This window comes from Cryptomeria japonica, chromosome 10, assembly GCF_030272615.1.
Source record: "Cryptomeria japonica chromosome 10, Sugi_1.0, whole genome shotgun sequence".
Taxonomy (NCBI): Eukaryota; Viridiplantae; Streptophyta; class Pinopsida; order Cupressales; family Cupressaceae; genus Cryptomeria; species Cryptomeria japonica.
In genome coordinates, this window is record NC_081414.1 from 356,917,216 (window position 1) to 357,061,394 (window position 144,179).

General features: G+C 36.3%; 1 protein-coding gene across 1 annotated transcript; it reads left to right on the forward strand.

The window, feature by feature from the left end:
• Positions 1–34,057: 34,057 nt before the first annotated feature.
• On the forward strand, positions 34,058–103,642 carry LOC131042801 (Golgi SNAP receptor complex member 1-2). The gene is made up of 7 exons (XM_057976122.2): positions 34,058–34,219; positions 34,299–34,495; positions 61,583–61,785; positions 90,288–90,377; positions 90,519–90,590; positions 103,058–103,187; positions 103,290–103,642. Exons 2-7 carry the CDS (start codon positions 34,366–34,368, stop codon positions 103,385–103,387), a joined length of 723 nt encoding a protein of 240 aa, XP_057832105.2. The 5' UTR covers positions 34,058–34,219; positions 34,299–34,365; the 3' UTR covers positions 103,388–103,642.
• The last annotated feature ends 40,537 nt before the right edge of the window (positions 103,643–144,179 follow it).

The window sequence follows — 144,179 nt, forward strand, 5'->3', positions numbered from 1 at the left end:
GGGTTTTCCACATTAATATTCTCTTGTTGTTCTACCATGTCAGGGATGATGACACTTTGGGCCTCTTCAATCACTTTCTCTTTTTCAGAGCTCTCAGGATGTTTAATAGGGTTTTTTCTTTCCATTGCATTGCCTTTTCTTTCTTTTCTTTCTCTTTGATAACCTGAAAGGGGTATTTCCTAGTTGCATGTCCCGATTTTTTGCAATGAAAACAAACGAAATGGACACTTTCATATTTCATTGGTTGTATCCATTTTCCCAACCTGGAGTTAATCTCAATGGATAGGGGCATGTCTGTGCCTTGCATAACTCCCACACAGATCCTAACAAAGGTAAGTCTTCTTCTAGAAACTGTGATATGATCCATAGAAAGGAGTTTACTGAAGGAACTAGCAATTCCTTTAAATACATCTTCTACCCAGAACTCTAAGGGAAGGCCCAGTAGTCTAACCCAAACTGGGGCTTTTAAAAAAAAGGATTCATTTAGGTCCATCTTGGGCATCCATTTTTGCAAAGAGAGCATTGATTTACCGACCAGCCAAGGGCTATCACAGAGCACCCTTGACATGTCTTCCTTAGATGACAAGGCCATAGAAAGCACCCCTTTGGACATAACAGTGATCTCCACTTAACCTTTAAGTGCCCATTTGTGTTTAGCAAATGCCCTAACAATATCAATATTTGGCCTCAAGCCCAAATTTTTTCCAACCAGTGTCATTCCCATAAGGTTAATATTATGCTCAATAACAGGGTCTAGAATTTCAATAGCAAATCTACCTTTTTGGGGGTCTAAGATGTTACAAACAGGAGGGAGCAAGGACTTTCCACTTGGTTTAACACCAAATAGAGAAGTCCAAGACCAACTATTGTCCCTTTGAACAGGTCCCTGCCTTGGAAAGTCTCCATCACGTGATTATCCATTTTCTCCATAAGGATCGATAGGCTTGTCGCCTGCTTGTGGGTCCCCATCCACTGGGTCCTTTCCATTCAGCTCAAAGGAATCTGGGAAGTCCCGAGAATCATCCTTTCCTTTCTTCCCCTGGTTTGCCTCTCCATTGCAAGGTTTGTCGCCCTGCCCTAAATTCAAATCTCCCTTCTCCCGCTCCCACATTTTTCATGTATCATATGTACAAGTGCATCAGTTACATAAGAAGAGTGTATATTGTTTAGCCTATATCAAATACAATTTTTGAAAGTACTAAATTTTGCATATAAGTTGTTGATTTGGTATGAATAATATGTAGCCCATATCAAATGGTGTTATAAAGAGTAGTATAAGTTATAATGAACATTATTAATTTTCCAATTCATCTAGATGGTTTGGTGTTCGTAAGTTCTAGGCTACATCAAATATCATTTCGAGACAATTTAAGTTATGATGGGCAATGTGCTTTTTGGTAGCTCATATATATGAATCCATACCTATACTTGGAAACCTATATTCAAGGTTAATAAAAACAAACACTTTTTGGAACTAGAAAATGAGACTTGAACTTATATGGAACCATTTTGCACATAAAGCTTCATGTACAACTTTAAATAATGTTAGACAATTTAATTAGTGAGTATTATATTATTATTTAAAAAAAAAAAAATTGATCATTTACTATATTGTAGGTTCTATAATTGCTTTAGATTTATAAATGTTCTAATAATTGAATATTTAATTAAATACATGAAAACAACGTAGAATTAGGTATGGTAAGGACAAAGATAAAAAATAGGATCAAGATTTTATTAGAATTAGGTCACATTTAGAGTTATGGTCATAATTACTAAAAGATTTAGGGTTACAAAATTTTACACCAGAACAAATTGTACACAGATACCAATCATTGTAAATGACAAATGTTGCACAGTTCTTAACTAAACTCACACATGGTATTTTTATAACTGAAATGATGTTCTGAGGTAGGAAAATAGGAAAACACATCAAAGCCTAGAGTTCTAAAACCACAAAACATAACAAGCTAAGAAATTGATCCTAATACACGCAATAGAAGAATGAAAAACAAACATCAAAAGAGAAAATCATAACCAATGCTAATGTCTTCTCCATTGACCTCCATTGTTTCTCTTTTTTCCTCCAAATGTGTTGTGGATTTCACCTAAAAAGTGCAAGTGTGATAGAAGCAAGATGATAGCAAAATTGCCAACATGAGGATACTTGAGGCGTGGTTGAAAAATATTGATGAAAGAGACCAATTTATAGAGAAAATGATGAAAAGAAGAAATTAGCATGATTGATTTGAAAATGGCAAATTGAATGACTCGCAAATCATGACAAATTAATTGCCAAATTTCTATGTCAAAACATGACTAGTTACTATACAAAATGAATGACAAATTGAGAGAGATTTAGGCCTCTAAGTTATGACAATTTGGCCACAAAATTTGCTCATTAATTTATGACATTGGCCTAAAAAATAGCTTCAAATTGGCCACTAATTTAACTTCATTCATTATGACATGATTGAGCACAAAACGTGGGGAAATTAGTGGGAAAATTTAGGAGGGAATAATTAGAGGAATTTAAAATTCAAAAATTAGCAAATTAGGTGGAAAAGAGGAATTAGTGCATTAGGAAATTAGAAATGAGGAAATTAGGAAATTAGGTGACATTAATTAATAAATTCTCTTTTATTAATTAATTCACAAACGGGACATAATTATCCAATTCAATGAAATATTTATTTGTTAAAAGAGAGACCTAGGATAAATAAATTGATTTAAACTTGAAGGGAAATGTCAAATAGGATTAAATGATTAAATCAAAAACCCTAGGAGATAGATTAGAACTGAAAGGATATCAATTAGGTAATGACAAAACTAAAGCAATTGATATAGGGTTGATCATGATTAATGATGAAGACTTGATGATTGATAAAGAGACGATAATGATTGACAAAGATCAATGACAAATTGATCAAAAACTGATAAAAGAAACCAAATTGATAAATGACAAATAATAAAGGATCAATGACTAATCGATCCAAAATTGACAAGAAATGATGATTGGTTGAGATCAATGACAAATCGATCAAAGATTAATAAAAAGGTCGAATTGATGAAGGTTGACATGATACCAAGGTTGACAATGACTGATGATGAATCGATCGCAAATTGATAAGTGATTGACAAAATGATGATTGACAAGGGATCCAAAATGATTGATAGTTGATAAAAAATGATTGAAAATCAACAAAGATCGAGGACAAAACCCTAATTCGACACAAATCAAGATTGACGATGTCCAATTGAAATGACAAAATGATTACAACCAATTATTGGGATTTGAAAATGATATTGACAAGACCTAATTCAAAATATGAAAAAATGCAATCGAAGGGGAAAGAAGCGCAAAAGAATGACAAGATGTCGACAAATGATAAAGATCAAGTGCACGAAATAGAAAGAAATGTTAATAAGATACGAAAACCCTAAAAGAAGGTCACACAGACATGTTAAAGTATGACACTGCAAGCGCTAACAATTTTTAGATGCCTACAAATGTAACATAAAGTTTGTGTTGGCCTGGGCTTAAATCGATTCTATACATGTGAAGTCCAAAAGACACAATTCTAGTATGGGACCAAAAACAACTTCAGTACCAATCAATCATAATTAAATTTGTTCTTTCATCTCAATGTGAAATCATACACTTCCCCTCTTATTTTTGGTATGCATCCTTTTCATTTCAAATATGTTCTTCTCACTTCTTTGCAAAGGTAATTCAAATCGAAATTAACTGATATTGCATAAAAACATTAATAGTATAACTTAACTCAATGCCATCTTAATCATCATTACATAAAATCACACTTACAATATATGTGTGTGTGTGTGTGTGTGTGTGTGTGTGTGTGTGTGTGTGTGTGTGCGCTCCATCTAAAACTTGTTTTAGTTTAGAATAAAGAGCTCTTGTTTTGCATTTGTTTCCTACCTTTATATTCTATAGTAGACTTACAAAATCAAATTTTAAGATGTAATTTTATTTTTCCTTTTGAATCTCCAATCCAGCCTTGTTTTAAAAACATGAAGATCTTAAAGTAAAAAAAACATTAATTCAAAATTTAGATAAGTGTCTTTAGTTTTCATTTGGGTTTAGTTATATACTTAGTTATAATAGACATATATATAAAAAATTTATTACTATAAAATTTAAAATAATTAGAATGTTTTCTTTGGTTCAGTTATTTTAACTTTTAAGCCTTTCAATTATCAAAGTATCAATATTTTTTAAAGAGTTTTAAATCTATTTTAAGTTTTAATTATTTTAATTATCTTAACATATATTTTATTATTCAAAGTCACATGTTTTTTTTATTTGGATGAATTACTATAATGTATAATATTTTATGGATTTTTTTAATTCAGGAATGGCAAATTCTTCTAATATTATTGACATAACAAGTAGCAACAACACCCCTAATTTGACAACTCAGTCAAACCCATCAAACAATTAGCATGGATTTCCTACAGATAGTATCTCAGGTTTTACAAGTAATATTTCATTGAGTTGCTTTGACATACTACAACAAGAAAAGGCAACATGTTCAACTATTCATGGTATGCAAAACTACAATGTCGTAATGATGCAAGCAACGTTAAATGAATTTCATGCAACCTGTGAAAAGTTGTCTATCTTTTGTACCCTCTTGAAAGGAATGTACAATGATGCATAGTATGGAAACAGCGAAGCTCCTCATCTTCATCTTGCTCTAAAACTATTTGAATAATATGTAATTGATCTACATTATACCTATATATATAGTATATAACAATACAATGCTACAATGACAATGACTAACTATGCATCCTTTTTTGCACCTTCCTAGAGTGTTGCTCACTCATGAAAAAAATGATCAAAGAAAATATCCTGATACTAAAGTTCATGTTTTGAAGTGCTTCGATAATTTGTAATAAACTTATACTTCAAAATTTTGCATATAATATATACTACTATAGTGATTTCGTAACTTTTATGATGTATGCATTGTTGTAGTTGTAATATTTAATTTGACGTGAATAACATTATATAGTTAGATCTTCAATGATGTCTTTTAGAGCCTCTATGATGAATTCATATACAGTTGTAGTTTCACTATTTGTTTTACATGGATAACATTATATAATTTAAATTTCACAACAACATATCTCTATGATTGCTTTCACAATATTCAATACTAATGTTAAATTTTACTCTTTAGTATCTACCAATTATTGTAGTAATGTCTAAATTTATTTTTTGCATAGACTACATGTTTGTCTATTATATTGAGTTGTACAAGTTTTATGTGAGAAATTCACGTTTAAAATAAAATTCGCTTCTCCCAAATTTGGATCTCCTTTAATAATCATTAAGAGTTAAAACTTGCTAGACCTATTCATTAAGTAAACCTACACCTAAAAACATCTCTTATACTTATGCTTTTTAAAATGGTTTTATTTACTAAGTTTGGTGCTAAATGCATATTACGTACAAAAATGTTTGCTTAAATTCAATTGATTTCTTGCTATGCTTTCTTCTTGGTCTTAATATTCCACAAAGTTAGTTGTCTTCTACATGTACAACCATTATAATTTATTAACATGCTACTAATTGACATCTTGTAATTTGTAATTTTAATTCTCTCTTATACTTATGCTTTTACAAATGGTTTTATTTACTATGTTTTGTGATAAATGCATCTTACATATAAAATTAATTGCTTTGGTTTTATATAATCGTCACTACATATTTCTTCATGATTTGTATTGTCCACGGTGCAGTTTAAATAAGACAAAACCTATTTCCAAAAGCTCAAAAGAAGCAAACTACTAGGTAGTCTTCATAAAAAGTTTTTGTAGTATATCCAATACTATTACATTTCCAAAATAAAATCTCATATTCACCGTTCTCACATATTTGCATTTTTCCTTTAATATTTGTTATACATATACATATGTATAATGTTTATGTATCTATATAATAAGTTGGAAAGTGTCTTTTCACCTTCATTTCCAATATCTAATTGTGGTTTCAAATACATTTCCAATTTATATTTTTGATTATATCCATTATTATAGCTTACGTTCACAACATAATATAAGTGAATTTGATGTATCTTTTATAGGGATAATTAACACAAGTAGTGAAAATGCAATCAAAATAATCAATGATGAGCACCCTCAAATACAACCACATCTACAAGTCGTAGACATTGCAGAGATTGGGGGTAGCCTCAAATCAATAACCCGATATAAAATGGATCTTTCTAATGGAGTTCATAAACAAAAGACAACAATTCCAAAAAAATATAATCAATATGTGACATCAAAAGAGATCCTAGAGAATCAGTATTTTGAAATAAGTGAATAATTAAAAAATTGTTACAGAGATGGCGTGCGGGTGCGGGTTTCGTAGGGGTCGAGCTAGGGCATCTGTGCCCTAGCTTGTGCTTGAGCCTTTTAGCGTGTGTGCGGGGGGGGGGGGGGTCTATTTGGTGTTGTAGGGTGGGGCATGGTTTTGGTCCTATCATGTGCCAAAGGAGGTGGCTCGGGGTGGTGGGGGTTACTACTCCCTAGTTCTGCTTTCTTTCTACTCTATTTTTCTGCACGGTTGGTGGTGTCATCATGGTTGGGAGGGCTTGTGTTTGATGGGTGTTTTCAAGGAGAGTGCTTTCTTTCCCTTATCCTCTTAGGGTGTGGGTTTTCTATCAAGCATGATGGTTGGTTCACGAGAAGTGGCTTCAGAGGTTTCTCCTAGCTTGGATGTTTTAGCAGCTTTGGGTTCACATTCTCTAAATCATGGTGTTAAGACCTTTGATAATAATCTCTTTGCTCTCGATTTGGGGGTTGTTGGTGCTGGTGTGTCCAATGGATCCTAGATTTCTAAGTTTAATGGATGTCTTGAGAGATGCAAAGAGAGGCCAAAACTAGTAATTCTGCTTGAGATGATTGTTGAGGATGTTGAATATTTGTCAAAGCATTCTCTTTACTGCAATTTTTTGGGGATGAGGGTTTCTCTATAGTTTCTAGAGAATTGGGCACAGAGGATTTGGGAGTTAGAAGGGAAAATGAAGATTATGTTGTTGGCAAACAACTACTTCATGGTTATATTCAATTGCATGGAGGATCACAATAAGGAGGCCTGTATTTTTATAACTAGGTGGGGTTGTTCATCAAACCTTGGCATGCAAGATTTAACCCTTCGCAAGAGCTCTTGAAAAGGGTCCCAATGTGGGTTCGATTACCTTGTTTTCTGGTGGAATATTATCGGGAGGGTGTGTTGCGGATGCTCGCTTCATTGCTTGGGAAGCCGGTTGGATCTTCAACGCAAACCTTGGGGAGAAAGGTAATGACTTTCGCTCGGATCTGTGTTGAAATTGATCTTAGTAAGCCTTTTCCAAATGCTATAGATATGTGTGTGCGGGCTCTTATTCTTGGGTCTAGCAGCTAGATTATGAGACTTTACCATTTTGGTGTCGGCTATGTCATGAGTATGGTCATTTGCAATGCAAGTGCCCTAGGTCTAAACCAGTTGTGCATCAACATCAACAACCTTTTCATAACCTAGATGGGGTTGATAAAGGAAAAGCTTCCATGTCTGATGAGGTTGTGGGTGCTGATGGTTTTGTGCCATTTAAGATGAAGAACAAGAACCGAGGTCAAAAGAGGTCTTTGCAGGAGAGACAAGAGGAGGATACCTTTAACAGATTTGAAGCCTTGGATGATCTTAGCTAGCAGGAGGTGAATCTGGGGTTGATTCCTTTGGTTAAAAGTGCAACAGGGTTGGTTCCTGATAGTGTGGACTAGGATTCTACCTAGGTTCACCAGGTGGTTGGGAGTCAACAAATGGAGATGGATCAACAAGTAGTGGCTCAGTTGGGACCCATCTCTAGTGCTGAAGTGAAGTTGGCTGGTGGGGATGTTTCTCCTACAACACATAAATTGGAATTTGATGGGGTCAAAAAAAAAAAGATCTCCTTACATATGGGTCTTCTTCAGAAAGACATTAAAAAAGGAGCAACGAAGAAGATTTTGAAGGTTGGTAGAAAGAAGGACTTGGATAAGATCAAATTGATGGGGGAGAACTTGGTCGAGTTAGGGTCAATTAAGACTCTAGATTATCATTTTTCTAATCCCTCGAAATGATTGTGCTATAATGGAATGTGAGGGGCTTAAATAGTGGCCCTGGACAAAAAGTTTTTTGGGAGTTGATAAGGAGTCATTCTCCTAGTGTCCTTTTCTTGCAAGAAACTAAATTATCTGTGGAAAGTATGTTGTGTCTGGTGCCAAAGCTATGGGGAACGGGCGAATGTTAGTGTATTGGGGTATTTAGCTCCTCTGGAGGTGTGACATGTCTTTTGAACTCCTTGAGGATTCGTCCTATATGGTGGGTTGCTTCCAGATCTTCTTTATCCTAGGTTGCCTCTAGTCTTGAGACTGGGGAATATATCTTGTTTACTAACATTTATGCCACCACTAATCTTCAAGGTAAGAAAAATTTGTGGTCTCATATTTATTTTATGTATGGGTTGTTTCCTTTTCACCCGTGGATTATGGCGGGTGATTTCAATGCCATCTTAGAGTTGAGTAAGAAGAAGGGTGGTGTTATGCGGTTGGAACCTTCTTCCTTATTTGGGATAGTATATCAACCTTGAATCTTGTTGACATCAAGTTTGGTAATGGTTTGTTCACTTGGAACAATAGGAGGGTAGGGGAGTATTGGATTGTGGAGAGGTTGGATCGCTTTTTGGTTTCTAGTTTTTGGGTTGGTGGGAGGTGGTCCACATGCTATGAGATTTTAGATTGGAGAAGTTCAGACCACTGGCCCATCAAATTGGTGTCTTCTTCTACTCAGATCTCTTGTATTCCTTCTTTCAAATTCCAGCTTATGTGGTTATGGGATCCTTCTTTGCAAGATCATGTTGCAGAGTGGTGGAGGAAAGGGAGGCCAGCCTTTGGCACTACTATGTACACTTTTGCCAAGCAGCTGGAATTTGTTAAGTTTTAGCTTAAATGGTGGAATCGTCAGTGTTCCGGTAATATTTTTCATGCTAAGGTAGCCGCTCAATTAGAGTTGAATGGAATTACCAGATAAATAAGAGAGCATGGATTGCTAGAAGCCTTGCTTAAGGAGGAAGACAGGGCAATCAAGGATTTAGAGGAGTGGGAGCTTAGGGAGGAAATCTATTGGAAACAAAGAGCTCATATTGATCGGCTTCAAGTGGGGGATAAGAATACTGCGTTCTTCTTCAATTAAGTGAAAGAAAGAAGATGTGGCAATTCCATCCCTCTTCTAGTTAATGATATAGGTGAGCAGTGTTTATCCTTGCAGGAGATTTCTAGGGAGTCTATGCAATATTTCCGATCCCTTTTTAGTGAGGATTCTCAGGGGGATTCTGAAGAGGAGAATTAGGTTCTTGCTTGTATTCCTTCTCTAGTTACTAGGGAGATGAATGAGAAACTTATGGTTCCTATTTTGTTGGAAGAACTTGAGAGGATTGTTTTCCACATGAAGAAGGGGAAAGCTCCTGGTCTGGATGGGTTTCCGATTGAGTTCTATCAAGATTTCTAAGATATTATCAAATTGGATTTATTGGAGGTGGTCCAAGAGTCCCAGAGGAATAAGTAGATGCTTCAGGCTTTGAATGTGAATTTCATTGCACTCATCCCCAAGTGTGATGGGGTTGATCGGTTAGGCTAGTTCCGTCCTATTTCTCTCTATAATGCGATTTATAAGATCATTTCTAAGTTGATAGCAGAAAGGTTGAAGAATTGGCTTGGGAGTGTCATTTCTGAGGAGCAGAATGAGTTTGTGGAGGGTCATTAAATATTGGATGATGTGGTAAGTGCTACTGAGACTATTCATTCTATGGCAGCCTCCAAGTACAAAGCTATGTTTATCAAGCTGCATATGGAAAAGGCTTATGATAGAGTTTGTTAGTCCTTTCTCCAAAAGATTCTTAGGGCTTTTGGTTTTGTTGATGAATGGATCCAATGGATAATGAGTTATGTTTCATCTACCTCATCCTCTATGCTAATTAATGGAGATCATACTGAGTTATTTGGTGTGTCTAGGGGTCTTTGTTAGGGGGACCCTCTTTCCCCATACTTATTCATTCTTTTGGTTGATGGTCTGGGGAGGTTGATTAAGTTTAATGTGTGTTTGAGTATTATTCATGGTTGGAGTTAGGGTAATGTCATACCTCCTCAGTCCCATTTGCAGTTTATGGATGATACGACCCTAATGGGACTAGCTCAGATCAAAGAAGCTATAAATCTGCGTAAAGTCTTGGATGTTTATCTTGCTGCTTCTAGCTAGTTGATCAATGAGGATAAATCTTTCATTCTCTTCTTCAACACACCTGGAACTATTTAGATGAGGATTGCTCATATCTTGAGATTCTAGGTCGGTTCTCTTCCCTTGACTTACCTGGGTATTCCTCTCTATTGGTAATCCTCATAAGGACTCTTGGCAAGGTATTCTGGACAAATTTCGCATAAAGGTTGAACATTGGACACACAAATGGTTATCCATTGCTGGGAGGGTTCAACTGATCCAGTCGGTGGTTCAAGTGCTTCCGATTTATAGTGTATGCTCTAAGTGGGCCCAAAGTGGTTTGTGAAGAGATTGGATTCTTTGGCAAGGCAATTCTTATGGGTGGACAACTTGTCCTCCTATAAATGGAGTCTTGTCAAATGGGACTTGGTGTGCAGCCCAAAACAATCGGGTGGGCTTGGCTTAAGGCAGTCTACTTTATTTGGGGAGGCTTTGGTGGAAAACTTGTATTGGAGGTGGTGTGTTGAAGAGGATCGTGGCTGGGCTAGGATTTTGTGTTACAAGTATATGCAGAGGATCCCAAAGGAGGAAATCCCAAGATATCCGCTTGTGGGAAAAATGCTCTACGATTTGGAGTACTCTCAAAAAAGGGGCTACACTAATAAAATAAGGACTTTTTTGGATATGTAAGAGGGGGGAAGAGGTTCTTTTCTGGTTCGATTCTTGGTATGGCTACCCTCTCATTATTGATCAGTTTCCTAGCTTAGAAAATCTTTGACAGAGGTTCTTGGAGGCAGGGTGGTCTAGACTAAGTGAATTTAAGTCTATTTATAGGTGTGGGCAATTGGAGATGGTGCAGTGGAAGGTTCCTAATGATTGGGTGGTTGTTGGTGTGGATGAAGACTGCGCTAAGCTGCATGGCATTTTGGCAAGTAGACACTATAGTTCCCTTAAGGATAGGGATAGACTTGCTTGGTCCCAGAATCCTAAGGGTGTTTTTACTGTTTCCAATGGGTACGAGGAGTTGTTGTCTTGTAGATTTAAGGGGAGGGAGATGCACTGGTCAAAATATGTTTGGAACAATTTCTCTTGGGCGAAGTGTAACTGATTTTCTTGGACTTTGGCTTTGAATAGATGTCTAACCTGGGACAATATTTGTAAGCGTGGGTTCCATGGGCCTTCCATATGTGTTTTGTGTGGTAATGGGGAGGAGGATTCTTCACACTCGTTCTTCAAATGCCCTTTCTTGTTATTGATCTGACATTACTAGTGGGGGTGTGGAAGCACCCTTGTGTTCACGTAGATTCTTTGGTGGAGTTTGGGCAGGCCTCCTATTTTGTCCTCTTTTCTCCAGACTGTTTGGCACATTGGGCCCATTTTCATACTTTGGTAGATCTAATAGAGAGGAATATGAGGATATTTAGGGAAGTCAGACTGTTAGTTCAACGAGTGTGGAATAGAATCATTGGAATGATCTGAGAGACAGTGGAAGCTAAATGTGAGGTGAATTTTCCTCTGGATAGAGGAGAGGTTGATATTGTGAGTAGGTTGGGTTTGCAAGAGATGTCTCATGTCTCAACTTGTGTCAAGAGTGGTAGATGTGCTATGAAGAGGGTTCGTGGGGTGGGAAGGTGGTTTCCCCCTCAGGATGAGTCCATCAAGATTAACACCAATGGCTCCTCTAGGGGTATCTGGGTCCTACTGGGAGTGGTGGTGTTGTTAGGGATCGTATGCGGGATGTGGTTTTCTTCTTTTCAAAGCATAAAGGGTAGCAGTCTAATAATTTTATGGAGGGATTAGCAATTTTCTATGCCTTGGAACGTGCTTTTGAGTTGGGTGGCATAAGGTTATCTGTGAATTGGATTCGCAGATTATTGTTGACCTGTTGATTAAGCAGAAGATGAGTGGGATTAATTGGCAGCTAGCAAGGATTGTTCACCAGATTTTGCAAATTAGTGCTATGATGGAGAAGGTGTCTTTCATTCACATTCCTTGTGAATGGAATAGAGCAGCTGATTGTTTGGCTAAGTGGGCCTTGGAACATGGTGATGACTGGAAAGTTGAGGATTGGGAGCATCTTTCCCTAAATTACTGTTAGGACTTGCATAAGATCTGTGTTGAGGATATGGATAGTTATGAAGCTGGATGATTTTTGGTTGGGCTTGTTGTTCTCTTCTGGAGCTTTGAGGTTCTGGTTTCCTTATGTAATTCTTGTTTCTAATTATTAATTAAGTTTTTACCCCTTTATTAAAAAAAAAATCCTAGAAGGATCTATAGAGTTGCTAATAGGCTATAGTTGCCCAACTATTTTCAAGTCAAGGTGAGCAATGTCTTTAGTTAAATTTTTTTTTTTTTAAACTTATTTGCTTAAAAAAAATGACATTCATAAACCCATCATTTAGAATATGTTCCAGTTTGTGACACTTCTTTTTATATAATGATATAGGTGGTTTATCATCTTAGAACTATAATTCACTTGCTTGCACCATGATATTATTGGTCAACCCACCTACCTTTTCAAAGACAATGACCTACAACTACATGCAACAAGCTCAAATACTCCATCTATAGTGTCTGTCGAGGATGATAGAGTACCAAATCTACCTCCTTGAAGGGCTTTGTTTGGAATATCACCATCCTTACAGAATAAATCCCTCACCTCCATTATTACTCCTATTAGAAGTTTGAATCCATTTCAAACAAGGTGGCTTATAAAGAGTCGTGTGACAATAAAAAAGAAATGCATCAATTCAACAAACCATAGGGACAAGTATGTGTCTTTTATTTTTGATATTATAGACTGGGAGAACACTAAGATACGTTTCACTTGCTTCAATGAAGTTGCAGACCTTCATTACATGAATATTCAACTTGGAGCTATATATACAATATTAGGTGGAACTGTTAAGACAACAAATAGGTTGTACAACAAACTTAATAGTGGTGCAGGAGCACCTCATAAACAAAATATTCATGACACTAAGGATGAATAATATGATCATTATGGTGTCTTAGTGTGTCTTGTGTTTCATGTATGCAATAAACCCCACCATGTAAGCCCATGTCACCAATTAGGCAATTTGAGAAGCCAATTGGGACAATGTGGTAAAAAGGGGTAATATATGCTCTACATTTGTGTTTGATAGGTTTTAGACATTTTTTTTATGTGTGTTTGGTTTGTCCATGTATGTGGATCCCAACCTTAGAGAGTATGACAACTTTTTGTGCAAAATTGCAAAAATGCAACTTTTTGTAAATCGGTTGGGGGAAGTCTTTCAATGGCTCCAACCTACTCCAAATTCAGTGGAAAACCATTGGAGAGTTGTATAAGACTTTTGGTAATGATTCCTAAGGTTCCTGATGTTGGAGTTGGAGTTTGAGAATCAATAATACACAAAATACTACAATTTTCCCAGAAATTTTGTGTTTGCAGGAGTTGTACGTGTCTGTACAGATTGATTGGAACCCCACCATCCAAGGAGTATATAGGGAGATGAAATATATTTCTTTTGGTGGTGGTTTGAGGTCTTAAATATTCTGGAGTAGACATAACCCTCCATTCTTCCGACTGTAACTCAAAAATTGAGGGTTTGGAGAGGGTTTTGAATAAAAATGACCTTATCTTGCACTCCAGTCCATTAGAAGACCCTTCCTTTGGAGGGATGAAAGATAATCCTATATAATTTAGTTTTTTCATGGTGTGTATCAGGGGAAAGTTTGTTATGTGGAGAAAAGAGAAAGATTAGGTAGGCATCTCTATGTGACTACCTAGGACAAGTTTTAGGACAGTCAACATAAGTTGTCATAGTGGTGGATTCCAAGTGTGTAACCCTAGAATTAGAGGTTTGTAACTACCCCCCACATTCCCATAGAGTTGAGTTTCCATTTGGTATACCAGTAAAGGTAGTTGCTTTGTAAAATAGGGCTAATTGCTCCTATTAGGTCTCTTAGCCTCTAAAGGGAGCAGACCTTGTAATTATAGATCTGACCAACCCATTTTGGGGATTAGTATAACTTCCAAAAGGGTGTTTGAAATGATGATTTTTTTGTATGGGTGTGTGGAACATTTTGAAGTTAAGGTCCATACTACCACCAAATAAGGCTACAAGCCGAGGGGGTAGGTTTACAAAGGAGGTATAAGGAATTGGTGCCCTAAACCAAAACCAATGTGTGAAAGAGTCCTTAGATGACATGTTTTGGCCAAATTAAAAATCCTAAGGATTAGAGGTCACCGGTAAAGCATGTTTGAGGAGTTGAAGCCTTTTACTCATCTTGAGTAGGCCTAAGCTTAGTGAATGTGTGTGTAGTTTCATCCGAGGTGTAGAGTCCTTCCTTGCAAGACCCTTGTGTTTAGTTAGTGGGGTCACTAGCCTAACCTTGTTTGGGCTTGTCATTAGGAGTTTGGGTAGGCCTCTGCATCAAATAGCCAACTTGAAATTTGTCTACAAGATGATTCAAAGGTTTCTCTCTCAGACGATGACCTTACCATTCCAAAACATCAGTTTTCTTGCAAACCTCTTGATGAAATTATGCAGATGACCAATAATTATCTTGTTGATGTTATTGGAATATTCATTTGTGTAGATCTAAGCTCCATTATAAGAAGGATGTATGGCACAAAATTTCTTATAAGAAGCATCAGGCTAATGGATATGTCTTCATGTACTATTAATGTTACTTTATGGGGTCCAACCACTCAAAGGGAAGGTGCACAACTACAATAAATGTACCACTTACATCATGTTATTGTGATTGAAATTAAAAGTGAACGAGTCACTAAGTATAATGGAAAGGTGATAAGCACTTTGGCTAGTACCCACCTTTTTATAGACCCAAGCATAAAGAGACAAAACAACTAAAATCATGGTTTGAACAAAATTGGGGTGATTTTATATCATCATCAATAGAAACTATAGATGTTCCCCTACAAATTACAAGGAAGACAATTGTTGATATTGAAGAACAGACTATGCATTCAAACCAACTTGTTCAATACATTGTAAAAGCAACAATACAATTTATAAAATCAAATTCAATTTGTTTTCCATCTTTCCCACTTGAGATAGATGGTAAACAATGTAAAAAAAGAGTTGTACAAAATGATGATAAGACATGGAATTGTTCTAAGTGCGAGGATACATTTGTAAATTGCATTTATAGATACATACTTCAACTAAAGCTAGCAGATCATACATGAATACTATGGGCTATTGCTTTTGAAGAACCAACCACCTACCTCCTTGGAATTTCTACAAAGGATTTATATATGCTGCAATTCAACCAAGAAGCAGAGATCGATGTCGAGGCTATAATTAAATAAGCCTTATTTGTTGGCATATGTGCAGAGTATGATGACATGATGATATTGTATGTTGTCATTGATGTCAATATGCTGAAGTATGAACTGGTATATTGAAGTAAGCAAATTGGCAAGAGAACCGGTATGATGATGTGAACCGATATATGTGAAAAAGTGAAGCCATATGTTTGTTCAAAGTGAACCAGTATGTTGGAATGTGAACCGGTATATAGAAAGTTTTGAATCGGGGTTTCATTTGGTATGACTATCGGTTCGTAGTCTCAGCTTCAGGGTTTCCAGTTGATGCATTTCAAGTCTATGTGATTCGACAGATGACATTCTGTGATGGGTTAGCATTGAAATGGAGATCAGATGGTGTTGCCATGTCAGCCTTGTGCGCGTGAAGGATTTCCTTAAGGATCTTGCATGAAGAAGATTGATCCTATCTACCTCGGGAATGTGTGAAGTCTTAGTAAAAGGTGGAGAACGCGTGATGGGTTATCAGCTTCCAGAAGCGGCAAAGAACGAACGATGGATAACGTCTTGAGATCTATTCAAGACTGTTTTATTCAATGCAATGTGATTGCATGGTCAGGATTGGACCAACTCTATTGATAACCTAAATGTTTAGGGTTTAGGGTTTATGTTATTGACCTATTTGTTTCCTATAAGGTTGATGATGATTTGCATTGTGAAGTTGTTGGCAAATGTTATGTGTGTATCCAAGTGAAGAGATACTTGATTCTTGCTAGACCAGAGAAGTGTGTTGATACCTATAGAGTGTGACTGCAGATGCAAAGGAACTAAAGTGGATTTGCATTGGCATTGAGTGTTGTTATCAGATTAGTGTATTACCTATTGACTTCTAACCATTTCAACAGTTGGAAAATCCCTTAATTGGGTAGCTTTAATAGGCTTTGTGTAAATCCTTTAACAGGGTAACTCAAATCAATGAGTTCTTCAAATCCTCTTGTGAGGTAACCTTTAACAGGGTTCTAACCTTTAACCGGGTATTTAGCCATCCCTTAACCGGGTGATCCCTAGCAGGATTGGTTCCTAGCAGAACCTATTATAAAGTCCTTAACCGGACTAGGATCCTAACAGAGCGAACTTCAGAAGAGTTCAAAGTACAACTTGTGGGTATTCATCCCCACCGTGGTTTTTCCTAGTTGGGTTTCCATGTGAAAAATCAGTGTGTCATGTGTGATGCCTTTTCATGTGATGATTAGTATTTTTTGTTAAGCAGTAATGCATGTTGATCCAGTGGTCTTTATATTTCTGATGTATTACTTGTTTATGCATATGGGTGAAGTGGAGAAGAGATATTAGGTGTGGTGATGATCTAAGTGTTATCGATTTATGTCTTTCACAGTCATACTATGTTTTACCGGTAGTACCTTGTTTTAGATCGGTGATATTGTTTACCAGTTAGTTCAGTCTTTGCAGTCAAAGTGGTTTAAGGAAGTTTTTGTCTATACTGATTCACACCCCCCCCCCTCTCATTATCTATTGAGTACTTACTATTCATCATTATTCAAGCAATTTATCTTCACTATCTCATTTGCATATAATTCAACTGGTGTTCAAGGTTGATTGAAATCAACAAACACCAAAGTTGAGAAGATAGATTTTGTTGTAGAGAACACCTCCTTGTTGGCCAAAATCAATGATATGTACAATAATAGTACCTAGATCTAGCTCCATTGCTTATGTTATGTACAAGAATATTTCAAAGACTGTATATATATATATATATATATATATATATAAAAATTAAATTTCTATACTTTTTGTTATAATATATGTCAAGACAATGTCACATTTATTTATATTACAAATTAAGTTGTTTTCATGAAAATAATGTGTCTACTACCTTTCATCAAATTATTTCTTTTTACTACATGATGCATATAATTAACACTTTTTTTTTCATTTAGATCAGTCATTTGTAATTGTACATATTAGTTTTTTTCTTAGCATTTATAATGACACTTACAATTTCATTTACAGATGATGAACTCCACCCCTCAAAATTCTCAAACTAGATCCTCTGAAATTGAATCAAAATTTGCAAAATCGTAAAAGAAGTCAAGAGTACTATGCTTGCCATAAAGAAGAAATAAGTATCCGTTGTCATATGAAACACAAAGAAAAAAATACAACAAACCATCCCAAGCCACAATCAACTTATAACTTTATAATGGCCTCTAAAAGATTTTGCAATAGAATAGATGCATTATCAGACTTGCAAACATGCACAATATGTTGTGAATGATACCCTGGAATACATACAAATGCAACAAACAATGGTCCAATTTGTACTAAATTTTTCCGTGAGAAAGGTAGACATCGATTCTCAACATCTAATAATTTAGACCCAGGCAAACAACCAGACGAGTTAAAAAATATAACCCAAGTCGAAGAGATGCTCATAGCATGGATAAGTCCAATAGTTCAAGTAATTCATGCTCATGGAGGACAATACAAATATAGTGGTCACACAATTAGTTTCCCACAAGATATCAGAACAATATCAAAATATCTCTCGCATATAATTACAAACTTAGATAGGTTATAGTTCGCAGACTACGTGCACAAGGGGACCATTATGATTTCTATGTAAGTAGAGCTTGTGTACGAGCTAAATTACAATATAAGATCAAATGTGACCCATACTACAAAGATGTTCAAATAGATGTTGACTCTCTAGCACATCTCCCAGATATAAATATAGACATTTCAAACATGCTTCATACCATTAATTTTGAACATGAACAAATGGAAGAAACAAACACTGAATATATGGCTACTAAGGATCAACATGAAAATAAAATAAAATACTCAACATCCTTTATGGCTAAATTACCAAATAGCTGCCATGAACTAGAAATCATCAAAGAAACCTTGCAAATTACAGATCAACATGATAGCCTTATTCATTGGCCACAACTTGACCCTTTCACCAATAAATGAATACAGTACTCGAGGGCCTTCTAGACATGGATTTTCCAACACTCTTCCCAAACAATATTGCATTGTAATTGCAACCATGATATAGAGAAGTTCAGATGCATTAAAATGTGTTGCACTTGATGCGGTTTCATGATAATAGATTTGGACGCCATCCAAGATTTCAATATTTTGTATTGAATCTAATTATGAGACATCACAAACAAGGATTTTTCTTTGTTTATGTCAAACAAAATGTAGAGGATTCCATACCAAACACTATCGATAGTCTTCACCTCCACTTACAACAAATGCCCAATACTCCGCTAGCCAAAGAATTGATGCATTTTGGTTCTTCATTAAGAGGGACCCGCTCATATTGGAACAAGTATTGTGGTGAGCTGTCAAATATGATTAGCCAAATAGAATCCCCTACTCTCTTCTTTGCATTAAGTTTTGCAGATACAAAATGGCCAGATTTACAATGAGTATTTGTGAATGGCACGTCGTCCAAACTGCAAACTAACAAAGATCACACAAACAACATTATCAATAACCCTCATACCACATCCCTATATTTGCATCAACAGTTCACAATCTTTCATGAAGAATTAATAGAGAAACTCCTATTTGATGAGCCAAAAGAATGGCTCTATTTTAGCTATGTGTATGTCTCATTATTGGGACATTAGGAGTCTAGTTATGTCTTTTGAGTTCAAAACCTTTGCTAAGTGATAACATTTTATATGTTTTGATGATATGGTCATGTGACATGAACTCATTTGATATATGTTCTTTTTTGATGTAATATAATAGGAAATTATGCTATGAGGAATATACATGGTAATGATGCATGTAGATTTTGAATGTTACTCTAATAGGGATAATCAGGCCTATATTTGTGCATGTTAACATTTTTATGTAGGGTTAAAGAAGAATGTTGAACCAGTCTAAGGTGTTCAACAATAAAGATTATGGATTTGCTGGCCGGGAGAAGGGACATCAAGGATTGTCATTGAAAGAGTCAGTTGGTAGTTGAAAGTGGTTCATTATGACTTATCTGAAGACTTAACGATTTCCTTTGTTGAAGGAGTAGATTTAGGGAAAAGGTTATGCTAGATTCTCTCTATTGTTCCAACAAACTTTGACTGATTCTCAACATTTGTAATTTCACCTTCTTTTTCTCCTTGTTCAATAGAAGAATCCTCCTTGAACTTTGGGAGTGGTATGCTAGTTAGTTAGGAATTTCATGCTTTAAATAAACTCCCACCTTCTCTTGTACGATGGTTGAGAATAAGATAGTTTCATCTATTGTAATATAGTTATGAGTTAAAAGAAACAGACTTCCAATAATTTGTTGTTATGTTGTCAGGTACTTTTAAATCAATAGAGATGATACTTTAAGCTTCAGGCGTGTGATTCAATTGTTTGGATGCTTGCTAAGGGGGCCCACTTAGTGAGTATTCCTTTGATCTCTTGTAACATTCATTTCTCATTTTGTACTTAGCATTATCTTGATCACAGACTATTCCTACAACCACTGGAATACTTCATGTGACTGTTCCTGCAGCCACTACGAACTGAGTAGAATCCTGTTTGTTGATCATAGATAAGTCCTGTCTTTCCTAGTTGTTTCTTGAAAGTTAGTTAGTTTTCCTTACAAGCATTTTGGTTATTTTTTTCCAACATTTTCTTAAAGTAACATTTCAATTCCAATTATAGGAGAAGTGGTTGTTTCAGTCTTTCTAGTGCATATACCTTGCAGACCCATTTCAAGTATATGCCTCGGGTTGACAAATAAATGAACCTTCATGATAAAAGATACTTAGTCAGATTTCCAATCCCTAAGGTATAATTTAAAGGTCTATTTATTGAACCATTAGGAAGGTCAATCACTATGTGCAACAAATTATTGGTATAGATATGAATGTCAACATCGAGGATCTGCACATATACATGGATTCATTTGGCTTGACAATGCACCAGACATGGAAAAAATTGACTGGGAGAACCCTGTTGCTGTAGAAACAACTATTTAATTATTTGACAAATACGTTAGTGCATCCAATCCTCGTGCATCATTTGATAGAAACAACACAAGGCATTGATCTTTGCAAGAAGATCCTTGTTTGCTAAATACAAGTGAGATCTTCTCTAGAAATACACTTGTTGACTATGAAGACTTGATCAACTGTGTTCAAAAGCACACAAAATGTACTGAGGCAACATCTCTATGCAAGCAAGGCCAACTTATAGAGTATCATTACAAAGCTTCTTGGACCGATGTGATAGCTCTTCCTTGTCATGTGATGAATCAGGAAAAAAACATATACCCCTGCATGAAATGATGATAGGTTGAATATACATTGCCCAAAAGTGATTTCAATATGGAGAGCTAATATGGATTTCCAACCAATTGTATCAAAATCACTCATTCTTAAATATATTGTAAAATAGGCATCTAAGGCAGAAAGAAAATCAGAGTCTTGTATTGATATGTTAACATGCATTTGTAAAAAGCAAGCAATTGAAGACCAAACAATTGTAGCATATCCCAATCAATTGAGAAATTAGATACGGAGCTTCTTAAGTCTCCTTTACTTTTGGATGCTTCGTTACTTATGGATTTTAAGAAAAACCACCAAGTTGTTGGCTCTGTCCCTAAATCCCTTAATAAAGATAGTTTGTCGGCGGGACCTTCGGTTGAAGGATGTGGAAATGTCTCTTTGCATAAATTGGTAGAAACAGGTCACATTAATCTTGAAAATAATCCATTGTGTCGTAGTTCTGGGAAACCAAATGATCACACTTCGGGTTCGGTCTCACTTTCGTCTTTACTGAAGACATTTTCTAATAACAGGGGTATAGTGGATGGTAATCCCTTAATGAATGGAGTAGATCATCCATTGATGATAGATTATCCTAAGATGCCAAATAATCACACAAAGGGTAAGGACGACAATTTGTCTTCATGCACTCAAAAGGAGGTTTTGGATTCTTCAAAGAATGTGAATGTAGATAAAAATGCAGTGGTTGATATGGAAACTATTAAACAGGTACCTGCCATAGGTTTTCCTAATGATGCTTCTTTAGTTTAGGAAATTAAGAATTTGGTGTCTAATAATTCCCCTCTGAATGTTGAAATTAATATGGCTAATGAATCTTCCTTAGGGAATAGTAATCCGTTAGAGGTTGTCCCTGTTATTATGCCAGATGAGAATCTGGTTCAGCAAGTAAATGATATTTTTAACAATCATGCACATCAAATGGATGAGGGTATTACTGATAGAGTTGTTTGTTCAATTGAGAAGGATTTGGGGGATATAAACTCGACCCTTCCAATTTCTACATCTGCTAATCCTTTTGCGGTTTTGGCTACAACAGAGTTCGGTTTTGAAGATAATCCATTTATCCTAGCTTCTCCAAAGTCATGCAAGAGTTTACCAATTGTCCAAACAACTCCGGTTTTTTCACCATTGGTGGTTTCTCCTAGGAGAGGTAGGCCTCCAAATAATCTTAAGACTCAAATGGAAATTGATGCTGGAATTCAAAATACTTTGTCCCTTTCTCCTGCTGGTGGGCAAGGGAGGCATTCAGTCTCTCTTGGTAGGCCTAAGAAAACATGCCTAACTACTATAAGTGTAAAAAGAAAGAGGAGTAAAAGATTTGTGACTAGTCCTCTTGTGACAAGATCAGGGGTTGTGAAACGTAATTTGCAAGGTTGCTTTGGGGAAAGCAAAAAAAATTCAATTAATGGGGAGAGGGGAGCTTCGGCCTCCCCTCGAGGACAATGAGAATTATTTCTTGGAATGTTAGGGGCTTAAATGCCCCCTAACAAGAGATGCTTAATTAAGTCCCAGATGGACTTAATTAAGTGTGATATTTTTATGTTCCAAGAAACAAAGTTGTCAAAGGAGTCTGCTGAGTTGGTTTTTTCATCTTGGAGAAGGTGGAATTTTCTTTCTTATCCGGCTTGTGGTGCTTCAGGAGGTTTGGCACTACTTTGGAATAATTATAATATTGAGGTACAGTTAGGGGCATCTGCTACAAATTGGATGTTGGCTTTAGTTATAAGTAAGATTTCGAAGGTTAAATTCTAGCTTTTTAACATTTATGCTCCGTCAAAAATTCAAGGGAAGAGTAAGTTATGGGGTGAATTAAAGAGGATTTCTTCTCCCTTAAAACATGGTTCCTTTATTATCTTCGAGGGTGATTTTAATGCTATCACTGATTTAGATGAGAAAAGAGGAGGTGTTTTCCCTAATAAAAGGATTATGGTGACTTTGGGGATTTCATTTATGATATGAACCTTTTTTATTGTAAGTCTCAGAATGGGGTTTTCACATGGACAAACATGAGAAGGGATTTTTCTCAGATTGCTGAGAAATTAGATCAGTTTTTGTTATCTGAGAATTGGATTGATTCAGATTTTGAATTCTTTTCCTCTATTCTACCAGTCTCGGGTTCTGATCATTTTCCAATTTCTCTTTCTGTTATTGAGGATAGGACTTCTTTTAAGTCTCCATTTAAATTTGAGCCCATGCGGTTTAGGGATTCTTCCTTTTTGCCTCTGCTTATGAAATGGTGGAGTTCTGCTCCTTTTTGTTCTGGGTCCCGTATGTTTCAGATTGCTAAGAAGTTAAGTTATTTGAAATTGAATATTAGGGAATGGAATATCTCACATTTTAAGAACATTTTTCAGGAGAAACAAAGGATTCAAGATATGATTGAGTGTCTTAATACTCATGTGCTTCAACATGGTATGGTGCCACAAGTTTTTGATGAATTGAAGTCACAAAAATTACAGCTTGAGGAGGTGTTAGCAAGAGAGGAAATCTATTGGAGACAAAAATATAGAGAGTTATGGCTTTCAGATGGTGACAGGAACACAAAAATTTTTCATTCTTCAACTAAGATTAAAAGATGTAAGAATATAATATCTTGTATTCAGTGTCAGAATGGAAATTTATTGACAGAGCCAGAGGACATTGCTTCAGAGGCAGTTAGGTTTTTTAAGTCATTATTATCTTTGGAAGATGGAAATCTCAACAATGATATTATATCTAATATTCCTCCTTTAGTATCTTTGGAAGACAATAAGATGTTGATGTCTCCCTTTTTTTTAGAAGAAGTTAAGAGTGTTGTCTTTGCCATGAATCCAGATAAAGCTCCAAGACCAGATGGTTTTACTCCTTTATTTTTTCAGAAATGTTGGGATTTTGTGGGAAATGATGTTTTATTGGCTCTCGAGGAAGCTAGGAGAAATAGGTCTATTTTAAAAGAACTTAATACTACAATGATTGCAATTATTCCTAAAAAAGAGGATACTAAGAATTTTGCTGACTTCCACCCCATTGCTTTATGTAACACTTTGTATAAGATATTTACAAGGCAATTTCCCTTAGGTTGGCAAAAATTCTACCCAGGATCATTTCATTGGAGCAAGGTGGTTTTGTTCCCAGAAGGGAGACGACAAAGGGTGCAATTGTAGCACATGAGGTGCTGCATTCTATTTCACCCAAAGAACCCCGACCATGATACTTAAACTAGACATGATGAAGGCTTATGATAGAGTAGAGTGGGGGGCTTTATGTGTTGTTCTTGAGAAGTTAGGTTTTTCCAAGGCCTGGGTCAAATGGATTCATGCATGTATTTCTTCTGCAAGATTCTTGATTTTAATTAATGGTTCTCCTTGTGGTTTTTTCACTTCCTCTAGGGGTTTGAGACAGGGAGATCCCCTTTCTCCCTTTTTGTTTATTCTCCTAGCTGAAACCTTTAGTTGGGCTATTAGGGCTGCTAAAGTGGGGGGGCTTTGGAAAGGTATAAGGATTCAAAATATTCCCCAAAGTATTTCTCATTGTCTCTTTGCAGATGATACTTTGTTATTTGGACATACTTCATTAGTAGAGGCAAAAGCGATTAAAGGAATAATACAAAATTATGCATCGTTTTCTGGTCAGAAAGTGAATGGTGATAAATAAAAGATTTTTTTTCCTTAATACATCACAACTGGTTCAACATAGGTTGCAATCCTTTTGGGGATTTGAGACTGGAAATCTTCCATGTACTTACCTTGGGATTCCTTTCTTTGTTAAACAGGATAAGATTGGTTTTTGGGATAAGATTATTTCGATCATTTCTAAAAAAATTCTCTCGTGGAATCATAGATGGTTAACTTTGGTGGGTAAAATTGTTCTTATCAAGTTTGTTTTGAATGTTGTTCCCATATATCTCATGTCTGTTTTGAAGTCTCCAAAAGAAGCTATTGTTAGTTTACAAGATACTCTTAGAGATTTTCTTTGGAACAATAATAAATATGGCAAGAAGAAACTCTCTTTAGTTGCATGGGATAATGTATGTTTGCCTAAGGAACTTGGGGGAAAAGGGATTTGGAGTCTAGAAAATCAGAATTTAGCCTTAGGTGCTAAGTTGGTTTGGAAATTATATGACAAGCCTAGCTCCTTATGGGCACATATTATGTTTGCCAAATATTTAAATAATGGACTGAGAGAGTACATTTTTAAAGTCTCAAATTTGCCTTCGGGTTCTGCTATTTGGAATTTCCTTTGGAAATGTAGATCAGTTATTTTGCCTCATCTCTCATGGATTGTTCATAATGGTAGAAAGGTCAGATTCTGGGATGAAGTATGGAATGGACACACACCTTTGGTGAATATTAGGGATTGGTCTCCTTTGATCACTGTTCTTTCCTCCCTTTGGGGAGTTTTTGTAGCAGATTATTTTGAAATTGTGACTAGTGGACCCCTTAAACTAGCTAGATGGAAGTTGATTGATTTCTTAGATGTTGATCAAAGCATGAAATTAGATTTTGAGAAGATTTTGGGGGATAGAATTGTATTTCTTTCTGATTCTGAGGATGAACTTATTTGGACAAAGAATATTTCTGGTAAGTACACTGTTAAAGATGGTTACAACTCTCTTATGGTTGCTAAAGATTTATCATCTTGGCCTTATAAGTTGTTTTGGCATTCAGCTTGTCTTCCTAAAGCTGGAGCCTTTACTTGGTTGGCAGTTCAGGATAGAGTCCTTATAGGTATGAGACTAGATGGGCTTGGTATTACTGTTGTTTTCCCTTATGTCCTTTGTAACAAAAAATTGGAATCTTCTTCACACCTGTTCCTACATTGAGATTATGCTTATGAATGTTGGCAGTGGTTGTTTGAGAAGTTAAATATATCCTTTTTTATTGGTAAGGATCTCATTTCCCATTTTAGATCTTGGCCCTTTATGTTTGCCTCATCTTTTTATGCATGCCTTTGGATCATATCTCCATCTATTGTGATTTGGAATGTTTGGCTAGAGAGAAACAATAGGATATTTTAAAAAATGAGGTCTCCTTTGTCTGAGGTTCTATTAAAAATTGAGTCTTCAATCTCTGAGGTTGCTTTGTTGTTTATTTATAAGAATTTGGAAAATCTTACTTCTTTTTCGCACTGGGATAGTAGAGTTACTAGAGTTTGGAAGATGTTGTTAGTTTTACCCTCTCATGGTTCAATTTTAAAAAAGAATGATGCAATAGGTAAGAGATGCTTTGCTAGATGGAAACCTCCTCCGCAGGGGCACTTTAAACTAAATTTTGATGGGGCATCTTGTGGTAACCTTGGTCCGGCTGGGGTAGGCATGGTAATTTATGATCACAATGTAGATTTTATTTGAGCTAAGTGTCATGCTATTGGTTTTAAATCTAACAATTATGCGGAATTTCATGCTTTGTCTTTTGGATTGGATATGACAATCTCTTTGGGAATTAAGGACTTAATAATTGAAGATGATTCTATGGTGATTATTCAATGTGTTATGAAAAAGAAATCGAATTGTTGGAATTTGTAGTATATACTTGATCCCATTTTACAAAAATTACAATTGTTTGAATCTTTCTTGGCATCCCATTGTTACAGAGAAGTTAATAAGATTGCAGATTATTTGGCAAATTTAGCCATTGATAGCAATGCTAATCAACAAGAGGTGGGTTTTGAGGAAATTCCTTCTAGGGTATGGGAAGGTTTGCAGCAATAGTTATATGATTTTCTTGAGTAATGTTGATGTAAAATTTTATGATGATTATTCTCGCTTTCCCCTTTCATTTCAAGTATTCATGTTCATTGTCTGGAGGAGGGTTCGAGCTCATGGTATTTGATACAATAGTCTTTTTCCAAAAGTTTTTTGATACTTTCTTTTTTGGTAGGAACGTTTTTGGCTCATGGGATTTGGCACAGGGCTTTGGAAAATTTTGTCTTCTTCCATTGATAGCAGCTGTGGAGTCTACAGTTGAAAATTACCCGATGGGTTTTTTTGGCAAATTGTCATATGGGCTCTATGTAAAACTAATATTATATGTGTTGTGACTGCATTTTGTATGTGGTTTTGGGCGGGGTGCATAAACTGATCCGTTAGATACTATAGGTTTATTTTATGAGTTGTGACCGGAGGTTTTCTTCCCAGGATTCTTTTCTTCGGTATGCTCTTTGAATCTTGTGTAAAAAATAAAAAAATATTAATAAAAAAGTTTAGTGGAATAATCCACTTTTATTGAAAAAAATAATAATAGTAGCATATCCCAAATTTATGGCTGAAATCATTGCAGACCATGATATAAGCACACAAGAGACATGCCATATGCTTCAAAAACTATCGCTTGTTATTTGCAATTTCTCATTTATGACACTAAATGTTGGAAGAAAAATATTCCATCAAATCAAAAGTGTGAGATATGGACCAACTCTGATACCATGTGAGATTTTGCCAAGATCTAGAGGCAATGGAAAACACAAATAAGAGAGACAAAATATATGATAGAAATAAATTGTATTCTATCAAGATGCAAAATATGATCAACTGGATCATTACAAGATATAGATTGATTGTTCGGACAAACAAAGTAGATGAGCATGCTTATATAGGCAAGGCTTATGGATATGTGAACACACAAACATGACATGTGGCTCAATAAGAAACAAGGGTAGGTAGGAAATATGTGTGGGTAGGTAGGAGAAATAATATAATATTCCACATGAGGTGAAATGTAACAACAAGATAATATCAACACCATAAAAGGTGGAAATTCTCCTACACACACTATCCCAATGTGGCACAAACACCCAAGTCTCTCATACCCAAACTACTATCAAATGCATGTACCTAAGTAAACTTAAGTATAGTGTAATAATATCCAAGATGAATAATTATTTACACCAACAAAAAGAAACCCAAATGAAAATGCATTACAATTGAGCTATCTACACACCTACATACAATGCCCTCTTGAGATGGAAACAATAACATTGATTGATTCTGCTAGATCATTCTCATTTTCTGCCACTCGCAAAGGGTGCAAATAAAAATAAAGGAAAGAAAACGCAATTGTCAATGTCTTTCCTAGATTCTATGTTATTCCAAATGAGGATTCTGAACAGTTTGAAACATTTTGCGGGAGCGACCTTCTTCTATACAAGCATTTTCATAACATTTCAGTGGATATAGGTCTCACCAAATATGACATTGTTACAAATTGGAAGCAAATGAATTTAAACAAATATTATGTGTGGCATGTCGATTGCATAGTTGATGTAGAGGATAACCATGAACAGGATGAGGACACTGACAATGAGATAAATCTAGAAAACACTATACATATGAATGAATGAGAGTTTCTATCACAAATGGGGCTTGCTAGTGTTGGAAATCAAAATGTCCTTGAAATGCTTGGTAGACGTGACTTTGATAATATGAACAAATGGAATGAATGTTCTATTACTCCTCATTTACATGACATTGCTGAACATTTCATAATCATAAATAGGATGTATGAACAAGATGAAGAATCCACGTTACAATTCAATGATCCACCATATCCACTATCATCCAAACAAGAACTTGCACTTACCATTTGTAGTACCCCTCCTCATTTGAACTTATTAGACTCATATTTTTCTATTGCTTACTTTCAATGGATACATTACTATGATGTGTTATTCAGACTTATATGACATTATTTCATGCTTTATTTGGACATGAGATGCATAATTTAATTGTAGTATGTCAATACTTGTGATTTTATGGCATTTTATGGATTATTGATATGTACTGACACTTTACTTTATCTATGTAATGTGAAATTATATGTTGCGTGTCTTAGAGTGTATTGGATGCAAGGGGACGATTTTCCTTCACTCACTCCGGTGAGACAGGGAATGTCACGATTCTCCTTCATCGGTGTGCATGCCGTGTTTTTTATATTGTATATATGCATGTGTGGTTCGATGATGCAGGATATTGCAGGTACAAGTACTGGGTAGGTACAGGGTATCGTCTCCACCTGGCTCCACAGGTCTGAGTGTGCCTTATAATTGTCCGATGGAAGTGGAGGAGGTGGTAGTTGACCCTATTTTACACTGTTACACTCTTGTGAGTGTCGTCAGTTAGTCGTCCTGTCAGTTTGTTCAGCCTCAGTATTATGTCGGTTGACTTTTTCTGAGTCCTTGCTTGGGGTTTGCTCAGTTTGTGTGTTAGTGGATTTAATTAATTAATTAAATTTATGGAGTTATCTCATAGTTGGTATTTTTGAATTATGTATTTTTACGCATAGAGATTTTAAATTTAACTAACTAAAAGAAATTATTAAATTAGGTTGCAAGTTGCATTGTATTATAAATATATCTTATTTAAATTTTAGTGAAAAATAAATTAGATTAATTTCGTTTATTGTTTCCTAAAATTTTAAATAATAAATGAATAAAAGAATAAATTAGAATTAAAGTATTGCTTTATTTTCTTTTTTAGAAAATTAATTATTTAGCATGAGAAAAGAGAAAAAAAAAGGGGAAAGTAAGGAGGTGGCTGTGCATGAAAGGAATTTTTGAAAATTTTCTGGAGTGCTTGTTCTTAAGAAGGGAATATTTTGGATTCATTGGGAAGGAGGTTCGGACTTCAGGATTGGAAGCTTGTTGAAGGATATAATCTCTCCAACAAAGTTCTTCCAGGAAGCTATACAAGTTGGGTAGCCTCTTCTGGTTGTTTTTAAAGAAAATATTTTATTTCTTCCCTCATTCTTGAATGATGTGTGTTTAAAAAAAAAAAAAATTATAGATGTTTGGAATGCATGCATTAGTTTTGGAATGAATATTATGAAAGTTATTGAAAAATTTCAGTCTCTGTGTGTTAAAAATAAATTTTCAAATCTAAAATCCCTCTCTGGTTATTTCCCGTTCTCGGCTAGAATCTTTTCTTGAAATTTATTTTTAGTTTTTGGGAAGAAGTTATTTCCTTAGGTGTTGTAGATTTAAAATTTTTGAGGAATTTGGAAAAGTTATTTTGGCAAAATTTTGCCAGATTTACCCTCCTTTGTCCCATAAAAGTTTCTCTGTGTGTTATGCAATTTTTGTGTTCTTCCTGGTTGTAGAAATTTATTAAAAATTGGGTTAAGAAAAATATTGGGTTATGGAAGATATTTGTGTAAATAAAAATGGAGAAGAGAGGGGATGCATTGCTTTTTAATCTCTGTGAAAATAGATTTTTATATTCTGTGAAAATTGATTTTTTTATATTCTGTGAAAATTGATTTTTATATTCTCTCTGTAAATCTTTCCTTTAAAAAAAAAAGAGAAAAAAAGGGGGCTTTGTGAATTTTAATCTATGTATTTAAACTATGCATTCATTAAAATTTAATTGTATTATTATTTTTTTTAAAGAGGGGTCATAGAAGGGGTGGGGGGCGGTAGTTGCTACCGACGATAGTAAAGCTATCATACGGTAGCAGTACTACCTAAGGTAGTAACTGCTACCGTGCAGTAGCAGTAAGTAAATTTTGTTCGCTTCCCCTGGGTTTTGTGTTATATATATATATATGTTTTAAAAATTTGGGCATTGTAGTAATCATGTATATTTAATATTCTGCAAATTTATTCATGTTTTAATATATATAATTAATTCATAATTTAGTTATTTTCAGAAAAGCTTGTATTTTAGATTCTATAATTATTCTTGGAAATACATTAGGAGGTTAATTTTTATGTGATTAATTTAGCCTTATTGACCAAATGACACAATTCTGCTTTTCTTTTATCAATGAGATGTATTTCCTATTTTTCCTGAAATATCTGTATTTGCAAGTAATTAATGCTTTTTACTGTTTTAAAAAGATTACTTGTTATAGGATCTTTAGAATAAAGGGTATTCTTTGGTAAAAGCATATTTCGTTGTAAATCTGAATTGAGTTATTGTCTTGTTACTAAGGTTTTTTTTACCTCTTAGTCAGGTGTCATTGTATAACCCTGTGATGTGAGCCATTGCGTGTTATGTTTCCAAATGGTCAATCCTGGGTTAGTGATTGTGTATCCTTCACCCATGGTTTGTTAGGATTAGATATGATTGTCAATTTTGCCATAGAGTTCTCGTAGAGAGACCTTTCCTGTTAGTGTCCTACGAGAGAGAGTGGCTTTCAGGCGGGGGCCGTGCCCAAAGTGGATGACAGGATAACCCCTTGAAAGTCAGTTAAGAAGTGATAACCTAATAGTTGATTAGGGGGGGGGTAGCTAAAATATTAAACTAAGATAACGTGCCTCGCACATGGTTGAGTGCTTGTATAGGCTCAGGATGTGGTGAGAAGACTTGGAATGGCAAACCTACCACCTTATCTTCACAAAGGGATTGGTAGGGTCCGCATGATGCTTAGATGGAGCTGGGGGTTTAGGAGAGGTTACCAAGATAACCCAGGATGGGGGCTGGGACCTATGGAGGCCTACCTAGGGTAACCACCTTAAGCCATGCGATGACACTCTCTCCTTAGAGTCACTAGTGTTTATGAGTTGAGTCACATGGATGTTTGCGGAGTCATGTAGTTCTGTTGTACTTGTCTTATTTTGCTTGCTTGAGGGTCTTCTACAATCTCCCAACACGGTGGGGTGGTTCCATTTCGGAAACACATGGTCGGGTGGTAGTGCCACTTCCCATCGAATGTTCTGGATTGTATCTTCAGGCGAGGAAAGGCTTCACTGGTGTTTCTTGGTTCGTGGTTCATGTACCAACTCTTGTTCGTGATCATTGTTCAGTTGAGACCATGTGGTCATTGTATCAAACAATTATGTAACCTTGACGTTGTAACTTTGTAATCCGTGGTATTATTGCAAATCATGTACTTATTGATATTGTAATATTTGATCATTGGAATGTATGTTAATTCGATTGGTTTAAATCTTATGTATAAATAAATTATGGATAAATAAATGCATTTGATTACTTTAATTCTTTCATTATGGAATTTAGATGTATGTGTAGGTTTTATCTTAAACATTTAATTTTCCTAATTAGATGAACAATTAGATTAACCGTGGTGTTAATATAATTTGCAAAGTAATCTTCGTTGGTAACCCTTAGGAAATCTTGTGTTAGACTTCCGTTGTGTTATTAAATGTGCAATTGTTATAATTAATTATCACTTAATCTTTTATGAATTTTTTTTTTCACCCTTAGGTTGCCTAGTTGTGTTGTTTTCCTTTAGGGTTTCTGGTGGGGTATTACACCATTATTAAAGAACCTTATAATGATAATTCCTTCAACCAACCCTTGCACATGATCATACAAGGAACAACAGGGACAAGTAAATCCTACCTAATACATTGCATTAGACATACACTTTGGAGTTTAACATCAACACAATATAACTCGCTCCTTGTTGTTGCTCCTATAGGAATTGCTGCATTCAACATACATGCCTCAACTATACATTTTGCCCTTAAGATTCCAATATGAGAAATGCAACCACTAAGGGGACAATCACTATTAATATTTTAAGAACAAATGAAACACATTAAATACCTCCTTATTGATGAGATGAGCTTCATAGGACCAAAGCTACTATTGAAAATAGATAAAAGATTGCGTGAAGCTTTCCCCAACCAAAAAAACTTGTACTTTGGTGGGACATCAATCATTCTTGTCGGTGACCTAGCACAACTACCACCTATTATGGACAAGCCTATTTATGCATCACACTCGATTGCCAAGTTCTTATGGGAGCAATTCACTACAATTGTGACACTTCAAACAATATTTTGTCAACAAGGCGATACTCAAGATCAAATTAACTTTCATCAAATATTACAAAAAATGTGTGACGCACAACCAATAGAACAAGATTGGGAATTACTAATAAACTGCACAAACAAACTACTATGTACTGTTGAACAACATAAATTTGACTAAGCAATGCACCTATACTCCACTAATGATTTAGATAAAATGCACAACAAAAAAATGCTTACACTACTAAATCTTCCTGTTCACTTAGTGTTGCAATCAAAACACACATTAAACCAAATGGCGATAATGATGATAACTAACTTCCCCACAAACTCCTGCTATGTAGAGGACAATGAGCAATGTTAACAACAAACCTATGGATACAAGAAGGCCTTGTCAATGGGTCATTTGGAGAGGTGCTACATATTGCATACACAACTATTCTAAGCCCCCAAATTTACCTTTGTATGTAGTTGTCCAATTTGATAATTACAATGGCCCACCTTGGAACCAAGATGACCCGAAAAGTATACCTATAACACCAATATCCCTAGGTAATCTTAGAAAAATTCCACTATCCATGGCTTGGGCAATTACCATACATAAATCCCAAGGATTAACATTACCAAAAGCTACATTTGATATAGGTAAACCAAAAAGACAAGGGTTAACTTTTACAGCTATATCAAGGGTTAAATCAATAAAGGACCTCCGTATAGAACCACCATTGTCTTTTGATCGATATTCAAGAATGAAGAATAATCCATACACAATTATCAGGAAAAGGGAGGGGTCTCGACTACAACAACTCTCATTGTAATGAGTAAAAGGTATGCAATTTCAATTTTAGATTCTATACAAAAAAAAATCTTACTATTCCCTGCTATTCCAAAATTGATACATCAAATGCTTAATGCTTCCTTTCTTTGCTTCACAAACTTCCACATTTCTATATTTTTAAATCGTCTATATAAAACCATCCATGCATTCCTCCTAAAAATCCACTAACTTCTTGTTTCAACATGCAGAACAAAATCAAAGAAAAAACAACAAGCTAACCTCAAGCTCATTCATACCAACCATGACGAAAAGTCAACTTCAAGATCCAGATGTATAAGATTGATATTTTTTGTATGTCTCAACCAAAATTGTATATAAATACTTTGATTATTTATTTTTCAAAATAAATTATTTTATGTACAAATCACATATCAAAATAAACATCTTCACTTATAAATTATTATTTGCTATTGATGTAACCCTTACACCTCCTTAAGATGCAAGTGCTCGTATATAAATATTGAGAGAAATACTCCCATAATTTTTCACCCCCTAAATTATGCGATACTTTATTTAATTTGCATTTTCATTGTTTTGAAAGGGAATTAAATCCTATCTCCAAATTTACTATTTAAAAAAATTACAAACATCAAATGCGAGAATTAAAAACAAAGAAAAAAAAAAATTCCACGTACATATAAAATATAAAACAAGAGATCTTGACCTCAGCAAGATGAATTCTCCAATATAATGACTGCGCAGCAAATTTCTTAATATGTTGATTTCCAAAATAATTCTCAGGCATTTCCTTTCATTCTATAATATCTTTTACATCTGCGAGTACTTACACCATGAATGCTCTGCTAGATCCTCCATAGTATTTTAAGGTAAGGACATTTTTGCAACATCGTTATTCGAATTGATTTCAAAGCTCCCTGGTATGCACAATTAATATATGTTCTACAGGCTATTCGACATATACTTAGTAGCTAGGGCAGAAGAAGAAGAAATCAGTTTAGGGCCGTGTGAATAGATGGGGGAGACAATGGAATCGGTGGATGTGAGATGGGAGGATTTGAGAAGGGAAGCCCGCAAAATCGAGGGTGATTTGGATGTCAAGCTTTCTTCTTATGCGAAGCTCGGAGGGAGGCTTGCCCATGGAGGTAACTCAAATGTTATCTATTTTGAAGTCATTTAAACTGATGATGGGGAAGGATAATCCGAATTGTTCATTTCTCAATATCATAAATGTTCTTTTAATTGGGAAAGCTCTTGCAATAATATATACACTTTGAAAGCTCAAACCTTTAATAGGTTTTTAAATTTCTGAAAATGATAATTGCACTTCATGTGGAAGGTCCTGTGATAAAGGGTTCTTTGTTTGAAGACAACAAAAGTTAAAGACTATTGCTGTAATCTTATTGTTAAAAATGCCTTCCGAGATATTGTAAGACCTTGATTAGTTAACATTAAATTTGTGTGCTTTGTAAATCTTGTGTAAGCTAATCAAGCGGCTATTATGAAATGTGAGGTAAGTTTGGACTATATTCTAAAGATTTAGTAATCAGAATACCCCAACCTTACCATATGTCAGATGGAGTTATCTGCTTCCTTATTAACGTGAGGGCAATGTGATGCTGGGCTATTCCTGTGATCTTATTCATAAATGATAATTACTGAGATATCATAGAGAATATGACAATTTCTTTTTCCGTTTTTGTGCCTGGCATTTTTTGGGCGAAGATATGGGCAGCCTTTATACAATGTGAGCTAAACTTGGATCACATTATTAAGATTTATTGACATGGTTAGCACCTCAATTTACCTGATAATTGATATGTCTTATTCTAACGACATTTTGATAGCTTGGTTTGCCTTTTGCTGGTGAGGACGATACGAAGCTAGGCCATCGTTATGCTCATACTCATGAAAATAACTATTGAGTTGTCACAGTGAATACAATTTTTTTTTTTTTTTTGTGCTCAATAAATATTGGCCGAGTTTATGGGCACCCTATAACACAATTTTAGTTAAGCTTGGTCCACGTTCTCAATATTTATGAACATGATCGATGATCAAATGTATTTGTTAATCATTATAAAGAACTGCATCACATGACTGTTGGAGTTAACCCCACTTTATTGAGGTAAGGGGATTTTAACTAGGGCCACACTCATGTTTGTTCACCATTAATGTTAAACCACTATCCCACGGACATGGTGAATATTATTATTTATATTTTTTGATGGGTAAATGAGGGTAGGAGGGATCCTCACCCAGTGGGGTGCAAACGGAGATCCACTCCCACAGCATGGAATACATGCACTTCACCGCTTTGGATTAACATTTTGAAGCTTGCTTATACTTAAAGCTGGCCAGTGGTCCAATGCAGGGATTTGAAGCCAGGTTGTCATTGTGATAAAGCTTTAACTTTACGGCTCAGTCTAGCGTTATGGGCCATAATGAATTTGATTGTGAGAAGATTTTTTTGAAAGCAATTAAGAAATAAGAATTTATTTATATTTTATTTTGTTCATTTCACAGTCACTGGAGACATAGGAAACACAAATGTGTTGTAATGCCCCAGATTGATAAATTTATGAAATTAACTTAAATTTGCAGAAACGGACAGCAAATGAATTTTTTTTCTCATTCCAAAACCCATATGAAATTAATTTTCCCAAATAAACTGGAATATTCACAAAGATTTAGCAAGAAATCTTACAAACCATACACCTGATTTGTAGATCTGACTCTCAAATCAACCCAAAAATTAACCAAACTTAACATGAAAGTAAATAACAGGAAAAATATGTATTATTTGCAGCAAACCCACGGCCTCAAGGCTGATATAAACAACAATATTCTTCTGTTACAAATTAACCCCTTAACAGTGAGCAAATGTGAAGCCTAAAATGTACTGCAAGCTCACAAAACTACAGGATAAACTCACCAAACTTCAAGGCAACTTTATTAATGACAAAATATCATGAAAATATATGAAATAACAAAAAATTCACGGCCTCAAGGCTGCCATAAGCTTCTGCAACACATGCAAACTCAAAATTGAAGAAAATCTCAACCATTTAGCACAGTGATAAACTCTGAAATGAGATTATTCAATGGTAATCCTTGACTCTTGTCTTAGATCACCTGGTAATCCTCTGACTCCCATCCTTAGATCACCTGGAAACCTTCAAACTCCCGTTCTACAGTCTCCTTCTCCACTGGTTTATTAGTCATTGAAGAAACAAATCAAAGCTTAACAAAATCTGCAACATGAATGAATCCAAAATGGAGCCAAATCCATGTATGTATGAAACCTCTTTCAAAACTCAAATTTGGCACCCAAATTCCACTACTCAAAATGGAGGAAACTTGCATGGAATGGAAATAATCATTTTATGGCAACTTCCATAAAGCCATTAGATGCCAAAGATGCCCAAAGTTTCCAAGGAAACTTTCCAAAAACCAGTGCTCACCATAAGAAGAAACTACATTAATATCAATTTGTTTGATGAATATGAATTTGCATCAAAACAAATAAACTATTAAACTAATATTATTTTCCCAATCTGTCATATCAATATGGCTTCGGCTTACTATTTCTGGACAGTGGGGACTAACTATATTTAATAAGTTTCTATTTTTTGGAAAAAGGGGACATGACGTGTACAGGGATGCCCATGTCATCTTGAATTTTGGTATTTTATTATATGATTAAGAAGGATGCGTATATCACATTTAAAATAAGTTATCAGGAGATGTGAAGTAATGGATTTAGGGATGGAGTCCCATCTCCGAACCCGACTTTCTTGGTGATTGAGTTTACATTTTCAGATTCTAATTTTATTTCGTCAGTTTGCAGTGTTCTATTGTTTTGGGTGGGAGCATGTGATGTTGTTTTCAACTAAAATTATGGAAACAAAAATGGTAAATTTTACCATTTTTGTTCCCATAATTTTAGTTGAATTCCATATGAGATGGTAACCATTTCTTCCTACTTTCTGCCAGGGTCAAATCTAAGTTCAGCAATGGATCATGAATGGTGTAAATGAGGCCATCCACTGGGTGAAATTGATTTGGCTTTTATACATATTAGTAGGGTTTCATTTCATTTGGGAAGAATGGTTGGTAGGTCGGACTTGTCTAAGAGAAATAGCTACGTGCGAGTACCTCGTAGATTTCTCACAGAATAGTTACTCCTTAGATCTTGTCATCTAAGTAGATTGTTCATTCAGTTCATAACCACTAAAAAATTTACACCCCAAACGTCACATTTGAAGAATGTTTTTTGGGGTACTCTACATCTCTTCCAGGATTGAATAAGTCAAGTGGCTGAGAAACTCCATGAATGCACAAGAACATGTTTGGGCTGCCATGCTGGTACATTGGCTTTCTTTACCAGGGGAGGATTTATTGGTCCTGTTCAGATTTATAATAAAGATCTTCAGCAAATGAAAAATCTACTTTTTTTCTCTCCTTTAAGTAATCCTTACTTTTGAGAGCGGGAGTTGGATGGTACCATATGAAACCTCTAATGTCCTACATAAGGATCATTTCAAGTAACATTGGAGAGGCTAACTATTTAATTTTTGAAATGAGTGCTGTGTTCTGAAGATTTTGGAATGAAAACATTCGGAGGTTGTTTAATAATCTTTGCAAGAGAGGTAGTTTAATGCATCCAATCTTGTTTTCATATTTGAATTTCAGTGTTTCAATTCCCATCAAGTACATTGATTATGGATGTGGATGAGGGTAAAATTGACTATGGTACAATTCCTGTATGTCTCATAAAATTTAGCTCAAACCTGTGTTTTTGTTCCTTAATTTTATTTTCAATTTCACATTTTGTATGCATATCTTCTTTGTGCATGCTACATCTCTAGAACGAGACATTTATGGTTCTATCTCTGTTTTGAAGAGAATTTATGTGTCCTCTGATACAACCGAGGAATACAGATTAGCTCTAGAAAACTGCAAAAATATCTATGAGAATATGGTTTAATTTTTCTTCTTAACTATCTGTTACTAGGTATTAACCTAATCACATGTGTTAAACAATTGCGTTTACCCTTAATCTTCTTATAATACTGACTATTAAATTCTAAGTTTTAGAAACTGATGTCTGGTCTGTTGTAATCCTTTTTGTCATGAAAGGAAGGGAAAACAATGTGATGAAGCACACCAAAAGTAAGATATAGTAGCAAGGAAGGTGGCTCCTAAGGCTTTACATTCTTAAAAGTAAAATGGAGATAAGACGAATATGTCCAAAATTTCATGGGGATGGACACATCTAAGTGGTAGTGTTAACTTGTAGTTGTTTTGTATGCTTAAGTGATGGTACACTCCCTGAGTTTGTGCCATAGCTGGTTGCCATAGTTCAATGTGTTGCAGCTCTTTTATCTGCTAATTATAAAATTTAATCTATCATCATCTTAGATAGATTGTCTTATTGCAAGGTCTTTGAAGAATATGCCTTCATGATAGCATGTATGATCGCTCTGCATTAACCATATTATGTTTTCAACATGAGTTATAGATCAGCTGTCTGTATCAATTGGCAAGGTGAATTTTGAACACCATGTGGGTGTCACATGATCACCTCTTTATGTAGTCCTTTTTAATGCCTTCAATTCAATCAATTTAGATGTTTCTAACATATAATTCACAACAAAAAATTTTAGATGAGTTTTCTGCACGATCTATCTCAAGATTTTGCAATCTAAGCAACATGAATGCACTTGGCCTCAGCTTATATTGAATTGTAACAGACAATATCAACTTACTGTATGATGTAAGTGAACTTTCTTTCTTCAATTTCAGATTCATTTACCGCTTTTAGGAAAATCTCATATTACCGCTTTTAGGAAAATCTCATAAGGAAACTACAGAACTATGCCAGCTTATGGCGAACCAAAACTAAAGGCAAAAGTATCTTGGAATAAAAACCGCTGAATAAGGTTTAAACTTTAAACAAACTAAAAAGACACATAAGGGATTATTAGATGGCATAACATTGTTTTAGTTTTCTGCCAGTTTCAACTGACTGTGATCGTGTGGTGGGGTACTGGGTTTGGGATTGTGAGGCTGGAAGCAAGTAGTTAAGCCTTGAGAGGTGGGCATTGAGATGGGTATCTTGAAGCAATAATCAGTACTTGGGAGGAAAGGAAGGACAACCTGAGTTTTCAGATGAAGATTTGCATATGGCAGATGGTGGAGCCCCATGTATTGACCAAAGTCTGCAATAAGATTGTTAGCAAGATAAGTTAATCATTGATAAAAATATTTGAAAAAGTTATGCAAAGAATTTGGAAAGATTATCTAGAGGATAATATTAAAAAACATTTTGTTTGAATAAATCAAAATGTTTGTTGTTTCTGAGCAATCACAGGAGAGATAAGAGAATCGGCATACACTGCCATTCAAGAACAGAAGAGAGATGGAGATATGCACAAAGAGTTATTGACAGGAACACACATGTTCGACTTGACCAAATTTTGAAAATAAGAAGCAGGAAGATCCAATGGTGCAAGTGCAAGTGGGGATGCAAAGTGTTAACTATCAGGAAAGCACGAAGCCTACAAGAGGAATTTGGAAGCAATGGCTATTCAAGAAGAGAAACAACAAATCTAAAAGGGAAGTCAAATATAAAGAAAGAACTGACACCAGTTTATGGCAAAAAAAACAGGTTTTTCCCTGCAACGTGTAAGAGGTATCTCTATCATGCTGCATGTGAATCACTTAGACTTGCAACATTTAAATAATAAATAGGTAAATGGAAAGAAATTCCCTTGTTGACAAGGGGAGTCTCATATGTCAATTTGGTGTTTGGCCTGACTGTGATCTAATAACATTTTTTTGTTCCATCACAAACATAAGTACAGATTTCCAGTAGACATAAAATAAGAGCTAAAGACATAAGATAGGATAAACAGATATGAGAATATGGATGTTATGGAAGGCTGTTCAAACTTGTCCTCATTTCTATGAGCTTAAATGCTTTGAGACCAATGCTATGATCCACAATCTGAAAAAAATGGTAAATTTTGCTACCAAAATTTAGTTTTTAAACTTCAATACGAAATCTAAAAATTCTTGAAAGAAAAATTTGCCAAAAAAATATTAATTACAAATGTCTAAATTCTAACACCAAAAAGAAGTCTGATTTCCTCAATAAAAAGCAATAAAATTTTCATCCAGTACAAGGACAACTAGTATACAGAACAATCAAATCTTTGAAGCAGCCACTCCCAATTTTGAAGAGAAAACAAGATATTGACAACACTAACAAGACATCACCATTATTCCAAGCAAGGTGACACAAGTGGAAGACTTAGCAATCATGGGATGAAACTGCCATGGTGTACCTATGAGAGGGCGGAACCACACCACAACGGTGATTGAGTCCTAAACCCAAGATCACATTTTCTTGTGAACACCACACAAGGGTAGGATGAAGGAACCATCTACCTAAAATCCACTCCCTAAACATGCTTGGGGATACTCACTGCAGCAAGGGAAAACCTATGCATGAGGTGCAACAACTAGGAGATATTCTATCTCTACTAGCTGAGCAGCCATTGTTTCTTACATGCACGACATGCTTAACAATGCAAGGTGGGATATCTCCCATACAAGACATCCAATTACAAGTGGCTGGCCTGCTAGGAGGTACAAGCCCTCCATCAATAGGAATGACAATAGGTTGTTTTTGTACAAGGGCACAATTACCAATGCAAAAAATGGCATAACTTTTAGGTAATGACACTTGTCAATGAGGCAATGACATGGAACGACTCACAAGGTGAAGGGGATTACTTTTATACACAAAGTTTTCTTGAGAAATGCCTAGAAGTACTTATTGTATGATGAAATAGAGGATCACTAGAGGACTATAGTGTGCATAATGGACACTAGCATATCATTGCTTAGGTGTTCTAAATATGCATTGGTGTGCAAAATTGCATTGTTGTCTTGTTTTTGTGTGGTAGTACTTTGCTCTGTTGAAGTCCAAACCAGAGATTGAATGGATGCTTATTCCCAAGTCTTGTACTTAGTGACAATGCCCAAGACTCACAAAAGCAAGATTACAACACAAAGAGGACTCCAAAATGACCAGAAATGATTGGGAGACCATGGTGGACATTTAGACCTGATCTTTCGACTGCAATCAAATGGACAAGATGCCTCCAAAGAATTGGGTGGTCAACAAGGGACTCCAAGACGAGTCCAAGGACATGAGGGATGAAGGGAAATGTTCTCCACACTCCCCACTTGCCCTCCTACCTTGAGGAGAACCAAAATGACCTCACATGATGGGTCCTAACACACAACCTAACACTAGGAAGACGGACTCAACACATATTTCAATGATGCTCTAATTAAAAGTTTTATATCACGTTACATTCATTTTAAGCTCAAATTCAAATGTGCTCTAAGTTCATTTTACCAACATAGCAATGATGATGAAAAGTATATTAAACAACAAGGACATTTGACACCAATGTCAGGTTACCATAAGAATATGATAGCTCCATCACCACTTGTGTGCATAGAATACAATCCATCCAAGCCCATGGAAGTGCTTTAAGTACTTAGAGCACTCAAGTCTACAAAGCCATGCCTAATGTGAATAGATACCAAGAATATACAAGTGCTCAAGTACATTGCAACTTACATCTTGGTTCATTTTATTTACCCAATGAATTTCATTAGTTGTCACTTAGTTAAATAAATCTCATTCATCGTAGCCTTGGAATCACTTTTGGATTCAGGATAGCATTGAGAGCCACTCTTTTCTACCCTTCGAACACTCAAATGTTAGGTGCATCACATTGAAGCACTATTTAAGTGGGACATTAAAACCAATATAACAAAAGTGGGACAACAAATTGGACATAGTCCTAAAAGTTTTTACATGGAAAAATAATGAGACTTATTCTCCCCCATTCTAATTCTTATGAAATCATTCTAAGTTTGAAAACTTTAAAATGATTTTTCACATGAAAAACCCAACAAACCCCCAAATCCTGCAGTGAAAATACTCTTTTGATTCATACATGCAGAACAACACTCTATTGCATTAAAATTCACATTCCTCAATTTCTTATAAAAATTGCCATAGTTTGCCCCATAGTTGTAAAATTCGGACTTAGTAATTACTCACTAAGACCAAAATTTTTAAATTTTTTTATAGAGTTCTTGTTTGCAAGAAAAACTGATTTTCTTGTCTACATGGGCTGACCCATGTTAAGCATCCAAAAATAAATAAATAAAATGCAAATTAAATATTGGATGGCCCCCTTCAGAGCTGCCCTTATTTATATAATTTAAAATATTTTTTTAAATTAATTTTTCTGCCCCATCTAGAAGGGATGACCTCCTTAGAGCCTAGTGCTGAGCTTGTCGAAGGGAAATAAAACAATACAAATAAACATTAAGTGCTGTTGGATGGAGAGGAATAGTGTGGGGTTTAAATAGAGGTCTTTTGGCGGACAAAAAGATATATCATTCAATCATATTTTTCAGATGCACGAAGGGCAGAGTTAAGAGAATATTACAACAGATCTACATTACTTATGTGAGCAGATTTATGGGATTAAATTGATATCATTTTTGTGAAGATTCTATATTGAAATTGTTATCTTGTATTAGCTAATAATTATTTATTTAATTATTAGTCTATTATACTCTACGCTTAAGCTAAACTTAGGCATTTAATAATATTGTAGGTATTTAATAATTATTCTACTCTTTATCTGTTTAGCGTTGCACATCTTTGGGTTTCTCATTCTCCTGGTTTCTCATTCTCCTGTCATAAGGATTGTATTGTAACTTTATTTTTTATTCCCTCTTTGAATGATAATCTCTCTTTCAAAGCCTTTTTTGTGTTCAGTCTCCAATCTTCTCTTGTGACAAGTATTCTTGCATACAGATGCTCTTGGGATCTCAGAAGTTGTACTTTCTCAACTTCTTCATGGTATCAGAGCTTTCATCTACTGTTACTTGTTCCTGATTTCTTTTCAGAAGATTTTCTCTAGAGGCAAGGGTTTCAGTTCTTTTTCAGAGGTTTTAGTTTGGATTTGGGGTATCTTTTTTGTTTTTGGGCATTTTGAGCTCAAATGGACCTCACCATTGAGCTCATAACACCCAAAACCCCCCATTTTCATATAAAATTTGTCCAGTTTGGACAACTTTAGCTTTGGGAAACTTTTTTTGAGTTTACCCTTGCAGGCATGTTTTCCGAGGCACAAATAAAAAAAATAAAAAAAACATTTTTTTGGGCCTTTTAACAGCGTGCTCGGGCCGCAATCACTACTGCTAGCCGCTGGCGGTTTATTAACCACTGCGGCCAGCTCTGCGGTTCCCGCATGCGGTTTATTAAATCGCCCTGCCGTTGCTCACAGCACCCAGCGCTAGCTACCAGCCGCTGCCTGCCGCCCTGCCGCCACCCGACCTCCGCCGCCACCCAGCAAGTGCGCCACCTCCTTGCCACCAGTAGGGGGGCCCATATTTTTTTTCCTTGAAGGGTTTTGACAACGTATTGTTTTTTTGCCATAACTTGGGCAAACAGAGTCGGTTTTTTGAAAACGAATAGGCGCCGAAAAGCTCTTTTCGAGCTCTACTCAGATTTGGAGGTGAGATTTGCTGATTTTTTCATCTAGTACCTGTTTTTTGCCGTCCAAGTCAGCGCTCTTTTTTGCACTTCGGGAGCCATATCTTGGGCAAATGGATTTTGTTTTCGGAAAACGAATAGGCATTGGAAAGGTCTTGGAGAGCTGTTCTTAGATTTGGAGTTATTTTTTCCAGAAAAATCACCAGGTACACAAGATCGTGTTTGACGCATTTTCTTTGCTCTTGTCTTCTTTTCTGGCTCTTAGATTGTACTGGTTTTTTGTTTTACATATTGTGGGGGGTGTTTTTTTTTTTTGTTATTTTCTGTAACTTAAAAAAATCAGAACACCTAAACTCAAAAAAAACATAAAAACCCCTTTTGCATCTTCTGTCTAGTCTGAAAGATCACTTAATTAAAAAACTCAAGAGCAGGTGCAGGTTCAGGTACAGGTACACATGGCAGATTCTTCAGTTGAGCTTCTTACGTCCCAGAACTATCACCTTTGGAAAGCTCGTATGACGAGGCTTCTCAGATCAAGGGTGTTGTGGTCATGTTTGGATGTGGATCAGCTGCTGTTGCAGTGTCCTTTTGAGATTCTTCCCCACCAGAATAAGATGGATGAGGCTATGGGTGTCATCTCCTTACATGTTTGACAACTTGCTTTTTCACCTTGATGGTTTGCTCACTCCTCAGGCTATGTGGTCCAAATTTGAAACTCTCTTTGGTACTATCAATGAGTTTAGAGCATTACAGATTGAGGCAGAGCTCTCTTCCTTGTTACCTGAGTTTTTTCCTCACATTGAGGACTTTCTGAACATGTTCAAAACCACCAGATCTATCTTACACAGTTGTGGTAAAAATAAGACAGACCCAAAGTGTATCTACCTGATTCTTTCTAAGCTTTGAGGTCCCTATCAAATATTTGCTTCCACCTTTTATTCTACTATGGATGCATTGGGTACGCGCTTCACCATGCCTACTTTTGATGTGTTCTGTGATCGCTTGACTCGTGAGTAGGCTCACCTATCTCAGTTGGACACTCTCATAGGATCAAAGCCGAAAGCATTGGTTGCTCAGACATCTAAAGAGAACAAGAAGCAGAAACCGAAGCCTAAGAAGGATTCAGCTGGTAGTGAGCGTTCCTCCAAGCCACCACCTAAGTCTGATTACAAACCGAAGTCCTATCCCAAATAGGAGCACTCTTCTAAGTCTGGTGAGTCTTCCTCCAAGACTAAGAAGTCAGATGCTCTTTGCAATTTCTGTGGCAAAGAAGGTCATCCAGTTTCTCGCTGTTGGAAACGATTAGAGGCCTTGGAGGCAGCCATGCAGTAGCATCATATTTCTCCTCCTCAGCCTCCATCTTCCTCTTCTACTGGGAAAGGACATGCTCTTTCTGCACGAGCTATTCCTTCTGCATCCACTTGGATTATTGATTTCGGGGCTTCTCGCCACATGACCCACTCACCGCAGCTTGTTACCTCACTTGCTCACAGTAATACTTTACAGATTGTAGTTGGTGACTCAGCACAACTTTCAGTTTTAGGTTCAGGTTCAGTTCCGTTGAGGATGTTCTTTTGGTTCCTGACATTTCTACGAACCTCCTCTCTGTTTATCAGATTTGTTATTCTGGCTCTGGTAAAATGGTTGAGTTCTTACCACATGATGTGGTTATTCGAGAACTCCATGATCCTGATTTGGTTGTGGCTACTGACAATGTTGATCTCGATTCTCGGTTATATCGGTTTGATGGCTTTGAGAGTCCAGATGGTTCAGGTGTTTCTCTTATAGCACATGCAGTTTCAGTGAGTAGACTGTGGCATGAGCGTTTTGACTATGTCAACTACAAATACTTATAGCAGATGAGCACACAGGCACTTGTTATTGGGCTCCCTTAGATATCCTGTACTGATGGTGTATGTCAAGGTTGTGCACTTGGCAAGCATCACCGTGATCCCTTTCCTACAGGCAGAGCCACCCGTGCTAAGGCACCCTTGGATTTGATCCACAATGATCTTATGTCATTTCCGACTCCATCTTTTGTAGGGTCCAAGTATGTGCTCACTTTCATTGATGACTTCTCCAGACGCACATGGGTGTACTTTCTTAAGTACAAGTTTGATGTCTTTGATTCATTTAGAGTCTTTAAGACATTTGTAGAGAAGCAGTTTGGTCTTTCTATAAAGAGGATACACACAGATAATGGGAGAGAATATGTGAATCAGGCTTTTACAGATTTTTGCATAGAGCATGGTTTGTAGCATTAGTTATCAGTTCCTCACACCCCTCAGCAGAATGGTGTTGCTGAGAGAAAGAACAAAACACTACGGGAGATGGCCAATTGCATGCTTCAGTCAGGTTCTATGCAGCCTGCTTTTTGGGCCGAGGCAGTTAATTGTGCCACCTATATTTAGAATCGGATGCCTCATAAGGCATTGCGTCGGTTGACTCTTGAGGAGGCTTGGTCCCATGTCAAGCCTGATGTTTCTTCATTTCGAGTTTTTGGTAGTGAGGCTTGGGCATTTATTCCAGATGCTCAGAGGAAAGCCATGGAGAGGAAGAGCCGACCACTCATTTTTGTTGGCTACTATGAGGATGGTAAGGCGTATAGGTTGTTTGATCCTGATTCCAGAGAGGTCCTGTTTAGGCGGGATGTCCAGTTTGATGAGCGCCTTCCTCAGATGGATTCTCCATCAGCAACTTCTCCCTCACTGCCTCCTCCTCCCTCTTCATTTTTGAGGACTCCTTCGTTGAGGATGATGCAGATGATGGTCCACTTTCACCACCACCATTACCACCACCACCACTACCTGCTGCTCAGCCTTTGCCCAAGTGGGCTCGGTTTACAGTTGATGCTGCTGGTTCTATGGTAGGTGATCCTACTGACACTCGTCGTACTCGTGCACAAACATCTGGTTCTAGTCTTCTGAGTCATGCCATTTCGGATGATCCTCAGAAATTTTCACAGGCGACAAGTCACCCAGAGTGGGATAGGGCCATGGATGAGGAGTATTCTTCTTTGATGAAGAATCATACTTGGGATCTTTGTCCTCTTCCGAAGGGAAGAAAGTTGGTTCGGTGCAAGTGGGTGTACTGTACCAAGTATGCTGCAGATGGTTCTATTAATAAGTATAAGGCTCGTCTTGTTGTGAAGGGGTTTTCTCAGGTGGAGGGTATTGATTACTCCGAGACCTTTGCTCTTGTCGCCAAGATGAATTCTATTTGCTTTGTACTTTCTTTGGCAGCTTCATGGGGATGGACAGTTTTTCAGATGGATGTGAAGAGTGCTTTCTTGCATGGAGACCTTCGTGAGGAAATCTATATGGAGCAGTCTTAGGGATTTGTGTAGGATTCCTCTTTGGTTTGCAGACTTCGACGTTCATTATATGGTCTCAAACAGGCTCCTCAGGCCTGGTATGAGAAGATGGACTCTTTCTTGCTTTCCACACTCTTTACACGTTGTCATTCCGATCCTACAGTTTACATTCAATGTCAGGGGGATGATATAGTTATTCTTGTGCTCTATGTTGATGATCTTATATTTATCGATAGCTCATCCTCCTTGATTTAGGATATTCAGCGAGCCTTGATGGAGCAGTTTGAGATGACAGATCTTGGCCTTCTGATCCTCATGAGAGCCATTGGCAAGCAGCCAAACGTATTTTGAGGTACATTTGGGGCACTACACAGTTTGGCATTCACCATACTTCAGGATCCCCTCACATTGTTGGCTTGACTAACTCAGATTGGGCTGGTGATTCTCACAATCAGAAGTCTACTTTTGGCTTTGTTTTTTGCCTTGGTTCTGGTCCTATCACGTGGTCTTGCAAGAAGTAGTCTGCTATTGCATTATCATCTACAAAGGCTGAGTACAGAGCAATGGTGTTAGCTAGTCAGGAGGTTTTATGGCTTTGACAGTTGATGACTGATTTTGGGTTCCCTCTTGATAGTCCCACTATTCTTTGGTGTGACAACTAGAGTGCCATTCACCTTTCCCACAACCCAGTGGAGCACCAAAGGTCTAAACACATTGAGCTTCACATGCACTTCATCAGACAGTTGATTCAAGATGGCTTCTCATCTTGGAGTACATTCCTACAGAAGAGCAGGTTGCTGACATCTTCACTAAACCTTTTGCATCTCGGTGCTATCTTCAGTTGCACTCTATGCTTGGGGTGAAGGAAGTTGTTCTAGGGGGGTCTCATTGAGGCCTTTGTTGGTATTTTGGTATGGTTTTGTCATTGATGTCAACACCTACTAAAACACTAGCACTCTGGAGATCCAACAACATTCACCGACAAGCAAGTAACTATTGCATAGTTACTGATATATAGTTCACCGGCAGGATATAATGATCACCGACACTTGGAATTATGTGGAAGACACCTGGTAATGTCGAAGACATCGTGTGGACATTTTGTTTTGAAGAATTAATCATTGGTATATTAATACTTGCATATTTGCTTTTACCGACAAATAGGTCTAGGGTTACACTGGCAGGTTTATCTATTCCAGATCAGCATGGCACGCTATGAAGATGATTTATTATTGTTATAAATGCATTAAGCCGACATGTTTAATCAGTTATTGCATCGAATATTATATTGATTGTAAAATGATTTTATTGTAATATCTTGTAGAGCTGACCTACTAAAATTAGTCTTAGGTTATGGTATAAATGTAAGATCTTATTTGTAAGATCAAATGTGGAATGCAAAAAAGAATTGTGTGAAGGTATATGCGAGATTAAGCAGAGGTATACACGAAGACATCATTTGAAGGTGAAGCTAGGTTTTTGTGAAAGCATATCAGCATTACACCGGTACTGAATCCAACATATGAAGATGCTATTTTGTGTAGTACATTCTTATTGGATTTAACCATCCAACTGTAGTTAGTGTGACTCTCATTTTGTGATTGAGCAGTGAGCTCTAGGTTGTTGGCCTTTCTGCATGTACAAACCCCATTTATGTACACTTACTATCTGCAGTAGTATCATCTGATTGTGGGTAAGGTTTCCCACCGTGGTTTTTCCCTTTTAGGGTTTCCACGTACAAATATTGGTGTTATGTGTTGTGGATGACTTTGTATTTATGTTTCTTGCATTAATCTTTACCGGTATAGCAATTTACTATTAACACTGTCTACCAGCATACTTAATTGGTTTCAAAAGTTTAACATCTTGAGGAGATCCAATGCCTACTAATTATTTCAGGAAGGACAATCCTAAACTTGATGGAACCAACTATGGGATATGGAAGATCAGGATGGAGACACATCTGAATTGCATTGGTAAAGACATCTAGGAAGTTACAAAGAATGGTTATACTGCTACTGTAGCTGGTCAGACTGCTCCAACTACCTTAGCTAAAGACGAGGAGAATGATTGCAAAGCAAGAGAAGCACTTTTAAGCGCATTATCAGATCAACAAATCATGGGATTATCAGATAGGTCTACTGCTAAAGCTATTTGGGATCATTTGGAAACACTGAATGAAGGAGATTCCATAGTCAAGATTGCAAAACTTGAAAGCTTCCGAGTCAGGTATGAACATCTGGAAATGGAAGAAGATGAAAGGATTTCTGCCTTTATGGAAAGAGTAAATGAAATTGTTTTGGGTATTAAATGTTGTGGAGGAACCTTGAGTGAGGATGAAATTGTTTCAAAAATCTTAAGAGGATTGCCACCGGCATATAAAATGAAGGTTACTGCTATAAATGAGTTGAGAACAATGCCCGATACATCAGTTTTGGGGATACATTGATTGGAAAACTTTCAGCTTTTGAAATTGAAGAATTTGGTCCTGTTGCTACTATAAAGACAGATTTGACCTTCAAAGCATCAACATCATTTGCTCCATCATTTGACAAATCAGATTGGAAAGCCTTTTATGCAAGAGAACTTGAAGAAACTAGGAAGGAGAATGAAGAGCTTGAAGAACTAGAAGCACTATTTGCAAGGAAAATGCCAAAAGGTCCAGTTGGAAGTAAGTATGAAGGTAAAGCACCCTTTAAATGTTTTAATTGCAATAAGATTGGTCATATGGCTTCGAGATGCCCTGATAGACATGCTAGACTAAGAGAAGAAGTTAGAAGAGCATACAAGCCTAATCCTGAATATCAGAGATACAGATTTAAGAAGAACAAAGACAAATCTTGTTACATTGCTGATGAAGGTGTGACTGATGATTTTGATGAGGATCCAACAAACAATGGATGGGTTTTTGTTGCTATAACAAAAGATCAACTGACACCTACTGCTCAACCGGTAGAACAAGCCCTAGCAGCTAAAGTTGAAGTAAAGGATGAATGGATCATTGACTCAGGATGCTCACATCATATGACAGGAGACAAAGGTAAATTCTTGAACTTTCAAGAATATAATGGAGGTTCAGTAAGATTTGGAGATGACAAAGCCTGTTCAATCAAAGGTAAGGGTACAATATCTCTTGATGGTAAGCATAACACTGACAATGTCTACTATGTTGAAGGATTAAAGCATAATCTTTTAAATGTTGGTCAATTGGTTGAGAAAGGATTCCAGTTACAATTTAAGAATGGAAAATGCAAAATCATGAATAGAACTAGTTTGGAAATTGCAACCGGTAATCAGACTAGAGGTAATATCTTTCATTTGAATAACAGTGAAAAGACATGCTTGATTGCACATATAGATGAAAGTTGGTTATGGCATAAGAGACTCTGTCATGTAAACTTTGATTGCATTGTGAAGATCAGTACTTCTAAGGCAGTTAGAGATCTACCTAAAATTGTGAAACCTCAGAATACAATTTGTAAGGAATGTCAATTTGGAAAACAAGTTAGAGCTAGTTTCAAAAGTATTCCAGAAAAATCCAATAATGCTCTTGATTTGATTCACACTGATTTATGTGGTCCAGCTAGAACTAAAAGCTTACAAGGTGATAGATGTTTCATGCTAATTATTGATGATTATTCTAGAATGTATTGGGTTACTTTTCTCAGAGAAAAATCAGAAGCACTTGGAAAGTTCAAACTATTCAAAGCAATGGTTGAAAATGAAACCGGTAAGAAAATCAAATGTTTAAGATCAGATCAAGGAGGAGAATTCACATCTAAGGACTTTAATACATTCTGTGAAGTGAAAGGAATCAGAAGACAGTTATCAGCACCTCGGACACCACAACAGAATGGAGTTGTTGAAAGGAAAAACATAACTATCTTGGATGCAGCAAGAAGCATGTTATCAGAAGCAAATCTACCACGTGTATTGGAGAGAAGCAGTCAGCACTGCCGTCTATACATTCAACAAAGTTCACATCAAAGGTTAAACCGGTAAGACCCCTCATGAACTATGGTTTGGTAATACTCCTACTCTTAAGTATTTCAAAATTTTTGGAAGTAAATGTTATATTAGAAGAGATGAGTATATTGACAAATTTGATTCTAGAAGTGATGAAGGAATATTTCTTGGTTATTCATCTAAGAGCAAGGCATATAGATGTTTTAACAAGAGACTGCATAAAATTGTTGAGAATACAAATGTAAAGATTGATGAACAATTCAGAGGAACATCAAGGTATATAGACTCTGAACTGGCAACAGAAATTGTGACAAATGAACCTACACCAAATCCACCGATACAGAATGAAGATCCAGTTACCCCGGTACCATCAGAGGATTCCATAGTAATTGAAGAACAACAACAAACTAAGACACCCCGGTATGTAAGATTGAATCATTCTAAAAATCAGATAAATGAAACAAATTTAAAGGAGTTATGACAAGAGGAAGATTGGCAAATGAAGAGGTATGTCTTATTTCTCAAATTGAACCATCATCTGTTAATGAGGCATGTGAAGACAAATTTTGGATTAAAGCTATGGAAGAAGAATTAGGACAAATTGAGAAAAATAATACTTGGACATTAGTTCCTCGGCCTAAAGATAAAAATGTAATTGGAACTAAATGGGTATTTAGAAACAAACTTAATGAAGATGGTAAGGTTGTCAAAAATAAAGCAAGACTAGTGTGTAAGGGATATTCTCAGAAAGAAGGAGTTGATTACAATGAAACTTTTGCACCGGTAGCTAGAATTGAGGCAGTCAGATTATTCTTGGCTTTTGCAGCTCACAAGAACTACAAAGTTTATCAAATGGATATTAAATGTGCATTCTTGAATGAAGATTTTGAAGAGGAAGTCTATATTGAACAACCTGATGGATTTTCTTTGACAGATGACAATGATATGGTTTGCAGGTTAAGAAAAGCTCTGTATGGATTGAAGCAAGCCCCAAGAGCTTGGTATGCAAGGTTGGATAAGTATCTTTAAAGATTGGTTTTATTAAAGGAAATGCAGACAACAATTTATATTACAAAATAACTAATGATGACATCTTGATTATAGAAGTATTCGTTGATGATATAATTTTTGGAGGAGAAGATGGATTATGTAAGGAATTTTCTATTAAAATGCAGCAAGAATTTGAAATGTTTATGATTGGAGAAATAAAATTCTTTTTAGGATTGCAGATTTCACAGATTGATAAAGGTATATTTTTGAGTCAATCCAAGTACTTGAAAGAGTTACTAAAGAAATTTGGAATGAAGAACTCTAAACCGGTAAGCACACCTATGACTACAAATGACAAATTATCTCAAAGAGATGAATCTACACCTGTTAATCCAATTAGATACAAATCTATGATAGGAGGTTTACTGTATTTAACACAAACCAGACCTGATATTATGAATGTAGTATGTATTGTTTCTAGATTTCAAAGTAATCCTAGGGAAAATCATGAATCAACAGTAAAAAGGATTTTCCGGTACTTACAAGGCACTGCAAATCTTGGATTATGGTATCCTAGAGATGAAAATTTTGATCTATGTGCATACACAGATGCAAATTGGGCAGGAGATGTGGATGATAGAAAAAGCACCACCAGCGGAGCATTCTTTCTTGGAAAGAGATTAGTTTCTTGGTTGAGTAAGAAACAAAGTTGTACATCTTTATCAACAGCAGAATCAGAATATGTTGCAGCAGCAACTAACTGTACACAGGTACTATGGCTTAAACAAATGTTGAAAGACATAAAGGTAAAATGCAAGGAACCTATCACTATATATTGTGATAACATTGCAACAATTGATATATCTAAGAATCCGGTATTACATTCTAAAACAAAACATGTTTCTATCAAATTGAATTTTCTAAGGGAAAAAGTTGAAGAAAAGGAGATAAAACTGGTTTATGTGAATACTAAAGAACAGCTTGCAGATATTTTCACAAAACCTTTGCCTAAGGAGACTTTTGAATATCTCAGAGATCAACTTGGAGTAATACCACCACCGGCAGAAACTTAGATAGTTGATGATTGTCATCAACCGGCAGAATTGAAAGACAAATCTTTTACTCCGGTCTTTGATGAGGAAGCTACTTCTCAGGGGGAGTAGTTGGTATATTGAATTGATTGGTATTTTGTATATGAACTTGATTTTATTATAACTTTGGCATCTGATGTCAAAGGGGGAGAGATATCTATGGAAAAACACATTATCTTTTAAGAGATTGGTATTGAAAATCTTTAGATAAACACATGTTGCTCTTAGGGGGAGAGATTGTTGTTTAAAGAAGATTGTTGGTTTTTGGTATTTGGCATTTCTGCTTTGGCACTTTGATGGTTTTTCCATCTTGTGTTGCCATCAATGCCAAAGGGGGAGATTGTTGGTATTTTGGTATGGTTTTGTCATTGATGTCAACACCTACTAAAACACTAGCACTCTGGAGATCCAGCAGCATTCACCGACAAGCAAGTAACTATTGCACAGTTACTGGTATATAGTTCACCGGCAGGATATAATGATCACCAACACTTGAAATTATGTGGAAGACACCTGGTAATGTCGAAGACATCGTGTGGAAACTTTGTTTTGAAGAATTAATCATTGGTATATTCATACTTGCATATTTGCTTTTACTGGCAAATAGGTCTAGGGCTACACCGGCAGGTTTATCTATTCTAGATCAGCATGGCACGCTATGAAGATGATTTATTATTGTTATAAATGCATTAAGCCGACATGTTTAATCGGTTATTGCATCGGATATTATATTGATTGTAAAATGATTTTATTGTAATGTCTTGTAGAGCCGACCTACTAAAATTGGTCTTAGGTTATGGTATAAATGTAAGATCTTATTTGTAAGATCAAATGTGGAATGCAAAAAAGAATTGTGTGAAGGTATATGCGAGATTAAGCAGAGGTATACACGAAGACATCATTTGAAGGTGAAGCTAGGTTTTTGTGAAAGCATATCAGCATTACACCGGTACTGAATCCAGCATATGAAGATGCTATTTTGTGCAGTACATTTTTATTGGATTTAACCATCCAACTGTAGTCAGTGTGACTCCCATTTTGTGATTGAGCAGTGAGCTCTAGGTTGTTGACCTTTCTGCATGTGCAGACCCCATTTATGTACACTTACTATCTGCAGTAGTATCATCTGATTGTGGGTAAGGTTTCCCACCGTGGTTTTTCCCCTTACAGGGTTTCCACGTACAAATATTGATGTTATGTGTTGTGTATGACTTTGTATTTATGTTTCTTGCATTAATCTTTACCGGTATAGCAATTTACTGTTAACACTATCTACCGGCATATTTAACTGGTTTATCGGTATTAAGCATTAAGTTGGTTAAGTGGTTTTTGGTTTAAATTTATTTGACAACTGATTCACCCCCCCTCTCTCAGTTGTCTCCGGGACCTAACAACCTTCCTTCATGTTTTTTCTTTACATGCTTTTTCCCATCTCTTTTTGGAGTAGAGTTTTTTCCCATGTGGTTTTCTCTATTTCTCCGTTTCATAGAGATTTGGTTGTGATTGGGTACCTCATCAGGCCTTGTTGCCTGGACCCAAATTTTTTGCCTTTCTTCTTGTAGTTTGCTTTTTTGCTTTTCTGCATTTAGTTTTTTTAGCTACTCTCTAAGTTCATCTTAAGGGGGGGGGGTTAGAGTTATCTTGTATTAGCTAATAATTATTTATTTAATTATTAGTCTATTATACTCTACGCTTAAGCTAAACTTAGACATTTAATAATATTGTAGGTTCTAATTATTAAATACTCTTTATCTCTTTAGGGTTGCACATCTTTAGGGTTTCTCATTCTCCTGTCATAAGGATTGTATTGTAACTTTATTTTTCATTCCCTCTCTGAATGATAATCTCTCTTTCAAAGCCTTTTTTGTGTTCAGTCTCCAATCTTCTCTTGTGACAGGTATTCTTGCATACAGATGCTCTTGGGATCTCAAAAGTTGTATTTTCTCAACTTCTTCAAAAATTATGCAAGATTTGTAAGTGTATGTTGTGAAGACTTGGAGAGTGTTTAGTGCAGATTTTTGGGAAGATTTATTTCAGATTCATGAGTGTTTATTGAAGATCATATTGCAGATCTGAGTGTAGATATTTTGCAGATTTTGGAGCAGAGTTTTTAAGGCAGATTTTGGTAGAGTTGTGAGCAGTTTTTGAAGGTGATTTAGGGCAGATCCAAGAAGTCACAGACATATTATTGCATTTTGAAGGTTGGTGCCTCTCATTCAAAGAGATTGGTGTCTCTTGTTGAGTTGGTGCTCAGTGGGGGCGATCGGTGTCTATTGTGGGTGGGTGTCTACGAAGTTGTAAGAAGATTCAAATATGAGCAATATTTTGCTGTGGTTTTCTGCTGCGAGGGTTTGCACATAAATTGTGCATGTATTCTTATGTTCTCTATTGTTAGATCTTACTTGTGTGGATGCTTTTGATTATTGCTCTGTGATTGCTAAAGTTTTAATATGTGAAAAGTTGTCTTATACTGATTCACCCCCCTTCTTGGTATAAGTGTGTGTGTTTCTTCACTCTACAAATTTGTATACTATGGGTTCACTCATAAAAATAATTTTACATACCTTGCAAATTAGAATAATTTTGCTATCATAGTAGTCACTGTAGGGTATCAACTGTAATTTTGTGTCCTAGATTAGTAATCAGATTTATGTCCTTTAATTATGCTCTAGTTTGTTAATCAAATTTGTAACATTTTAGTAAATCATAATTCAGTAAACTCAGAAATGAAGGAAGTAAACAAGAGACAAACACAAATACCCTGGGAAAACCTCCAAGGAGGAAAAACCCAGCATTAAAGACCCACAGGTCAGATTATATATTCTCCCTTAATATCACAACTACAATACTTATCTTCCTTGTCAGATCTGATCCCTTCTTGTATGACAGATCTGCACTTCTAAGCTCTTCAAGTCTGCACCAAAGATTGCCTTTGTCCTCTTGGACAAGTTCGCATAAGTCTAGACAAGTTCACACAAGTTCGCACCCTCCTAGCATAAATTCGCACTTTTCATGCAGAACTGATTCGCTGAATACCTGAGAATAAATGAATATGTTTGACTTGTGAAATGTCTTTTATTTATATGCACCTTTAACCCTTATTTGCAAGTCTCCTTTAAGTTTTGGCGCCAATATTATTATGGCGTGTGTATTTAGGATAGCGTGAGGAATAGGGCAGGGCCTAAACTTGGGGCACGTTACCCTTTAGGGCCCAGACCTAAAAGGGTTCGGAGTATTATTATGGCGTGTGTATTTAGGATAGCGTGAGGAATAGGGCAGGGCCTAAACTTGGGGCACATTACCCTTTAGGGCCCTATATAGCCCTAGTTACAAACAACACTCCCTCTTAACTAGGGAAGAGGAGAATACATAATTTGAACCTTTAGAGTTCCATCTAGCACACAAGCATAGAATGGATCTAGCACACAAGCATAGAATTACATCTTCCACCTAGCACACAAGCATAGGATGGTTCTAGCACACAAGCATAGAAAGTGTAATACACAAGTGGGTCTTTACATAATTACAATTATCCATCTAGCACACAAGCATAGATTGGACATAAATCATTCTTGCACACAAGCAAAGGATGATTCAAAGTGCTGCAAATAGAGTCACTGAGATTGAAGCTTCCTCTCAATCAGGGTTCTGTTTTCCACAACACCAAGTTTGTCTCTGAAGTATTCGAACTTCACTCTGGATAAATGTTTGGTAAGGATGTCCGCAATCTGTTCATCCGTGCTAATGTACTTTAGATGAATGGCGCCTCTTTGCATCATGTCCCGAATCAACACTCCCTCTTAACTAGGGAGAAAAATAATCTTACAACCAAGTTATGTGATTAGTGCCCAAGCCTAAGTAATACATTCAATGTTCAATTTGTAATCCGAACTTAGCTATCAACTTCAATACTCCTTAGAGAGGATCACAATAAGTAGCTTGTAATAACATCACATAATAATAGCCCATAGTATCCATTGTGCATTCCCTGTAGAGGATGAATCCAAACTTTAACATGCATGCCTGCAAGTCATGAATTCATACATAAGTATATTCATGCATATCGTGGACTCTTTCCATGATATCCATCATTCATTGCCTGCTAAGGATGAAGGAGAACTTTCAATTTTAATTTTCTCTCAGAGAAGATTGCAACACCATCTTTATTTCCATTTTGCACATAAGTATCCTCCTTAATCTTCTCCCAGAGAGGAATGCAATACCTTTACCTCAATCTTCTCCTAGAGAAGAATGTAACATCATAATCTTCCATCTTGCACACAAGCAAAGAATGGAATAAACATAATCAGAATATTGTAGCCTTCCATCTTGCACACATGCATACAATGGAACTACATAATATAATCTTTCAGCTCGCACACAAGCATAGACTGGATCCACCTTATATTGCCAGTAGAGGGTGGAGAGGATCTTTTCTACCATCTTACATTGCTTGCAGAGGATGGTTAACAATTACTCTTCTCACTGAGAAGATTACAATACCATCTTACATTGCCTGCTGAGGATGGTTAACAATTACTCTTCTCTCCAAGAAGATTACAATAACACCTTACATTGCCCGCAGAGGGTGGTTTGATACAACACAATGTATCATTGAGGTTGAGACTCCTCTCAACCAAGGCGGTGTTCTTCAGAGCTCCAAGTCTATCTCAAGCTTCAAGAGACTTGGTGAGAACATTTGCAACACAGGAGTGTCCTGCCATAAAACATTGAATTGTCAAATATTTATATACAATTTTGATAGTAAATCAAATAACTTTAACAAGAATTTTGAGAAGCCACACTGCTTCTTTTGAGGCAACACTTGCAACAGTGAATTAGCTTCATCAGTACTCAATGCAACTGAGGACTGTTCACTGTAGGCCCAATGGATCATAGAGTATCCAAGTTGAAGGAAATGCTTGAACTGTCTTCCTTATCTGTAGCATTTCTTGTTCAATCAGAACCTGAGATAATCTTCTAAGGCGATTACAGCTTCAACTCACAATCATCAGTGCTTTGAAAAGTATTTTGGGGCATGCTTAGCCTTGTTCATGAAGCAGTTGCCAATCAACAACCCGTCTTCAGATGAATCTGCAAAATCAGATTTAGCTACAGACATCCTCAACTTCTTCAAGTTAGTTTCCATATAAGTTTGCAATCTATCATTCTAAGTCTCAAGATATAATTGACTTAGAATAATTTCGTTGGATCCTTGACATAATTCTAACTTATATCCAATGTTTAGACTGTTGACATCAGTTAGAGTACACTCATCCATATATGAAATCAGAATTATCATTTCAAATACTTTAGACCTTTACAAAACCCTAGGCTTGTCAAATGATTGTCAATTCTTTCATACCAAGTAATCATTATAGGACTCCCTCTTAATCCTTAACATTTGACAATCAAATATAAGAATTAATAAAGAAAGCACTCATCATATAAATCTGAAGATACTAAATTTTCATTTCCCTTATTTTCACTTTCTGTGAAAGGTCCCTATGATGTACCTTTAGTCATCTTTTCAGTAAGGAGATGAGCTGAAGGTTTGTATAGGATTTCATAGCTATTTCAAGCTCCCTCTGAAACTTGAATCAAATATTAACTTGAAGAGAACAATCAAATCAAAATCAAATATAATTAATTATAAAAGAAGGCTTATCTCTTTCATTGGCTGTTAATCGTCCAACATCCTTAAGCTATTCAAGCCCAAGAATCTCTGAAAGCTGAGAGGCCAACCTTACCCTTCACTTTTGACCCTGAGAGTTAAATGAGAGGCTGATGTACAAACTAGTCAACATCTGAATAGCCATGCCGGAAAGGAACCTTATATACTGATCGGAAGAACAAATGTCAGTTTCAGGCACGCAATGTACATAACCAAGTTATCTGAACAAATGAAATTGATAAACCTTAGTGACTCAATCACAATATATAGTTGGCCACATACATATGATTGATAAATATCAAATGAAACGGAATCTTCATACTTAGCTGAACAAGATCCTAATTATATTCAACTTTGATGGAAGTAGAATAAACTAACAAATGAAATGCTTACCTCAACCTGTAGTAACCTCAATGCTAATCACAGGAGGAAGCCACTATCTTATTGAATCATTCATCTTTCACTCTTCCTACATATGCTATTTACTGCAGCACATACTAACCTCTACTATGTAGGACAGAACATTAAAGTATCATCATAGCCAATTAACAATGATGTATCATTGTCTAGAGAAGCCCTATGAAGACATAGATCCAATCATCCAGCAATAAGAGACATACCTTGCCAGGGTGATGGAATGATCACAGCCAATCGGAAGAGGTACCTTTTGTGCCATCAAGTAACACAAAACAACAACAATGGGACAAGGGAAGATTGGCATTTCATGCCTAGCAACAACACCTAGGTCCAATAATAGAGTGTTGCATGTCTAGTAGCAAAATAAATCTACCATTCAATAAAAAAAAACTTTAGTCATCATTAATATTGGATCAGATCACATCAAGGGTTAAGAATCATGAAATATATATCAATGTAGGGTTTAGACCAAAATACTTGACACAAAGAAATTTAAGTAATTACAAAACCTAGAAAATATGCAAACCCTCGATAATACTCTTGATGTGATAGAAAATAAGTTAGAACATCCTTAGCTTTTAGATAAGACCCCAACTAGGGTTATAACAGCAAGGCACACCGATAGTGAACCCTTCTTGAGAGCAAGGGAATGAAGACACTTATTTGATTGAATCCTTCATACCTTTGATGTGGACCCGTCAATGTCCTTATTCTTCAATCTGATTCCCAAACATTTAGTAAGTCATTCCCCTCAAAGGGTACAAACTTTCCAGGAGGCAAAGTTGAGTGCCCCATCAACTCTATCCTCTATCTTCAACCCTGCCATTATCTTAATCTGAAAAACGAACAGCAACCAAAAAGTAAAAGCTTACTGAAATCTGAATGTTAGTATAACCTTAGCTTTGATACCATGTAATTTTGTGCCCTAGATTAGTAATCAGATTTATGTCCTTTAATTATGCCCTAGTTTGTTAATCAGATTTGTAACATTTTAGTAAATCATAATTTAGTAACTCAGAAATGAAGGAAGTAAACAAGAGACAAACACAAATACCCCGGGAAAACCTCCAAGGAGGAAAAACCCAGCATTAAAGACCCACAGGTCAGATTATATATTCTCCCTTAATATCACAACTACAATACTTATCTTCCTTGTCAGATCTGATCCCTTCTTGTATGACAGATCTGCACTTCTAAGCTCTTCAAGTGTGCACCAAAGATTGCCTTTGTCCTCTTGGACAAGTTCGCATAAGTCTAGACAAGTTCGCACAAGTCTAGACAAGTTCGCACAAGTTCGCACCCTCCTAGTGTAAATTCGCACTTCTCATGCAGAGCTGATTCGCTGAATACTTGAGAATGAATGAATATGTTTGACTTGTGAAATGTGTTTTATTTATATGCACCTTTAACCCTTATTTGCAAGTCAGCCTCCTTTAAGTTTTGGCGCCAATATTATTATGGCGTGTGTATTTAGGATAGCGTGAGGAATAGGGCAGGGCCTAGACTTGGGGCACGTTACCCTTTAGGGCCCAGACCTAAAAGGGTTCGGATGTTGCCTTAAGGCAATCTGAACCCTATATAGCCCTAGTTACAAACAACATCAACATCACAAGGTATGATAATCAACCATATCTTTTAGTCTATGTAACCATAATTAGCTCAAAGCACTAAAATCACTTCATTCCTCAAAGACTCCGTAGACAATCTATCTATCAATCAAGTTCTCAAAATATGCTCCAACATAAGTATTAATAAGGAGACAGCTTGTTTTGTTGGGCGTTGTCCTTTGTTTGACCTTAGGTGGGCTATTTTTGTGTGCTAGCTGTTGTAAGGAGGCAGCTTGGCTGCAGTCTTGTTGTTGGCTGACTTGTGTTTCAGCTGGTTTCTGTTGTAAAGGGTTTCAGAGTCCCCTTAAAAACCTTTTTAACCCTTAATCAAAAGCATAAGCATTGATAAAAGATTAGGACATTTCAAGGGTCAAACACTGGCAGGCCTTACATAATGGAAGCAAAAGATAAGTATAACAAGTGTTTGAGAGATATAATTTGTAGGAAATTTTCTACTGCTATGTGGTGATTTTTCATTTCTTCATTCAATTATTTTTCCTGTTTTTATTAAATTCTGGCTAGTCGATAGATTGACATATTCAAAAATATTGTACATTTTGACTTTTTAATGCAGGCTATACAGATGCTGGATCATCGACAGATGTTATTGCAGGTGATCGATCATGGAAATCAATGGAAATGGAGATACAGTCATTGCTTGAGAAGTTGCTGGACACAAATGATGCAATGAGTCGTAGTGCAGCAGCTGCAACACCAACTACTTCTGTCACACAGAAACTTGCAAGGCATAGAGATATTCTTCATGAATTTACACAGGTGAAAGTTAACATAAAATATGCCAAAATATTACCATTTATTTGGATTGAGTACTTTTGTTCTTAAATTTGTTTGGAAGCATTGGTTGGCTTTATTTGTTGTTTAAAAAGATTAGGAGCAATTTTGGCAATAATTTTTGTGTGACATTTTCTAAATAACTACTCTGAGAAGCTAACAAATTTGAAAGGAGCATGACAATAGTTGCTTTCCTATTTTAATTGATTATTTTTATTTTTTGAGACAATGAACTGCTCTGTCAGATTTGATACCAGATGATATAAATGTTCAGCATGCTATTATTTCAATAAATCTGTGGTGGATAAAGAAAAGAGATGCTTGACATTTTTGTACGTCAATCATGAAAAGGACTGGGACTGACAATAAAAAATATATGGATTGTAATCTGTGAAGCTTTAGAGAATGTGATGTCTTCCTCAGGACAATTCTTCTGATAAAACCCAGTGCAATCTTGCCTTTTTACATTTTCCTTGCAACTCAGTTAAACTTTAAGCCTAACATGACTAGAATCCTGAAAATCCTTGTTCCTCTATTTAATAGGCCGTCATTCCCACTCGTAGGAAAATATCTTCATTCAAGTATTAGTATACTCAAAATGTAAGGTTCTCCAAATGACAAATGTTGAGATCATATGCAATAATGGACAACATACTGCCTAGAAAGGCATGTGCTGTTTAGATATTGGGAGTAGATACAGCAAAACAGGAAAACAAAATTGTGGAAATGGATATGTATTACTGCATTTGAAGTTTGGTTGAATTGGATGACACAGTCAGTCAGCATGCAACAGCTGTGATGCCAAGTACTAGAGGTGTACAAGATGTTCATTATGAATCTGCACAGGTGGAATTCTTATATATGGTTAGAATGTTATTACTAATACTATACTATTGATTTGGCAAAGGGTTCTTCTTCTAAATGCTGATTTGGAAGCATTAACTGTCTTTTGTTGCTTCCTAACAACTTTGTGAGCAATTCCAGAAGTATTTTTGAGCAAACTGCCATGAGAAGCAAACAAGTCTAAGCACATATGACAATAATTGCTTTTTTAATCCAAGTCAAGTACTTGTTTTTCCACTTACCTTATATATTGTTTGAGGTGTATATACCATATTAACTTTTGGATTTGAACTTGAACTTGCATGTCATCTATGGAGAGCATGGCCTTATAAAGATATCTATAGTGTGTTATTATTTACACATGTACAGTGAGTCAAATGTAACCAACATAGGGAATAAATACAAATTGCAACATGAAATTTTATAGAATATGATCTACTCCAGGAATATTCTCTTTTTGTAAATGTACTGCAAAATTTTGTTTTCCTTTTTCTGTGCAGATATATACAAAGATGATTGTGTTCCTAATGATTCTTAGCCCTTTTTTCAGGTCTTTAGAGTAACATAGCTTCTATTCTGTGGGAAAGATCTTATCCAAAGAGCTTGTGTCCTCTCAAAGAAAATGCTCACCAAAAGGAAAAGTGTAGGTGTTACCATGAATTGAATAGATCATATATGACATGGAATCATCTTCATCTCTCAAAGCCATGAACTATATATGCATTGAAAGTAGATATAAGTGAAGTGGGAAAATAATAATAAGGCCAGAGCAAAGATTCAGGTGGCGTGATTTTATTAAAGATCTTATTAACTAAGTAGCAGGATAGCAATATCCTTTGTTTCTTACAGAGCAATTTTTTTCGAAATTAAAACATCCCAAGCATGCATAGGCAATTGTGTGAAAAGCTCCTGAAGGTGTCTCCTTTTTGCACAATTTTTCCTAGCTTTTTTCTAAATGTTTGGATAAACAACAACTTGGAAGGTAGTTTCCTCTCCTCATTCAGGCATTTCGATCACTCAAATGTGGGATATGAGGATATATGGGTTCCATGTCAGCCCACTAATTATTATGAAGAGCTATATTAGATATAGGTATGAAAAAATAACTTCTGAGAAAATACAAGCAGTAAAACAAATAGTGTTTTGTCCACCATTTTAACTGAGCTATAAGTCAAAACAAATTTTCTTGCAGTAATGTGAATCTATGATATATCATAACTTTGCAAACATTTTAGTTAAAAAAATAGTTGCAAATGACCATTCTCTTCTCTTTACCTTCTTTCCCCTATTTCCAGCTAGGGTCCTTAGGCTTGCTAGTTCTCCTATTTGTAGCTGTGGGTGCCATATTCTTTTTGGGAAAATGGATATAAAGCCTAGTATAAGGGAAATAACAGAAAAAAATAATAATATTGGAGCTGTGTAGATGGTAGAACTAAATAAAAGAATAAAATTTACATTACAAGCTAGAGCCTGAGATAGTCATTAGAATTTAAGAAAAAACAAAACTAAAGCTTTTTGAAATGAACAAAAAATTCTTCACTATAGTTTAGTTGTGGGGTGGGCTGTGACTGTTAAAACTAAAAACTAAAAATTAGAAGTTAGAAGTTAGAATTAGAAGCCTACCACATACTTGATTTGGTGACCTTGAAAGTGGAACTTCAATGCTTGAACTTTGAAGGAAGCTTGAAGCCCTAAAAGTGGAAACTTGAAAAAATCACCAACTATGCAGCCACAAAATGAAAAAAATGCAGACATAAATGAAGTTACCTGCAGAAATACACAGCTGCCCTAATATTGTAATATGCAGCTGCCAACACCAATAAATGGAGTCACCTATTGTTTCATGGCAAAATCCTATTGAGTGACCTTACATAAGCCTTAAACAAGTGTAAATGCTATTGAAGAGTGGAAATCCAGGACAACAAAAATTGTGTTGCATATTGAACTTTTGTATTAAAGAGGGGTAAAAATTTATTAAATCACTGAGAATCAGAAGAACAAAACTAGCTTGCAACCAGACTCAAATGAGTAGCAACATTAACTACCAACAGCCAGGAACTCCCAACAACAAAACCTTTAAACCAAAACTAGTCAGCATCCACCCAACTTAACCACAAGAGAGCCAACAATCACCAGGCCCAGGGAAGGAAATACTGAACTCCAACCAAGCCAACCCTTTAAGAGGAGTATATAATTAACATTTCTAACTGCTGGGAACATACTGGGAGGAGATGCTCCCAATCATCAACAGACTAGTTATCCGTATGCTCTGAGGCCCATTTAGCCGGACAACATTTAGCCAGACAATCAACCACCTTGTTCCATTTCCACGGGATATGGACAAAAGATACCAATCCATGGAGTTTCTCAACCTAAGGATCTCTCGAATTACTGAGGCCAATTGCCAGTTCACAGCTTCCATCTTCCGAGCATTTAGCATGGTAACCAAGATCTAAGAATTAGACTCACAAATAATCCTTCCCCATCCGAGAGCATAGCCCCTTTCTAGAGCCTTAAGAATAGTAAGGGCTTCCATAAGTTTATTTGACTACTGCCCCATATATCTGGAAAATAAGAAGAGGACTCCACCGACATTGCCCCTTCCCACTCCACCAATTCCAGCATGACCAAGGTTTCCCCTTGAGGATCCACCAATATTAATCTTGAAAACACCCAAAGGAGGTGGAGACCATCTTCCCACCCTTTGGGTTTTCCTTGTCAGGTGTTGTCTCCCTCTTAACAAGGGAAACCCCTACCCATTACTACCAAAATGCAACCTTTGCCTAACAACATCCTTCCCAAGCTCCGGGGAGAAGGCCACCTCACATTTTGCATTAATAGCCTTTTGAATCATGTTGATGATCCTCTACCATAACTACTGCACCACCATAGACTTTACTTGAAAGATCCTACAGTTCCTTTCCAACTAGATTCAACAAAGCATGCAAGAAGGGCCAATGTGCCAAGCTACTTGAAGAAAGAAGGCCTTAGCTAGAGGAAGCTCTAAACTCCTCCAAATTCCAAACTCCCCACCAATGGTGCCAAATGTCTTTGGTGAAGGAACAAAGGAAAAACAGGTGAGAAGAGCATTCCTCACTATTACCACACAGGACACACATAGACAACCTTTGAAATCCGTGCTTCCTCAAGTTGTCTTGGGTGAGACATCTATTTTGAACAAGCAACCAATAGAAGAAGTTGCATTTAGACCATGCAAACATATTCCATACATGCTTCCCCTAGGAGACTGCATTCCCCCAAATTTTTGACAATCCAAAGTTTGGTACCCAAAAGAAATCAAATAGACTCCTCTTGGATTAGGACTCCAAGCTAGCAAATTTCTCCCTACCAACAAACTGCAAACGCTTCTAGCTAAGATCCTCTCCAGCTCAACATGCTCCTCCATTGAGCCACCCTAAGGCCATTATAAATTTGTAATTGTAAATGTTAATTGCAAATTTAAAAGATTGCAAGTTCTTCAACTAAGTGAAAAGTACATACTCCTTTATCCACTTGGTTAAATGCAGCCGATAGGTGCAAAAAAGGCTAAGAACTTGGTTTGTGTACTCCAATTTGTGTCTCTTGTCACATAAGGGGCCACATTACAATGAAGGGTTGATGAAGAATTGGGATTTAACTCCTAAGTGTACCAACTTAGACACTACAGTTGCACAACTTGCCAAAGTCTATAAATGAGGCAGTTTCTATGTATGACATGGTTAGTGGGATTGGCATTGCAGCTGATTGTGGTTCAAATTAAATTGAACTAAATGATGAGGTCGATGCTCTCAATGAAGAGCAATATGAAAATTATTGAATATGGATTGAAATTTTCATTTTTGCAAGTTATGAGGTATTTAAATATTTCATTTATTGGCAATTGTGTGTGTGTATGCCTGTTGTGACGTTTTCACACATCGCCCCATTGCAAATGGGGACCCATGTTTTTTTGCTTTTTAGGGTTTGTTCTTTAGGTTTTTTAGGGTTTTGTTAGCTAGCCTTTGCATTTTGAACGTCGCCCAGGGGTCAATAGGATAGTAAGTCCGGCTTGAGTAAGGTCCTGATCCTGAAATTTGGCTAAGTCTGGAATGCCCTGATCCTGAATTTGACTAAGTCTGGAAACTGAAAAAACCTCCAAAAACTAGATTTTGCAATATAACTCTTGGAGGTCTGAAACCACTCTCAAACATCCTGAAAGTATATATGGAATATAACTTAAAGTATAAGGAAATGTCACTTATACTTAAATGTTATATTCCATAAAAATTATCCTGATAGAGAGTGCGAAAAGTCAAATTTCGCTCGTGTCCTTCTCCAAGGGTCCAGAGCGAAAAGCGCTCCTGTCCCTCTCCAAGGGACCAAGGCGAATCGCTCGTGTCCCTCACCAAGGGACCAGAGCGAAAATGCTTAGTTGAGCCATTCCTGACCTTGTTGGGACGAATCGAGACATCAAAGGCATGGTGAAGGACGAAATGAGCATGATAGAGCATCCAGACTTGATCAAAAACAATGAAATGATGAAGTTTTTGCCTAGAGGGTCAAATTCGCTCCTGTTCCTCACTGAAGGACCAGAGCGAAATTCTTCATAAGGTACGATCTGGGCAAAGATCAAGCAAGTTTTATGTTTGAAGGCAAGAAAGGAGGCGAGATGAACGCGTTTAAGACAAATTGAAGATTATGAAACGCCAACAAGGGACCAAAATGCTTAAGTTCGCTCCTGTCCCTCTCCAAGGGACCAGGGCGATATGATGATTATATTGCCGTTCCTCCAAATTCAAGACACTCCAAGACAAAGAACAAGGTGGCAAGGACATTTCGAAGCGTCCCAATCAAGCGCAAAGCATCAAAGATCGTCAACATTGAAGGATTTACATCAAGACTCCTAGTTCGCTCCTGTCCCTCAGGAAGGGACCAGAGCGAAATTCTCATAAAGGCCTAGATTTTTAAAGTTGATCATGTTTCAAGCGACCAAGGAGAATCAAGGGGACTTCATTTTACTCGTTGATAGCAATTACAAGTTGAAGAAGGCAAAGACAAGCTCAAAACGTTGAAGTTCGCTCCTGTCCCTCAGGAAGGGACCAGAGCGATATACACCATATTTGCCAATTCATGCATAAATCACGTTAAGTCAAGGTTTTGCAAAGTGGTAAAAGGTCTAAGGTGTCTTTTGAAGACGATATACAAGAGTTTTGAACGTCAAAATGCTATCAATTGAGCTAAGGAACTTATATCGCTCCTGTCCTTTGGACAAGGACCATAGCGATTTCTATTAAAACACTCATGCTCCTTCAAAATCAAGACAATGCAAGGGTGGGCAAGATCGAGGACGCCATTTGAAAGACAATGAACGAGGAACAAAGGTTGAAAGGTGGCAAATTCTAGCTAGAACACATGGATCGCTCCTGTCCCTCTCCAAGGGACCAGGGCGATATCACATCTTAAAGACATTCCTTCGCACATGCAAGTCAATCAAACTTGAAGGACCCAGCTAAAATGCCGATTTGAACGTAAGGATCAAGATTTTGGACGTCAAAAATGCAAGGATCAAGGCCAAATTGATGGATCGCTCCTGTCCCTCAGTCAGGGACCAGGGTGATGAGGTACGTATTATTTCATTTTCAAAATAACTTGGCGCTCAAACACATTTCTTTAAATTTATTTTAAATGCTAGCAAAATCGATATTTATTTAAAAATGGCATTTAAATATTGCGCTTGGTATCAATTAATTATTTTGCCTTGTAAAAAATCGAAATTTATTAATTAAAAATGAAAGGCATTTAATAATTAATTAATTAATTAATAAAAAAAATCAAATGGAGTGTTTGGTTTGGAGAGTCGGCCTTGTTATTTATGAAAAAAATCGTTTTTTTGCTATATTTTTACCAAAGTCGGCCTTGGGGATGATAAGAGGTGAGCGCTATAAAGGGAGGGTAAAAATTGTTATTTTCACATCATTATTTGTCATTTCTTACATGCGATCTTGAAGAAGACAAAGGAAAGTGCGAAGTTGTATTCAAGGAGCGAATTTCATTTCAAGTTAGAAGGCGCTAGTAACTTCCAAGGTGGTGCGAATCTATATTGGGCGAACTTGCCAAGGTGTTAGAGGATCAAGTCAAGGACAAGAGGGTGGCGAAATTGATATTTTGAAGAAGGAGATCACGTTGAAGACCATCTTATTTCAAATTTTGCCTCGGCAAATTCCTCATTTTGCATTTTAGAGTTAAGCTCTTAAGTGAGGTATGGCAAGATCTCTTGTTTTAATTTCGAATTTTGATCGTCATAGCCTTAAATTTTGAATTTTTGAAATTTTGAATTTCAATAAGTTCAATCTTTTTTAGGAAATGATTAATAAAGGACTTATCATTAAGTTTCCTAAAATTTAATCTCTAATCTATGCTATTCATTGCAAAATCATGATACTAATTTTGAAATGTTGTGTAGGCATCAAATGGAGATCTCTTCAAGGAAAATCAAGCCGGATCCAGGACGGTCTTCGCCAGGACGGTCTTCGCCAGGACGATCAAGTAAGGACATGGGCAACCTCTTTCAATCTAACGTTCCAAGGCGAGGTACATCATCATCCTGCACATCAAGGACACAAGGAGTTAGGACAAGAGTTAATTAAAGATAGCCTCTCAACGACATCAAATTGAATATCTAGCAAGCTACAAGTGTCAGATGAGGTGGCATCCTAGTCATCACTCCTCCAGTCAGTGAGGTCCATCTCAGCATGTCCAGATTCAATGTACTTAACTCATGGAAGGTGGCACAAACTCCGATGTACCTACCCTGGCTATCCATTGGTCGATTTTTCTAGAGAGGACATGTGTCCAAGCAATACAATTTTATCATTGGTCAAGCATTAAATGTTATGTAATGGTTGTAACAAACCCTAATTAGGGTTTTCATTGTAAAATCTTGGCCATTGATCTTGAATTGATCTAGGCCATCAAATTGTATTGTGGGCACTATATAAGCCCTGAGCATTTCATTTTGTAAAGGCTAATTAGCAATTGTTAGAGATAGTTTGTAAATAGTTAGAATAGTTAGAGAATAGTTGGAAGCAATTAGAGTAGAATAGGAGGACAAGGCAAGAAATTGTTGCCATTGATTGTAAACAAATTCCATTTTCATTGAAGTAATGGTGAAATATGTCGTTTTCTTGCAATTTGCATGGTTTCTTGTGGAGTCTTCAATCTTAGATGGTAGATGATTAGATGAATGGAGGAAATGTGATTGATTGATGGTGGAATTCGTATATCCATACTACTAGCAGTTTGTTGATTGCAGACTTGCCTTGTGTAGTCAACTGGAATCGTTCAGCTTAAGCTCAATTTCAATTTGTTGCCTCTTCATTGATATGCATCAACTTGGATGGTATCTATGCCTGCGGTGATGATTCGAACATCATAAAGCTTCCCTTAGAAGATCGCACTAGTCTTGTGTAGATGTTCCATTGATGTCAAAACAAGATCTAGTTAGAGTTTCATCAAAAATCAAGTCATTGCTCCTACATTCTTAGTATTAGGATTAGATCCTCTCTTCGCCCTTATCCTTTTTTCATTTTTTTTCAAATCCAAGTCAGTAAGAGCCTGTGTCCAGCAAAGCAGATCGGAAGTTCAAACATCATATGTAAGTCCCCTTGTGATTCCAGCAAATCACATCATACCACTGGAGCTTGTCCACACGTAGAGACCCTACTAAAAGAACCTTGGAGTCTACCTAACTGATCCTTTACGCGAATCTTCAGCAGTTAGAGACTATTTTCTCAAGAGAGGATAAGATGCCTTTAGGTATTTTATTCTGTGTATGATGGTGTACAAAATACACGTCAACAATGCCATATTTGTACTGCGAACCCATACCCGTTCTGTGTGTGTATGTGTGTGTGTGTGTGTGTCTCTCTCTCTCTCTCTCTCTCTCTATATATATATATATATATATATGCGCCATATTTGTATCATGAACCCATACCTGTTCTCGTATCAAGATTCTCAACTTGGCAAATTTTGTATTTAATTACATCATAAGTTGGTTTGACCTATCTGAATTAATTATTTGAGTTTTCCTATGCAAAGTTACCTGATTATAAAATAGATCCTTGTATTTGAGATCAATTTTATCCACTAATGTATTTGTTGGAATTTTATACTTGAAATAACCTTTGACAAGGCAACATATCTCCCATTTTAAAGCAAGACTTTTGATTTACCACAATTTAAAGATTAACTAAGTATCGAGTGTTAATGTTTAGTTTCAAATGGATGCACAAATCCTGCTTTTCTGTTAAGCACACTTGAATGCAACAAGTCCTGATTTTGCTAGCAAAAATCAATAATGCCAAGGAACATTGTTTGACTACCCCTATATTTTAGATTATTTTGTGGTTTTGTCACGTCTATATTAGGAGAGCTCATAAGTTGCTATTTGTGACCTTTCCTTGCCAAATAAACCCTTAGAATTCGGCCAAATCTTTAGATAAATTGGACCAATGAAGACCATCTATGTAATAATGAAAGAAACAATGAAATTATATGAATGTAAATGGGTGTCCAACAAAGGTCAATAGAATTCAAAAGTACATTCATTTACAACATAATAGTACTGGGGTAGAAAAGAACTCTAGAAGCTGAAAATAAGACTAAAGCTAGAAAACTAAAACAATGAAAGCACAAAAAGAACAGGAAAACCCAAGGTGGGTGAATCCTAGCCATAGAATAAGTACTCAGATAAATATCCAAGTGAGGGGCAAGCAGCGAAGGGAAAGCAGAAATAGATGAAGAGCAAAGTTGAAAACTAAGGCAAGAAGCCAACAGTCACACGTCTGCACTAGGGAAGAGGAAGTGGAACCTGTTGATGTGTGTTTTGTGACACTTGCCAACATAGAATAAAATACCAAGTATTCTATCCTCTCTTGAACAAGGAAACCTCAAATGCTAAACAATGTGTTGAATATTTTGTTATTGATGCCAAAGAGCCATTGTTGAGCTTCAGAGATTGAGTTGCCTGGCTGCTTGGTTGTCTGCCTACTTGCCTGTTCGAACTTTATTTATTTACTTGTGTAATTGAACTTTATTTCAAATATATGTCATGTGCTTTATTGACATGGTGATTGCAAATTATTTTCCGACATATATATCTGTTTGTTGCGGGTGCCGTGAATCAGATTGCATTGTACAGTTGTTAAAAAAACAGAAATTATCACTCCTGTGGTTGTGCGTTTTTATTTCCACCTGCCGTGTCTACCGATTACTATTCTAACTTGTGATTTTGGCAAGTGTTTTCTATTCCTTGCTGTGTGTCGAAGGAGAGCTATGGTGCAAGGCAATGAAAGCACAGAATTTGTTGTGTTCTGTAAATGAGTTTTCTTCTTGTTGAATAAAACATCTTCTTTGCTGAAAAATGTGAAAGATTTTTTTTTACTGTTTGGGTGGAAGTTACAGAGGTATATATCTCTGTAAGTGACGAAAGTAACAGATGTACATATTCGGCAGAAGCAACAGATACAGTGTGGCTGCGAGGGTGTTCTTATGAAGCAGTTGATTTATATTGCTTAACACAGCGAGTGTCTTGGATGACATTGAGCCATTTGAGTTTGGAAATCTGAACGTAGAGTGCAGCCAATATTACTTTTGGGTTGAACAAAGATGATCTTACAGCTGGGAGTTTACCATATCGTGGTGTGAATACATAGTGATATATGCATTTTCTGTTTTCTAAGAAGGTTTTTCTGATCAAACCTTATAAAAACTCTTGAACCTGAAGATGATTTAATGAGTTATTAGTGATGGGTTTGTTATCAACTTGAAAGTGCTTACAAATGTTCTGAAACATTGTTTTTGGTCTGTATGGAAGACAGCATTGAAGTTATCATTACAAGTAATTGAAGGAGTTTGTGAGAAGAAGAGAGTTTGTGGTACTGCATAATATATATATATATATAGTGCTGTGAAGTCTTTAAATTTCTAGAGGATTTGAAAATCCAAGTTTGTATCTTTATCGGAGGTTGGAGCCTGTGTTATTTTTTGAGTTGGAGCTCTTTGTGAGGTTGGTGCCTCAGTTGTTTAGAGTTGTTGCTTTGTGTGAGTTGTAGCTCACTTTTGTAATAGGGTTGGAGCCCATTTTTGTTTATGATAGCTATTTGTGCCGTGGTTTTTTACCCTAGAGGGTTTTCCACGAGATAAAAACTGTGTCATCTTTGTGACTGTTTGTTCTGCTCTTTCATTTGGCTAAATTTGTTAAAGTTCTTGAAACACTGATTCAAACCCTCCGCCCCCCGCCCCTCGCCCTTCACCCCTCTCTCAGTATTTCTTGATATGATTTTCACAATGTGATCAAATAAGGAAACCCCTAGGTTTACAATTCGACTTTGCAATGGATAGACTCAATGAATGATGTGATTGTTGGCATTTATCATTGATATCCATTATTTCACTTTGGTGTCACAGCAATATTCATACATCTGTTTGTACTGTCTGATATGTTGTGATGTCCTGTATATCCAAATGTGAAAAATGTCAGATAATCTGAATTTTTATCAGAAACATATCAAGATGGAATATGCCTTTACACAACTGCAGATGATTCTATTTCTTACCAATATTATACAGTTCGTGACAGTCGTGTTTCTGCGGAATGATTTTTATTGGTTCGATTTGGGCATTGAATTGTTATTCAATATGTATTAAAACAACAGAAAGTTTTAACGCAAGCATATTATAAAAGAGGTTAGACTTTATATTTGGAACATCAGTTTCAAATCAGTTATACCTACTTGTTTGCTTCTCATTTGTATTTTGAGAAACACGTATTAAGAGTCTGTTAAAGTTCGAACTTAAGGAAGTTGTGGTTGGTTAAGAAAAACAGTTGTAACCTTCTCTCAACCAACTATACTAGTTCGGTAATTTGAGATTTTAAAATATGCTTGCTGAGTGATAAGGCTACTGAATGTGCAATTTTTAAAAAAAAAAAACATTGAACTGGCTATTTGAAAAACCTTCATGTTTGGCTGAGAAAGTTTGTCTTAGATATGAATTTGATAAAGAGTTTGCAGTGAGGATGATATACTTCTGGTGAATAGAACTCTAAGAATTCATACAAATTGTAGTAAAAGTGTTGATGCTGCATGTTCACAATGAAGAGTAGATTTTTGTTGACGTGTATTTTGTACACTGCCTAACACAGAATAAAATACCCAAGGGTACCTTATCCTCTCTTGAATAAAGCCTCTGATTGCTGAAGATGTCGCGAAAAGGATCAATCAGGATGACTCCAAGGTTCTTTGATGTAGGGTCTCTACGTGTGGATAAGCACCAGTGGTCGTTGTGATTGCTGTTTCATCAAGGGGCCTTACGTATCCGAATTGCAGGAACAAGATTTCCTAATACTAATGAATTCCAAAAAAGATCAAAGGGTAAGGTTTGCAAGGGATAAATTCTAATCTAATCCTAAGAATGACTTAACGTAGGCTAGACTTGGCAAGATTCTACCAACTTCAGTATCGCCAAGGAATTACAACTTTACTGAAATTGATGCGATCTTCTAAGGTGAATAATGATTTTCAAATCATCAAGAATCATAGGCACTACCATGAAGGTACATATCTATGACTCAATAATGAGTGAAGGTTTATGCAATCCAAATATTTCCAGTTGACCACACAAGGCATCCTTACAATCAGTAAGAAGCTAGTGGTTTGGAACGTGAATCTCACCAAAGATCAAGCCCAACACTTAGTCCTTCAAACTTAAATACTACTTTGACTGAGAATGATTCAAGAAAGTAAACAACCATGAAGATAGCCACAAGAATTGCAATAAAACACCATAACTTCAATATTTTATTGATCTCAAAGCCATCATAAACAACAATTGCTTGAAATTCCTTCTTCAAAGCTCAATCTTGCTACAAAATAACTTGCTTCTCCAAAAGCTCTAAACTCTAACTGCAAATCTTCTAATCTCGCTATTTTCTAATTTCTAATTTTAAAATGAAAAGGAGTGAGGGTATATATAGCATCCTCAATTACAATGAACGGCTTAGATCAAAAAGAAGATCAATGGCCAAGATTATGACACCTAAACCCTAATTAGGGTTTATTACAAATAGTCCCCTTTTTATTGAACAATATTAAATGCATAGCCAAATATTTAATTTGGCACAAAAATCTAGGAGACATAGACCAATGACAATTAAGGTACCACATCATCTATAACAACCTTTCTTCTAGAATCTTATTTCCCTTCCAATGCTCCTTCTTAGCATATGCAATGAATCTAGACACGATTCCTTCGATCTCAGCAATTGGAATCTCGAGAAGATTCCTCATTCGTTCCTCCAAGTGGATGACCTGATCGAAAGCCTTGAGAAGAACAGTGTCCCATCCAGATTCAAGTTCTTTGATTTTCTCAATCAGGAGCATGGTAGCAAACATTTGATCCCGTTGCTCATCTGTAATAACATTCTCATCTTTGCAAAAGATGACCTTGACCCTTTCTTCTAATTCTTGAAGATCCACATCTGTCTCAACTTCGATCCTCCTGCCAAGAATAGTACATAATACTTCGAACACCTTGTCTTGGATTGGATGGATAATCTCTTCAACTTGATTGCATTTGTTACTGATGTCCTCAAAAAGAACTTCCTTCATCTGGAGTAAAGTTGACCATTGGAGTAAACTATGGGATCCTCCATCCATTATCTTCTCTTGTGCTAGGATCTTCCTTGATGTTTGTTTGATTACTTGCAGGACAGGAATGATAACATCCTTAGTATGAGCAAAGGCAGCCACTGTTATCATTAGGTTGTGGATGATCTCAAGAACTTGGATAGCTCTGTGAATGGTCTGCATCATTCTTGTTGCAAATTCAATAGCAACTGTATGGGATTTGTCAATCCAAGAGCTCATAAGCTGGACCAAACTCCTGACTCTCTTTGCCTCACCAATAGGGGAAGTGCCTGCACAGGAGATACTGCTGGATCCTGACGTCCTAAAGGCTGATTGAGATGGCTAAAGTAGCCTCTCCAAGCACCGACCTCTCTCTCAAGCTTTCTATTCTTTTCCATTTCTTCCTTAAGCTTGTCCTTAAGTGCCTCAAAAGAATCAGTGGCCTCATCCAGTGTCTGCTCGGCTGTGAGTGGACCAAGCTCAAATGTTTCTACATCATACTCCTCTGCAAGGATTTCACCTTCATACTTGTCCACTGCTGGTGTAGCTATCTGCAATTTCCTGGATCCTGTCTCATCTCTGATCATCTTGGACATCTTAGTAGCCTTCCTCTTTTCTGTCACTTCCTGAGAATTTCCGACAAGGCTTTCTAAATCAATCACATTATCCTCGTCCTCAATCACAATCACCCTCGTTAGTCTCTCCTTCAACCAATCTGGAATGGTAGACCTTGTTTCCCTAACTTGTATCTCCTTAGGCAATGTTTCTTCTTCTCTGAGAGGAGATGTCACTTCGTCACCATCCTTGTCTTCATGTAACTCATTAATTTGGAGAGATCGACTTGATGAATGTTGAGGTGCCTGCCCTTCTTCATGTTTATCGTTCTGTACCATTGATTCCATAGATTCCTCCATTTCAAGTGTCCTCTTCTCTTGTCGAGAAGATGTGCCGGATGAATGATCTCGATTGGCCTCTTGCTTCTTCTTGGAGGATTCTCTTTTCTCAGGTCTCTCTTTTCTCTTTGAACCTCTAGGATGGGGATTGCCTTCACTTACACTTGCTCCTCCTTCTCTTGGTCTTTCCTCCAAAGTAAAAGTCATAGATATGCCCTGCTCTCTCAACTTTTGATGTTGCACATCAACCCATCTGCGAGTACAAGACAAAAATGGAGCCATCAAAGCATCTAGATCCAAAATCTCGGGTTCGTTCCAATCTAGCCTCACTGCTTTGCTTTCTCGGTCATAAGATGATTGGAGATGTCTGCCACTGTCCTGAGCTTGGTCGGCCACTCTGTAAATTTTGCATTTCCTAATGAAGTCTAAAGGCAATCTGGAATGCATCTTTCTTTTCACTTCAAAATCATCTGAGAGATTCATCAAAAAGTCCTCTATCTGAAACTCATGCTTGTACTTTCTATCGACTGTCTCTTCTATATACCCATAAGGATCAAAACTCTCTCTCAAAGCAAAGAATGAAAATGAATATAAGGCTAACTCCTTTTCTGCATCATCCATGGCTAGAGCATTAGGACATACCTCAACTGAATTTCCTAGTATGATTGGCACAGGAACTCCATTTCCATGCCTGTGTCTGAATGCCTTCGCATAAGCTGCCAACTGTCTTGTTACCTCAAGTAACACTATTCTGTCTGTCGGATATCTCGACAACATGTAGGGAGGTGAAGGACATCCATGAACTCTAATATATGTAAACTTCTGGAATTGGATGAACCAGGCGCCATACCTCTTTACAAGCTCTTGTGTGTCTTGAGATAGTCGATTGTGAATCCCGCCTTGCAATGTCCTGGTGATGTTCATCGTGAAGGTATCATTGACTAACTTGTAGTCACTTCCCGGTGGATGATGCAAATGAACATAGGAATCACAAACTCTGACTTCCCCGGGCCCTCTTCCGATCACTCCTCTGTGAGGTAGTCCTGCATATTCAAAACTCCTGATCAAGGCATATATGATGTATGAACTCATGTGGAAGGACTTGGTAGCCTTCAGTCTTCTTAACTGCATGTCCAAGCAATGGCTAATCATTTTAGCCCAATGAATTGTTCCTTTTCCTTGAACTATCACTTGGATGAAGTAGAACATCCACTTCTCAAAATAGAAGGCTTGAGGAGCCCCTGTAACTCGGTTGAGTAGTGTTATCAAATCTTTGTACGCCTCCTGGAAGTCAATCCTGTGTGGTGTGTTTGGAATCTTGCTCAGGCGAGGACGACTCTTGAGTAACCAATTCTTGTTGATGATGCTCAAGCAAGTGTCTGGATCATCTTCGTACATGGATCTAGCTCCTTCTAAGCTTTTATAGATCATATCTCTGTGCTCCGGAAGATGGAAAGCCTCACTTATAGCCTCCTCTGAAAGGTAAGCCAAAGTGTTTCCCTCCTTGGACACGATTGATCTTGATTGTGGATCATAATGGCGGGCACACTCGATCATCAGCTCGTGGTACTGGATTGCTGGAGGGAAGCCGGTCGCCTTGATAATGCCACTTTCAATTATTCTCCTTGCGACAGGTGATGGCTTGCCAATGTAGGGAACCTCTCGAAACTTCTTCGTACTGAAGTTTCCCAAGTTGGTATCTCCAATGTTGCTCCACTTCGACACGATCTTGGTCTCCAATTCTTCGTTCTTTTGATCTTCCTTCATGAGGGCTGGACGACTGGTGGATGCTCTTGCTTTTGGGGTCGCCATCGTGACACCTACACAACATTTCATAATGAGTAACAGATTTTGCAATGTAGAAATATAGATTAAAATTTAAAGTTTGAATTTAGGAAACTTCATGATAAATCTTTGAATTATCATTTCCTAAATATAACGACGCAATTTTGGAATTCAAGATTCAAAATTCAAAATTCAAGATTGAGGCTAGGACGATTCAAAATTCAAAATTTGGACAAGGGAGATCTTGCCATACCTTTCTTCGAGAACTAGCTCTAAAAAAGATGCAAAATTAGGAAACTTTGCTAGGCAAAAATGAAGATCGAAGTCTTCAACGTGAGCTTCTTCTAGCAAATGCGCCTCCTTCATCAACTTCACCACCTTGGGTCTTCAACGCCTTGAGGGAAACTCGCTCCACCTCTAACCTCCAATAAAGTTCGCACTCTTCCTTGGATTGAAATTTCGCTCCTCTCCTTGGATCAAAATTCGCTCCCCCTATTGCTCCTCCAAATTGCACTTAAACAATGATTGAATGATGGATTAAAATGCCTCAAAGTACCTCCCATATATAGGCGCTCATGCATTGCAATTCCCATAGGCCGACTTTTGGAAATAAGGCAAAAAATAAACAAAATTTAAATAAAAAGGAAGCCGACTTTTATAAAAATATAAAAATATAACCCCAAGCGCTCTCCCTTTTTATTTAATTTTAATAATTAATTAATTTAAATGCCTTTGTAATTAATAATTTCGATTTTTTAAAAAGCTAAATTAATTATTAAATGCCTTATGCGCTATTTTTAAATGCCAATTTAATTAAATATTTCAAGTTTTTTAGCGAATTTGGCATTGTAATGTAATTCGAAAATATTGGCGCCTAAGCATGGGAGGAATTTGGGACATTAATCAATATCGCTCTGGTCCCTGGGAGAGGGACAGGAGCGATCATGCATTTTGGTCCTCCATCATTCATTTTTTACGTTTGAAACTTCATCCTTTACGTCCAAAACGGGGTTCTCGCTTGGCATTTTGAGCTTAATCTATTCCATCTTTGGAATGAATGCCTTTTAAACCATTTTCGCCTTGGTCCCTTGGTGAGGGACAGGAGCGATTTTTGCTTTTCTTCCTTGGCCCTTGTCTTTTAAATCGTCAAATCAACTTGCGAGGTAAGGAATGATCATCCTTGTTTGTTCTACGCATGCCAAACTTGTCTCTCCAAGACCAAATGAGCCCTCCTAAGGATTTTCGCCCTGGTCCTTGACTGAAGGACAGGAGCGAAATTTGCTTTTGGGCTCAAAATTGTCGATTCTTGAGGTTAATTCCTTGTTCTTTGTCCTTCGAAAGACATTTTTGACCTTGTGTAACCTTGCCTTGACGTAGTTTTTGAAGGGAATGGTTGATTCTATGGAAATCGCCCTGGTCCTCCAGTGAAGGACAAGAGCGATTTTGCATTTGTGCTTAAGTTAGTCAATTTTTTAAGGTTGGTTCCTTGTCCATCGCCCTTCAAAAGACATTTTTGACTTTGTACAACCTTGCTTTGGCGTGGCTTTAGAAGGGAATGATTGTCTTTATGGAAATCGCCTTGGTCCTTGAGTGAAGGACAAGAGCGCCATTTTGTTCTTGGTGCAAACCCTTGATTATATCAACTTCCAATTCTCTTCAAAGCAAAAAACGTCATTGCCAACTCCATCTTGAATGTTTGAAACGAAAGAGGCACCTTAAAATTAGGCATACTTGAATATTTCACTCTGGTCCCTTGGAGAGGGACAGGAGCGCCTTGGCCATTACTAGTCCAGTCTTGCGGTCTTTGCAACTTTGTTTTCCCTTAAAGCATTCCCAATATCATCTCCATCATGCGCCTTGGCTTGGATTTATCTAAATTTGGAAGGGAAGGCTAGTTAATGCATATTTCGCCCTGGTCCCTGGGAGAGGGACAGGAGCGATTTTGCATTTATAAGCTCACTTGTGTTTCACCAACTTTCAAAATTATCTTCAACGGGGTGATCACGCCTTCCTTCCTTCGTCTCAAACTCGAAACTCGCTTTTCCTTTGCCAAGAACTTGTCCTTTGAGAAAATCGCTTTGGTCCCTGAGTGAGGGACAAGAGCTACCTTTAAAATCGCTCTGGTCCCTTGGAGAGGGACAGGAGTGCCTAGGCAATTTTGGGTTGATTTTCAACTTCGTAGACGGCTTAAGTTATATTCAATGAACAAAGCATTCCTCTCCTGACCTCCTCAAATCGCAAAATCACCTAAATCTTGCAAGGACAATGCAAATTTGAAGATCAAGCTCCGGTCCTTCAGTGAGGGACAGGAGCGATTTTGCAAATCCAAGCTCATTCGTCCTTCGTCAGCCTTCCAAATTATATTCAATGGATAAATCATGCTTTCCTTGGTCTCTTCAAATCATAAAATCGTCTTGATCTTGCAAGGACAGTGCAAATTTGAAGATCAAGCTCCGGTCCTTCAGTGAGGGACAGGAGCGATTTTTTTGTTTTAAAGGTCAAATTTTCAACCCTTCATTGCCAACGACTAAGTCTGGGTGCTCCATCATGTTGATTTCATCTCTTATTGCGTCCTTGATGCTTCGATTTGATCAACTAAGGCCAAAAATGATCTGAGTAAGCCATTTCGCCCTGGTCCCTCAGTGGAGGACAGGAGCGATTTGGCCTTAAACCTTAAAAACTTGTCATTGTTGAGTCTCAAAAATCTTCAAAATCTTCAATTCATGTTCGATTGTATCTCCTAGCGACCCTGCACAAAACAAATAAAACAAGTCAATAAGCAAGACGCATAAAATATAAATTTTGCCCTGGTCCCTGGGAGAGGGACAGGAGCGATTTTACCTCTATAGGCCAAAGTATCCAAAATTTAGGCTTTCAGTCACTTCACAAGGCATAATTAGGTTATCTCCAAGGCCAGGGATCAATTATCAAACCTTCCAAAATTTGGTCAAAATTCACTTGGACAAAATTGCATAATTCCATCATTAACACTTAAGTAAAATTTGAACTTGCCCTCAAAATCCTGACTAGACCTAGACAGACTCATCTGACTTCATGACAGACTCATCCTATTTCAAAATTGCAACCTACGGGAGGAAGCTTAACAATCTTTCAAAATTCGACTGGACTGCGGCTTGAAAATATCAATAGGAAACTCCTAAGGCTTAACCCTAGTCCAGACGACTCACTCACTTACTCAAAACCCTAAAAGCAGAGAGAAGAACAGGCAAAACCGAGCAAAAAAGAGAGGGGGTCCCCATTTTAATGGGGCGATGTGTGAAATGGTCACAACAATTTTGATGGCAGATTGAGAGCAGTTTTGACAGTGAATTGTTGGTTGTAATTAGGGCTGGCTGATTCCAATTGCCTTGGGCAACATTGGAATCCGCCTCCTTCATATAGGGCCTGGCCCAATACCTTTCGGCTCACCGAAAAGGCTTCCACGCTTCACTCAAACCCACTCGCCTCCTTGATAGGGCCGACCCTATCTCACTTCACCTAAAAGGAATTAAATAAATAAATATCTATATGCAAAGAAGGCCGACATAATTAAGAAGCAATATGACTCCTATAAAGGTGGCATATACTTCTCAATATCTTCATTCAGTTTTAATGCACATGCAAAATATATTCGGTGAAGGCGAAATTCATAGAAGGGTAGTTGGTAACAGCAAACTCCACTAGAAGGTAGCAGATCTCGAAATAGGAGGCAGCGAACTTCACCAGATGGCAGCAGATCTCCAATAGGAGACAACGAACCTATTTAGCAGCAGATTTCCAATTGAAGTCAGCGAACCCTTGAAGGACTCCATTGAAGGACTGTAATCTACTTGGAAAGGTGCTACTACACTCAGAAAATTACAATGAGGAGGACTGCAAATCATAACCTTCATTAGCAAACTAATTGTGAAGACTTCTATCTCTTCTTCCTTGTGACTGCAACCTCTATGCTCCAGGTAAGTGTGTAATGTTCAGTTCATAATCATAATCAGATCTGAGGATCCTTTGGCTGGGTTTTTCCTCCTAGGAGGTTTTCCCAGGGTAATTGTGTTTTGTCCTTGTGCATTTCATTTTCTTATTATGCTTAAGTCTGGAAAACTATAAATTAATTAACCTAGTTTAAACTAATTCTGATTTTTCTGAGTTTTATTCAATTTGAAAGTACTAAAATTAACATGGTATCGGAGCTAATTGGTTAGATCAATCTTCAGATTTAAAATTCAGTACACTTTTATTTTTAGATTGTTGTAGCTTTTGCAGATCAGGTCAATGGGGCTGAAAGTTGAAGATAGGCTTGATGGGAATCTAAATTTTACTGCATGGAAAGTTCGAATCAAGTTGGCTCTTGAGGAAGAAGATCTTCTCCAATTCATAGAAGCGAAAGAGCTAATTGAGCCTTCAGATGTAGTTGAGTTGAAACAATTCAAAAGGGATGCTATCAATGCCAGGAAGATTCTCATTGATTCAGTGAAAGACCACCTCGTCACCTCTATTGCCTCATTCACCACTGCAAGGGAAATGTTCAGCCATCTACAAGGTACATATGAAGTTAACAATCTTAGTAGGGCAATTACGTTAAGACAACAACTACTTAATATCAAAATGGCTAAAGAAGATTTTGTTATTTCCTACTTCATGAAAATTTCAGAACTAAAGAATCAGCTAGGTTTAATTGGCCATAACATGGAAGACAAAGACCTTGTCATGATTGCCCTTAATGGTCTACCTCACTCATGGGAGTCATTTATCCAAACCATAAGTGGTCGGTCTGAGTTACCTACACTTGATCGCCTTAAGAATGATTGCATCCAAGAAGAGTCTCGCCTCATCACAAGGAGTCAATCTAAGAGCCCCCATGTAGATGATCATCACATGCTTGCAGCTCAATGCAAGAAAAGGGGAAATTGGAAGCAACCTTATCTTAAAAGAAATAGGGAATCCAGATCTTTTAGTTCCCAACACCCTTGGAAGAAACCAAGAGATACTTCGCGTGTGTGATTTATTAGATGTGACAAATTCGGTCACTATGCTAAGGAATGTCAGTTTAACCCTAACCAAAGTGAAGCAAACCTAAATGAAGTCTCAGAACAAAATGATGACTTCTTATTCATCTCCGCTCTATCTAGCAGTGTTCCCTCAGAGAGCAATACATGGTTGATTGACAGTGGTGCCTCCAGACACATCACAGGTTACTGTGATCATCTTTCAGGCCTAGTAGAAAAGGATACCAGCCTTCACGTGGTAATTGGTGATGACGCTCGTTATTCGGTAAGAGGTTCTGGCTCTACTTCTCTAAAATTAGATTCCGGTATTTCCTTGCATCTCAGTGATATATTGTTTGTTCCTGGAATTAAAAGAAACCTAATTTCCATTTCTGCTCTAGAAGATAAAGGTTATCAAATTGCATTTTCTGAAGGAAAAGTTCTTGCTTGGTCTAAGAAAGATAGTTTTAAATCTGCTTGTATAATTGGCCATAGATATGATAGTCTTTATAAGCTCTCTACTAACCCTATTCAAGCCCTCATTAATGAGGCTCCGGAATCCTTTGAGTTATGGCATAGAAGACTTGGACATCTACATTATCAAGCCCTTCCATCTCTTGAAAGGTTAGTTAAAGGTATGCCTAAACTCAGTCAAATTCATGATAACACTTGTAAAGGTTGTGCTATTGGTAAGAATGTTAAAAGTCCATTTCATAAAAGTGAAAATAGAGCTAAAGACAAACTAGAACTTGTTCACTCTGATTTATGTGGTCCTATATCAATAGCATCTCCTAGTGGATTCCTTTATTATGTAATCTTCATAGATGATTTCTCTAGGAAAACTTGGATCTACTTTTTGAAATCTAAAGAATCTGATGAAGTCTTAAGTAAATTTAAGGAGTTTAAAGCATTAACTGAAAACTTCTCTGGTAAAGGAATCAAATGTTTAAGGTCTGACAATGGAGGTGAGTACACCTCCGGTAGCTTTAATGATTTTTGTGTTGAGTCAGGAATTAAGAGGGAGTTTTGTGTTCCATACAATCCTCAACAAAATGGTGTTGCTGAAAGAAAGAATAGAACCATTGTGGAGGCTGCAAAGGCTATGATCCTCGATCAAGACTTGCAGACCCTTCTATGGGCTGAGGCTTCTAGAACAACAGTATATATCCAGAATAGATGTCCTCATCATACTCTAAAGAACATGACCCCGGAAGAAGCCTTCACAGGATCCAAACCAGACATTAGTTACCTCAGAATCTTTGGAAGTCCCATCTATGTTCATGTGCCCAAGGAAAAGCGATCAAAGTTGGAACCCTTCGGAAAGAAAGGCATGCTAGTCGGATACAGTGAATCCTCCAAGGCATTCAGGATTTACATCCCAGGTCAAAGGTATGTTGAGGTAAGTAGGGATGTTAAATTTGAAGAAGAAATTGCTTTTAAGAAATCAAAAGGTTCTTGTGTTATTGATGAATCTAATGATAATCAAAATATAAACGTTGATAATAACCTTGAGATTCAGAGGGAGCAAGTTGAACCTCCACCTCAAGACGATCATGATGATCCTCCAGAACCCATGAATCCCACTGATATTCCTAGTGACATTGTTGTTACCAAAAAGAGGCCACTTTGGGTAAGAAACACTATTTAAGAAGCTGAAAGATTTGCTGCTCCAAGTGGCACCTTCCGTGAAACTAAGAGACCTCAGGTATTTTCGAACTACGTTTCTTTAATGTGTAATCTCATTGAACCTGAACCTTGCAATGTTGAAGAAGCCTTAAGTCATCATGCCTGGAAGCTTGCTATGGATGAAGAATATCAGTCAATCATCAAGAATGATGTGTGGGACCTTGTGCCCAGACCCAAAGGTAAATCTGTTGTTTCCTCTAAATGGTTATTTAAAATTAAACATAATGCTGATGGTAGTATTGAAAAATATAAGGCTAGATTTGTAGCGCGTGGTTTTTCCCAAAAGGAAGGCATAGACTATGAAGAAACATTTGCTCCTGTTGCTAGATATACTTCCATTAGAACAATAATTGCTATTGCTGCCTCTAAGGGTTGGAAACTACATCAGATGGATGTTAAGACTGCCTTTCTCAATGGTGTCATTGAGGAAGAAGTCTATATTGAGCAACCTGAGGGATATGAGATTCAGGATAGATTAACCCATGTGTGTAGGTTAAAGAAAGCTCTGTATGGTCCTAAACAAGCTCCTCGTGCTTGGTATGAAAGAATTGATAAATATTTGCTAAGTCTAGGCTTTTGTAAAAATGATGCTGACCCTAACATTTACTTTAAAGTAGCTAATGATGAAATGCTAATTCTAGTTCTTTATGTGGATGACTTATTTCTTACTGGTAAAGATGAACTTATTATTAGATGCAAGAAAGAACTAGCTTCAGAATTTGAAATGAAAGATTTAGGTCTAATGCATTATTTCCTAGGTCTAGAAGTATGGCAAAGATCTAACGAAATCTTTCTAAGTCAAGGGAAGTATACTATTGACATTTTGAAAAGATTTAGAATGATGGATTGTAAACCAATGTCTACTCCTATGGAATTTAAGTCAAAGAAGTTAAGTGTTTCTCTAGCTAACTCTGAATTTGCAGATCCATCTGAGTATCGACAGTTGATTGGATCACTGATGTATCTAGTTAACACTAGACCAGACATATGTTTTGCTGTAAATGCTCTCAGCCAGTTCATGAGCTTGCCCAAGCATGTTCACCTTGTTGCAGCCAAGCATATCCTAAGATACTTGGGGGGCACAGTTGGTTTTGGGCTGAAGTATCCACTTAACACTCCAATAACCTTGGAAGGTTATTCTGATGCAGACTGGGCTAGAAGTGTCAAAGACAGGAAAAGCACCTCTGGTATTTGTTTTAGCTTGGGTTCTGCAGTGATCTCTTGGGCTTGCAGAAAACAATCCTCAGTGGCATTGAGTACTGCTGAAGCTGATTATTTGCAGCAAGTGTAGCATCCAGAGAAGCAGTGTGGCTTCATAAGTTTCTTGCTGGGCTGTTTGGTCAGCCATGGGATCCTACAGTTATTCACTGTGATAATCAGAGTTGTATTAAAATGTCTATCAATCCAGTGTTTCATGACAGGTCAAAACATGTGGAAACCCATTATCATTTTATTCGGAACATGGTGCAAAGAGGTGCTATTCAGCTAAAGTATGTCAGCACTGATGAGCAGGTTGCAGATATTCTTACCAAGCCTCTATCCAAAGTGAAGTTTGTGTACTTCAGGGATAGACTTGGTATTGTGGAAAATGAAACTGCAATTGAGAGGGAGTCTCAATTTTAGTGATACTTTGTATTGTATAAAACCACCCTCTGCGGGCAATGTAAGGTGGTATTGTAAACTTCTCAGGGAGAAGTATAATTCTTAACCATCCTCTGTGGGCAATGTAAGATGGTATTGTAAATGTTAACCACCCTTTGCGGGCAATGTAAGGTGGTATTGTAAACTTCTCAGAGAGAAGTATAATTCTTAACCATCCTCTGCGGGCAATGTAAGATGGTATTGTAAATGTTAACCACCCTTTGCGAGCAATGTAAGGTGGTATTGTAAACTTCTCAGGGAGAAGTGTAATTGTTAAACCATCCTTTGCGGGCAATGCAAGATGGTATTGTAACCTTTGACCATCCTCGGCGGGCAATGTAAGATGGTAGAAAAGGATCCTCTCCACCCTCTGTGAGCAATACAAGGTGGATCCAATCTATGCTTGTGTGCAAGCTGAAAGATTATGATTATGATTCTATTCCCTAATTAAGAGGGAGTGTTGGTTGTAATTAGGGCTGGCGGATTCCAATTGCCTTGGGCAACATTGGAATCCGCCTCCTTCATATAGGGCCTGGCCCAATACCTTTCGGCTCACCTAAAAGGCTTCCACGCTTCACTCAAACCCACTCGCCTCCTTGATAGGGCCAACCCTATCTCACTTCGCCTAAAAGGAATTAAATAAATAAATATCTAAATGCAAAGAAGGCCGACATAATTAAGGAGCAATATGACTCCTATAAAGGTGGCATATACTTCTCAATATCTTCATTCAGTTTTAATGCACATCCAAAATATATTCGGTGAAGGCGAAATTCATAGAAGGGTAGTTGGTAACAGCGAACTCCACTAGAAGGTAGCAGATCTCGAAATAGGAGGCAGTGAACTTCACCAGATGGCAGCAGATCTCCAATAGGAGACAGCGAACCTATTTAGCAGCAGATTTCCAATTGAAGTCAGCGAACCCTTGAAGGACTCCATTGAAGGACTGTAATCTACTTGGAAAGGTGCTGCTACACTCAGAAAATTACGATGAGGAGGACTGCAAATCATAACCTTCATTAGCAAACTAATTGTGAAGACTTCTATCTCTTCTTCCTTGTGACTGCAACCTCTATGCTCCAGATAAGTGTGTAATGTTCAGTTCATAATCATAATCAGATATGAGGATCCTTTGGCTGGGTTTTTCCTCCTAGGAGGTTTTCCCAGGGTAACTGTGTTTTGTCCTTGTGCATTTCATTTTCTTATTATGCTTAAGTCTGGAAAACTATAAATTAATTAACCTAGTTTAAACTAATTCTGATTTTTCTGATTCTTCTATGCAGATTTGTTTCAGATATTCAGAGGCATCTTGACTATGTCATTTGAATCAGCATATCTTATAATTAAAACATCTGCTTTCTGTGTGTTGTAATGCAGAGATATGGTAGTATTTGATATTCAGATTGATGCAATAACTCTCAGTTTGTTTTGAATTCAGAATAAGGACATTGGTTATTTTTCAGTTTGTAATTGGTTTGAAGTCATATTTGAGTTGGTGCTCAAAAAGAGAAATTGATTTGTTATAAGGGTTTGTGCTTTGAATTGAGTTGGTGCTCATATAGAAAGGGGTTTGGTGACTCCTTAGGGTTGGTGCCCTTAAACTTTGTAATTGAAGTTTCAATCCCGAGGCTGGATTAGAACAGTAGATCCTAGCAGCATTCTCACTGCGGTTTTCCCATCCTTGGTTTCTACATAAATTTTGTGCATTGTCTTTATTGTGTGTTTCTTTCAGTTTTCAGATTGAAGCTCTTTAAAAGTTTAAGTTAATTAAGAATTAATTAGAAAGGAATTTGGAGTTTATTTCTTCCTTCATCGTTCACCATCAGTCCATATGCCTCCTTCATCGTCCTTGCATCAGCTTTTCTTGCTTCAATCCTGAAAAGAAAGAGAACTTTTTGAATCATGATTGTGAAAGGAACATTAAGTAAGTGAAACGCACGAAGATTGTGATAAGACAACGAGAGTTGAACATCTTGCATTCTTAATTTATGTTGAAGAATTTTAAAGGAAATTCATAGCAATCAGTCCTCAAAATGCTGTGAAACATCAATAATAACTTTAATAATTCATAAAAATGCTTTACAAAACCCTTGTTTCCACCTCTTCGCACAAAAATCGCAGAAAATTGAACCTTAATAAGTTTTGATTTGATGTTAAGGGATCTGGAAATGTCACTCTCAAACTTGGGAATTCTGGAAAATGATATAATCAGTGAGGAAATTCTCTCAAGTATGCATGTAATTTACTGATTATTTCCTCACAAATCCACATTTCTACTCACAGCAGCAACATTTCCTCTTTTTACCCAACACTTAACTTTGAATCTGGTTTTCTTGGATAAATTCGCAGCCTTCCTGCTTTTGAGTTCGATTCCTTCTGCTGATATTCGCTTGGGATCTGCTGTCAAATTCACTCTTCTGCTATTAAATCGCTTCTGCTCTGCCTTAGATTTGTTGTGAATTGTTTGTAGATTGAAGTGAAACAATGATCTGGATCTTGAATTTATAGAGGCTTCATATAGTAATCACATTCTTGACTAGGAGGTCGGCTAGGAGAGATTATTTGCATTGTTTTTTTCTTTCAAAATTTCAAACTTAAATCATTTTACTCCAGGTTGGCAAGCCCTTTACATATTTAGAAAATCTAATTAATTTTGGAGGGAAAAGGTTTGTCATCACCCCTTGTTCCAGGTTGGCCTAACTTGTTCCCTTCTAGGCATAGAGATATCATATATAGAACCCCATTGGAGATTTCAAGTCATTAGGAACTGCACTCTTCACTTGATTTCGGAGATCTTGGGTGGTTAGGAACAGAACATTCATACTGATTTCAGAATCCTGAGTTGTGAAAGAACTCAGCAAGTGATCACTAACTGTAAGACAATTATTCACCTTTCATCGGAATTTCTAGGGGGTCATGAAATTTTCCAAGCGGAATTGTTAGTTGTTCAAGAACGAAGTAGCCCCCTGCCCCCCTTGGTGGAGATTTCAAGTGTGAATGCACTACACACCCATTGCCTGGGCGGAATTTGACATTGCGAAATAACAACACACAATGTAGGGCAGAGATTTGGCTAGTGCAAGAACAGAACAACCCTACACTTGGTGGAAAACTGGATTGTGAGAGAATTCAAGACCCTAAATTCTTGATGGAGATTTTGTTTACGAATATACAACGATACCACATACTTAGCAGTTGGCGGAGATTACATATGTGAAGGAACTCATGAATGGTTTGTGCAAAGACTTCAATTTGAAATTCAAACATAAGACCCTTTGCCCAACTTGGAACTTCTCATTCCTTGACATTTTCTTTGACAACTCTCAACTTCATGTTTGTTCATCTCCTCATCCTGGAGGTCGCTCATCCATGGATTGATCAATGTTTGTTCCGGATTAACAAAACCTCACTACCTTCCCCTTGAAACTCAAGAGACAAAAACTACTTGCCAAATCTACACTAAGAAAGCAAATGAGGGGTCCCCATTGTAATGGGGTGTGTGTGTTTACAACACAACAGAACCCACCAGCATCAACATCCATTACTGCTATAGAACCAATGCAGGATCTGATAATAATTCCCATAGGCGAATGTCCCGCATTAAGTGGGCACCACTGGATTGTTTGAGGGGGAAGCAGGACACTTCCCCTAGAACCTCTTCAAGCTTCTAGGGCCAATGAATCTCTAGAGATGGAGAGAAAACTGGCAACACTCTGATACACATTTGCAACTGTACTGTAGGCTCTAGTGAGATTCTTTAGTAGAGTTTTTGTCTTGCTATTGTTCTTATTTTAGGCACTGCAATATATCAAGATTATTTCTTCAGTAGCTTTTAGCTAAAACTGCCGTATTCATATAGTGAGGATGCATTTGTTTGAAACGATACATGGGTTCTGCATTGCTAGTTGGCTGAGTGGTTGATTTCTGTATTTTTGTTTGTAAATTACAAACAAGCATACCTATGTATTGTTATTTTCTGTGTTGTGTAGGAGTTTAAGCGCACCAAAGGAAATATCAATGCTATGCGGGAGCATGCTGAGCTCCTTACATCTGTTCGTAATGACATCAGTGAGTACCGGGTATGTTAATAGGTCATCACATGCAGAAGGAATATGCTATATATTTGATTAAAACTTGCTTTAACCAGATTGCCTATGATTGTTACATTTGGCATTTCTATCTTGAAAAATAAAATTTTCTTTTTGGATATTACCATTTAGGCATCTGGGAGTATGTCACCTGGACCAAGTTTGCTGCGAGAGAGAGCAGCTATACATGGAAGTATTACTCAAGTGAGCTCTTGGTTCCTTCTCTCATGACCTTGGTCAGATATAGTGAACACATTTATTTGTTAGTTATTTGCAAATTGTATAATTCATAATTATCTGCTATATGTTTTCTCTTAAATAAATCTGATTTGTATGGAATGATCTGCATTTGGACAACTTGAGATATAAAATGCATATAAAAGATTAAAATAAAAAATTCTAGCAGCCTGGATAGCACTGATGTTGTAGTCTCTGAAATATCCTTGAAAAGAATTTGCAACACTTTGTTATAGAATAATAGAACTTGTATTCCATGTTTTTTCTTAATAACTATAATTACATGAGTTTCTTTTAAGGTAAAATATTTGAATCATATTCATTGACAAGAAGTTAACTGATATAATTTTTTTTTGAATGTTGTTAAAACTAGGTAAATGTCCTTCAAAGAGTATGAAAATCTGATTTTTTTAATGCAACGTTGGAGTACCCATTAAGAGATTATGTGGAATTTAAAATCAGCAAATAAAAATCAGCAAACCATGATAAATAAACACAACAGCAGACGTACATGGAGAAACTGTTGTGGGAAAAAAATCCACCATCAAAGAGAGGCACCAATATGTATTAATCTTCAACACAGCAGTTCATATGCAACATGCTTGCTCTATTCAATTTGAAAACATTCTGGCAGCTCGTGTACATGTGAAATTTGTATAAAATTCACTACACTAACCCCTTATGTATGTATGAATATAAATAGGCACACAAAAAAGGTAGTTTTACAATACGATGGGTGCCAAAATCATGTGTCAAGATAAGAACATGAAAAACACCCAAAAAAGACCATAAAAATGGTGTTTGAGGGGTGAGGTGGGGGCTTCAGGTCCATGTTTCACATATAAAATATTACACATGGGATTGCAATTAAATATTGCACAACCTTAACAACGAAATATCCAACTTAATTTTAATTGAGAAATGTTCTAATGGTGAAAAATCTTGTCTCTTGAAACTTTGAGAGTTGACATATTTTTCTGTTATTTGTCTGGCATTAAAAAGAAAGTTCTAAAGTAGATGTTGCAGACAATGACATGATATCTACTCCTAACTATATTCTGCATGATATAAATGTTCTCTTTACTTTTGCGTTTAGATCTGTCAAAATTTGTTCTTCTGCTTCTAGATCAAGATTTAGAGTTAGTATTAGATTTCTTGGTTGATTCTTTAAAGTCCTTTTAGTACTCATAATTAGCTCTGGTAACTTTTTGTACTTTTGAGCTCCATTGTCCTACTTTAGTCATTCAGACATTAATATTTTCTCTTTCTCTTGCTACTCATTACATCATGATAGCAAAAAGATATGAACTCTCTTGGGCATGCAAAGATCGTGTTCTTTCTTAGGTAAATGCTTATTTGTTGAGCAAAGCTCAATAAATGTCAGTGTTAGTAGTTACTATTGCTGTGAGCAACCATTTTTTGGTCTGTCGTTTGTATAACTATGTTTTCAATGATATACAGTTATGCTTTTGGAACTGGCCTTAAGTTTTCATTTGTTCTTTGCCAACATAAAATTATCGCACAAAGAATTTTATAAGGAGCTACTATAATGAGATGAAATCCTATGATATGTTTCAGTTGGCTAGCTATGTCTTTAATGTCATATAGGTACTTGCTCAACTTGATATTTCAGTCATTGCTTCTAAAAAGGATACAGATCATTCCTGTCTAGATACCTACACAAAACAACAAAAGAAGCCTAAAAGTCACAAAGATATAGTAATATTAGGAAAGGAAAATTGACTCTCCTTGGCATTCATTACCACAATGACATTTAATAATTTTGGATTCTAAACTCCTGTGCTCCACATTTTCCAACATTGCGAAAATGTAAAAACAAATTAAAATTAATTATGGCTCAGTATAGAGCCTGGGCCCAAAATAGGCCATATGGTTCACAAGGTTATGGCTATGTTATATACAAATATGGTTACTGTTGATGTGTTTTTTATGACACTATGCAATATAGAATAAAATACTAAGTATTATATACTCTCTTGAACAAAAACCTCTTGGATGATAAACAATGTGATCAAACGAGATGACTACAAGGTTCAAATAGTCAGGTCTTGACCTTATATGTGGATAGACTCAGTGATTGTGATGTGATTTGCTGGAATTGCAAGGGGGACTTACGTTGAACCTGAATGTTTGAATGCTGCTGGAACATAGAATTTACTCAACTTTAAAACAAAAAGGCAAAAGGGATAGGGTTTAGGGAGTCTAATCTAATTCCTAGAATGTACGAGACTATGAATGATTATGTGAAATTCTACTAGACATTGCTTTGCCATGCAAATTCAACAATGCCACAAAGTTAGTGCGATCTTCTCAGGTAATATTATGATGTTTAAATCACCAACAACAACATAGACACCAATGGGAGGCATATCAATGGGTGAGTAGCAATCGAAGTTAAGCTTATAAAGAGTTTAGTTGACCACGCAAAGTATTTAGCAATCAATGAAATACAAGTAGTATGAACATGCAAACTTCACCATTAATCATCCACAATAGCTTCCATCCATCTAATCAACACCATCTAATATGAGGATACAACAAGAAACCATGCAATATGTAGAAGAAACAACACATTCCACCATAAATTCAATGAAAAGGATGTTTATTTACAAGCTTGACAACAATTTCTGCCTTCTCCTCCTACTCTACTCTAACTATTTGCTTGCTACCTGCTATTAACTAATTACCTTTACAAATGAGGAGAGCAAACCTTATATAGTGCTCTCAATACAAATGAGTGGCCAAGATCAAGTTCAAATCAGTGGCCAAGATTGAAAGATAAAAACCCTAATTAGGGTTTGTTACACCCTTACATAGTATTTAATGCTTGACCAATGATAAAATTACATTTTATGTGACACATTCTACATTGAATTTGAACAATAGAAAATGAGGCTAGGTATCTTTAATTTTGTCTCCATTGAATGAGACAGGTACATTGCATCTGGACATGCTGACGTGGAATCCTTTGATTGGTCAATGTTGACAAGGATGCCACCTTTGCATTACAAACTTGATGACTCATCACATGCGTATGTAGTTGAGCAATATCTCTTGATACTCAACATCTCTAAGGTTGGTGTGATGATGATGGCATCGTCATGATCAAGTCAACCCTCTAGCTCTGGTTGTTTAACTTGCCTTGCTTAAGCAAATCCTTTTACCTTGTGAGATGTTGAGAGCCTCATCTTGTTGCAATTGTTTAGCTGAAGCTGTGAACTCTATCATTTTGTTTGTATGACTTTTTAATGTTGTTCACTTGATGCTAGCTCCGGTTTGTCTACTTGGTGCTAACTGCATTGATAGCCTTTGATGAAGTTTTTTTACACTTGTTTCACATCCTTGTGCATCTTTTCATATCCATGTGCAATCATACCTACAAAAGAGATAAACTTGAATCAAAACACTATTAATCAAAGAAGCAAATTTAAAATTGATTACAAACTCAAGTGTGACATGTATTTGCATTTAGGTCTAGGTTCAAATTCAACTTCATAGACTTCATCTCATTCTCTCCACAACACGTTACATTATGCTTGAGTTGACCTCCTTGCCTGGTCGCATTTTCACCCCTCATTTTGCTTGAGCGCATTTTTCACCTTCATTTGCACAAAGTTTGTTTGCTTGAGTGCATTTTTTACCTTCATTTGCACAACTTCTTGCTTGCTTGAGCGCAATTTCTATGATCATTTGTACAAAAAAAGTCAAGGGAGGGCACAAATTGACCATGCATTCGCACAACTTGGGCGTGAATTAAAGGGTTATTTGTACAAATTGGTCATTATTTTTCATCCTTGCTTGCATAAATCATTCATTTAAACGTTTGTATTGATGTTGCCTTTGCTCAAAGCCTCTCCTGCTTGGGCGCATTTCTTGCTTCATTCACACAAATTTGTTGCTCAAGGCAAGGTCCTTGGCTTAAGCAAAATCTTGACTTAGCCAAATTTTGTCTTTGCCTCCGAATTCTTTAATCTTTACCCCGTACTAACATTGCCTTAGAGCATCTTGTGATTCTTGCCTCTCTAGCATGGGTGCATTTGCACAAATTGCTCTTGGTGAGCAAGCTAGTGTTAGGACCACGACTTAAGCAAATTTTGACTTAGTTAAATTTTTCTTCTTTAAACTTCCATGACTCCATTGCCTTCATTCTTTGCTATTTGGATGTATTTCATCATTGGAAGGCAATTTGTAAGCCTGAGGTCACACTTCCTAGGGTGCAAAACTAGCATGGTTTGCACAAAATGCCAAATGACATGCTCACTTAGACAATCTTGCCTGTTAAGCTTTCAATGATCGTTGGGTTACTTGATCTCATCTAGACACACTGATCATGACAAACCTTGGTAACTTAACATCTTTCCTTGCAACTTGACAACTTGCAACCTAACCTCAACTCCTTATCTTGGACTGACAAAACCAACCTCCACTCAGAAGTAAAGGTTAACAACTAGGAGACTATTGCCAAGCAAAACACTAAAGCACACAAAAAGTGGGGGTCCCCATTTGCAATGGGGTGATGTGTGAAAATGTCACAACAGTTTCCAGGAGATGCGTGTATGGGGATGGAGATGGGTTCCTTGTTTCTCTACTTGAATTTTCTGGTAGCTATCTTGCTGAAGGATTATGCCATTATCTTTCAGCACAGGGCTTAGTCCCATAGGTCTCAATATCGCAACACAATACAAAGCTTCAACCCCAAAGATTTGGCTCCACTGGTTCAATACAGAGGTTTTCTTTGAAGGACTTCTCATCACAACCCAACACTTAGCTTAACCCTGAAATATTCATCATTGCAACTACTCAATAAATAACATAGCTCTGAAGGGTTCTGCATCAGATGATTTGATAGAAAGCTTAGCCTTGAAGGATTACATATTGATCCATACCATGCACAATCACAAGTCTCAGACTTGGCAAGACCAATATGCCAAGCTGTCCTGGACTTGGCATGAACAATGCACAAAGCAGACTTTGATATGATAAGAACAATACAAAATGTCAACTTTGACACTGTAAGATCACTACAAAAAGCAGATTTAATTTTGGCAAAAAAACTTAGCTACAACTCAAAGGCCTGATCAATGACAATGAGGTAGAAGCCATCAACCTCTCTCATGTTGTTAGGCTTGCTCCTCCTTATCTTGAAAGCCTCATCGTGAAGGAGACAACATGTTAGTGATCCAAGCTTTGAAGAATAGTGCAGTCCCGATCTGGAAACTGAATGGGATCCTGACAGAAGCTCAGGTTCTCATCCCTCTTTGGCACCATCTCTTTCCTCCATTTCTACTGCAAGATAAATAAGCTTTCTGTTTTGATAGGTAATGCTGGAATTGCTTTTGTTTCAAATGAATTGATTCATGCCCAAATCTTCAAATGCATGGGAGGAATCTGACCCCTTAATTATCAAATACAATGATTAGGTCTGGCACCAAGTTCAATGTTTGAACTTTGAAGTGCCCAGTGCAGATTATAAATAAGGAGACTTCTTGGATGCAGGCAAAATTTGTTTACTGGAAGTCTGGATCTATTAAAAGAGTGGCCTCAACTTTATAAATTGACAATTTCAGCTGTCCTCATTGTCTGTCTGTTTGTAATTAGTAAAAGGTCATCTTTCCATGAAAAGGACTTTAGGCAGTCTTTATTTCAATCTTTCAAGTAATGAATTTGCTAATTGGCTTTGTTATAGAAGATTATTTTGCAAAGCTATGTAGAGGTGAAGTCATCAGAGCATTTGCAATGGGAAATTCTTCCAAAATAAACAACTTTTTACAGTTTTTCTTGTTTGAGTCATACGAATATGAAAATCAGATCAGGAAATAACTTAATAAGAGAGGCATTTGAGGCACAACTTTCTTTGTACATGTGCAACATCAAAATGGTAGGAGGCTTAAAAGCGTTGGACTTAGCTGTGCTGGAGGCTTTACGACAGCTTGTAACAAACAGTGGCCAGTTTAAATACTGTTTCTAGTACTTTGACATTGTGAAAATATGGCTTTTCATATTCATGTTGTAAGAATTTGCCAATAATAACCGAGATCTAGAGCCCAATGAATAGCACAACACAAGAGAGACAAAGATAGACAAGAACAAACTGTATTCTCATCAAGATGTAAAGAGGGTTGGAATTCAGGGGATAGGGGTTGTTTCCCGAGAGTAGAGAAATGCAGACATTTAGGGTCCCACCCAACTATATCTTCCCAGGCCCCCCAACTACAATTGGATAAACCATACCATGAAGATGAGCTTTCCTATAAAGGCAAGGCCATAGAGAAATGAGAGCACACAATCATGACATGTGGCCCAATGAGATACAAGGGTAGGTAGGGGTAGGTAGGAGAAATAATAGAATATCCCACTAAAGATGGATCACCCACCAAAGGTGGAATGTGACAACAAGATAACACCACAAAAGGTGGAATATCTCCTACATTCAACATCTCTAGATGCACATTTCCCTGAGTGTCTCATATGCAAACTGCAATGTATGCATTATCCTAAGTCAACTTAAGTAAAGTGTAATTACATGAGACATAATTTACACCAACACCCCCCCTTAATTACAACTTAGGGGAATGTAGACTCAAGATAACAATGCAAGATGGGTCCCGGCTACTAGGCCATGTTAGGTACCCATGAACAAATGCATGCAATGCAATGCAATCTCTCACAAACGGAGAAAGAGAGAAAACCCAGTGGGAAAAAACTCCCCCTCAAAAGAGAGATGAAAATACAAAAGAACTCTCAAAGAAGAAGGACAAAACCTTGAGAGAGAAAAGGTCTCCCCCATAAGAGAGGAAGGAGAAGTCAACTGACCCCTCCTGATGAAATATTCAGCACCCCCAAGAGAGCTCACAACTGATGAAACTTACTCTCAGTGAAGGGTTTGGTGAAGATGTCTGCAACCTTCTTTGCTGTAGGACAATACTGCAAATCAATGACCTACTCTTGAATCAGCTTCCTATTGTAGTGCATATGGATCTTAATGTGTTTGGTCCATTGATGGTGAACGTGGTTCTTCGAGATCTGAATGGCTCTCTTATTGTCACAATGAAGGATTGTAGGCCGTGGAGTGGTGAAGCCAAACTTTGTGAGAATATTCTGAAGCCAAATAGCCTTAGTAGCTGCATTAACAACCTCTTGATACTTAACCTTGATTGAAGAAAGAGCAGTAGCATCCTGCTTCTTGCTCTGCCAACAAATGTGGCTCAAACCAAGATGAAAGATGTAACCTGAAGTGAACTTATGATCATCAAGATCGCCAACACAATCTAAGTCTGTGTAACCAACCAAGGCAAGTCTTGTGCTTGCTGCATAGTGAATCCTATAGTGATGTGTATCATGTATGTAGTGCAAGATGTGTCTGGCAGCTTTCCAATGAAGCTCATGTGGTTCTTGCATAAAGTGTGAAACTATGCCAATCCCAAAGGAAATATTAGGGCGAGTATGCGTCAAGTAGATGAGACTCCCAACAAGCTGACGATACAATGTGGCATCAACAAGTGGAGTGGAGCACTTAGCCTCAAGCTCGATTCCTGAAAGAAAGGGAGTTGGTGCAGGCTTACAATCAGCCATGTGGAACCGTGCTAGAAGATCAAGAGCATACTTGGGATGCGCAAGAGTAATCTCGAAAGAAGACTGAGATATCTCAATCTCGAGAAAGTAGTGCAAAAGGCCCAAGTCAGTCATAGCAAATCTCTCATGCAATGTAGATTTGACACTGCCAATGATGGTGGAGGTGTCCCCTGTAATGATCAAGTCATCAACATAGAGCACAAGTATCAATTGAGAGTGATCCTGTCGCAAAATGTAGACATTTGGATTGGAATGACACCTGGTGAATCCTACAGAGAGAAGGAAGGAATCCATCTTGGCATACCAAGCCCTAGGGGCCTGTTTGAGGCCATAAATAGACTTCCTCATCTGCAAACCAAAGAAGAATCTTGAATGAATCCCTGCAGCTGCTCCATGTAAATCTCCATTTTTGTTTGTTGTACTTTGACGCTCACCATTTTCCTTTTCCTTTGATATGCGTGTGTGGTTTTTGTCAGATTTATAAATCTAATATCTCTACATGCATTTTATTTGAAACATTTTCTTTAGTTATTTCAAGTAGTGTTCTTTTACCACATTTTAGTATCTATTCCTACTGTATTAGTATGCTTTTCTAGCATTCAGCTGTGTATCCATGCATTTTGAGACATGGATTTCCAAAGATTCTTGATATAGTCTACATTGTTGAATGCAGAAGATTGTTGACTTTCTCTGAACTTCGAATACATCTAGAAGTTAACATCTAGCCATGTTTAATCTCTGTCAATCAGCATGACAAGTTTATAGTTGCTTTGAGTTTTTTTCCTTGAAAACCACGTATTTCATATCACTTTATTAAGAGAAAAATTACAAAGAGATGACAACATACAAGGGAGGTGAGCCATATTTTTTTTGTGCACATATGTGCAAAGAGTCAATATGTATTCTAAAAACATTAATTGTAGAAAAAACAGTTTGCTAACTCCATCCTAAAAGTGCTGAATTCTTCCAACTGCAAAGTAGAGCATTCCATTTTAAAGTTTTTCGTGCCTAAACCAGAGTAAAAGACTGCATCAAAGAATAGTTTGCCACAAAGATGTAAAAATCTTAATCGGCAATAAATCTTTTGACCGAAAATTTTTAAAAAATCGGAAATTGGCAAAAAATGGGGAAAAAATCAGCAATAAATCGGCAAAATTATCGAACATTTGAAAATATATAATTTCTTAAAATATTATAAAAAACATAGTAATTTATATTTAATTTAATACCACATACATAAAATATACCATATATTTAATAAAATTGAGTACACGATTGATAAATTAAATTATATTAAAATTTAAATATATATGATATTATATTTATTTATTAAAAATATTAAAATTTACATTAATATTTTAGACAAATAATATTAGAGTTTAGACTAATAAATTAGATGTATTTAACTTTAAATATCATTTTATTAAATATTAAAAATTTAAAATAACAAAATTTAATTCTAATAAATTCATAAATTAATAATAATAAAACTATCGTTTTATGTATTGATTCAAAGTAATGTTTATTTTGAAACAATCTAAGTCATAAATTAATAATAAAAAAACTATTCCTTAAGAAAACCCTGCCGTAATAGTTCAAAACTTCAAATGGTTAGGAATGCTGTCTGTTGCATATTTCAATGCTGCCGTATTTCAAATGCTTCCAAATGCCCATCTTGAAACCCTCGATAAAGTCAGAGACTCGGAGCCATAAAAAAGTGAAAAAATCCTCAAGAACACGATTTTTACTAGGGCGCGATTTTTTATTTTGAACTCGTGATATCAACCGAAAAAATCCCGATTCTTACAGCTAAAAAACTGCGATTTTATCGCCGATTAAATCGGCTGCGATTTTATCGCCGATTAAATCGGCCGCCTATTTGACTCTCGATATATCGCGATTTCGGTGATGTTTTGCCGATATTTTCATCCTTGGTTTGCCATATTTGTTTCCTATATTACCTGATTTAGGTATCTCCATGTAGTGCCCCTTTCCTGTGCCAGGCTAGTACAAAGGTTGATGTATTGTACATGATTCGTCTGCCAAACTTTCTTGCTTTTGTGCATTGCATAATTTTTTGCAACTGTTTCATCTTGGTATCATGTAACACAAGAAGTGCGTACAAGCTAAACTATGCAACCTTGTCTTGACAGAAGAAGCAACTAACTCAACATTCTGCTTGAACGCTGTTCCATTGTTTGTGTTACTGGCACCCAGGAAACAATTGTTACTTAGGGTCTTGGGCTCCCCATTTTTACTTAGTAGAGGAAAGATGAGGCTTGTGCTTGCTTGCATGACAAATTGTATTGCAGGAGAAGAGTCCCGTTACTGCATAAACAATCTCTCTAGAAGGGCACAAAAACCTCCATTTGCAGTTTAAACTTTAACTAATAAAAAGGAAATCCTAATGATTAGCCTTGTAGAGATTTAGATAAATGATCTTATCAGTTCTTTCCAGTCCTTGGTCTTCTTTTTTGTGTTCTCTATGACATTTTTTATTGATTTGGTGTTTCCATGGTGCATCATTATATGATATTATTTTTTTACAGTTAGCTGTGTTAATATGAGTCAATCTTCACGACTCATATTACATGAGTACTGATTCAGAGGAGTCCATCTTTCATGAGCTTGAATGGTTCATTTGGAATTCATTCCATGCAGGTGATGCATATAGTGGTGAAGCACCAAAACTTCCTAGGAGGTTACCCATCCTAGTACTAATCTGTATTAAGCACATTTCTAAAGCCTTCAACAACAATTGTTTCTTATGAAACATTCATTGCGGAGCTCCTAACTATTTCATTTTTGCCCGTTTGGTGTTTCTGCAATAAATCATTTATGTAATAGCATTTTTTGGAACCATCTGTGTGTTAATACTGACTCAATGTCAGTGACCCATATTTTATGTGCACTGGTTCAAATGAACCTTTCTCTCGTGAGTTTGAATGGTCCACTTGGCACTCATTACATCTAGCTGATGTTCACAATGGTAAAGTTCCAAGACTTCTTGGGAGGTCACCCATACCAGTACCACTCCAGCTCAGGTGTGCTTAACTAGTGAGTCTACACCACAATTATTCTACCTCATTTGCAAAACCTTCAATAATTATTATGCCCTATAAACCATTAATTGCTGAGGCCCCTAGTATTTTCATTTTTATCCATATCATGTTTTTGCAGTGCATAATTATGTAATACTATTTGTTTTGGAATTAGATGTGTTTGTATCGATTCAATGTTGGGGAACACATTTCATGAGCAGTGGTTCAAAAAATCCTCCCATAAATGGTCCACTTGATGCTCATCACATCTAGGTGATGCTTACATCCTTGAAACACCTAGGAAGTGGTAATGCTCTCATCTTAGTATGTGGGATGTGTACTTGACGCTCATCCCATAAGAGTGCTAGTGCTAGTGCTCACATCCCACATACGGCTCTCTTAGCTTGCTGACTCATTTTTGGAACATTCATTGTGGAGCTTGATAGCTCTTTTCATTTTTATTCATATTTTGTTTCTGCAGTGCATCATTATTTAATATCACATCCCCTGAATCAGCTGCATGTTATATTGAATTGATCTTCATGACCCATCTTTTATAAAATGAGTTGCTTCCTCCTTATTGATAAACTTTTGGAAGAAAAACAAACAAGTTTCAAGCATTTTACTAAAAACTAGGTATTTCCATAGTTTGCAAACTTGGATTTGACTCAGACTAGGCAGACCAGAAATTTCCCATTTGACAAAAACTCAGCAAAATTTGACAACTTAAAAAATACTTCAATTACTTATTTTTATTTTTATGTACAATATATCTACAAAATGTACCAAATGAGTTTGGCTGGGGTTTTGGGGCAGTGCCATCATGTGGGTTTCAGGGCAGTACCTCCAGCAGGGTGCCCCTTGTGGGGATTGAGGGGCAGTGCCTCTCGTGCATTCCTTGCCCCATTATAGGGTGGGGTTGAGTGGTGTAGTGTCTGCCACCAAACCCAAATGAAGACCTTCAAAACCAGACAGACCTTCATGATACACGCCATTTTCATAAATTTTTAGGAGGCAAAAAATTGTGTTTTTTCAACATTTGAAGTGCTTATAAATCCAGTGAAACACATTTTTGTAGTGCCCAAAGCACATTTATCTCATGCATGGCAGAGTTGGCTAGTAGCTGAGTCAAGACTCATTAAGTACTACTTGGAGAGTATTAGGCAAAAAACTCACAAAAACTTGGTTGGCAGACTCAGTGAGTAAACCCTGCAAAAACTCAGGAGTCAAAAAAGTTGGTAAGTGCTTGGTGACTTGCTTAGTTGTCAAACTATGGAATTTTGAATTTTCTACGAAATTGGCCTATATTGTGTACTACATACTATGATGCAAGGAAGACTTAACAAGCTGGAATATAAAAAACAGAACTATTATTAAACCAATCTGGATTATGGCCACAAGAGGTTGAAATTGTTCATAAATGGCAGAAAAATGTATAGGAGATCCAACTGGTTTAGCTCTGCAAGGAAATCGTTTGGTGCTGGAGGAAGTTTATTGTTGTTACGAGGAAATATTCACCTACTTGTGATGAATGAGTTGCCAGAGCAGAGTCTATTTGCCCATGTTTCTTTATATTATAAAATTAAAGGTGGAGATAGGGTTATTTCAATAAATTGTTTATTTGTTTCAATTTGTTTTAAGAACATCTAACCTGTATAATGTCAATGCAAATGCCAAGACTGTAAATAAATGGTTTTACTTGCTACTGATTGCTATGCTTGTAAATGATGTATTGCATAGAGTTTTCTCCTGGCTAGGACAGAGTATGTGATTGTAAATAACATTCATTTGCACGTACAGATTGATGATGTAATCAGTCAAGCACAAGCAACCAAAGGGGTCCTAAGTTCTCAAAGAACCCTGTTTGTAGAAATTCAAGGAAAAGTCAAACACTTGAGTGACAAATTTCCAGTTATTCGTGGCTTGTTAGGTCTGTGTCACTTATCTGTACCTATCTTATAAACTTGTTGAAACCAAGGTTAGATTTTGGACTGATAAAATTTTAATAGTTTCTGTTTTGTGAACTATGCAGGAGCAATCAAAAGAAAACGTTCCAAAGATACACTCATTCTCTCAGCTGTTATTGCTGGTTGCACAGTGTTCCTTATTCTTTACTGGATGGCAAAGTGATACTATTACTTACTATACATGATAGCTAAAATGCAGTTGATATCATGATCTGAGTAGTGTTGAAATGAGCCCTTGGGAACTGGGATTTACCTTGCATTTTATTCAAGCGTTATTCTTTATTAGTTTCTTTCCTGAATGTAGGGGAAAATTCTACCCAATGAATTATTTTGGAATAATTGTAAATAATTAGCAGCAAATTGGTTTTTTGCTTGTTGCACATATATTTAAAACTCCGCGCAGTTGGATTTCTTATTTGGTTAGTATTATTTTTTAAAATATTGAACACTAATTCCACTAATAGTGTCATGATCAGAAGTTTTATACCTCACTAATAAAATGATACACTTACAGAAGTTCTGTCTTTCACAATCAATGTAATTGCAAGGTCAATATGTATAATTAACTCATTGATCATGGTGCCAAGTAATGATATTGGTCTTAGAAACTATAATTGTGACCATCAATAATGTGGATTGTTTAAGTGGTTCAATTGTAATGTAATTCATTTCTGAAATATTTAGTACCTTGATTTAGATTGTGCTTGAGGGTTGACCTTTAGTTGTATACAAGTACCTCTAGTGAAATGCACAATGTGTTGGTAGCATTGATGATGGCAATTTCAGACTGTTAACAGAAGGTACTTGAGAATGGTTGTTTTTGTAATATTTATGAATGTTGCGCTGATTGTCAGAAGAAATTCAATTGGAATCCTTGTGTCTACATCTATAGGATATTGGGGAAGGGCAGGAAATGGGTAGTCCTGAAGCAGTAAACACCTCAAAATGGTAGGAACATCCTTTAAAGATCCCGGATACTCTTTTTTGGTAACATTCTGGGTGTTGTTTGCCTGCCATGCCTTCCGACCTTGGTTTCTGGGGTTCGTCATGTTTTTAAATTTTGAGTCTCGTGGATATATGATTTATCACCAAATTTCACACTCATGATTTTTGTTTGTTCTCTAGAAAAAGCTGTTTATTGTCTTTCAATATGGAAACATTGATCCATTGGTTTCTCTTTTTGCAAGAAAACCCCTTGTTTCATGGTGGCTTTTCCACTGGAATCATCCTTATCAGAATTTTTTACTGTTTTGGCTCAGCAATCTACTTTACTTGCTATCATATTAAAAAATGAGTCTATTTAATTCAACCACGAGGATCTATGATGTTTGTGGTTTACCATGTATGGGCTGTCCGTTTTAATAAATTTTCATTTGGAACATGTTCTAATCTACCACGATGCTTTTAGATGTTAAGTTTTTGTGATCATTTAGTCTTGAAGAGAATTGGTTGAAACAATTTGATTGGTTCATTATACTTACATAGGGTTTTGGTCGTCTTTAACCTTTCAATAGACCGACTGCTACTAGTAAAGCTTACATGTTGTCATATGTATTCATTATTATTTTTGTATCGTTTGATTCTAACCTCATGCCTTGTTCATGCTTTAATTAAGCAAGACAATTTTCTATTAACTATGCGCTTATCAAAATAGTACTTTCTTGGTAGTCAAATGTTTTTCAGGTTATTGTTTGGATTACCTATCCACTGTTAAATATATGCTTTATAAAAGAGTACTATTATCCCATTGTTGTGGAGGCGAGGGCTTTTAATTCGGAGATTAAATAACAACATTGAATCGAGGAAGTCATATTGAAGCATGGGTGATTCATAAATACTGGTGCATATCTGAACTTGGCACTTGGCATTGGTTGAATGAAAACCACAGAAAAATTATATGAATTGTCATCTATGGATTTCCTGTTTATGGAGTGTATCTAAAGACGAAACTAGAGTGTTTTATTCATTGGCACTTGAGTGTATGATGAGCTTATAGATTGCTGTCACTCGGAGATGAAGGAATTGAGAAATAGGTCATGTAGGGCAGAAGGAATCAAGTAGGGTTTGTAGGATTCGGGAAGAAGGATCTATAAATATAGAAGGCAAAAGAATACAGTTTGATAGCCTTGAAAGCATCTGCAATATATTCCCCCATTAGGTTGCAAGTAGGGGTTTGTAGACAAGCGATGTGGTTTTCCAAGGTTTTGCTAATTATGAGTAGGGTGAGCAGGTTTTGCTGGGTTCCATCAGCAGGTAGTGAATGTATAGGACCGTGTGCAGATAAAGATGAAGGGAAGGCAAGGCTGGTAGGGCAGAAGCAAAGGTGGGCCTATGCCTTTCTCAATAAAATACCTTGTGATTATTTAAGGCACAAAAAAAATAAAGTGTTCTCTCAAATTTAAAATCCATTTCTCACGAGGACCTAAAACTAATAGCAGTCTTTATCTACGTCTCTAGGCAAATGCAATGTTTTTGATTAATAAGCAGCGTTAACTAGGGCATCGATCCTTTAACATAGTTAGAGACTATCAAAAACACATTAACAACAAAAACTTGTCTAACCTTGAGCAAGCCAAACCCAACTCAAGGAGGTGTAGGGGCACCTGAACCTTGACAAGGAGGGGTTTGGGGTGATGGGGAGAACTTCCCCTTTCGCTTGCGACAAACAACAATCCAGATGATGCTATCATTGGGACCATCAAGAGAATGGTCAAGCGGTAAGGGCCTCGCTTGGATACCATCAATAGAGTCAAGAGAGAGTGGTTGTAGGGTAGGAGCTGTTTGGTGCAAAACAACAGGGGGTTGTTGCAGAATGACTGTGCCTATTCTGGCTCCAAAACGAACCTTTCGTACAACGTATTAGCAATAGGTTAGTCAATCACAACCGTTAATTGCAAAATCGACGGTGTAAAAAGCAGGAATCCGTGCTGTCGCTTTGGAGCCACAATAGACGCGTCCTTGCGGAATAACACCAATCTATTGCAGAGGAGTGGCATCAGGAGCAAAACCAATAGGTGTAGAGCAGAGCTGCAAGTTAGAGGCGAGAGGAGTTGAATCCAAAATAGGAGCAAGAGGAGTTGAATCCTTATGGACAACAACAACAACATTATTGGTAGAGGGTGGTGTTGATGTGTTTTTAGGCACATGCGAACACATAATAAAATACCCAAAACTATCTTATCCTCTCTTGAACAAAGTTACTCAAATGTTGAAGATTAGTTTAAAGATCACTTGAGATAACTTCAAAGTTCTTATATGTCGGGTCACGACGTGCGGATAAGCTCAATGGTTTGATGTGATTTTGTTGGGATCACAAGGGGACTTACGTTGAATTGTTGAAAGCTTGAATCGCTGGAACTTAGATCCTAACTAATTGCTTGGAGAATAAAAAATGGCAAAAGACATGGGTTTTAGGGAGTCTATTTTAATCCTAAGAATGCAAGAGAAAAGTGAATGATTCAATGGAATCCTATTGGGCGAGATCTCACCATCAAACTGAACAATTTGACACAAGTTCAGTGCAATCTTCTAAGGGATGATTCAAAGATGTTCAAATCATTATCATCAAACATTGATTACCATTCAAGTTGATGCATACACAATGGATGTATAACAATTTGAAGTTAAGCTCATATCATTCCAGTTGACCACACAAGGCGTACTTGCAATCACCAAGAGGCTAGTGGTATGGACTAAACAAATTCCACACAAATGCACTCAACAAATTCCTCCATTGAATCTAATAACCATGAAAGCAAATTAAGAAGTAAAGACCACGCAAGTTGTTGAAGTAACAAATCAAATTCACCATAACTTCAATGAAATCAATTGTTCTTTACAACAAGGTTTTGGCAACAATCTTTGCCTTCTCCTAATCTAGCTTCTACTCTAATTGCTATCTACTATTCACTATTCACTATTCTATTCTTCTATTCTATTTTCCATTATTAACCTTTACAAATGAAGAGCTTGACCTTTATATAGAGAGATCTTTACAATAAACGGCTAGGATTGAATCTAATCAATGGCCAAGATTTTACAATGAAACCCTAATTAGGGTTTGTTACAACAAACTCAATTTTGGCCAATGAAATGATTACAACAATTTGACACACGTCATCTTTGGAATATTCGACCAAAAAATAGTGGGGGTAGATGCATTGGAGTTTGTGCAATCATGGACGAGTCGGGTACATTGCATCTAGACATGTTGATGTGGAACTTCTTTGATTGGTGGAGGTAGTGAATAGGACGCCACCTCATCTCACACTTGCATACATGATAGATCATCATGAATGAGTATCATTATCCATCTTCAGAAGGGATGATGATGATTTTCTAACTTTGATCAACTCTTTTGAAACTATCCTCTTGAATGCCTAGGTGCAAGGTGTAGATATTGACTTCCTCTTGATCTTGATACTGCCTTGGAATGAATTCTTGATGTCGTAGCTACTTCTTCACTCTTTTGGAACTCCTTTGTGATGCTCTAGTGAGGATTCCTTGATTCTTTCATCTACATCCTTAAATATGGGTATCATGTTCTGGTATAAGTGAATGTTCTTTGTGTAGTCACCTTCTCGTGTTTCCCTATGAAGTCCTCTTGAGGATATCTTCCTTATATCTTGACCTTGATGTTGAAATTTTCTCCTTGAGACACTTGTTCCAATCTTCCTCCAACCTAGTTCTTTTGATTTCTTTCTTCACCTTCCGCAAAACAAACAAATGAGCATCAAACACTCATAATATATACCTTCTATATAACCTCCCAATTTGATACAATCTTTGATTTTATGTGATTTGCAGGTTTGATAAGAGGAGGTCACTCCTAAGGGTAGGCAATGGAAGTTGGAGCAATTCCATCACCTCTTCATCAATTGATCTCTTGCACCTCATTCATTCCTTAAGTTTTTTAGCCTCCTTGTGCAAAAACCATCAAATTACCCTCAATTAGTGCCTTAGAAGTGAATTCGCCCTCATGAAGGAGCAATGGCCAGTGATTTCGCTCTTCTCAGGGAGAAAAGGAAGTAGTCTTCGCTCCAAAATGAGAGCAATGGAATTTTTTCGATACTTAGCAAATTTTGGCATCAAATTTTGGCATATGCATCTCTTTCAATGAGGAAAAGGGAAATTTTCTCCTCCAAAGTGGCAAAGGAAGTGATTTTCGCTTCAACACCAAGGGAATTGAAGTTCATCAATTTCAATCACTAAGCTAGATTTCCACCTCTCATGTCTCAAAATTGCCATCTCTTCCATGTGAAAAGCTTGAAATTGTCATTAAGATTGCTTTGAGATGATTTTTGCTCTCAAAGAAGGGTGATGGAAGTAGAATTCACTCCTAACAAGGAGCAATGAAATTTTTCTCGAATTGTACCCTTCATAAAATCAATTTCAAAAATTCTCTCATGAAGACATTTAATCAACTTAAGGCAATGCTCTATAAGCAACTTTGCTTCTTACCTTGGGCAAATGAAGCAAATTTCGCTCCAACTAGACAACACTCGAAGTTGAAATCACTCCAAAGAAGGAGAAATTGAAATGATCCCTCAAATCGAAGTCTTGCTCACTATATTTCATTCATGACAACTCAAACGCACTAGATCATATTATTCAAGGCTTTAGAGACAAATTCACTCCAAGGGAAGAGCAAATGAAGTAGATTTCACTCCAAAGAAGGAGCACTTGAAGTTTTTCGCTCAGAGCTTAGAGCACTTTAAGTGATCTTCAAACTTGAAATTGAACTCGCTCTTACTCACTTCCCTTTGTTCAATGGGCTCAAACCTTAAGTCTTTTAACCATTGATTTATGAAAACATGTGAAACTAACCTCAAGAAAGGCTTTTAGGGGAATTTCACTCTAAGACTTGAGCACATGAAGTAGAATTCGCTCCTACTAGGGAGCAATTGAAGTGGATTGAAATTTGACATTTAGCACTTTCTTGTTTACTCTCATTCATTTCATTCATTCAAGTTTTTCAAACTAGGCTCAATGTGCATTCTAGGAACAATTTCACTCCCAACTAAGGGCAAAAGAAGTGATTTCGCTCCAACTAGGGAGCACTTGAAGTTTTTTCGCCCTCAACTTTGAGCAATGGAAGTGACTAGAGAATTCATCTTCGAGTTTAATCTCATCACTTTATGACTTAGTTTATGTTTCCATATACTGAAGACCTCAAAACTCACCTTGAATGTGACTTCGCCTTCAGCCTAAGGCAATGGAAGTGAAATTCACTCTGAGAAAGGGGCAATTGAAGTTTTTCACTCCTAGAGAGGAGCAATGAAAGTGACCCTTACTGGCAATCTCTCTTCATTCCTTGATTGAATTCATGATAAATTTGACTTCTTCTATGATCAAAATGTTGTTAAAGGCTTATAAACTTACTCATTTCCCTCAAATGTTGCTCAAGAAGTCCACATCGCTCCCAACTATGGGCAATGGAAGCAAATTTCACTCCAACAAGGGAGCACTCGAAGTTGCCTACATACCTGACCTAATTCAAGGTTATTGATCCTGTATTGCACTCTTTCAGCAAATTGAGTCATTGTATGATGATTAGAGGTAATTTTAGATGACTTGAGGTGCTCAGAGAGGACTTTCGCTCCTCATGAGGAGCAATAGAAGCAAAGTTCACTCCTACTAGGGAGCAATTGAGATTTTTATATACTTAGTCAAATTTTGCTCTCGGGTCTCACCTCTCATTGAAGTGTAATTGGGTCACTTGGAGGATCAAGAAAACACCTGAACAGTCGACTAGGCCTTGCCCAAGGGGTTCCTCTATCCGACTTTCATGCTCAACTTGACCTATCTTATTCCATCATAGCCTTGCAAGAAAAAGACAAGTCATCCATTCCAAAAGCCTCGATAACTGACTGTCTTCATTAAAACCTAAGGAGACAAACTTGACTTGATGAACCCTCTGGCTACCTAAGAAACTATACCCCTTCAATGCAAAGGCTAATAGAAAAAGACCTAAATACTATCTTAGAGAGTAGGAAAAAACTGGGGGTCCCCATTTGCAATGGGGTGATGTGTGAATACCTCACAACATCTAGCAACACCTCAAATAAATGTTCCTGAACATTTGAAAGATAAGACTCAATCCACACTTAGAACATCTGGAAATTCAACCCAACCTATCAAGAGGCTAGAAAACATACTCAAGGTGGAAGAAGAATCCCAAACATGATCAAGGCACTTTGTCTTTGATTACCCATGTATGTGCAAGTGTATTTATTCCCCTCAACAAGAACATTATGACTTCCAAGTTCCATCATGATTAGCTACGTAGTTTGTCTAAACTCCATAAGCATCCTGGATAGAGCCTCATTGCCAATCAGACGTCTATAGCCTCGACGAGGTTATCGCTATAATATCATGATTATTGCTCCATTGCCAGCCAGGCGTCCATAGTCCCGATGGAGTTACTCGCATGTTCCCATAGCCAATCTTGATATTTCATTTCATTTTACTTTTCCCTTTTTGATTTTTCTCTTTTTTCTTCTCATTTGTTTTCTCTCTTTTGATATTGCTTTCTTTTCTCATATTTCGTCAATTCCTTTGGCTCATAAGCAATAAAGCTCACTTAGGTTTGACAATTACAGTGGTGCTGAAGCAAGACTTTAGATTTTTCACTAATCACGACTTTGCTTGGAAAACCATAATGACTCAGAGTTTAGTTATTGTGTAAAGATATAGTAATCAAAATATGTCGGTATCGAGATAAAATAAATGATTCCTTTCCAAGTCAAGTACAAGTCCTAACCAAATGATAAAGCTAGAGAGGAATAACCTCAGATTCAAAAGCACTTCATAAGTAGATATCTAAGAAAGACCGAACATAAGATCCAAAATGTGCCGGTGTGTGAGAAACAACACAAACGCCTTTCTCACAAATGAAGGCTCCCACTTATGACACCTAAACTAAGCAAACAACCGACTCTAAAGAAAACTAAAGCTTAAAGAAAACTAATCTAAAGCACACAAAAGCAATCTACACTAAGGCAAATCAAAGGCAAATTGAACTAAAGAAACCAAACAACTAAACTGCTTGAGCCACTCAAAATCATGAGTCAAATGACTCAAGGAAAATTAAGAACCTAGCTCAACAAATGCAAACTAACTAAAACACAAGAAAAGAAAACCTACTCTAAAGCTATATACAAGACTGCTATATACAAGACTCCTAGACTTGACACGACTCTGATAAGCGACATATGTACATGACTTTACATGATTTCTCAATATGTTCAACAAGAGTGTAACAAAGGTGATGGTTCACAATCAAGCAAATTCATCCTTAAATACGAAAAACCAAGCTTTCACCACGCATCTCTCATATCCAGGAAATTTCTCATGCAAGATAAGCAATTGAGGCAATTCATCAGGACCATGATCGATCCAAATGCAATTTATTTTCCCATAACCCTGAAATCAAAATCATAGCATCCAGAATTGAGAGCAGGGAAAGAGACAACCTGGCGTGGTTCGTTCTTGAATGGAAGTGCTTGGTCGAATGGAAGTGTTTTATCGAAAGAAAGCTCATCAGCTACTTCAGGAGGTCGACATTGGTGATGTACCATTCCACAAGCATTGACAACATGTTGATCCTCACTTGCGATCTCTTCTTGAAATAAGCTTAGCGTCCCTTCGAATAGCTCAAATTTCTTTGTTTTCACCATGACATCTTGCTCATCTCTATACATAAACCATGAAACCTCATGAAACTTGGTAAACATATCTTTGAAAATGAGAGTCTTGTTGAGTGATTGATCTTGAAAAATTTCCTCTAGCAGTTGTTCAAATGCTGACATTGATGGAAACACCAAGTCAAAGTGTCTTTCACTTTCTAGCTCCATTTGTTCACCTTCAGGGATGCTTGAAATTTCTTCCTTTAGGACAACTTGACATCCTTCATTTGATTCTCCTTCTTGTGGTAAGGATGGGTGCTTACCAAGGATGTCATCATCTTGAATAGTATAAAACTCAATTCCTTGTTCATCAAATGTGTGATAATCCCTTAAGTCATCTATGCCTCTTGCATCACTTTCCTTCTCTATCTCTTGATGATCCTCACTAGTATCCATGTTTTGTAGAGTTTCATGCCTTGGTGTCTCCACACATTGGTCTTCACCTACTAGCATCTTGGTGCCTTGAATGTCTTCCACTATATCTTCATCTTCCTTGGACACACAATTATCTTCAATTGTGATGCCTTGGCTACTTGTCTCATTCGTACTATCCTTTTGCAATTCATCTCAAAATGTTCCAAGAGGTTGAAGTTGATGATGGATCATTCCTCTTGTAGCAACTTGTTTGTCTGGACATTTTTTTGGCAGTAACTCCATTTGTGCTTCCTCCATGAGGTCTTTCAATGTCCCCTCAAATACTATGATGATGATGATATCTTTGAGCACCACTCCAAATTGTTCTTCATATTTGGGGTCACTTATGATGATATGCATTCCTTCATTCAACGTCTCTACATGATTGTTTTCCTCTTCTCCTTCAAGGGCACTACTTGAAATCTCCTGCAATTTACTCTCAAGGATCTCCTTTTGTAGTATGAATGAAAATTCTTCAAGGAATTCTTCTTCTTGCCATGGGTGTGAATCACTTTCTTCCTTGACTGCTAAACTAACACCTTTATCATCACTTGCTACTAGTTTTGTTTTAACCAACCCACTTATACTATCTTTTTGTACTTTTTTGCCTTGGGGTGAAATTGTAGCATACTCCTCTTTGGGTGCAAGGTATGGAAAACCATTCATTGCAATACATTGACCATCAGGTTGATTTGTATTATTGACTTGCAATTGGCTCCCTTCATATTCATATGATGTAGCAATGTCTTGTTCATATGTTATTCTAAATTCGGCTATAAGATGTGTGCACTCCAAAATCTATTCACGGTGCACTCTTCCTTGGATAGGGTTGGCAATCCAAACTGATATCTGACTTGGTTGGTGGCCATTTCACATAATGAGCATGTAAATTCGAAGTGGGGTGCATTATGAATCCTACACCACAATGGTAACAATGTGCTTTCTAAATGTATTTTATCATTCAAAATAAGTTGATTTTCAATCATCCATAAGAAGCTTGAAAGAGGATCCTTGCTCTCTGGGACACTAAAATTGCCTTCTTCCACTTCTGGCCTGTAGACATCCCAAAAGAAGATCTTTCCTTGTACCACTGATTCTATCCTTGAGAGGTATGCTAAGCAATGTATCTCATCATGTTCATTTGTCTCATGGATTCTACATTGCCCTGACCTTACAAACTCAGACAAACAACGTGGATAAAGCTGGATATTCAATCTCCACCAAATTTGAGGAATATCAACTTGTTTCTCTTCAGGAAACTGTTGTTGCTCCATCAAGAAACCTTTCTCTTTCTTGGATTTTCTGATTCTTGAGTTTTTTTTTTTGATTTTTCTAGTATTTCACTTTTTTTTTGAATGTTTTGGAATAGAGAGATCTTGTAAATCTCAAATTTAGCTTTGAAATCTCAATTGGTTCTAGCTGCGTGAACTGATTTCTTCCTTTGCAAGTCCAATTAATAGTCTAGAGATCACCCTCTTTTCTTGTACAAATTCTGTTGAGCGTTGTTTCGAAATATGTCTTGATAAGTACTGACATCAACTGCTTTAGTCATGTATCCACAATCATGCTTTCTTTGTGCTTGAATTCTATTGAGTGCGAAGAGAAGGATGCAAGGCTGAAATATTTGAGGTAGCTTCTCCACTTGATGACTCTCCACTTGGAAGAAAACTTTTGATATGCAATTCAATGTTCACCCTCCTTCTAGTGCCTATTCCATTCAGCGTGAGAGGAGGGTAAAAAAAGTCCTTAAGATTACTCCCACAAACATGAATTGATAGAGTTTGGATATCAATTGTTCAGGCACTCATCGCGGTCATGTCCTCCTTCTAGCGCCAATTATGTTGATGTGTTTTTAGGCACATGCTAACACAGAATAAAATACCCAAAAGTATCTTATCCTCTCTTGAACAAAGTTACTCAAATGCTGAAGATTAGCCTAAGGATCACTTGAGATAACTCCAATGTTCTTATATGTCGGGTCATGACGTGTGGATAAGCTCAATATTTTGATGTGATTTTGCTGGAATCACAAGGGGACTTACATTGAATTGTTGAATGTTTGAATCGTTGGAACTTGGATCATAACTACTTTCTTGGAGAATAAAAAATGGCAAAAGACATGGGGTTTAGGGATTCTATTCTAATCCTAAGAATACAAGAGAAGAGTGAATGATTCGATGGAATCCTACTAGGTGAGGTCTCACCATCAAACTAAACAATTTGACACAAGCTCAGTGCAATCTTCGAAGGGATGATTCAAATATGTTAAAAGCATTATCACCAAACATTGATTATCATTCAAGTTAACGCATAAACAATGGATGTATAACAATTTGAAGTTAAGCTCATATCATTCTAGTTGACCACACAAGGCACACCTACAATCAACAAGATGCTAGTGGTATGGACTAAACAAATTCCACACAAATGCATTCAACAAATTCCTCCATTCAATCTTATCAACATGAAATAAAATTGAGATGTAAAGACCATGCAAGTTGGTGAAGTAAAAAATCAAATTCACCATAACTTCAATGAAATCAATTGTTCTTTACAAGGTTTTGGCAACAATCTTTGCCTTCTCCTAATCTAACTTCTACTCTAATTGCTATCTACTATTCACTATTCACTATTGTATTCTCCATTATTAACCTTTACAAATGAAGAGCTTGACCTTTATAGAGAGAGATCTTTACAATGAACAACCAAGATTGAATCTAATCAATGACCAAATGAACAACCAAGATTGAATCTAATCAATGACCAAGATTTTACAAAGAAACCCTAATTAGGTTTGTTACAACAAACTCAATTCTGGCCAATGAAATAATTACAAAAATTTGACACGTCATCTCTGGAATATTCGACCGAAAAAATAGTGGGAGTAGGTGCATTGGATTTTGTGCCATCATGGATGAGTCGGGTACATTGCATCTAGACATGCTGATGTGGAAATTCTTTGATTGGTGGAGGTAGTGACTAGGATGCAACCTCATCTTGCACTTGCATACTTGATAGATCATCATGAATGAGTATCATTATCCAGCTTCATAAGAGATGATGATGGTTTTCTAACTTTGATAAACTCTTCTGAAACTATCCTCTTGAATGTCTAGGTGCAAGGTGTAGATATTGACTTCCTCTTGATGTTGATACTTCCTTGGAATAAATTCTTGATGTCGTAGCTACTACTTCACTCTTTTAGAACTCCTTTGTGATGCTGTAGTGAGGATTCCTTGATTCCTTGGTATAAGTGAATGTTCTTTGTGTAGTCACCTTCTTGTGTTTCCCTATGAAGTCCTCTTGAGTATATCTTCCTTATATCTTGACCTTGATGTTGAAATTTTCTCCTTGAGATACTTGTTCCAATCTTCCTCCAACCTGGTTCTTTTGATTTCTTTCTTCACTTCCTGCAAAATAAACAAATGAGCATCAAACACTCATAATATATACCTTCTATATAACCTCCTAATTTTATATAATCTCCGATTTTTTGTGATTTGCAGGTTTGATAAGAGGAGGTCGCTCCTAGGGTATGCAATGGAAGTTGGAGCAATTCCATCGCATCTTTATCAATTGATCTCTTGTACCTCATTCATTCCTTAAGTTTTTTAGTCTCCTTGTGAAAAAATCATCAAATTACCCTCAATTAGTGCCTTAGAAGTGAATTTTCTCTCATGAAGGAGCAATGGCAGGTGATTTCACTCCTCTCATGGAGCAAAGGAAGTAGTTTTTGCTGCAAAATGAGAGTAATGGAAATTTTTTGACACAACAAATTTTGGCATATGCATCTCTTTCAATGAGCAAAAGGGAAATTCACTCCTCTAAAGTGGCATTTAAGGGTGAATGCACAATAGTGGGTTACACTTTTTTGGATGAAATAAATTGACTCTTTTATCCAAAACTCAATTTTAGCCACGTTCTATTGAAACCCCCTTTCGATCGAATGGAAAAAAAGAAGGTTGATCGAAACCCACTTTTGATCGAATCCAAAAATGCATTCAATATAAAATTTGTATCAAGGGGGTTCGATAGAAAGAGGGATAGATCGAACCCCTTTCTATCAAACATATTTTCTATTGAACCTCCATGTTAGAGATCTACCCCCCAAACTCTCCTATTTTTTGCAAAATTTTGGCCTTTGAAGCTCGAATTGGGTTCTCAAATGGATGAATTTTGACAAACCCAAACACATGATGGTAGTACTTGAGGTGAGATTTCCAATGATTTTTATTTTAATGTATATTGAATTTATTAAGGTTTTTTTTAGGTTGACTGAACATAGGTTTCACACCAAACATCAACTTCTGAGTTCCACGCTTATGGAAAAATAGTAAACAAGTGATTTTTTTTTTTTGAAAAATATTTACGCAGTAGGTATTGAAGTCATCTTTCCAACAAAAAAAAAAAAAAAAAGAATTTTGTTACATACACAACAAGTTATGAATGACCAAATGGACATATGTCAAAATTACAGTTAGCTTGACTTCAAAATTTAATAAAATACAAAATATTGAAGATAATGTTATGAAACCAATTTCAAACATTAGATATGAATGTTACAAAACTAAATTCGAAAGAATCACATTCATATCTATTTTAGAAAAAAATTATGCCTGATCAAGTGAGTATCACTCTTTAAAAATGTTGCTTTTTGTTAAAAACTAGTTTTCGAGGGAGATAGAAAAATAGAAGCAAATTGATCCCAAAAATTTTCAAAAAAATGTTTTTAGAATCTACACACAAAATGACACAAATCACTAGTTAACATCATCTACAAACTCCTTATGGTTTAGGAATAATAGGTGTCTAAATGTGAAGTTTTTTTTGAAAATGAATATTGTAGTGTCAAAGTTGGCAAAAATGTGTAACCCACTATTGTGGGTTCACCCCAAAGGAAGTGATTTTCACTTCAACACCAAGGAAATGGAAGTTCATAAATTTCAATCACTAAGCTATATTTCCATCTCTCATGTCTCAAAATCACCACCTCTTCCATGTGAAATGCTTGGAATTGTCATCAAGATTGCCTTGAGATGATTTTTCGCTCTCAAAGAAGGGCAATGGAAGTAGAATTCGCTCCTAACAAGGAGCAATGAATTTTTTCTTAAATTTCACCCTTCATCAACTCAAATTCAAAATTTCTCTCATGAAGACATTGAATCAACTTAAGGCAATGGTCTATAAGATGTTTCACTTCTTACCTTGGGCAAATGAAGCAAATTTCGCTCCAACTAGGGAGCACTCAAAGTTGAAATCGCTCCAAAGAAGAAGCAATTGAAATGATCCCTCAAATTGAAGTCTTGTTCACTATATTTCATTCATGACATCTCAAACACACTAGATCATATTTATTCAAAGTTTTAGAGATAAATTCTCTCCAAGGGAAGAGAAAATGAAGTATATTTGCTCCAAAGAAGGAGCACTTGAAGTTTTTCGCTCTGAACTTAGAGCACTTGAAGTGATCTTCAAAATTGAAATTGAACTCGCTCTTACTCACTTCCCTTTGTTCAATGGGCTCAAACCTTAATTCTTTTAACCATTGATTTATGAAAACATGTCAAACTAACCTCAAGAAAGGCTTTTAGGGGAATTTCGCTCTAAGATTTGAGCAGATGAAGTAGAATTCACTCCTACTGGGAAGCAATTGAAGTGGATTGAAGTTTGACATTTAGAACTTTCTCATTTACTCTCGTTCATTCTATTCATTCAATTTTTTGAAACTAGGCTCAATGTGCATTCTAGGAACAATTTCGCTCTCAACTAAGGGCAAAAGAAGTGAATTTCACTCCAACTAGGGAGCACTTGAAGTTCTTCACCCTCAACTTTGAGCAATGGAAGTGACTAGAGAATGCATCTTTGAGTTTAATCTCATCACTTTATGCCTTAGTTTATATTTTCATAGTCGACTAGGCTTGGCCCAAGGGGCTCCTCTATCCAAATTTCATGCTCAAATTGACGTATCTCATTCCATCATAGCCTTGCAAGCAAACGACAAGTCATCCATTCTAAAATCCTTGATAACTGACCAGCTTCATTAAAACCTAAGGAGGCAAACTTTATTTGATGAAGACAAATGTGTATAGTTTTAGACATCACCCCAAGTGGGCGATGTGTGAATAAACGATTGTCTTCATTAAGTGGGGGTCCCCATTTGCAATGAGGCAATGTGTGAATACCTCACAACAGGTGGCTCACTAGCCGAGTCAGTAGCATAGATAGTCATGTGATCCAAGGTGGCATCCTTCCACCAATTAGTCGCACCCTTGTGACATGGGAGGGACCATTCCAATGCTAAATGAGTTGTGACAAAGCATTTTATGCAACGAAAGGGGAGGCCCTCAAAATATAACGATTGAGTCCAAGGCCTATCCCTAACCATAAGGACCACATCACCTGGGAGGGGCGAGGAGATGCCAATATCCACCAGGATACGAGAAAAGGTGGAGTGGCCCATGGAGTCGTGGCATCATCAACCTTAAAAAAAATGGCCAATAGAGTTTCCAATGGCCTCATAGAAAAAGTGTTCCCAAAAATTAAGAGGAAGATTCAGAAGTCGAACCCAAAATGGACATACATTGAATGGTTCAGTAAGGGGATTGAAAGAAGTAGTCCAAGGATTAACAGAGAGGGAGTGAACTCCCCAAGCCCATATATTGCCCAAAATATAGTCAGGATCAGAAGAAGATGTAAAGGAAGAAATGAAAAAACCTTTAGAACAGGGAAATAGTTCAATATTCCTAACAACCAAAGGCTTCCATGAGTTCGTCACCCAATAATGAAGATCTGGTAAAGAAGGCTAAAGCCCAGAGAATTTGCACACCAGAGCATATCTTTGGTAAAACCCAATGTTGTCCACATCATCCTATCCATAGACCACCATAGGAGAGGACTTGGCACAGGGAAGTGGACAAGCCCTTTTGGAGGGATGGGTTGTAGATTTGGCCACACGAGCAAAGCTATGCTTCCTAGTAAAGGAAGGTCGAGGAAGAGAATTAGCACCCATAATACTATTGCCATCAATAACACCAAGTCGAGAGGAACCTCTAGTAACCTAAGAATCACTGACAACATCATTCCTAGGAAGGGCATCTTCACCCACAACCAGAGAAAATCTACTTGCCATAGGGGAACCAGCCTTAGAGTAGACACCCAACACAGAGGGTGTGGGTGCAGATTGGTTTACACCCATGCCAATAAAAGGGACACCATCGACACTCACGTCCACCCCAGACATAGAGGCCATAGGTGCGTGACCCATAGGAATGTCGACAGAAGGAACAATGGCAATGGAAAAGTTGCAAGAAAGAGAAAAAATGGCAACAGTCGAGTTGTAGGTGGGAGAGACCATTTTGAATGTGTTTTTGGTATATTTAATTCCTCATCTGCAACAATGTTACTCATGATGTGAGCAACAATGTCTATTTACAAAACACTCAAAATCTAGGGAAAAATAGTTTAATCCAAAAAAATTGCAAAAAAAAGGATGCTATTGAATGCTAAGCAATACCACGGGATAACAAAATGTAGCTTATTCAGTGCAAAAATGGAGTAAACAAAAAGAAATCCAACATAAATGAAGAAAACTCTCGAGCTAGTACAAAGGGCAAAATTTAGTCAAACCAAATCACTTTCCAACATGGTGAAAAATAAGGGGAAGATGACCAAGAGGAAAAGGAAGGAATCAATAACTTCACATCAATCTCCACCCCTCCCTCCCTTACCTAACAAGCACATTTATGTGTAAGAGTTATTGAATGTAAAGAGCGAATTGGAATGTACGGAAGTTAGGGAGTAATAAAATAATTGCAAGCTCTTTAGAGTCATAGAAAAGAGCCAAAAATTAGAAGAGGTTATGAAAGTGTTAAAGGAGAAAATAGTAATGCTCAAGAGGCTCAAAAGGAAGGGAAAAAACAAACTATGAAATAACTCTGACAATGTAAACAAGAATCTACCAAAATGAGCTTTGAGCCAATAGATTCAAAAGTTGTGGGGAGGAAACACTAGTATCATAAGAAGTAAACAGGTGGTACATGACAATAAGATAGAGTAATGTGAGATGCCATTCAAAGGAGGTCAAACCATAGGCACAAGTGGTGTAAGGTTCAATAAGAAATATTGTAGATGCAACTACAAAACACCTTGGAATACAAGAAAGAACACTAAGAAAGATATGAGAACTAAAAATTCTAATTATCATAGGAGTAGGAAATTAATGAAGTTGAAAACAAAATCAATCTTACAAAATAATTTCTCAGAAACAAATTATAATGGAAAGGACAAATTTAAAGCAAGGAGGATTGGAATGATATTGAAGAATGTTCATGTGTTTTTTAAGACGAAGAATTGACCCCAATGCAACAAGAGGATCAAGGCGAGAATCACTTAAGTGTTGGTAACATAGAATGAAATTTCATTGCTGATGAAAAGTCTTGAAATACATCAACACATGAAGGTATCAAAGGGAGAATAAAGAAAATAATGACAACATGGAATAAATTTAAACAAATATGGGTAAAAAGGGGTGAGGTTCATGCCCAAAGTCTATGGCTCTAAGCCAAGGGATTTTAAAATTGGCATATGTTGAAATTGTAGAGGATGTTTTTGGAGGAGGGGACTTAGATTAGGGCTTGTTGCAAATGAAAGAGATGTACTTTGTCTCATGGAAACCCATGAGGATTATGACTACAAAAATCTTACTTTCAAAGAATAAAGGAAGAGTGTAGTTTGAAATTAAAAAAATAACAATGGCAAGGGATATGGAGAATAATGCTCTTGGTAAGAGAAATTTGGGTTAGGAAAATTTAGTTGGAAAAAGAAGTTTCAAATAAACAATACGTTTGGATTTAAAATAATTTTTTTTTTTAGGGCACCTTATAATTGTGGCTTGTTATTGCAACTAAAACTACAACTACTTGATGATTAGATCATTCAAAGAAATTGTATGAGCTTGAGTAAGAGAAAGATGCCCCTCTTACAATTAACATGCCAAGAGGTTTAGGAAGATATTAAGAAAAGTGTTGGACTTAGGGATCACTGAGAGGGGGGGGGGCGCATGAATCAGTGACCTACTAGTTAGCAAATTTTCTAAATTAACTTTGAACCACAAGAAGCATAAGCATGAAACTGAAATACTGAAACATAAAACAATCAACCACAAAATCATAACATCAAAATTTTTACATGGAAACCCAAATGGGAAAAACCACGGTGGGATTTGAACCCACAATATTATTCCACTATGGCCAGTAGCAAAACAATATTACAATATGAGGAATGCACATGCATTTAGGCATACTGCCTAGAGCTCACTGCTCAAATACAATAGGGGCTACAACCCAAGAAGGCTCACTGCCTTACAAATCAATGTATTACAACAAATGAACTCTAAAATAGAATCTGCAATGCCTAGATGAGTTCTGGTTAAGTGCCAAATATATTGACCGTATCACCTCTATTGTTTTGCCATGTTCTTTATCCTAGTTACCAACCGGATCAGGAATGCGCACATGAAACTGTGCCAAAATGGATTCTTGATCACCACTCTCTCACATACAGTCATACCATCCATCAAAAAGATCTCCCACACCGGTCTTATATATCCACAATCACAAAATAGATCATTTATCAAGTTGACCTGCTAATGTAACGTGTAGTCATATGTCAGCTTGACCGGATCACCAAAGGTAAATGTGGATCACCAAAACAATGATAAAATGATGTTTCTATATTGGATCAATCATCCCATACACGAGTCATAGCTCCGCAATCACCAGAAAGCTTCTAGACCAAAATTGCTCTGTTCAACTTGAAAAATCGGTTAACTAGCTACTGGTTGATATCCTCTTCCAGCTATCAGGATCCGTGATTGCCGTATGAGAATATCAAGAAGAGTTTCCATCAATGACAACCCTAAACCAATAATTAACCGTCAACAACCACCAAATGAGTGTCAATTGTTAGCAATCTCCCCCTTCGACATTTATGGCAACACTTGTGAAAAATGGCAAGTGTTGAAAACGGTACATCGGATCAAAAGAATTTCTAAGGATCTCCCTTAGACAAAGAATTTTGAAACATGTAATTACACTCTTCTGCTATACATTTTTCACCTTTACTCTCCCCCTTTGACAATAATGCCAAAGATAGGGTGCTATCCAAAATTTATATACAAAGATACTTGCCAGAGACTTTACAAGTACTTGAAGATGCCAGCAAAAATGGTCTTAAAAAATCCTAGGTGAGTGTCCCACCCACTCTTAAAGTTATTCAAAACTGTAATGAATGCACTAAATACAATTGCGTGAATCTCTACTTCCTTCATATCAGATGGAACAGGTTGGGCCATTGGCTTCATACAATCTACCTTATTGGTCAACATTGTGTCCAACCGGGGGGCAATCAAGTTTCGAAGTTCAACAACTCTCCTCAAAATTCTATCCTTGTCCACATTAAGGCTCGAGATTTGATCATTTAGAGCCAATATCTTCCCTTCTACATTGCTAGTCAAGGCTACATTAGGGTCAAAATACTATGAGATACCAACAAGTTTACCCTAGCAAAGAATTATTTGCTTGTCTATATCAATTGCAAACTTTGGAAAAATTAGACAAGACTTATATAATTTACTACCTTCTGTCAATGCATCTGAAATAGCCTGTAGACCTTCATTCAATCTAAATCTATCATCTTCAATCATTTTTCAAAATGTTTGCATTCTTACATCCTTGAATCTATCTAATACTCTCTTGGTAGTAGATTTTTCTAAAGAATCAAAATTGGGATTTACACTATTAGTCAAATGCAGTTGTTTATTGCAAGGGATAGCATTAGGATCTAACGGTACACCCGGAGCCACCTTCTGCAAAACATTAACTGACATCAAAATAATCTTTTTATCTTTGGACTCAGATTTTACCAGATCTTGACTGGCCTAAGCTTGAACAACTACTGCGAGCATCAAATTCTCTGCAGGTGACATTTGTCCAAGATTTAAAGGACCATCTAGATTAATAGAGATTTGAGGTGGGGTCCTTATGACTGGAGGAGTGTCAGTTGCCGGATCAACAACTCCTTTACCCTTGTCTACCTCAACATCCTTTGCCTCTGCTTTCTCAAGTTCCTTTTTCTTTGATCCATCCCCTTTATCTTGTGCACAGGTGTTGCCACTTGGTATAGTATCATCCTTTTGAATCTCAAGGACTGCAGAACCATCTACCACCAGAGGATTATCACCGGTCTCAACATCAAGGGTTATGCTTCCTTGGTCTTCCGGATGCCCCTCAGTTTGAATTTCATCCTTCTGATCATCAGAAACACCTTCTTTTACTTCCTGCTAAGAGGAATTAAATGCATCTTTATACAAAGAATCATTCTGTATGATTATTCTCTAGATATCTTCAGTCTCCTTTCTCACTTCTTCCACCTTGCCAATCATCAACATGTTCATCTTATTTTTTCTTCTAAATTCTTTCTTGTTAGCTTCCTCAATTATCCTTTTGGCGTCATCATGAGATACACAGGTGCAAACATTTATCAATTCTCTCTCCTTCATTTCTTTGTCAATCTTACTAGCTGTTAGTCTCCTTGCATCAATAATGTTGTACAAATCCTTAGGGATGCTCTGCTCCAGCTCAATCAAAGTTTTACTAAATTTATGCAAGTATAAAACAACAACTTATTCAACCTTTCTCTGATCTGCCTCATGTAGATTTCCATAATAAGCTCATAGATTCTTTAAGTTTCCATCAATAATTATTTCATCAATTAATTGGTCTGTTGACAATGGAGGAACAATTGTGTAGTTACCTTGCAAATCACCAGATTCAAGGTCTTTGTCAAGTTTAGTTTTAACTTGTCTTCCTCTCCTGGGTCTTTTGGTAGGGGTAGGTTCATATTTATCTTTGTTTCTTTGCTGGGCTCCACCGGACTGCAGCTTCCTCACCACTCTTACAAATTCACTTTTCTTCTTATCCTTTCCCGCTTCTTCCTCTGACTGAGTCTCAAAGGCCACCAAAGATACAACAACATAAGTCCATTTAGGTTTATCCTTTTTATTCAACACTCCCTTTTTGGATGGGCTCTGTCCTATAGATGGTGCTACTGGAATAGGGGCAAACTTAGTCTCTTTTGGTCTAGCTTTAGAGGGAACCGGGTCGACCTTAGGCTTCTTAGTTTCCTCTTTAGCCTCCATCTGTGCATGTTTCTCTCTAGCCTTCTTCACCTCCTCTTGGGTGAATCCCATCTGAACATCTACTTCCTCATGCATCTTGGAAACTTTCCTCTTCCTAGCAGGCGTAGTGAATTGCTTGTGCAACTCAAGGTCCTTCTCCTTGAATGTGCCAAACCTTCCTTCCTTTTCATCTACCAATTGACTCAACGTTTGTTGAGCATAGACATCTAGAGTATCAACATCAACTTCATAACCCATAGGAAGAATCCACACAGTTCTTGGCTCAACTAATTCCATTAAGCATTGATCCTTGTCAACCATGAAGCAAATTGTTTTTTTATACTTCTCCACTATTTCCTTTGGAATTCTTTCTCTGCTCTTCATTAAGGTCTGAAATGTTTTGAAATAACCCCATAGAGTGGATATCATCATTATGGAATCACCAATTCCCATAATCCCTTCCTGGATTTTCATTGCAACCAACTTATCATAGGCCCATTGGACCTTTCCTTGAATACCGGGGATTTCCTTCATGAAGTATAGTGCCAAACAAATGACAAGGGTGCCAAAATTAAAGGTGTGCTTATTGTCTTGTTTAATTTTGTTTAAATTGCTTCAAAACTCATTCAACAAAACCATACATAGGTCATACCTATTTTATCACTAATACATTTGGCCTAAAATTTCGACGAAGGTTTCTGACGGAGAAGGTATATTGTGATCAAATTGGATTTTTTTTTGAAAAAATGCTCGCTTTCGTCAAAAATTTCGACGATAATGCAACATTTGGTTTCGACGAAGAAGGAATTGGTAATGACATTTGTGTTTTTTTAGAAAAAATGCCTGCGTTTGTCAAAATTCCAATAACCGCGGGCATTACTTAAAAAAAAGAAGAAAAGACCAAGTCATTTCATAAATCCTGCCTCTTTGTCCCGTTGACCTCTGCCATTACAAAATCCCACCTCTTCATCCCGCCTATGCCATTACAAAATCCTGCCTCTTCATCCTGTGGACCTCTTCCATTACAAAATCTCCAGCTTGGATAAGTCTCCTTTGGAAGGGAACCTGTGGGTTTAATCACTACAGGATGTAGGAATGGTCAACTATCCTAGCTATCTACTACTAGTGCTCCAACCGCGGAATGAAGTAGTTCCCCCCATGCCGATTCCAGTGAAAGAATCTAGATCGATTATGCACTGAAGAAGTCACAGGTGGGGGTCTACTAAGTCGAGAAGTTATTGTTGGGCCATCCCCCGATGAACACAAAGGAGGGAGGTAGACATAGGTTCCCTGTGGGTTTAATTGCTGCAAGATGTAAGAATGGTCAGCTATGGTAGCGCCACTTTCCTTTCCTTTCACATTTGAGCCAAAGGATGTGTTTGTTAGGGCGACCATTTCAATTATCATCGCTTCACTCTAAATTGGGCATTACAAGATCCAGTTGAAGAAAAAAGGTAGGGTATAATCAACAAATTCATTATTATACATATTCAAATATTTAGATTCAAAATTTATTATAGATTTATCAGATTAATTTCCAATAGCAGAGATGGTGAGAGGTTTGTGCAATATGATATAATCGATTTAAAAGAAGAATTTCTTACAAGACCTAAACCGTTGAACAATCCTACAATCATGTATTAATTAAACCTTGCATTTTAAATAATGAACAATATAGTAAGCCTGAAACATATTAACACTACCTTCCATATTTAAAATATATCCTAATTAAGAAAAGGGATGACCTAAACCTACGTGATCAAGTGCCATTATGTAAAATAAATCCTAATCATGGATGCTGGTATATATGGCTGTGACAAAAAATCCCTGCTGCAGAATCGTGAGAGCACTGTGTAGTGATCGAGTGCTATTTTTTGTCGATGTTTTGGAAGGGAGCATAAGTGTACCATTAGGAAGGTGGTATAAAATGGAAGCTGAGAGGTATAAGGTTATGAGGTGTGGGTTAGGATAAGATAGGGAGGTAAGTGATGAAGGATATAATGGTGAAAGAGTAAGTTAGGATATGTTAGGGGTTTGGAAGGTAGGAAAGTGAATGGGGGGAGATAAAAGGATGTGAAGGATGGAATGGGGTTAGGTAGGTGAAGTAAAAGTAAGTGTGTATGAGGTTAAGGTTTAGGATAGGATGTAGGAAAGTGGAGGAGGTTAAGATAGGGGATATGAAAGGTAGATGTAAGGTAATAATGATAGGAAGTGAGGTAAAGGTTATGAGGTGTGGGTTAGAAAATAGGGTGTAGGAAATGGAAGGAAGGGTCATATAAATTTGAGAGTTTTCACCAAGATGAGTAGCTTGAGTATGGACCTCAAATATTACAAGCCATGAGGATCCACTTGTAGTAGAGGAACATATACTTGCATCTTGGGAGCTTATTAGGAGTTTACCTTGAATTTGGGAAATACACATAGAGGAGATAGAATATTGATCAATACACATTACCTAGCCTCATCATGCATAAATACAAGAGGTATAGACTATAGAAAGCACATATCATGAGCCAAAGGATCATATTCGAGAGTTTCTTCATCTCCAATCCTCTACATTTTTAAGATCCACAAATGGGGTTGAGGATAAGTCTTGGTTACTTATCTTGGACTTATGCTTTGGGTTGCATCTATATGTGAGCAACCTAAAGGCATAATTTTCAATGCAATTTTTGAGAGGACTTTCTCCCACCTTGTGGTATTGGGAGGATAAAATGCACCAACTCACATTGGAAACCCTCTCCAGATACCATTTTGGAGTGCTTCAAAGTGTGTTCTATTTCAAAATATTTTTGATAGAGATGCATAGATGAGTTTCACAATTTATATAATAAGGTTTCATAGTGGCTCAACATGAGAGTTAGTTTTTGGAGTTCTTGTAGTTTGTAGATTACATTCAAGACAAGTTACTTGTCAATTATTTCATTAGGGGTGGAAAGCCCAAAATTTCAGTTTTTCTACACATGGCCAATCCAAATGACTTTAGGGTTGCTATGGAAAAGTCTCTTATGGAAAAGGAGGTACATGGGAGGACACAAGAGGCATGAGATAATTTTTAACCTTGATGAAGGGACTAAAGTATCCATAGGCCTCCCCATCCTTCAAAGGATAATTTAGACTTACTATATGATTTACAAAGAAAAACCCAATAGTATCAATATTAGGGACAAAGGTCTAGAGCATAGTAGGGGCCATAGGGTAGTCACATGTGACCATCATCGACACAAGGATATTTTAGTTATGAGAGACTATAGGCCTATCAAGCTAGGCCTTCTATGACTCAACAACCTTTTAGGGGAGAATCTAGTGTTTTTAGTAGTTAGGATCTTCTAATTATGGTGGGGCCTAGCCAACATAAGGTTATATGAGAGGCACATGTTATGTATATGTTAGTATCAGGCAAAGAGTGCTCACAAGGTTTTAGAGTAGGTGGACACCATCCTAGGATGTCAAAGTAGATAGTTGATATGTGGGTCTTTACCCTCCCAACCACTCAACATATACAACCATGGGTCTTTACCCTCCCAAACACCCAAAGGTCAAAGGAAGATTCACTACTACAACACTCACTTTTTGTGACAGTCTCAAGCACTTAGGATAGTCACTCCTTTTGTGGCCATTCTTCTTCACACAACACTCTCTAACATTAATTATGATGATAGTGTACCTCCTTAAACCTTCCACCAACACCTAACTCAATACCAAACCCTTTCCCAATCTCGCTAATGGACTAATTAACTCAACTCACTGTGAAATTGTGACGATCAATGCAAGGTTTAGGATAGTAGTAATTAGGATCTTCTAATTATGGTGGGGCCTAGCCAACATAGGGTTATATGAGACATGGGTAAGTTCAACAGTGATGTGTATTAGATTGTCATCAAAGTTTCCTATTAGTGTTTCTTTGTATCAGAATTAACAACTTATTGTCATGGGAATCAACTAATAGAAAATATCGATATTTATCATCAACCTCCTTTTTTTCCACCAAAGGGATAAAAAATTATTAAACACAATGAGAATTATAGAGCAAGATAGTAGATACATAACCTAATCTAATCTCCATTTGCATAACCTAAGAAGGTAGATACAACTAAATAATCTTGAAAGAATTGCATATGAAGGACACTATTAGAAAAGAACTCATGTACCGTGCTAGTCTATGTAGCTACTACTAATTATTGCATAGAAATAGATACATTTGTTAGAATATGTTGAAATAGTAGCTAGCTCGAATAGGACAAACCCTCTAAATGTAACTTGTAATTTGGTCTGACCCTAATTGGGTGATGTAACTTGTGGTCCTATATTGAATGTATCTTGTAGATAGGGTGATGTAACTTGTGGTCCTATATTGAATGTAACTTGTAATTTGGTCTGATTGTAACCAAGGATAAATATTCAAAAAATATAATAATTACACTAATACATATATCACTCTCATGCCTTCCTTAATTTGATATAAGGTCCATCTATCCTGTTAATGCATGATAGCCTCAGTAAGATAAATGATTGAATGAGAGATAAATGAAGTCTCTCATTCAATCATCTATCCTATCGATAAACTATGATGAAGACTTCAAGCTATTGTTCCTTCATTTGATCGATGATCATTCTTAAATTTTTATATATTCAACCATACTTGAAAAGTTCAATCAATGCTTAACTACCAATAATCATCGGTTGTAAATCTCATAGCATAGAATACCGATTGGTATTGGTTTACCTTAAAACCAATGGACTCTGATTAATATCACACTCGTGGAATTTCGTGTGTGACTAATCGATTGCACTGTTTGGGTAATGCATTCCAAATAAATACAGTTGCATACCATTTATCTATCTTGATTAAAGCCTTTTATCCCGATGGCATTAAATTAAAGTACTTTCTCTTCTATCTGGTATTGGTGGAGAAGAGGTTGCATTGCATTGTATCCCAAGTTGATGCAAAGCAACCTCTTCTCCACCAATACCAGATCGAAGAGAAAGAACTTTAATTTAATACCATCAGGATAAAAGGCTTTAATCAAGACAGATAAATGGTATGCAACTATATCTATTTGGAATGCATTACCCAAACAACGCAATCGATCAATCTCACACGAATTTCCACGAGTGTGATCTTTTTCAAATCTTAATATGATTTCTATCTCGTCAACCTCTAGAGGAGCCACCTGACTTGGCCCCACCCAAACCAAGATCCATTCTTCCCACTTTTCAAGAATGTATTTCTCTTCACTATCTTGTAGTTTCCCTCATGAATTTTCAATTATAGTGCAGAGTTCTTTCCAAAGGACACCACCACATCGTCTAGAGTCTATGCTTTAATTTTTTTCTTTAATCCCAAGGAGGTCAATAGTCCTTTTTCTGAGGAAGTGCTTCCTGAATATTCATGGGGGGGAGAGGTAATTATTGAAATCGCCCTTCTATTGGGAGATTGTGTACATAACCTCTTGCGGTCTTCTGAAAGTTGAAAATTACTTCGATTCCGCCAACTTTGGTTCCACACTATAGAATTTTTTTGATATTGCCTTCCAAATATCCTTCGGTGCAAAATCATCATTCTCATAATAGAAAGAAGGTGCTCCTTGCATGAACACATTGATTTCCTCCAAGCGTGGCCCAATAGGTTTCGCAGGAACTCCAAAACCAGTTAGTCCCTCCGGACATAAATTAGAGATGTCACATCACACACTCCAGACATTGTTTGTTTGTATTGCATACTCTCTATGTATTTATCACCGTTTAACACTTTTTTCTGCTTTTCTCCAATTGCTGTCTTCTAGGTAGTTGATGAGCTTGTTTCCATGTCATTCAAGATAATGCCTGCTTGCTTTCTTTTACAAAATTTACTTGCACATGACTCTTCAACTTGTATGTTCTACTTCCGTATAAATTTAAATTTTAATTCACGCTCAGATAATATTTAAATAAAAAAAGCATTTGTAGAGAAAATATTTAGTCATTCGATGTTACATATTATCTGACGGAAAGATCCTAGACAATTCTTGGAGAAAGGAAACATCATTGATAACCCTTTTTTGCAAATAACACTGAATCAAATAAATAATAAATGTTTTATGCAATTTTTAAAAGTAGAATTCATTCAATGCTTTCATGCACCGATGAAAAAGCCGTTTGACCCACATCATCTCTCAAAGTTGGAATTCCGATGAAAACTAAAGAAACATCCGACAAGGATGTTGTATATCCGGTGTCACTTCCATGTCAGACAGTCATCGAGGAGCAAACATAGCATTCGTCAGAAATCCAACGGTAATCCACTAAAATTTGTGGCCAGGGGAGCAAATATAGCTGTCGTCGGAGGAGTTCATAATTCCATCGGAAAATCAACGCAAATGGCATCACCGAGAAGCCCAACGATGAGTTTTTGATGGTAAAGTTGGTCGGAAGTCTGACGTGGTGTCATCGCAAGTCTGACAATTAGCCGTTGGAAATTAGGCCCAAATGTACTAGTGTCTTCCTTTAACATCAGATAGGCAGAGTATATGGCTATCCCAAAGACAAATTTGTGTCTTCTTGATTGGTAAACCTTATATCCAACCACCATTGATGCAAACTTGACATCATGCTCTAGAATGTCATTTATGGTCATCACTCTGCTGTCAAACTAAGAACTTGTGGTGGCAATCACAGTGTTTTTTGATATTTTCCTCAGGCTAGGAACTTCACCATATGCGCTCAGACAAGTCATGACTTTGATTTCTTTCTTGATGATCTTGTGAGGCTTATCCAACCACATACATTCATCATGGATTCTACTAAGTATGAACCAGATCCATTCTTTCTCATCAAATGTCAGAAAATGCATGAACTGAGTGAAACCCTTCTTCTGCAAATGCTGGTATTTTGGCTTGAGATTTCCTAAGTTGTTCGCCAGATGCTTGTTGTATAGGGTCAAAATATCTGCACTCTCGAGTTCATCAAGATCACAATGAATATATGCCCTTATGTCCTGATTGTGAATAATGTCGTAGGGTACAAAGGAAAATGCTCCTTCAGGATCATCCTCGATAGATTTCAAAGGATGTTCCTTAAAAATGGGTCAAGCTCTATCCTTGATTTCCACAACCAACAGGGTAGCAATTCCAGATGCTGAAGCCATTTCGAACTTAGGGTTTCCAAAAACTGATAGCCTGAAATAGATAAATACCTTAATTCACAACTGGGCACTGGAATTCCTTTTAGGATCGCTGTATCATTGTTTAGATCACCAAATCACTTTTCTCTTCTGCTCTGCACTATTCTCTTGATCACATATTGACAAATGAAGCTGTGAAATGCCCTTTTAACCTTTGAAAGCCTAATTTTTCATTCTAATAAATGTTGCAATTGGTTACCTTGATTTTCATAGAGTTGCTTACCGGAGCATCAAATCTTCATTGAAACTTTTGGATAACATCTGCATATAGGATTTCAACCTTCTGCAACCTTCTAGAATTGATTGCAGATCACTGAAGAGGGGGTTCTTAGAATCTACATGAAAATTTCCCCATAAGGCATAAAGCCCTAGTAATCGGATGAAGATCCTACACTAGATTTGGGTGTAGATCTGTTGTCTGCTTTGGATTAATCTTTTTTGACCCACATTTTCTCATGCTTGTTTCTGATCTCTTCTACCTTTGCCTTCCCCTTCTCATCTGATTTGTTCTTGTCTACCAGAGCACTATTCTTGTTTCTACAATATTTTTCAATGTGACCGGTTTTATTGCATGCATGCCAAACAACATTTTGCATAGGTCTGAAGTCCATCTGATTTGGTCTCATCCTGCACTAGTTAGAGATATGTCCAAACATCCCACAAGCATAACATCTCTTTTTTTGGAAGTTATTCATTACTTCTCTATACATATTTGATTTGTGACCAAAATGATTGCATATGAAACACTGACCGGTAAAGGTAGGAACATTGTTCATATTGTTCATTTCATTATTTATCCTACTTCTACATTTATTCACCATATGACCAAATTTATTACAATTAAAACGTCTACCATACAATTTATGAGCATTGGGTTATCTTACCGAAGGATTCTTGCTCTTTTTCCGGTTAGGTTTTGCATTGCTTTGTCCAGATCCAGAGGATTCTCCTTTCTCAAATCCAAGTCCTCGCATGTCCTTTCCATGTCTCTAACTTTCGAGCATCTCATCAAGCATTACTAAGATAGATTTGAATTTGTCTTTGTATTCATTTGCAGTAGCAAGTTCATCTCTTAGGGCAACAATCTGTCTTTCAAGTTTTTGACCATTATTCCTTGACTGTGTCAACTCCAGCTTCAACTGATCATTCTCATAAGTAAGCCTGAAGCATTCATCTTCTCTTTCCTTTAATGATTGTGTCAAACTCTCTTTATTATTATTCTGATCCCCAATCTCCTTAGTCAGTCTTATCACAATGGATTGTATCTCATTCTTGAATGCAACATTCTCTCTCTCAAGCTCATCAACTTCATTAGCTTTACCCTGATTTTCCATGATTTGATCTTCTTTCTCCTTCAGCTTGTCCATCAATTCATTCCTCTTGTCTCTTGAATTGTTCGGTTGATCCTTCAAGTCATTAATGAAATAATCAGCAACATTCAAGTTTCTTTTCAAGGAACTGATCTCATCTCTTGCTGCATCAAGATCCTCAAGTGCCACATTAAGCTGTCTCTAAAAACTGAAATCCATTGATTCAATCTCCCAGACCTTCCTCAAGAGATTAGGCTTCCTCATAGGATCTAGGAATTGATACCAATTGTTGGAATCAGGGATCAATGAGAGGGAGGGGGGGATGAATCAATGATCTACTGGTTAGCACTTTTTTGCTTTAACTTTGAACCATCGGAAGCATAAGCATGAAACTGAAATGCTAAAACATAAACCAATCAACCACAAAATCATAACACCAATTTTTTTACGTGGAAAACCAAATAGAAAAAACCACGGTGGGATTTTAACCCACAATATTATTCCACTATAGCTAGTAGAAAAACAATATTACAATATGGGGAATGCACATGCATTCAGGTACACTGCCTAGAGCTCACTGCTCAAATACAATAGGGGCTACAACCCCAGAAGGATCACTTCCTTAAACATAAATTATAGTGACGTATTACAATAAATGAACTCTAAAATCACATCTACAATGCCTGGATGAGTTCCGGTTAAGTGCCAAATATACTGACTGTATCACCTCTGTTGTTCTGCTCTGTTCTACCATGTTCTCTGTCTTAGTAAGCAACCAAATCAAGAATGCCCATGTGAAAGTGTAGAAAAAAGGATTCTCGATCACCACTCACTCACATACAGTCATACCATCCATCAAAAAGATCTCCCACACCAGTCTTATATATCCACAATCACAAAATAGACCATTTATCAAGTCGACTTGCTAATGTAATGTGTAGTCATATGTCGGCTTGATTGGATCACCAAAGGCAAATGTGGATCACGAAAACAATGATAAAATGATGTTTTTATGTCGGCTCAATCATCCCATACATGAGTCATAGCTCCACAATCATTGGAAAGCTTCCGGACCAAAACTGCTCTGTTCAACCTAAAATACCAGTTAACTGGCTACCGGTTGACATCCTCTTCCAGATATTGAGATCCGTGATTAATGAATGAGAATCTCAAGAAGAGTTTCCATCAATGACAACCCTAAACCAATAATTAACCATTAGCATCCACCGGATGAGTGTCAATTGCCAACACAAGGCTTGTTAGATGGATGAACTATATGGGTACAAACAAAAACTATGTCACGTTTCAGGCTAACTTATCAACACAAGTGAATTTAAGTAATTCTATCTAAAAATTAATTTTAGTCAAACATATGTTCTATATAGATTCATTAAAGCTAAGTTATGTATGGAGCACAACTTTTCCAATTGAAAGTGTTTACTAATATATATTTTATACCACTTTGGGTCTAATTGCCAAAAAAAAAACAAAACAAAAAAAACTCGATGTTTCAACAACTCCTACTCTTATAAATATATATATTTTTGAAATGTAAAAATACCATTTTATAGATCTATAAGTAAATTTTCCAACATATATATAATTTAATATTTTAATTAGTTTTTATATTTTATATTTTTATTTTTATTGAAAGTAGGTCATCAACACTAAAATATAAGGTTGATTATCTTTTCAAGATGGTATAATTCTTTTCTAATTTGGATAAATAATTAAGAAAAAGGCTGTTGGGAATTGGAAAGAGTTATATTTCAGCACACAACTTTTCAAATTTATTGAAAGATATGTATTTATAAAAATAGTAAAAAATATATCCATGCACAAGTTATCAATATACACAAAAAAATTGATGAAAAAAAGGGTTAAATTTACTAATTAAAGTGTGGTGGCTTGTGTAACTTCAATTTCAACATTTTATCAACAACTAAATTATAGTGTTTACTTTATAAAAACTACATTCAAATAATTTTTTAAAATTTTGTTAAAATTACAAACATAAAATAGACAAAAGAATATAAATTTTATTAGTTTACATCATTTCAAAATTCAAAATATATATTTCAGTTTCTATTGATTTACTTTAAAAACTTGAATTAGCATTGACCATTTCCTTTATAAAAGTGTGACACAACTTTTTACTTTTATCCATATGCAAACACACAAAATGAAGAATGAAAAACCTTGCCCCTCACATTAATAGAATATTTAACATAATTTAACATAAGTTTTCAAAAGATTAAACAATCAATCTATAAGTGTCTCTTTTCAAGAGGAGGGATGCAAATAATCCTTCTAATTATTGGACCATCATTATCAATTCTTTTGAAAATATGGTTGAGCATAGAATGAATAAGTGAGTAGAAGAAAAATATAAGATGGAAAAAGGGAAAGTAGGTTTCAAACTAAAAAACTTAATAATAACTCATGACATTACTTTGAAGCATATCATCAAAAAGAGGTTTGGAACATAAGAGATGAAGCTAATTGTTATTTTGTGGATTTCAAAAAAACCTTTGACATGATTCTTAGGAGTAAGTAATAGAGTAGAATGAAGGAACTTGGCATACCAGACTAGTATAGAGTGACAATCCATAGATTTTATGAGAAGATTCAAACACACATCAAAACTCGTGGAAGTCTTTCAAAAAGATTTAAGAGTGAGGTTAGATTTAAGAGATGATGCTTTCTATCCTCTAGTTTATTTCTCTTCTATATCAAAAACCTAAAAGAGTGGTTAAATCTGCCATGACGGGATGGTGATTTTTTTGAGAGAGTTTGTTGTGAAGTTTCTTTTGTATGCTAATGATCTCATTTTTATTATAGCTCAAGGACTACAAGAGGAATCAAATTCCTTAAAGCACTTTTGTAAGAAGGTGGTTATGCAATTTAACACCATCAAAACTAATATTGTGGTATTTTCAAGATAAAAGAAAAAAATAGCTTAAATCTTATCTTAAATGGGGTTTTCCTAGATGAAGTAACAAAGTACAAATATGTTGGGATAAACTTCAAAAACAAACTTAACTAGAAAATTTGTAAAAGGGAGAGAACTTTGGGAGATTGGAGAACATTTTTTGCACTACAAAACATAAGTAGAGATGTTGAATTATGAGAAATTATGTAGATTTTATTTGAGCTTAGTGGTTGTAAATTATGGGTTAGCAACAATTAAAAAATAAAAGGAAACCCAATAGAGATGACTCAAAATTTTCTAATCACAAGTAAATTCAAAATAAAATCTTTTGTTTCTTATGAGGTTATTTTAAAAGAAACATGCTACTTTTTGATTTAGATAATTACTTTGGTTTATCTCTTAAAATATTCAAAAATAATTAAATATATGAGTAAGGTTGTCACCAATTTTTTTTTTTTTTTTTCTGAATGAGAGGAATAAGATTTGGATGAAACAAAACATCAAATAGATGAACACATGGAGCATCAACTTACATGCATGCCCAATCAATAACAAAGAAATAAAACACATCTTATGAATAAATCTCACAAATCTGAAAAATATGTTAAGGAGAAAGAGAAAAATTATCACGATGAATTTGACTTCACATTATATCACTTATCACTTGAAAAGCAAAAATCCTCATAGCATAATTTAAAACTAATATCATATTTGGTGTGAACCATGTAGATGGAAGATGCCAACAAAAGAATGTGAAAATAGGGTAGGTGCCATTTTCATAATTGAAGCAATTCAATTAGTTAAAATATGAAATTTATAGTGACATTCGAGTCAATTACATAGATACTTTAGTAGTGATTTCTTTAGAAGATTTTTCAAAGGGGAGAATGTTGAGAAAATAAGGAAGTTCACCATCAAAATAAATAGTGAAAGCTACATAATGTAGAAAGCTAAAATGATTGAGTTTAATGTCCCTTAAATTGACTCTAGGCTTGTAGAAATTAAAACCCTTATATTATATTAAATTCATTCAAAATTACCTTATTAAATATTAATTGATTTCAGTAGTGTAACAAATTGAATATACATCTTTAATATGTTATGTACATAAAATAAAATGAGAAATGTTGTAGATAACATGAATCAATTTGATAATTGACCTTGTTCGTGAAACAATTTTTTTGTAATGATTATCTATTAGAAATTAACTTTCAAATATTAAGACATATTTTCATTTAAAAAATATTTATAAAAGAATAGTCATTCATGTTTTTCTTACTACAATAAAGATAATTAAATACAATAATACAACCATCAAATTTAAAATCTATTAGACAATATTTAATTTAATTATCAAATGTTATGAGATTAATATATGACCACACCGACATCCATTATGTATCTACAATTAGAGTAGACCAACTTAATGCAATTCTAGAGAAGATGCTTTATTTATCCTTCCTTATACATCCTTTCTTATACATGCCATATTAGTGGAGGTAGGGAATTTTAAGAAACAAGCTAAGGGTAGACATTCAAGAATATATTTGGAACCTCTAAATTATTCCCTTTTTACAAGTGTTATGTTATAGGAATGGAAAAATAGGGCGTGAGATAACTAATTACTATGGAAACCATGTAGGTTGGAGAAGACACCATTGATATGAAATCATAATCATGATACTAGAGTTTTTTTTGTTAGAAGAAAAATCCTAAGAGATAAGAAGAAAGTGCATGAGATAACTAATTACTATGGAAACCATGTAGGTTGGAGAAGACACCATTGATATGAAATCATAATCATGATACTAGAGTTTTTTTGGTTAGAAGAAAAATCCTAAGAGATAAGAAGAAAGTGCATTTGTATTGCATATTAAAATTATTTAATTTTACATTGAAAATATGTCAATGAAAATTGGATTGTCATTTGGTACCACTCACTCTTAGTGTAATTGACAGGGTAAAGGATAGTTAGTATACAATTCTAGAAGATCTCGAACATGTGTAGAAAATGAGCTTTTGATTGAATTTTTTGTTTTCATAAATTTAATCTATATTTATAGTAGTTTTAGTTATATGAACATTGTAAGTATTGTATTGAAATAATAGGTTTGACAAATTGTTTTAATTATAGATTGAGAAATTAGAAGTATATTGATAAAAATAATTAGAGTTTTACAAATTTAAAAATAAAATGAATAGATGATCATCTATTTTATAATCGTTATAGTAGAATTTGAAATGAGATATGGTTTGTAAAATAAAGATGATCCTTAAACATCATCTAATTTATTAGTTAAAGATTAATTTTGATCAATAAAAATAAGACAAATATTTACCACATCAATTTTTTTTACTAAATAAATGATTCAAATGCTAATTTTGCCAAACCTTTCAAATGACCTTACAACCAAATGAAATATTAAGAAAGAAAAAAAAATAATAAAAAGAAAAACCTTTAAAAAAATGGGTAAGAAATAGGCTTTTGGTACTTCTCCATCCTTTCAGGTGGAAGCAAAAGTGCTTTTTCTTTATGAAGATAGGTTGAAAATATCTAAAACTATTGTTAAAATATCTATCTAAAATTATTGTGATGTTTACTTTAATATTCATTATTAGTTCCTGCCAGCAGGAAACTATAGCCAAGGGCTTTTTCGTTAACGTCTGATTAACCTGAGGCTAAGAAACCAATCATAAGTCACTTCATTGCAAATATTATCCTAATTTCTTATGTCTATCCATTAAACCTGCGTATTTTTTAGGAGAATTTTGGATAGAAAGTATTTTGGCCGCCTGTGATTGGCATTGCAGATGACTGATAGACGCATTCAGAAGTGTGCACGATTATTTATAGGAGAGAACACACAACTACCCAAGAGAAGGCGAGAAGATAGAGGTCTTGGGTTATTCATTCTGACATTGCTGCTACTCCCTAGTCCCTATTGCATTTTTCGTCCACCCGTCTCTCTGCAGATGCATTCAAAATTGCTTATTTTTTTCTGGTGCAAACACATTCTACATGCACCATTTAAACAATCCACATACCATTATCACAACTCAAAATCCCCCCTCTCGAATGGTTAGATCTAAAATCATTTGTAAACTATAATTTATATGATGATTCACCATAAATCTTAGCATCATACATTACCCTTTCGATTCTCTAATAGCGGTCAAGACGGGAATTGCACTACAAACCTAGGCATCTATAATATCTCTGAATCCTGCAATTTTAAAAGATACTACTCGACACAATTATTTTCTCCTTTCCTTTTTTGTCATTGTTCAATTCTGTAAGCAAAATGTTTTTGTTGATTAGTTTTTGGCTATAACGGTTGTAAAATTTTAAAACCCTAATGCTGAAATTTTCTCTTAGTTAGTTCATTTTCAAAACCTTCAACTCTTAAAATAAAAGCCCACGTTTTTCTTCGACCTATTTGATTTGTGGTTTTATATACATTGTCTATGCACCTATTGTAATTCAGAGACCATTTTTTGAATACAATTTCTATCTCTTTTGCTGGATACGTTGGAAATTAGTGCTATTTACAGTTTTATTTGGATATTTCTGAAGGTAACGAATGTCTGTAAAGTCTTTTATTGAATTTTTTATAGTTTTTTCCTGCTTTTATGGACCGGTTGAGGTCTTTGGCACATTCACTTTTGTTTCCCTAAAAGTATATTTTAGCTCTCAGTGCTCAATCCTAGTGTATAAATGTAAGAAGTGCATCTTCAACCAAATAAGGAAATTACATAGCAGTGATACTGACATAGACAAAGCAAGGGACTCCATTGAATTGCAGCTTGCCCGACGCTATTTAGAAAGGAACATACCTTATTTGGGTATATGCAAAGGATCTCAGCTCCTCAATGTAGTGTGTGGGGGAACCCTATATCAGGTAACCTAATCTAATATGCTTGGATTTCAGGTCCATACAATAGACAAATTGGGTATTTATAATTGTGTATTGATTTCTAATAAAAAGCTCGCTCAACTGCACGATGTTGAGAAAGAGGTGTCTGAAAAATCAGGTTTTGATATTAAGCATATAAACGATGATGATTATGATAGGTTTAGGCACCCTATCAAAGTGGTAGAAGATACTCCACTTCATCCATGGCTTCAAGATTCATTGGGAGGAGTGAATATGAAGATTATGGTTAATATCCATCATGATCAGGTAATATGTAGCTCAACGGCTTTTATTCAACAATATATTCAGTTTTCTTCCACCAGGGCTGCACAATGTCTTGGTACCCTTAGCAAAGAAAGGGGTCGAGTTTAATATAAAATTTGGGTTGTTATTGAAATTAGTTTAGGATTTTATTTATGGTTTCTGGAATCAACCATAATTTCTTCTGTATCATTTTAGATCCTCCTTCCATTCTTGAAGGAAATTTAAGGAAAATGCCAGTGCTTGATTATTTCAGGCATTTATCATAGTTCAATTGATACAATTGATGTAAGCTCAAAATGTGGATGAGATAGAGTAATAGAGTGCATAGCATATAATATTTGTACAGTTTAATAAGGACTCGAGAATGAAGTAATACATATATTACACTCATCTTTTTTGACACCGTTCACTAAGTTCTCAATGTAACATGTACCTAGGCATATTGTACCACTGCGTGGTCCATTTTTATAATACAATAATGTAGCAGATGCATTACACAACAATACATTCTTTTTTTACTAGCCATAAAACTAAATTTTTTTCACAACATTCACACAACTTTCTTATTCTTGCTAATGTATATACATGGCGAAACTCATTATTCTCTTTGTGCCACAATGTAACACAAGAAGTACTTTTTCCTTCAATACTTGGATCTGTATAGGATGAAATGGCTAGTATCCTCTTTTAGGATACAAACTTTTAAACTCCAATAATTAGCTAAAGAAAACCAGATTATTACATAGTCAATAATCTGATAAAGATGTTAAACATGTGCTAAAGTTCAATCTGCAAACAAGCTTAAAAACAAGACTATTTCTCTAAAGTTAAAGCCCGGTGTCCCAAGAATTGATTTATGAGAATTGAAGGAAAGTCTAGGAAAAGTCCACTTCTTAGAATCCATTCATGATCTTAGAACAAATGCCTTACTTTTAAGAAAATGCTTACTTCACATAATCTGTTTTAGATTGTTCAACTGGAGTCTTGCTCAGGGATACCACTTTGAGGAAAATAAAATAAAATATGTATTATTATGGTTTAAAGTTCAAGCCATGTATGATTACAACAAGCCCCATATAGAGAAATGTTGCTCAACCCTCCTTCAAATTTTTTTCGTCAATGTTATACATCTCACATAAGGTTTATATCTTTAATTACATTTCATTGTTTTCCTCTATTTTTGCCCTAGTTTAATACCATGCACTATTGCAACTTCCCATTTACCATTTTCTCATAGTAATTATTGTTTAGTAAGTCGTATCTTTAGTTGTTTAAATTTTTATGAGTCTGAGATCTTTGCAATCTTGTTTCTGAACTCATACATCCGTGTGAAATTTTAAATGTTTCCTAGTACTTTAAGATTATATGAGGTAGTTGATTTGGAAGGTTCAACTGTATGCTTCTCAGTAACTATTTCCAACTTTCCCCTATTTCCAACTTTCCCCATTGTAGTTTATGATTGAATATCAAATGTTTGAAAAGATTCTTTTGTTTGTTTTGCTAAATATTTACTAGATTGCTATCCAAGATTCAAAGAGAACTCCACAGTTCCGGAGTCTACTCAAATTCTAGGAGGCCATATTGTAGTCATTATGGTTGAGTAGATTCACAAACTATTGAGAGTTGTATGGCCATATAGTGTATGTCATTTTCATTTATAATTAATGTCTTATTTTTAAGTTTTTGACCTTTAAATAGGTATGGCTTATATGGTGGTTGGATGTCAATTTAAAAATTTCTATTTGTTATTTACGAAGCATAAATATAGTTTTGTTTTTCACATAGTAGAATGTTGCACCGATGGACTTCAAATATTTTAGATTGTGCAAATAGAGCAAGTTGAAGTTACTAAGCTCCCAAAGCTTTGTACTTGGGCCTTTAAGAAAAAATGAACTACATCATGTCCATCATGTTCAACTCAATTTCTTAAAAGTGTCTACTCATTGCCTTCCACTATTGCTGGTGCACATCTTCAACTGTTAACATATCTAGAACCATGTTGTTTCCCCTGCCATACCAGAATTTAGAATAGTGACAAGGAGAGCGCAATAATATATACATATGAGATAAAAGGTCCCAACACACCACCACAACCCAAATTGTGCAAAATTCATTGCTGGCCGATTTCCCGTTTCTATGCTATGGTTTTGATTGTACTATGATAGTTATGAAACCTATCAATGAGACCAGTGGAATTCCAAGAATATAGCAAAGGATCACACACAACTCTTTCCTTTATCACTGTAAAACTTTGGGTGAATAAACCTAGACTTGCATGTTTCTAGGCAACCTTTTTGCTCATATAATGGTTATTTACTAAATCCAAGATTCAGATTGATCATTTACCAAAACTATAGAAAAAGGGTCTTGGAGAGGGATGACAGTAAGGAGCTATTTTAATATCAGTAAAAATTTGATAAACAACTTTATCTTATAGATTTATGCGTGGATACAATTGTGTACTGATTTTTGTTTCAAACTTTTCATCTCTTTTTGGAACCCATCTTTAGGGAATTAATAGATGAAATGCATGTGTTTTGGATTGCTTTTATGGTCCCTTAAAGACATGATGTAATGGGTTGAAGTTGGTCACATGCATGAATAATGATTTTTTAGAAAAAATTAAATTGTTGTTTATGCTTATGCATAAGAGGCCTCCAAGAGTTATAAATCATCAATCCTTATTAATATTGTTATCATGTTGCATAATCTTTATCGCTTCTCTATCTGTCTCTTCAAACAATGATCCTCCTTTGCCAATAGTTGAGACATTAGCCTCGTTAGTGTAAATACCATGTTTATTGCAAAAGAATGTTCTCCCCAAGCTGATTTTTCGATCCTATTATACTTTACACCACGATTGTGTTCCTTTTTGTTGACAATTTATGCCATCCCATTGGAATATTTTTGATAAAACATTAATCTTTATGATTGAACTAAATGATTTTATTTTTGAGTTTTGTAAGTTTAATCCCTTTATGTCTATTTCACCGTTGTTCTTGCTAACTTGTGTATTCTAACTCCTATTACCTTGTACTGTAGAGAGCTCTTTTTCTATCCATATTTTTATGGATATTGAGACCCTTGTCTACGTTTTGCATACACCTCTACCAAGCCACTAGGATCTGGCAAATATAACATCCAACAAAAATCTAAAATCTTGATCAAACAAAAACAAAATTGTTCTGCCACTCTCTTGGCAGGAACTTCTCTGCTTTGCGGCTCTTGTTTCAAAAATGTAAAAGTCGTATCTTTCTCTTGTTTGAATATGTTTGTAGGATAATTATCTTATTTTTTAAAGAGTGAATAAGGAATCTAATGACTAAACAAAATTAGTAAATCAACATATAGAGATACATTTTTATTTGATTGAATTTGAAGAGGATTAATTAACAAGTTGATAATATTTTATAAAAATAAAGAAAATAAACATTTAAAATTTGAAAACAATTTATGATGTTAAATGTATCTTTACTAAAATTTTAATAAATATAATCACATATAGATGAAAAAAGATATGTAAGAAGTTTCTCTATATTAGATAGTTTAGAATATATAGTAAGTACTACAAATTTTGGTCAAGAAGTTAATATTAAAATAAAAATTCAAGCCATCAAAAACACCATTGTTGTTGTAAATGCAAAAAGATATTGATAGGCATGGGCTTAATTTTAAAAAATCAAGATTATCACGTTTAGTTATGACTAATTTTTAATCATATTGAATTAAACAATGTATAAAGTGTAATGGTGGTGAAAGAGGGTGATGAAGAAATCAAGAGGAAATATTTTCTCTCCTCAGGAGAAGGAGTGGAAGTTTCACAAAAGATTCTCCTTAACCTTGTCACACACATTACATTAAAACAGGGGGGAGAATTCGCTAGATCCAATCTCAATAGGAAGAGATTGAATTCTAAGTGAATTGACAATGAATTTGGAAAGCAAAAGTAATCCCTCTTGTAGAATGTAAAAGGTTGAATTATGTGACTTAATACTAAGTGTAAAAGAGACAAATAAATGAATATAACTTGAGATAGGAATGCGGGATGAAGTTGTGCACCTGAAATTGATAGTGAAATGTCGAGACGAAGCTCCCCTACA

What these genes read in the sequence shown, in the direction of transcription:
- LOC131042801 (XM_057976122.2), top strand. Translation starts at nt 34,366, where the DNA reads ATGGGGGAGACAATGGAATCGGTGGATGTGAGATGGGAGGATTTGAGA. An exon ending in ATGACATCAGTGAGTACCGG is followed by an intron (nt 90,378 to 90,518) that starts GTATGTTAATAG and finishes ATTACCATTTAG; the next exon opens with GCATCTGGGAGTATGTCACC. An exon ending in AGTTATTCGTGGCTTGTTAG is followed by an intron (nt 103,188 to 103,289) that starts GTCTGTGTCACT and finishes TGAACTATGCAG; the next exon opens with GAGCAATCAAAAGAAAACGT.